Raw genomic sequence first — 144,179 nt, forward strand, 5'->3', positions numbered from 1 at the left:
GGAGAAATTTTTAAAAATATTTTCCAAGACGCTCATGGAATTTGACGTAACCATGAAGCCAATTACAGCTGCCAAGAATTTCCTGATTTTTTTTTTGGAATAAGCCTTCGCAAGATGTCGCGCCACTAAATGCATGAAATGAGCGCAACAGATGAACACGGGAACTTCAATTTTGGCATCCGTCTTACCAATCAACATAGCATAACAATCATACAAATACTGAGAGAGGGTGCAACGTGACCAAACCAAAATTACAGCATTAATAATGGCAAAACTGAAATCACACACGATGCCATTAAATAAAGGTGAATTTACTTTTGTGACGGAGCTAGCGAAATGACGGAACTGAAAAAGAAAGTTGGCTATCGCATTGACATTGTGCCTATCGCTAATTAGCTCCAAAATGGGAACAATTACATTTCCTATATTAACAACTCCTGCGTAGTAAAGAACGCGTTTTTGAAAACCGGGAAGGCGTTTCACGACAGACCCCGTTGCATCTAGGTGGAGATATGGTCGGCTTCCTTTCGACAAGGAAGCCACAAGGCGAACTTGCTTCGTTGAAAAACAGTATACTGTTAAAGGGAGTCCTATGAATTGAATGTATCTCTCCTCATCATTTTTCTGTGCCATAAACATTTGAATTAAATCATGTACGGGATTATTGCTGAAATCCTTTTCGGCTTTGCTCTCCATCCGCGCGCGTTGTAGAACATTTAGAGAATACAAGCCTTGCAAATTCCCACTTTCCAAAGAACCCTCTTCTGAAGATAAAACCGCTCTACTTCGGAAAACAGATGGCTTCTCTTTCTTTAGAATTACTTTTGCAGCATCTCTATCTGATCCACGAAGAGGACGACAAAATTTTTCGGTGCCATGTTTCTCTTGGCCCTTGCTGAAAACTCTTAAGAATACCTCACCACTATCATTTATACTTGGATCGTCTACCATTATATTAAAGACCTTGCACTCATTATGCTTACAATACGCCCGAATCACAATACTACCGTTGCCTCCTCGGACGCGATAGTCTCGGACAAGAAGAACACAGCGCGAATTAATCGTAAAGAACTTTCTACTTAGCACATTAGTCCATTTCCCTTTAACAAATTTTCCTTGCACAAATATTTCCTCCCACTCCTGACGGGAAAAATGAAACTGCCCTTCAAATACCCCTCCCGGTATCCAATTTCTCCCTATTCTCATGCTTTTCTGGGCTGTAACTGAACTTTCGTCTTCCATTTGCATGCGTGAATCTTGGGGAATCGCAAGCACTTCCTTATTATTATCCATAGTGGAACCTCGTTTGATAAACTTTTCCATATCCCACCCACTTCTTATGGCAAGCCCTTTCAATCTTTTATATCGCTTGATTTTCTGTCTACGGCAAACTAATTCAGAGGATGGACGTCTTACTACCTGGCTACTGCGCAATGGACACCCTTGTTTGAATAAAGTCCTCACTTGTTTATTCCTTCGCCAAAAGTAGTACACCGTACGCCTTCTCGTCTTGTCGTTACCCCCAAGGAATTCGGAGGCGGCATCCCCAAAAATTGTACTTTCCATGTAACCAGCAGTCTCCAAAGTAATGAAATCCAACCCCCGCGAAATAAAAAAATCACTCACAGCACTTGGACTAAGGGCACACTTGTTCGGAGACGTCATTTCCACCATTAAAAGTGAACTAATTAGGAGAAAGTGACAAGATTAATACGAAAAAACATGCACAGGAAAGGGAAAAGAAAAAATTGACAAGAAAAAGTGATTATGAGGATAAAAATCGGTGACTGCTGATGCATATAAGCAGAACTATTCGATTTCACAAATAATCAATTTCTCTAAGGAACACAAATGAAGGGATATAATCAACTTATCAACGAGATATACAGCAGATGATGGCGCACTCTCTCTGTTAGACGAAGCAGCAGTTGGTAGAAACAGCTATGTTCCTCGTCCGTATGCGAAAGAGCAATGAAGCATGTCCGCACAGGGCCATGTGATTCGAGTCACCCTGAAAAATCTGTGAATCCCGTTTTCCAGGAATACCCAAACCACCTACTGCCAGAAGCAATTTGTTTTACTCCTCTAAGGCCCGTTATTCTGCGGCTAACCCTTCCCTCCTCCCTCGACCCTTTTCTCTCCTGCAAGGGTGAAAGCGATGCATTTTCTCAAGCATAGTTAACGCTCAGCGAAAGCTTTTGCGGTATATTCGAATCGATTTCTCAAGACGTTAGCAAGGGTGCCAGAATTCCAAAAGGAACGCATAATATTAAGTTAAGTTCCGTTCATAACATATGTTCATTTTTAGTTTTCTGTACCAATGTATTTCCACGTAATGGGGATAATATGCTTTTCCAATGTCACCGTTAGTGAAGATAAATAAAAATAAGTAACCTGAGGATAGCCATTTTCCATTGCAAGTTACTACGAATTTCATGTTAACGCGCAAACAGGTTATTGACATGATATTCAGTAGCTCTATTTCCCAATATTGATGACAGAGTTTTCGTTATGGTTATCACATTTTGCAGGCTCCTCTCTCAAGTATTTCCTCATAACCCTTTCTTGGTTAAGTTAGATATGTCTTCGTCATTTGCCAGGGTTTTTGTGCTAGCGCATAGTTGTTTACCTTTTGAGGATAAAGCCACCCATTAATAGGGTAACAATTCCTTTCGGAAACTAGTGGCAAAGTGAGATATATTGTCATTTTAGAAAGAAGAGCAGACGTTGGCAAACCTAATTGGGTCTTTAGATTGACAATGCTTTTACTCATTTATAATAATGATAGGTTACATTATACCCTGCAAGGCACCGCTAGGGTGTGGGACAGGGGGTGACTACTCACGTTATTCTGATCGTTTATCGTCCGTGAGAAAAATGACATTGAAAAATACGATAAGCATTATAACCATGTAATGGTTATTTTTGTTAGATGTTTGTAAGCTGCTAGCTTACTATAAATGGATTTTATACGAATGCAAACGCTTCCCTAGGCGTTAAGCTGCTATATCCTCAGGGTTACGGATATCTCTGTGAACCAAAACATCATCGGCCGATTAACTACGGAATTAATGTCCTTCGTTTCCTCGGTGAAACATGAACGAGGGATATGTGGGAAGCTAACAAAAAAATTGGAATTTAATAGGAGAGTCCTCGGTTAATGCGATGAAAAGGTGAAAGAGAAATGTGATCTTTCGCTGGTTAGGTCTCATTCAAAAAATGCTGCAAGAGTATGGAATCCTCACGAGGTTGGATTTATTGTCGACTTGGATCGCGTGCAGCGTGGGTAGGGATTAGATTTGTAAGACATTGTAATGACAAACCGAGTAGAGCATGAAAATTATTACAGCTGCTAAGCTCGGAATCACTCACGGAATGGAGTTAAATTACAGATTAAATCGCTCGCAGGAATTGAAATGACGTCTCTTCAAGGAATATGTTGAAAATGTTTTATTACTGTCATCGTACTACGGCAGAAAAGATCAAGTGAATTGCATCAGAGAGGTTAAACGTAGAACAGATAGAACTAAGGTGCAAATTTCCCACGAAGAAAAGGGATCCCAATGATGTTGTCCGGCGGCGGTAGGGGTAAAAATATTCGGGTCAAAAATAAATATACTAAATATTGCCAAGAAAAACCGAGGTCATCAGTCAAACATGCACAATCCCAATACACAGCTCGACACAAATGTCAGTTTGATTGTGCAGATTACCCAGAAAAAGAAGGCTCAGGGAACCGTTATAAATAGAAGGCCTTATTTTAAGCAGTGGAATCTGTCCACTGTAGGGCCATTCCGAGTCTTCATCAAACAATACTGTCGTTCTGCCCCCTAATAGTCGTGGTGATTATGTGTTCTATATCCTTGCCTGAAATTGATGTCACGTAGATTGTCCTGTAATTGCTGCGTACTTTCCTCTATCGACTAAATCCGGCGTTGTGTTACCTACTTCACAATCTTTGTGTAACTTGGCTCCAAATATTTGATAAAAATTAATGTTGACTAAGTTTTCCTAGAAATAGCCTTAACATTTTCTGCTGAAATCAGCGAGCACTTTACGAAAAGCTGCTTTTGCCATGGAATAACTTTCTACATTTACATAATACCCCGCAAGCCGCCGCATCATGCACAATCGCACAATCATGCAAAAATCCCTTCATCCAACACTCATGCAAACACATATACCACAAACCAAAAAAAAACTGCGCCCCAGGATGCAGCACGAAAGCCACCCAGCAACACGCAAGCTTTGATTGTATTTTGGTAAGAACTTACCGTGGTGACTAATGAGGACACTTTACCGGTAATGAATAGTTTTGCGTTGGACACCATTTGTTGCCATTGTCATAACAGTATAAGTGGAATGCCCTGTGAACTAGAAGCCCCAGCCACACGCACTTGAAGGGTTATTGTGACCACGTATACGACGAACGACTGCTTGAGTCTTGAGTGCGACGGTGCATATACCTCTGTTATTTTATTGCAGTGGTTGAATCTAACAATACCATTTGATGCCGTCATCATTCACTTTGCTGCAAGGAAACTCATATGCCCCGTGAGCTTGAAGTACTTATGATGGAATCCGGATAAGATCCGTTTCTTTCTTATTTAAAGGAAGACAATTTCCGTGTCTTGGCGGCGTCTGACTGATTATCAAGAAAAACACGTCAAGTAATTGTTACATATGAATAAAAAAGTTACAATATTTTCTCAGTTTTTCTCAGTAATCAAGTGTATGCGTCACATAAAGGTATTCATAAGGCAACATAGTATCAATTTTTTCCCACTAAAGCTTAATGACTTCTCCAGTTAAAAATATAAGTGCGACAGCGTTGTTTTTCAGTTCCAGTTTAAAGGTTTTTATTTCCGTAAAGCACAGTTTTACAAGAATTGATAAAATATACATTGAAATATAATAAAAACAATACGGAAACCCCGTTTAAGGGGGTGCTTTCTTGCTCCTATCTACGGTGTTGAAGTACAAGTGGGGTTGGCAGTCGGCACCATGAAAGGAAATGCGCAAACAGACGACACCGGTTTTTCCCGGGAAAGCATATTTCGTCGGCCTTAAACGACGAGATTAGGAATCTTTCCCTTCGTTCTCGCCTTAGGAGTTTTATGGAGGGGGTGTGTGCCAAGGAGGACCTTTGGAGGCATTGGGAACCTTTGGGGATTCCTTTGTTTCCCTCTCCCGGCCCTACGTGCTTAAAAAGGATACAGAACATCATTTCATTTCAAGGAAAGCTTATGTTTACAATGAACACCATTAAATGTCCACAAAGGTGGGAAAAAGGGAGGGCCACCGTCATGCAGGGACAAGGGAAATGGGGAAAGCGAGGGGAAAGTGGAAATCCCAAGCTGGTCGGAAAAAACCCAAGTAAGAACGCAACGTAAAGAGCAAATACAGAATGAAAAGACTTCGATAAACCATAGGTTTTCACATATCAACTAACCTCATGTCCGATTACTCGTTGCCTGCTACCGTGCCGTCTCAATTGCTATACTTTCACCTAAAAGAGTATCTGCCCCCCCCCCCGGCACGCGGCCTAGCGATGACGAGTATGGTACTAAAATATGTAAAAAAATATCTATCCAAAATTTTCACTAGCTCTTTCAAAGTGATGTAAAAATCTTATTTGGAACACTATATTCTCTCGATGGAACGATAAATATTGTGAACAAAGATTGCAACTTTGTGACGCCAGATTGACCCAGGAGGAGACCGAGCGGATTCTTCATGAATAACTCCTTACTATCGGGATGAGTTATTTCATACTAAGACATTTCCCATACCTTGACCTTGCATGACGGCGACATACGGAACATAAGTCTGCTGTTCTCTGTTTGATTGGAAGTGCGTTGGCATGACTAAATCCAGTTTGAGCATGTGGAAAGTGGAGGATGGTTACATATAAAGTTAAAAAACAATATTAGTGCCCTGCAAGCCACCGCTAGGGTGTGCGGCTGGAGGTTAATACACAGCAGATCTATTTTGACCAGATTTTTTCTCCTACTCCCGCGGTCGGGCAAGGCAATTGTGATCCCTTATGGCACCTGGAAAAACTGACACACGAAATTTTTTCTTCCCAATACATAATCCGTCTTTTTTGGTGGACATGATTTCGCCTACCGTTGGAAGATGGGGTTATTATACATTTTGTAATAATATTATTTTAATAGCACATAATTAATGTCATTATTAATCATACATCATTGTTCTAATAATACATGATTGAAAATATTTCATCGGGTCCAGGGAATATATTGCGCTTAATGTGTTTCCAGATAAATTTGTATTCTCCTTATTTAGTTAGATTTGTAAAACGTTGTTTTGATACTGTATCCAAAATATTAGAGCAGCTAGGCTCGGAATCACTCGCGGAGCGAAGGTGAAATAAAAGATTAAACCTTTCGCAGGATTGAAACGACGTCTCTTCAAGGAATGATGTTGAAAATGTTTTATTCGCCAAATCGCACTACGGTAGGAGATATCATGCAAATAAAATTACAGAGATTAAGTGTAGAACAGATAGATTTAAGTTGACATTTTTTCCACGAACGATAGGGGATCATAATGACATTGTTCGACCGCGGTAAGGGTAAAAATATCCGGGTCAACATTATCCTGGTGTGTTTTCACCCCCTGCCAAGCACTCTGGCCGTGGCTTGCTGGGTATATATTAATAAATAAAAAATGTATTATCTGAAATGTACGCATTGAATGGAGGTTATCTTTTCTGATTCTCGGCGTATGAAGGGAGGTCACATATGCTGTTGCATCTGATGCAGTTGAATTCACTTCAGCTTATCCTCCGGGGAAATGTTACGGGACCTCTTTTATTCCTACTCAGTAAGATACGTTTATTTGCCGACGATGTAGTGGTTTACCGTGATATCCGCGATCCTGAGGACACAGCAGCATTTTCAGATAACCATAATGCTATACAATGCTGGTGCGACCCTTGGAAATTAAAATTAAACTTCAAAATATGCGTCATGATAAATTTTTAGAAAAATTCCAATTCCCACACGAACGACTACTGCATTGGAAACACCGACATGGGATGAGTAAATTGAATTAAATGCCTAGGCGTTACCCTGACTCACGACCTCTCGTGGCACATACGGGAAATTTGTGGATAAGCTAACAAAAAGTTAGGATTTATCCGAAGAGTACTGGGTATATGTGATGAAAAGGTGAAAGAGAAATGTTATCTTTCGCTGGTTAGGCCTCGTTTAGAATATGCTGCTAGTATATGGAATCTACATGTACTTAATACCCCGCAAGCCGCCGCAAGGGCGTGTGGCGGGGGTGTTAGGACACCACCCGTAATTTAGAAAAGAAAAAAAAACCGCATGCAAAAACCACAAAATCATACATCCACAAAAATGGCATACATTCATGCAAGAACACTTACACCCCACACACCTGCAAACACTCAAACTACAAACTAACATACGCATGCACCTGAAAGTATACCTAACATCTTTGCAATGTTTAATTTTGTTCCGACTTGTAAATTCAATGTTTTTAATATTTCTAAATTGTCTTCGGTTTCTTACTATTATGATTTCTGATTTTTCGGGGAAAGAATGAGTATTTGTACCTATCTGTCTTGGAATCTATCTCCCTTATTTTATCTTTGTGTTCTGATCTACCTAAGTAGTGTGGGGCCATTATGATTCCTTCAGTGTCATAGTTAAACTCGTTTGTTCTGAACCTTTATAAAAGTCTAAGCCTCGCTTGTTCTCTTCGTAACTCAAGTGGTTCCCAGCCTAATTCCCCTAAGAGACCTGTCACGCTTGTTCTTATCATAACAATTTTGAACGAATCTAGCGGATTTTCTCTGGACTTCATCTAATTCTTTTTGCCAAATTTTCTCCCAAGGATCCCAAACCCTTTCAGCATATTCCTAATGAGGGTCTAACCAGAGCCAAATAACACCTCCCTTTAACTTTTTTATTTTTTAATTACATTTCCCCACCACCCGTGTTATGAAGCCAATTTCTTTAAAGCCGATCCGCATATTGTCCCGATATGTGCTCCCCATGAAAGGCGTTAATGAATCATCAAAAAGGAATCCTGACGAAGTTGGATTGATTGCGAAAATAGATCGCGTTCATCGCTGAGGAGCTAGATTTGTACAATGATAAACTTCTACATCTACATCTACATAATACCCCGCAAGCCGCCGCAAGGGCGTGTGGCGGGGGGTGTTAGTTCACCAACCGTAAAAAGGAACAATACCACATGCAAAACAACAACGTGGAAAATTACACCCACAGCAGCGCACACAATCATGCAAAAATCCCTTCATCCAACACTCATGCAAACACATATACCGCAAAACAACAACTTAGTAGCGTATCCAAAATATTAGAGGAACCAGGCTGGGAATCACTCACATAGCGAAAATTAAATTACATATTCAATCTCTTGGATAAATTGGAAGGATGTCTCTGTATCAGTGAGGTTGAACATTTATTATCACCCCCATCATACTACGGTAGGAGGCATCTTGTCAATAAAGTTAGAATGAATAAGTGTAGAATAGATGGATTCAAGATGCTATTTTTTCACGACCGATAGGGGATCAGAATAACATTGCCGCGCCGCAGTAGGGGCCATATTCTTCTCAAAATTAGTCTGGTGTGTATTCACCCTCAGCCAAACACCCCAGCGGTGGCTTGTAGGGTCCTGAAATAACTGCGCGTCCTTTTCATCTCCCTTCATGCTTTCCAGCATGCTTAATGTCTTCCTTCCTCTACAACTCTCATCCAGGGGTTACATTTCTAAAACGTTTTTTTATTGATTACAATCCATCATGGATCACGAAGAGGTAGATCTTGTGAGACACAACTACCTCTTTTCGCCCAACTCGTTTTCATGTCTGGCAATAATAACACTCACGTTGCTGCGATGTTTACAAACGAAGTTTATTATAAACTTGAGATCCACATTTGCTGACGATGCAGTGATATACGAGTGCCAATAGCATAGGGAAATATCCAGTAATGAAGATAGGGAATAATTAAGAATCATTCAATCATTAGGAACTATGGGGAATCAAAGGGAACCTGGGAATCATTCCATTCAAAAGTGGTGCCAGGATAACAAATGAATAAATGTCTTTCGATAAATTCTTGGAGCGAAAGAATTTCTCCCGAAAACTCACTAAACAGGGAAACGACGTAGCAAGCTTAGAAACGGTAAAAACTTCGTTGTAACGATAACTAAGGATACGTCCTGGGTGAAAGACAATCGTTAAAGTTGCAAAATAAAAGTTAGGATTCATCTAAAGGATGCTTGGGCATTATAATGACAGGGTTAAAGAGCTTTCTCATTCCACATTATTTTGGCCCAACCTAAAAAATACCGCAGGTGTATGGCATCCTCACGACATTGCCTTAATTTTGGAACAAGCTCCAGTGCAACGTAGAGCAGCTAGGTTAGTGAAAACCCGCAACGAACAAGGTAGCAACGTCGACACACTATTAGAATAATTAGCATGAGAGCCACTACTTCACCGTTGGTTGAATTACAGGTGCAATGGTAGATCACGTAAAATCAGGGAAAAAGATTGTAGATGGAATGTAGATGGATGGATTTAAAGTGTCTTTTTTTCCTTGGACCAATGAAGATAAAAATAGATATGATCGCAAGCGCGTAGACAAATACCATTGGCTGTGCATATATTTCCCTGACTACCTGAATGTTTTTGTATTTAATAGACCCATCTTCATTAATATTCTCCCGCATGATTTTATTATACGTATCCTGTAATTGAATATTTATCCATGTAAGTCCCTTCTTTCGCGTGATGAACTTGTTCCAGTGCACGATAAAACAAATCTTTGTGTTCAGGTGTGACCATCGGGAATGTTCTTATGCGGCTGATGACGTCACACCCGCCACCGTACGTCCTCGCGGTGGCTAGCGGGGAATGCTTTGCATGCGTACACTTGTGTTTAGATGATAACGAAATTTTCAGGAAATCGGAAGATTGGTGTCATTAAAGGAACAACGTTGGCATGACGACTGCTGCAAAAGCTTTGTCTTTTCCAATTAATTGAAGAATGGCACTGGAATCACCTCCGGGAAAACCGATACGCGATGGAAGAATTCGTGCCCGAGTACGCACCAACCTTGAACCCAAAGGCATGCTCCCCGCTGAGACGGGGTTCGCCTCGAGAGCGATGGCTATTGTTGATGTCCTCGGCAGTATTTCCCCTTTCACTTGATTATTGACGCAGTGGGACCTCTCCTATTTGGGTTTAACCAGGATTTACCCTTAACCGATGGTCGACCAACACCCTTCGCCTCCCAATTCGTTTTCGTCCGTCGTTCAAGCCAATAGGGATTGTCCACCCATGAATCCTCTCCACGAATAAAGAAACACGTGACATTTTTTATCTAGGCGCGTCCGTCAACTTTCAAAGAGATGTGAACATTTTTCTTCAGTTACAACAATGATTCCCGTGGTTAGTGACCTGCACATTTCATCTTCTCACGTACTTTATGCAATCGTAAAAATGTGTCCCCGTTATACGAATTACATTTTTTTGTGTCATCAAATTTTCCACTTTCTACATTTAAGGTACTTTCTATGTTGTTTCCTTCGTTTCAGAATGAGAGACCAAAAGTGTTCGGGGCGGAGATGTTGGGTGACTCCTTCTTTGTTAGGGTCGCCTCAAACATTGGGTATAGGCTGCAAGATGGTCCGTTGGATTTTATGAGGATTACTCTTTCATACGGTAGTTTTGCTTATTTCTAATATCATTTACTTCGTGGTTTTATAGTTCATCCTGCCCGTATCGGAATGTGTGTCTCAGGACAGACAACCGAGGAGTTGAAGAGGAGGACCCAAATTGTTAACGCGATAAACGAAGAAGTCATTGTATTGATTGGTTGCAATGACTTCACTAAGGTATTATGTTCACCCATTTAAACTTGAGAGACGATAACATTAATTAATATGCCCACCATTGCTGACTGATTTAATTACAGGGGACTAAGTTTCACTCATTAAGGGGTAGCTACTGCTCCTTAGTGAGAACTTTATGGAACAGGGGATGCAGAATAACACTGTTAACCGTGATACCAGCACCAAGGTTTTGGCATTGTTCCAAATATAGGGCACTTCTGGAGGCATTAAACAAAGCAATTTTGAATTGGCGAAAAAGTAAGTTCACAAAATGTCCTTACATATTTCTTTTTCGACGGTCGCGGTAGTCCTAGGGGTTGAGCGTTTCACTACAGAGTAGAAGGCCCGGGTTCCATTCTCGGGCGAGTCTATGGACACCAGCAGCTCCACCCAAGCTAGAGTAATTTTTCGGGTAGCAGGTCTTCCTGGGAAAACATAACCGGCCAGCACAAGGAAAGGAACTGGCCCTCCTACCCCAATGTGGGGATTTCACACGCCGTCAAGCTTAGTAATGGGTGACTACCATCACCTACCAAACCGACCTTCGGGTTGATTACTGTGTTTATGTCTTTTTTATTCCTTTTTCACACAGATAAAAAATATATCTTCTGCTACTTTCATTATTAGGGGGGATAAGGGTGATTGACGCGGCAAGCTTATTCGTCAATGCCAACGGAACGATAAAAACACAATATTTTGAGAGGTAATCGATATTCTTAAATATTCTTCCGTAAAATTTGAATAAGAAGTTCAACACTCACAATATTTCTTTCAGGTGGATAGGGCACCCAAACAGGAAGCGGTTAGACGGAATTCATTTGAACATCAAAGGTATGAATATATTGTTGAAAAAAATTAAACAAAAGTTAATCCCTTAAATCAGAGCGGGAGATGCTCCCTTTTTATTAAGGGAAAGAGCGAGCGGTTTCTCATATGCCTCCCGGGGATCTCTTTTTCGCTCGTTTCTTCTCCAAGCACAAAGAGAAACGCATCTAGCGAGTAACCTCTTCGGGTGATGTGGAATAACTTGCAGATAAACTAAAACCGTGATGTATAAATGAACACTACCAATAATATAAAAAAAAGGTTATCCATACATACCTTCTAAGACCTTTTCATTCAATCCCATCTTCGCAGCTCAAGACATCAGAGAAAGAAAATGGAGAGGAGTGAAGAATCAGGAGGAAGTGTGAAAGTGAGGAATCTGTGACCGGAATATGGTGCTAAATTGAAAAAGAACCTGTAAGTAATGAATTAGAAAACAGATTGCTGACTTGTTGTGTTTCCATTACAACATTGGTCTACTATGTGACACTGAAAAGAAGAAAAAAACGGTCGTATTTCAGATAATATTGAGTGCATAAAAGAACAAACTATAAAAAAACCTATCTCCATGGGCCAAGTTCAGTGTCGTGTCGTTGTCACTTATGTTGGGCCCTGGTTACTAAACTAGGCAAGGAGCATGGGGTAAGCGAAATACTGCTGAAAGTACATGTGTAGCGTATGGTGTATTGTTGAAAATTAGAGAAAAAAATGTTCTAGTTTAGGAGATATTGTGAAGTACTTTGTGTTTTTTCGTGTGAGATGACGACTGAGGTGAGGTAATTGGGCCCTGGTTACTAAACTAGGCCAGGAGCATGGGGTAAGCGAAAGACTGCTGAAAGTACATGTATAGCCTAGGGTGTATGGTGAAAATTAGAGAAAAAAATGTTCTAGTTTAGGAGATATTGTGAAGTACTTTGTGTTTTTTCGTTTGAGATGACGACTGAAGTGAGGTAATTGGGCCCTGGTTACTAAACTAGGCCAGGAGCATGGGGTAAGCGAAAGACTGCTGAAAGTACATGTGTAGCCTAATGTGTAAGGTGAAAATTAGAGAAAAAAATGTTCTAGTTTAAGAGATATTGTGAAGTACTTTGTGTTTTCTCGTGTGAGGTGACGACTGAGGTGAGGTAATTGGGCCCTGGTTACTAAACTAGGCCAGGAGCATGGGGTAAGCGAAATACTGCTGAAAGTACATGTGTAGCGTATGGTGTATTGTGAAAATTAGAGAAAAAAATGTTCTAGTTTAGGAGATATTTTGAAATTCTTAGAAAATCAGCTGAGATAACCCTTTGCCGTGGGCCAAGTTCAGTGTCGTGTCGTAGTCACTTTTAATCGGCCCTGGCTACTAAACTAGGCCAGGAGCATGGGGTAAGCGAAAGACTGCTGAAAGTACATGTATAGCCTAGGGTGTATGGTGAAAATTAGAGAAAAAAATGTTCTAGTTTAGGAGATATTGTGAAGTACTTTGTGTTTTTTCGTGTGAGATGACGACTGAGGTGAGGTAATTGGGCCCTGGTTACTAAACTATGCCAGGAGCATGGGGTAAGCGAAATACTGCTGAAAGTACATGTGTAGCCTAATGTGTATTGTGAAAATTAGAGAAAAATATGTTCTAGTTTAGGAGATATTTTGAAATTCTTAGAAAATCAGCTGAGATAACCCTTTACCGTGGGCCAAGTTCAGTGTCGTGTCGTAGTCACTTTTAAACGGCCCTGGCTACTAAACAAGGCCAGGAGCATGGGGTAAGCGAAAGACTGCTGAAAGTACATGTGTAGCCTAATGTGTAAGGTGAAAATTAGAGAAAAAAATGTTCTAGTTTAGGAGATATTGTGAAGTACTTTGTGTTTTCTCGTGTGAGATGACGACTGAGGTGAGGTAATTGGGCCCTGGTTACTAAACTAGGCCAGGAGCATGGGGTAAGCGAAATACTGCTGAAAGTACATGTGTAGCGTATGGTGTATTGTGAAAATTAGAGAAAAAAATGTTCTAGTTTAGGAGATATTGTGAAGTACTTTGTGTTTTCTCGTGTGAGATGACGACTGAGGTGAGGTAATTGGGCCCTGGTTACTAAACTAGGCCAGGAGCATGGGGTAAGCGAAATACTGCTGAAAGTACATGTGTAGCGTATGGTGTATTGTGAAAATTAGAGAAAAAAATGTTCTAGTTTAGGAGATATTGTGAAGTACTTTGTGTTTTCTCGTGTGAGGTGACGACTGAGGTGAGGTAATTGGGCCCTGGTTACTAAACTAGGCCAGGAGCATGGGGTAAGCGAAAGACTGCTGAAAGTACATGTGTAGCCTAATGTGTAAGGTGAAAATTAGAGAAAAAAATGTTCTAGTTTAGGAGATATTGTGAAGTACTTTGTGTTTTCTCGTGTGAGATGACGACTGAGGTGAGGTAATTGGGCCCTGGTTACTAAACTAGGCCAGGAGCATGGGGTAAGCGAAATACTGCTGAAAGTACATGTGTAGCGTATGGTGTATTGTGAAAATTAGAGAAAAAAATGTTCTAGTTTAGGAGATATTGTGAAGTACTTTGTGTTTTCTCGTGTGAGGTGACGACTGAGGTGAGGTAATTGGGCCCTGGTTACTAAACTAGGCCAGGAGCATGGGGTAAGCGAAAGACTGCTGAAAGTACATGTATAGCCTAGGGTGTATTGTGAAAATTAGAGAAAGAAATGTTCTAGTTTAGGAGATATTCTGAAGTACTTTGTGTTTTCTCTTGTGAGATGACGACTGAGGTGAGGTAATTGGGCCCTGGTTACTAAACTAGGCCAGGAGCATGGGGTAAGCGAAAGACTGCTTGAAGAAGATGTGTAGGTCAGGGTGTATGGTGAAATTTAGAGAAAAAAATGTTCTAGTTTAGGAGATATTGTGAAGTACTTTGTGTTTTCTCGTGTGAGGTGACGACTGAGGTGAGGTAATTGGGCCCTGGTTACTAAACTAGGCCAGGAGCATGGGGTAAGCGAAATACTGCTGAAAGTACATGTGTAGCCTAATGTGTATTGTGAAAATTAGAGAAAAATATGTTCTAGTTTAGGAGATATTTTGAAATTCTTAGAAAATCAGCTGAGATAACCCTTTGCCGTGGGCCAAGTTCAGTGTCGTGTCGTAGTCACTTTTAATCGGCCCTGGCTACTAAACTAGGCCAGGAGCATGGGGTAAGTGAAAGACTGCTGAAAGTACATGTATAGCCTAGGGTGTATGGTGAAAATTAGAGAAAAAAATGTTCTAGTTTAGGAGATATTGTGAAGTACTTTGTGTTTTTTCGTTTGAGATGACGACTGAGGTGAGGTAATTGGGCCCTGGTTACTAAACTAGGCCAGGAGCATGGGGTAAGCGAAAGACTGCTGAAAGTACATGTGTAGCCTAATGTGTAAGGTGAAAATTAGAGAAAAAAATGTTCTAGTTTAGGAGATATTGTGAAGTACTTTGTGTTTTCTCGTGTGAGGTGACGACTGAGGTGAGGTAATTGGGCCCTGGTTACTAAACTAGGCCAGGAGCATGGGGTAAGCGAAATACTGCTGAAAGTACATGTGTAGCGTATGGTGTATTGTGAAAATTAGAGAAAAAAATGTTCTAGTTTAGGAGATATTTTGAAATTCTTAGAAAATCAGCTGAGATAACCCTTTGCCGTGGGCCAAGTTCAGTGTCGTGTCGTAGTCACTTTTAATCGGCCCTGGCTACTAAACTAGGCCAGGAGCATGGGGTAAGCGAAAGACTGCTGAAAGTACATGTATAGCCTAGGGTGTATTGTGAAAATTAGAAAAAAAATGTTCTAGTTTAGGAGATATTCTGAAGTACTTTGTGTTTTTTCGTGTGAGATGACGACTGAGGTGAGGTAATAGGGCCCTGGTTACTAAACTAGGCCAGGAGCATGGGGTAAGCGAAAGACTGCTTGAAGTACATGTGTAGCTCAGGGTGTATGGTGAAAATTAGAGAAAAAAATGTTCTAGTTTAGAAGATATTGTGAAGTACTTTGTGTTTTCTCTTGTGAGATGACGACTGAGGTGAGGTAATTGGGCCCTGGTTACTAAACTAGGCCAGGAGCATGGGGTAAGCGAAAGACTGCTTGAAGTAGATGTGTAGGTCAGGGTGTATGGTGAAATTTAGAGAAAAAAATGTTCTAGTTTAGGAGATATTGTGAAGTACTTTGTGTTTTTTCGTGTGAGATGACGACTGAGGTGAGGTAATAGGGCCCTGGTTACTAAACTAGGCCAGGAGCATGGGGTAAGCGAAAGACTGCTTGAAGTACATGTGTAGCTCAGGGTGTATGGTGAAAATTAGAGAAAAAAATGTTCTAGTTTAGAAGATATTGTGAAGTACTTTGTGTTTTCTCTTGTGAGATGACGACTGAGGTGAGGTAATTGGGCCCTGGTTACTAAACTAGGCCAGGAGCATGGGGTAAGCGAAAGACTGCTTGAAGTAGATGTGTAGGTCAGGGTGTATGGTGAAATTTAGAGAAAAAAATGTTCTAGTTTAGGAGATATTGTGAAGTACTTTGTGTTTTTTCGTGTGAGATGACGACTGAGGTGAGGTAATTGGGCCCTGGTTACTAAACTATGCCAGGAGCAAGGGGTAAGCGAAATACTGCTGAAAGTACATGTGTAGCCTAATGTGTATTGTGAAAATTAGAGAAAAATATGTTCTAGTTTAGGAGATATTTTGAAATTCTTAGAAAATCAGCTGAGATAACCCTTTACCGTGGGCCAAGTTCAGTGTCGTGTCGTAGTCACTTTTAAACGGCCCTGGCTACTAAACAAGGCCAGGAGCATGGGGTAAGCGAAAGACTGCTGAAAGTACATGTGTAGCCTAATGTGTAAGGTGAAAATTAGAGAAAAAAATGTTCTAGTTTAGGAGATATTGTGAAGTACTTTGTGTTTTCTCGTGTGAGATGACGACTGAGGTGAGGTAATTGGGCCCTGGTTACTAAACTAGGCCAGGAGCATGGGGTAAGCGAAATACTGCTGAAAGTACATGTGTAGCGTATGGTGTATTGTGAAAATTAGAGAAAAAAATGTTCTAGTTTAGGAGATATTGTGAAGTACTTTGTGTTTTCTCGTGTGAGGTGACGACTGAGGTGAGGTAATTGGGCCCTGGTTACTAAACTAGGCCAGGAGCATGGGGTAAGCGAAAGACTGCTGAAAGTACATGTGTAGCCTAATGTGTAAGGTGAAAATTAGAGAAAAAAATGTTCTAGTTTAGGAGATATTGTGAAGTACTTTGTGTTTTCTCGTGTGAGATGACGACTGAGGTGAGGTAATTGGGCCCTGGTTACTAAACTAGGCCAGGAGCATGGGGTAAGCGAAATACTGCTGAAAGTACATGTGTAGCGTATGGTGTATTGTGAAAATTAGAGAAAAAAATGTTCTAGTTTAGGAGATATTGTGAAGTACTTTGTGTTTTCTCGTGTGAGGTGACGACTGAGGTGAGGTAATTGGGCCCTGGTTACTAAACTAGGCCAGGAGCATGGGGTAAGCGAAAGACTGCTGAAAGTACATGTATAGCCTAGGGTGTATTGTGAAAATTAGAGAAAAAAATGTTCTAGTTTAGGAGATATTCTGAAGTACTTTGTGTTTTCTCTTGTGAGATGACGACTGAGGTGAGGTAATTGGGCCCTGGTTACTAAACTAGGCCAGGAGCATGGGGTAAGCGAAAGACTGCTTGAAGTAGATGTGTAGGTCAGGGTGTATGGTGAAATTTAGAGAAAAAAATGTTCTAGTTTAGGAGATATTGTGAAGTACTTTGTGTTTTCTCGTGTGAGGTGACGACTGAGGTGAGGTAATTGGGCCCTGGTTACTAAACTAGGCCAGGAGCATGGGGTAAGCGAAATACTGCTGAAAGTACATGTGTAGCCTAATGTGTATTGTGAAAATTAGAGAAAAATATGTTCTAGTTTAGGAGATATTTTGAAATTCTTAGAAAATCAGCTGAGATAACCCTTTGCCGTGGGCCAAGTTCAGTGTCGTGTCGTAGTCACTTTTAATCGGCCCTGGCTACTAAACTAGGCCAGGAGCATGGGGTAAGTGAAAGACTGCTGAAAGTACATGTATAGCCTAGGGTGTATGGTGAAAATTAGAGAAAAAAATGTTCTAGTTTAGGAGATATTGTGAAGTACTTTGTGTTTTTTCGTTTGAGATGACGACTGAGGTGAGGTAATTGGGCCCTGGTTACTAAACTAGGCCAGGAGCATGGGGTAAGCGAAAGACTGCTGAAAGTACATGTGTAGCCTAATGTGTAAGGTGAAAATTAGAGAAAAAAATGTTCTAGTTTAGGAGATATTGTGAAGTACTTTGTGTTTTCTCGTGTGAGGTGACGACTGAGGTGAGGTAATTGGGCCCTGGTTACTAAACTAGGCCAGGAGCATGGGGTAAGCGAAATACTGCTGAAAGTACATGTGTAGCGTATGGTGTATTGTGAAAATTAGAGAAAAAAATGTTCTAGTTTAGGAGATATTTTGAAATTCTTAGAAAATCAGCTGAGATAACCCTTTGCCGTGGGCCAAGTTCAGTGTCGTGTCGTAGTCACTTTTAATCGGCCCTGGCTACTAAACTAGGCCAGGAGCATGGGGTAAGCGAAAGACTGCTGAAAGTACATGTATAGCCTAGGGTGTATTGTGAAAATTAGAGAAAAAAATGTTCTAGTTTAGGAGATATTCTGAAGTACTTTGTGTTTTTTCGTGTGAGATGACGACTGAGGTGAGGTAATAGGGCCCTGGTTACTAAACTAGGCCAGGAGCATGGGGTAAGCGAAAGACTGCTTGAAGTACATGTGTAGCTCAGGGTGTATGGTGAAAGTTAGAGAAAAAAATGTTCTAGTTTAGGAGATATTGTGAAGTACTTTGTGTTTTCTCTTGTGAGATGACGACTGAGGTGAGGTAATTGGGCCCTGGTTACTAAACTAGGCCAGGAGCATGGGGTAAGCGAAATACTGCTGAAAGTACATGTGTAGCGTATGGTGTATTGTGAAAATTAGAGAAACAAATGTTCTAGTTTAGGAGATATTTTGAAATTCTTAGAAAATCAGCTGAGATAACCCTTTGCCGTGGGCCAAGTTCAGTGTCGTGTCGTAGTCACTTTTAATCGGCCCTGGCTACTAAACTAGGCCAGGAGCATGGGGTAAGCGAAAGACTGCTGAAAGTACATGTATAGCCTAGGGTGTATTGTGAAAATTAGAGAAAAAAATGTTCTAGTTTAGGAGATATTCTGAAGTACTTTGTGTTTTTTCGTGTGAGATGACGACCGAGGTGAGATAATTGGGCCCTGGTTACTAAACTAGGCCAGGAGCATGGGGTAAGCGAAATACTGCTGAAAGTACATGTGTAGCGTATGGTGTATTGTTGAAAATTAGAGAAAAAAATGTTCTAGTTTAGGAGATATTGTGAAGTACTTTGTGTTTTTTCGTGTGAGATGACGACTGAGGTGAGATAATTGGGCCCTGGTTACTAAACTAGGCCAGGAGCATGGGGTAAGCGAAAGACTGCTTGAAGTACATGTGTAGCTCAGGGTGTATGGTGAAAATTAGAGAAAAAAATGTTCTAGTTTAGGAGATATTGTGAAGTACTTTGTGTTTTCTCGTGTGAGATGACGACTGAGGTGAGGTAATTGGGCCCTGGTTACTAAACTAGGCCAGGAGCATGGGGTAAGCGAAAGACTGTTGAAAGTACATGTGTAGCCTATGGTGTATTGTGAAATTTAGAGAAAAAAATGTTCTAGTTTAGTAGAAATTGTTAAGTAATTTCTTATTTTTGGTATGAAAGGGCGACCCTTTGGACTGCACTGGGCCCTGGATGCTACATTAGCCTATGGATGTGGTTTTTATGCCTATGCCGTGATAGAGCAGGGATTGCCGAGTGTTTTTGGTGATTTTCAAGAAAGGTACTTCTGTAGTTCAGCAGATATTGTCGAAAACGTTTTCGTTAGGACCTCATAGTTTTTGATATGAAAGACGACTTCCCGCTTGGGCTACCTTCAGTGTAGAGTTCATTCTAGGGCCCTATATCGTTTACTACATAATTCATCCCGGTCTTACAATTGCAAGTGGTTACAGGGAGTCTCACTGGGTTTAGTGTGTCCGTTGTAGTCGGATTATTGCAATGGTTTAGGGGATTTACTTAGTTACGTCGTGCAAAAATATTTACGTTGGTATGACTGAAAAATCCAGAGCTCCAACGGCCGGTGGATAGCCGTGGGCTAGCTCGTCGTGGGCCAAGTTCAGTTAAGTTGCACTTTAACCACATTAGCTGACATTCGCGAAACGAAAAGCGTTCGAATGAAGTATCAACTGATCGTAGTGATGAATTATCAGGATGGAACCGTAGTTGGCGATTACAATGTAATCGTTACTGTTTTTCCGACACATTGATGAAGTTTCTTTCAATTAATTGCATTCTATGCTTAGATATGTGAATCGGTTCTGCTGCGTGTGTAGTGTTTTTAAACAAAGTGTTCGGTGATGTTTTCCTAAACTTGGTATTGTAGGCTCGAATGCTTTCGTTCCAGTTATTCATTAATGGGAACGTTAATGTGACAGGGTATGTTATTTGATTTTTTTGAATAACTCGCCTGTGTATTAATTTTGATTATTGAGTTTTCGACGTAAATAATTTTAACCATGCTTCTAATCCTTCCACTCCCACTTTCTGTTTAGGTCTTGGTGACACAAGAAGTCAAAATGTATTTTCCTATAGGATGGCCTAAAGTGCTAAGTGTACCCCAGTTGGGCCTTTGTTCAATTCGTCAAGTAGTTTGCAATAGGGATAAGCTGTTACTTGCAATATTGACGGACGATTCATTGTCAATATGGTATTGCAAAGTGAGTATTTTTTCGAGCTTATGATCTATGTAAACTTACAATGAGTTTAAATTCTATCGCTAAATTAAATTTAGACACCAAATCATGGAACATATAATACTGGCATGATATTCTAGCTACTAATGAAGAGAGTTGCTTTAGTTAGCAGTTGCATTAGTTAGAAATGTTTAAAGTAATAATACTTGAACAAAAGGAATACTGGGATTGCAATAACTCTGTGGTATTTCTTTTTTGTATTTATTTCTTATTGTTACTCACCACACTAAAATTTGAAACGACCCGAGTTACCTTGTATTAACATCTTGAAATGACAATAATGCTAATGCTTTTCAATATGGGTTGTGTTTAGTTTTAAAATGTAAATTATTACCTTAAAAATACATTTTTATTTTAAATTCTGTGCCTAAAATCAATATCAAAATATTTCTATACATATGTTATGTTGTCATTTTTACAGCCATGTGTACCAATAGTTTCTTATCGTCGATCTCAAGAATCCGTAGATGATGTTGGTATGAATGAACTAGTGGAATGGAGACCAGATTCATCTATGCTTGTTGTTGCAGTAAGTTATGCTAATACTTCATTGTGTATAGTACCTCCTACATATTTGATTGAGAACCGCGGAAGCCAATCTCTGCAAACTAATTGATCTGTTAACACTCGTCAACAACTTCATACATTTACTTCAGTGACCGTTAGATTATTATATTTTATTCATTATTCATATCATTTTATATAGCTTAATATTTTTATTTGATTTTTTTTAAGTGAGAAGAAACCATAACGGTGTATTAGGCACGAGTATTAATAGGTAAATTTGTTTGAGACCAAATAAATGTGACAGAAGTATCGCGACTTGGTTTTGTAAAATATTGGTAAGGTGTTACTGTTGAAAGTTTAATATTATTTGTTGAATTAAATAACGGGGTAGTGTTAGTAATATGAGTTAGGTACCAGTTTTTTTAAACCAGTTGATGTGTTAGTTTTTCACTAATTACTCAGAAACATTGGAAAATGGAATAGTTGATTTCTCTGTCAAAGGTGATAACATTATAAGGATGTCATATTATATACTAAAATTATTAAAATATCATTAAACTTTGCTGAATATCACATTTTTGTGGTCATTTTTCCTTGGCATAAGTCTCTATCTATTCTTAATTTTCAAAATATATTCGGTATAAGTTTATTTCCTGTTGCTTAGCTGTTTTTCATGCATATGTATTTTATACAGGCATAATTTAATGAAAGTATTTAACAATTTATTGATTACAAGTATTATTACCTCTCCAAAATTTTTCATCTTGTTGATGTCATCCCTTTTCCTTTTAACATGTGAATAATCCTTTTGCACCCCACATACCTCTGAAATATCTCCACATAACAACACAGTGCTTTTCATCAGTTTTCCCAACCGAGTTTATCATTTAATTATCGAGAAGTCACTTTCCTCTGATCTGTAATGCCATTTTGCCATCTTCTTATCTCTAATCTATGTAATAATATATCCCAAAGCCACTGCATTACTCTTCATCCTCAATTTAACCATTGTAATATTTCATCTGCTGTCAGAGCTATCTCTTTTTAAAATCTTTGGTTGTATACATTGTGCGAATTCTTTTTTAATCGTATAAAATTTTTTTCATGGGCTTTTTTTTGTGCTTTTTAAAATATCAAAATATTATATTCTCTTTACGTACCATCCTTTTTCTTAAACTTGAATTAAATGAACACAATTGGCAGATATGATCCTAATATAAAGTGGCTCCAGGCAAGCTTTGCTAATTAAACACCCGTCCTAATAATGTATTTAACCATGATGTGGTATAATAAATAGTCTTTGCATCACACTCTATTTTAAACTTATGCGTGCAATCATAATGGTAATAGACACACGAATTGTTTTTTATCAAACCAATGTTTCTGTTAAACTGTCAAAACTTTTTTAACTTAGCCATTTATTCTTAATGAGTCATACTTTGCTATCTCTTATCTGCTGTAATCTCTTTATTAGCCATTTGCTGAGTTAGTCCAACTTCACTTATAAGTGATCCTATCCTCATGGATTCCAAAGTATTTTTCTTGGCTTCATTGTGTACACTCTGCATTTCTTCTTCCCGATGAATACTTCTTTGTTGGTACTCTTCACTCCCAACTGGATTTATTGAGACTAATTTTATACCTAATAATAATATTTTTACTCTCCTGCTTCATAGTCACTGTCTTCTGTTGAATTTTCTTATCAATTCAACCAGTGTAATCTAACCCATTCGCTTGACTATATTTCTATTAGTTATTTCATGTATGTATAATGTTGTCAGCCCCAGTGACGGTGGGGTAATATCCTTGCCCTCACCCAGGTTCGATTCACACCTAGGTGGATTTTCCTCCATCTAGAGCATGGGTGTTTGTATAATTGTTTTCAATGTAGTGTGTAGGGGTTGGATGGGAGGAGGAGCTAAAAAGTCTCAATCTTGCCCCAATTAAAAGGCGATAAATAAAAAATAAATGAATGTTTATTAAAACACAAAAATTTAGCCAGTGTTTCAGTCAAGTGACTATGCTGACCAGAATGGCTGTAAAATTCTCGTTGTTTTTCATAAAAATTGTATGTTGGTGAAATTCTGATGAAAAATGTATTCATCGTCACCCTTCATGGAAGTCCCCTCCCAAATATTCACCCTCTCTCTTCAGTCAATTACTGTTTAACTATTATTCTGCTAATTTCATGCCATGTAAACAAAATATCCTTACTCCCTATTCTGAGCAGATATATATATATTTGATGATTTCTGGCTGAAATTTGTGGAAGTTCATTAAATGAAGAACACAATGTATTTTTCTACTAAGAACAGTGAAAATATACATTGTGTTCATCATTTAACAGCCAGATAAATGCCTGCTCTATTGCTTTGAGGTTGATTGGAGTGAGACAAGAATTCTTCCCTGATTGAAGTAATCCCAATCCCAAAACAAGGGGGATCAAGATGGTGCAGGGGCTAATGTACTGGCTTCCCACCCAGAGGGCCCGGGTTCAAATCCCTGTGGTGTTGAATATATTTCAGAGGTATCTCGATCATTACGTGAGGTGCTTTGTGGAGGGCACTTTGAGTGAGTACCCAATCCATCCAATGGGACGTTGTTTAGTTGTGGACCCCTTGGTGCCTTTCGTAAAGAGTAGGCCAATGTCGATGCTGGGTTTCTCTCCATCCTTCATCCTTTCTTGTCCATTTCCTATGGCGCAAATGACCTCAGCTGTTGGTCGCCTCCCCTAAATATAACAACCCCAAAACAAGCCTCGGAACACAACACTCCCTTTGATAAATGCTATATTGTGTCCATTTTGGTATCCCGCCCACCCTCTGGCCCTTCACTTAAAACCTTAAACAATAGAGCAGGCATTTATCTGGCTCCTGGATTCCTGGAATTACCCAGTTATAAATGTTAGACATTAATTACTCCAATCTTAACATGTTTTTATCCCCCCTCTGCTCCCAAAACCTTCCATATTATTCTCAGGCATCTAAAAATTACCCTCCCAACTCTTCTCCTCTCAAACCTTTCCCCACCTCTCCCTTCCATGCATCATCCCTGGCCCTTTCTAATATAACATTCTCCTCAATTTCTCCCTTCTCATCCTTGAGAAAGGTGGCTTGACCACAAAAAATTCAAAAAATGTGTGGCTCTCTGTGTTTTTGTTTGCTAGTGCGAACTTGATGTACATTCTTGATAACTACTGGTACATGCAGTACAGTATCTAATTGAGATATACTTCTCTACTCATACAAGAGGAGCTGTCGGAAACAATAAGGACAATAACTAAATCGGAATGAGATAGAGAGAACATACTAGGCTACTTCTAACAAAAAAGAAAAATGCTTTCCTCCTCCAGCAAGCTAACATGCAATTATATCTAATCATTCTTAGGCAAAATGACATCTAAAATTTATTTGTTGTACACTGCATTTCTCTAATTTTATTTGTCATTATCTGCCCTGCTTTTGTATAATGGGGCTGATGAGACATTTTCAATATCATCTCTGAAGAGACCTGCATTCAATTCATGCAAAAGATATAATCCACGAATAAACATCTATACCTTTTTTCCTAACCTAGTTCCTTCAATACACTTCTCAGTTTATAATGACAACGTTTAACAGATTTAACTCATCAATGCCGCACATGGTAAATTAGTCAATAAATCCAACTTCATGAGGATCCCATTCATTGACAGCAATTTCTAAATGAGGCCGACTAGAGAAAGATAACATTACTCTTTGAAACTTTTCATCACATTTCCCCGATTCTCATGTAATAAATTTTAATTTTTATCCTAACTTCTCTTCCCAGGAGAGGTCATGAAAGGGAGCAATACAATCATGAAAATATTTTCATTCTAGACTTGTAGATGAGGGTTAATAAATGAAATCAATTCTTTGTGGAATGATGATGCTCTCATGCCAGCCAATGATGTTTTGTAGAAGTCCTCTCTCTATGGGGTCTCTTGCAGGAAACAGATCGGCTCTGTATTGTTCTTTGTTTGAGAGATTGGGGCAATAGGAAGGTGGAATCAGAGGAACTTTGAAAATAACTTCTTAGTTACTTTGGTTGATTTCTGGGGATGTTGGTTTTTATGAGAAATCACTGTAAAAATCCCTCGATTTAATTGATTTTCCCAAGTTCATTGTCAGGATTAATAAAGGCTTGTTTTTTTGGGTAGGATTATTGATGCTCGGTCGAGATTCAGTTCAAAGTAAAAGTTACTTTTGAATGAGGTAAATAGCCTTTGGACTAAATGTGGCATTAAATGTTCAAATCTTTTTTTTCCCTTTGTGTAGAAAATTGAGATTTATGAAATAAAATACCTTTAATGCTTTGATTTTAATTCCATTCATTTAGTTTTAAATCTTTGAAATGACATAGGCCAAGTTACAGAATAAGACATGAACTATGCAATGTAACATTTCTGGAACCGTAAATGATTATTTGTGCAGTTATATGTGAATATGCCTAAATTAAGGTGCTTAATAGTTCAAGGGGTAATGTGAAAAGTTTTCAGACTTAAGCATTATTGTTATAAATGGTAGTTTTTATTATGGTAGTATGATGGTTAAAGATGTTTGGAGAACACATAACTAATTTTGGCTGCACTACTAAGTCTCTCATAAAATGGTAAGAATCACATAGAACCAAATGCAACAATAATCTATTTTTCAACTCATCATCCTGTCAGCCTTCATTCATTCCATCCGCCATGGTTGACTTTCTCGCTCACCTAACTTCCTCACCCAACATACACCCTTTTCCAACTGTCTTTGAAATAGCATTGCCGTTCGTAATGTCCTCCATCCGCAGTTCATGCTTCTTCGAATTTCTCTTCAGAATTTTCTCCCCTTCACTACCATGCTTAGGGCCTTGAACTTGGCAATATATTTTCCCTTATGCTATCCGCTATTCCTACCCAGGAATAATGTGACTAATGGCATGCAAGTAGATGCATGTCATTGCTAGTAAATGCATGCAAATAATAATAACTAGATGGCATGCAAGTAATTAGAAATAACTGCATAAATAAAAAAGAGCGCGGGAATTGCCTACTATTGTCGCCAATAATTAAAGGTGGCATTTCTTAAGTTAGCTCCACCGGCACCCGATTTAAAAATAAATTCCCTCATTCATCACCGCTATATATACGGCTAATTATTTTGATTTGTCTTAAAAATATGACGACTCTGTAAATCAGAGATGGATTCATAATTTGCTCATCGCCTCAATTAAACAAATATAAAATACTATGGAGGTCCATATGAACTTCACACATACTTTGGAATCTCCGGAGAGAATGAACAGAGCAGAAATCTAGACTTGTTGCATGGAAATGCAGAAGATCGAATAAGACTGATGAATAGTAAGGCGAGGTAAAATACTGAAGATGAGAAAAGGAAGAGGAAAAGGCAATATTCAGCAAACCAATGAGGAAAGGAAGAGCCAGACAGATTAAGCACATCTTGGGACAAGAGATTAGTCGGGGGGATCGAGATGGTGCGGGGGCTAACGTACTGGCTTCCCACCCTGAGGGCGCGGGTTCAAATCCCGGCGATGTTGAATATTTTTCAGAGGTATCTCGATGCCTACTTGAGGTGCTTTGTGGAGGGCACTTTGAGTAAGTACGCCGTCCGTCGGACAGGACGTTAAGCCGCGGACCCCTTGGCGCCTTTCGTAAAGGGCCAATGCCGATGCTGGGGTTCTCTCCACCCTTCATCCTTTCCTATCCATCCCCTATGGCGCAAATGACCTCAGCTGTCGGTCGCCTCCTCTCAAAACTACTACTACTCCGTATTCACTAGTGAGATACGCCAATTTGCCGACGATGCAGTGGTTTACCGTGATATCCGTAATCCAGAGGACACAGCAGCTTTATCAGATGATCTTAATGTTGTACAACGCTGGCGCCACACTTGGCAATTAGAATTAAACTTAAAAAAGTGCATATTGGTGAATTATAAGAAAAAGAGCAATTCCCTGCCGAACGCCAACTGCATCGGGAATACCGAAATGTAACGTGTAGAATAGATGCAGCACTGAGGCATTACCCTCACTCTCAACCTCTCCTGGGTGAAACACATACGGGGAATATTTGGCCAAGCTAACAAAAAATTAGGATTTATTAGAAGAGTACTGGGTAAATGTGATGAAAAGGTTAAAGAGAAGAAATGTTATTATTCGCTGGTTAGGCCTCATATAGAATACGCTTCTAGTATTAGTGGGATCCTTACGAAGTTGGACTGATTGCCGAATTGGATCGTGCGCAGCGTAGAGCAGCTAGATTTGTAAAACATTCCAAGAAACTGCGGGAGATGCCGCTACAATAAATTTTGATGGAGTCATCCGCTAATATGCATTACAATGCAACAATTTCAGAGTGTTAAACAAAGGAAATGATTTTCACTCCTTGAAATTGTTGCGTTTTATGGTAAAACGTTATGATAAACTTTTAGCGTTTCCAAAATATTAGAGCTAGGCTGGGAATCACCCACGGAGCGAAGGTTAATTTCGAGGTAGGGGTAAAAATATTCGGGTCAAAATTGGTCTGGTGTGTTTTCACCCCCTACCACACACCCAACCGGTGGCTTGCAGGGTACTAAAATATCTATTCAAAATTCAAAGGATATTTAGAACGCATTTGTTCATAGCGATCGTCAAAAGTCCAACTTTTATGACCAGTATGTGGATCCACTTCGAATGAATTATTCCTATTCGTGCATGTGGCATTCAAATCCAACGGGTCACCGCTTTTGCTAGTTCTGTGACAGTGAAATATGGCACCGTCGAGATTCGCATCGGCTTGTTCGAAACCCGAGGCTCTCCGACTCTCCGGTATAAGGTTTTTTTTCGCGCGAGATGTGAGTAAATGACCGAGACTGATTTTTTGTCCTGCGGCTCTCCCGGTTTCTACTTTTGTGCCATTCGTGCTTGAATCACTTGTTTGGTTGACGTATCGTTCGACAGGCCAGGTGCTGTGAGCCTGTCAGTTCACTTGATCTTCTCACTCCGGCACCCAAGTGTGTAAGAAATATTGTTTTTAATTATTCTTCCGCGGTGTAATATATGAACAAAACACGGTCAGTCTCAATTGATTCCTCATCGTCAACGCAGCCGACCGTGTTATATGAAACAATTAACATCGGAGAAAATACTGTTTAAAAAAAGCAATTTCTCCTTTTGTTTTTACCTCGAAGTTTATGGCCTCCCTCGTGAATTTCACCTACACCCCTTCGTTTTTGTTTCGTCGAGGTTGTAGGAGTTGGTCCCCTTGATAACCTTAACGGCTAGAGTGAGTGCACGAGAGCAATAGAATGAAAGAAAACATTGGGGCATTGATGGACGAGCGTTATACGTGACAATGTACATACTGTGCACCAGTGCTGCACAGTCTTTTTCCATCAAGAGGCCGCAAAACAAGCATTTTCCGAACTTGAAGGTCGAATTAGATAACTAGTAAATATTGAAGTCACTTCGTGCGAGTGAATTATTTTATGACACTAGTAGATATATTGATTTAGTAATAAACACGTATTTGATTGGATTTAATGACATAATTAAGTGTTTTTAATTATTTAAATGCCAAAGAAAGTAATTATAATTTGAAAATTTGATTGTCGGCCGATTAAAAAAATCCACTTAAGCGGACCACCGCACAAGAAGTGAGCTGATACAATTACGCATGCGGTGTGCGAAGCCAACTGGGATATTATGACGCTTTAACGAAAAATGGGAAAATGCGTGTGTGGTAATGTTCTGAAATACGATGTTAACGTAGCTCGAATATATTGATTTTGCAAACTTCTTTATACTCGTACAGTTGTTTTTTAAATATTGTTTGACGGTATGGCTCGATTAAATTTTCTATAAACAAGAGCCTCGTAGAATGAATACGAAAGTAGACCTACGGAAGACTGAGAAAATCACAATAGAAAGATAATGCGATAAAATTCGCATTCAAATTCAGAATCAAATAAAATGGTGGCCGTTTAGCATTGTCATGTGCCTTAGAAATTTTTCCTCCCCCAATAAAAAAATATTTTATTTTATCGCATGCCTCAGACCCGATTTGAATCCAGCGAATTGTATAAATATATCTGGGTTTTCATTTCTACAATTTTTTGGTACATCCATCATATTTGTTTAGAAATGTACAACTTTTAGGTCTTAAAATTTTCTTTTAATGTATCGAGTTTCAAAATTTTCAGGAAATAAATGCATTACTATTTAATTAGCTGTGTATAAGGTGTTGTTGAATTCGTTTCAACTTAATCCAATGCAATCTGAAAGTGAGGATATTCATTGGTGTATCGTACATTAGGGTAATTTTCGGGTTTGAAGACAAATTTTGGCAGTTGAAAACGCTGCATTTCGAAACGGGTGGTCTGGCCGTTAATACCAGATGGTTCTTAACTTTGCGTCGATGTGCTATGTCGAAGCGGATTGACTGACAGTTTCGAAAGATAACATCATGTTTCAGGTGAATGTTAGTTTTAATTCAGCGAAAGAAGGATTTTCTCCTTGTAAATAATCACGCTCCGTGACCACTCGATCAACAATAAATCGGTTGGTTGGTTCATAAAAAAACTTTTGGCCGTTATTCGACTGTTAGGGAGCTAAGTAAGGATATTAGGAAAAGATCAGTGAAAACTTAAACATGGTGTATACTATTGTATGGCTCGGAAACTAAGTCGTTAAGGTAAGAGGATAAGGATAGATTTGAGTCATTGCGGGTGGGAAGGAGGATGGAAAAAGTGAAGGGGACGTAAATGCAAACGATCGAAGAATCTTCCCCTCAATCACAGACGTCGTCATCCCATCGCCCGTCAAATTGCTCTGCATCCATCTTTCCTGCCCCCTTTCGATTTCTCCCAACAATCCCCTCTTCTCCCACCAAAACTAACACTTCCTTATTTGTTTTCCTTTCTGCCCATTTCCCATTCTTCTCCACACCTAAATTTCAAAAGCTTACAATCTACGCTTATCAACTTTAGCAACCCTGTTTTCGCGCTGTACAAAACCACGTTCCATATCCAAGTGTTAACGAGCCTTTCCTTTGCAAACTTATCCAACGACTCTGTCAAACTATTCCATCCTCCTCGTGAAAGCTTTTTGCTAAACGAATTTTTTTTCTCATGCCCCGACTACTTTGGTCCAAAACACCTCCAAAGTAGGTAAACATACCCACCTGCTCTAGTTTTTGCCCTCCTATTTTAACGTTTAACTTAGCCTTTCTCTCTTTCTGAAATCGTATAACCTGTGATTTATGTATATTAATTGTCATTCCATATCTGTCGCACTGAATTTCCAACGCGCCCAACAGTGATTGCCACCCATTGGCTGACCGGAAAATTAAAGCTTGATCATCCTAAAACCTGATTTTATGAATTCCCAACCGACCTCCATTCCTATCTCCAGCTCTTCCCATGCCTCTTAAATCATTTCCTCCACAAATACGTTGACAGCGAAGGTGACAATGGGCACCCCTCTCTCACCCCTCTTCCTAACACTGTCCATCCGGACTCACCATTCGCCACTTACACCCGAGTACTTTTGAGATGTGTACTGGTTGCGGGCAAGTCTCCTATCCCGTCAGTCTACGCCCATTCAATTTAATTTATTCTGTCTAACGCCTTCTTAAAATTCACGAAACAAATCCTGATCATACTCAATCTTTCTCTCCATTAGTGACTTCATTCCCATTGTGAGATAGCGCGTTCCTCTCTCCTTGTTGAACCCAAATTAATCACCCCGAAGTATTCATTTGCTCTTATCTGCACTCTGTTATTGATAGTTCACTTTAGCTGCGTGTGATTGCAAACATTGTTCTAATCCTATAATTTTCACATGTGCATACCTTTCCTTTTTCTGGGATAAGAACACTCAACTGACGATCGACTCACCAAATACCTCCATCATGGTTAGTAGTAGTTTTTAGAGGAGGCCATGGATAGCTAAGGTTATTTGCGCCATTAGGGATGGATGGGAAAGGAGGAAGGGTAGAGAGGAACCCGGCGTCAGCATTAGCCTACTCTCGTCGAAAGGCGCCAAGGGGTCCGCAGCTGAACGTCCCATTCGACGGACGGCGTACTCTCTCAAAGTGCTCTCCACATAGTACCTCAAGTAGGGATCGGGATTCCACTGAAATATCTGCAGTCTACAGGATTCGAACCCGGGCCCTCTCGTTGGAAAGCCAGTACGTTAGCCACTGCACCATCCCGATCCCCACCTGCCTCATAAGTACTACGAATTAGTTCATACATGTAGATGGTCTTCCCTCCAGCGTTTGCTCAAACGTTTTAGTAGTTCCGCGCGAATGTTGTCTACCCCACGGCCTTATTTGATTTCAATTCCCTTAATGCCCTTTATGTCTCGCCATCGAGTAAGCCTAGATCTAAAGTGCCCTCATCCATGGATATCCACTTTCCATATATAATCTCGCTGGCCTAATTTCATTACCATGCAGTTTATATTCCTTCAATCTCTCTTTAATCGTTTTTGTTTCATCTTTCATGGTATGTACGGATTTCATTTCTTAAAACCTGAAAGTAATTTCGCCTCTATATATAGCGCACCAATCTTCATGCTGGAAGGAATATTCAAGTATTTTTTGAAAGCTCACAAATAACTCAGCATCGCAAAACTACGCGCCCCTCGTATGGTTTTTGCCTTCGCGTCTACCGCATCGAACTTTGAACGCTGAATCCCGTCGCATACTGCGTTTTATTTTGTTTTTTTTACATATAAAATTATCCGAAGGCGAGGTTGTCCATTGAAATTGAGGTTTTTGTGATTCCGGCCGCGTTTCAGTCTCTCAAGACGACCTTTTGAAATTTGTTACGCCTAAGAGACATACGTATTTACAAGAATATATTAAGATATTACCACTCGCGAGAAATCTCAACGAACCGTTTCCAGTAATGAGGAGTTTCATTTGACCACATGAGGAAAGAGTGAATATCAGTTTAAAAGGAGGGAAGATCTTAAATAGAAAAGATTCATATACACCATCCTGTATGTAAGTGGCATAGCTGAAGACATACTCTACTCTTAGCAGTTACGAACGCGAAGAAGAGAGACGAACTGCGCGGACCATTGAACAAAAATTTGAGAGGACGATTCGCGAAGGGCTATATGCATATGGAGTACGGCCGTGGAAGGCGCCGAAACGTGTACATTCAGGAAGGAGGATGATAGGAGATGATAAGCCTTGGAGACCTGGGCGTGGAGGACAATAGGAAAAAAATATCATATGAAATACAGCGGGCTGACTTTGAGGTTGGATGGGAGAGAATGAATGCTTATGACGGTAATAGATGGATTGTTGAATGGGATGGGGGTAATTGGAAGAGAAGAACATACCAGGTGATGGATGCAGGACAAGGTAGGGTACAATACCACCATGTGACCGGCACAAAATTGGGAAAGATAGGGCCTCGGACGGGCCTTCCCAAAGGCAGAACTACAATTAGTGGTTGATTTGGTCATGTTCTGGTTATAGGCTGGTATGAAATAAGCGTGGCCACGCGGCTGGTCGTGTAGCAGGGGTGGAATCTTTGATAGAGAGGGTGAATGGTTCGAGAAAGAGGAGGAGAGGGTATGAGGACCAAGGAAGTCGCGGGAAAATGGGGCCGAGGAGAAGAATGCGATCAAGGTGAGGTATAATGGAATTCTGAGAACTTAACAGAAGAATGAGTGTGATACGGACGCGGCGATAAGAAGTGCTTATGCCAAGGTGGAGACAGGACGAGAGAAGTATGAAGGCCATCGGGAAAAGATAATAAGCCCAATGGAATACCTTTAAAATCAGGCTTTGTGACTCGTTTCCAAAGTTGAAAATAAATTTGGTTGATGATCCACCGGTTATTTGTTGAAAGTTGTTGAATACGATCTGATACACTCGATAAGGCATGAGCGACCCATCATCAGGTACTCAGGAAATAAATTCCGAGCAGATATGAAATGAACGCGAAGTGGTTGGAGGGAACCCGGGAGATTTTGACGGGGAGGGGGGTTGGAAGGAGGGACAATTAGGAAGAGAGCGTGGGAAAGGGAACGCAGCACGCCATCAGTCTAATTTCCGTGTTCCATGACGATCTCTAGTCGCCCCCGACATGTTTTAACTCAGCGTGGACGGGAGACCTCGTGGTCTGTTAAGAGCTCGTTGAGATGGGATTTTCAGGCTGGTTGTGCGAGAAGTCACAGGGCGGGACATTTCTGTTTACTCTGCCTTTGAAATCCCTTCCCAGTCGCCAAACGTGATTGGTGTCACGGTAATTGCGCGTGAGTTAATAACATCCTGATTTTTCTAAAGGATCGCGCTTGACCTTGCAGAAAAATTATCTGCGCTACTCTTTTCATAAAAGCCGAATAAAAAAATTTTAAAATTGAGGCTTCCGCAGCTGGTTTTTTCCATCGTAATAGACATATTTGGGAATTTCTGCGTCCGTAAATAAAAAAAATCGATGTTTCATTCCGCTTACTGAGAGCGTCATCTTCAGCATCCGAACTTTTCCCTCATGACGATCCCAGTAAGCGGAGTGGAAAGTCGATTTTTTTGATTTAAGAACTCAGCAACACCCGTGAATATATAATACGGTACTAATGGATAGATTTAAGGTATATTTGATAGTTCTTTGTAGGTAATTGTCGGCAATTTTCGTAAATACTTCGTTATTTTCCTCTCAGGTTTCATTACTGCCGATCAATGTCGACGTCACGGCGTCGGTGTCAAAGTAAAATTAAGTAATTTCACCTTAACGATGACGCCGTGACGTCGAACTCGATCGGCAATAATTGAATCCGAGCGGAAAATTACCTGAGTGTTTGATGATGAGCAGTGCATATCACACTATTCCACGAAGTAGGCTTGATAGCATCATTAATACAATATATATGACAATGGCTCACTCCCATCCACTCCCGCCCCTGTGCGTCGGTAACCTATTACAATATTGTGTCCTTGTGCAGCGTTCCTACCCGATGATAATGTCTTTACGGGAAAAACTAGTTATTTTCATCATGATGCTCAACCAAATTTGTTTTCAATATTGTGACGAAATCCCGTATCCACGCTGCAACGCCTGAGTTTTACTTTTTGACTTCGCCGACGACCGCGCGCATGTACGTATCTTCCTGCCCGGCTGGTTCTCAACCACGACCAAAAAGACAAATTTGAAAATAAATACTAAAATAAGATGTGTGGTGTATTCAGTTCTCTGTAACGGTAAATCGAAAAGAGAGGATCGCAGCCGCCTCTTCCTTTGCTGAGCTGGGACCTGATCGTCGTGGCGACTGGCTTTTGGGGGCTTGACGGGTCATGGGTCAGTGGCCATGATGTTTCCCGCGATATCCTCCTCGTGAAATTCGTTCTTTTCCCTTTTATGACTTATGAATTAAAACGCCTGAGTGCGCATACGAAATTCTAAATCAACCGTAATCGGTATAGATAATGGGATGTCTATCCATATTTTCCAAGCAATGGAATTTAGCCGGAGAAATTCGTAATCATAGCGAGCCCGATTTGAACATCGTACCCGCATAGATATACATGGAAAATGCCCGGAGGCTCGAAGAGATACCAGTGAGGCTATATCCTGGTAAGGTACAAATTTTGGGACAACGCAATGAAATTCGCAAGGTTACGCGAGAACGGGAGTGTGGATTCAGATCGTAGTTTAGTGCTATTAAAGTCAGATTAAGGAAGATAAAACGGGGAAGACGGATGAGGGAATGGAATGTTGAAGCATTAACGGGCACAAAAAGGAATGAACACCAGGAGGCAGTGGAAATATTTATGGGTGAGGTCAGGAAAACCCGTGTATTAGATGAAAAACGAGAATATAACAAAAAGGGAATATGCAAAGCGGAAAGTGAAACTATTGGATCAGTAAATAGGAAGATGACAAGAAAACCAGGAGTAAAAAGGAAGGACATTGGTGAGAAGATTAAGGAGATACATCAGAGAAGGGAGAGGAACAATTTAAAGACAGAATTTGGCAAAAGGAGGTACAAAGTGATTAGTAATTAACTGAGGTGGGGAACTGATTGGGTGAAAGAAGCATGGTGGAAGACAGTGCAAGGATATGGGGACTTAACAGAGGAGTTTAAACAAAGGAAGGGTTACGTGTTTGCGTTGTACAGGGAGGTGAAATCATTGTCAGAAAGTGAGAAGGGAGGATTTGTGCGTGCTTTCAAAGATAAAGCTGGAAAGCTTTTAACTAATCGAGGACGGGTTCAAGAGAGATAGATGTATGGAATTTATAGAGAGCATATGATGTATATTGGCATTCAACCGTTCTTGGTAGGTTTTGGATGAGCGAAAACTGAAGAACGAAACATTTCCTATAACAAAAATGATTTGGCGTCCGAAAGTAAAACAAACCCCTCTTTAATTCCGCAGACTTCATTCCTCCCTTCATTCAGGCCGGTCGGTTCAATTTTCATTTCTTCCTCATTTGTCGATTATTCTCCCCTCTATCACAACTTCAGCATTCCATTGCGAATCTGCCTCTTGCTGAATTCTCCCAACAATCCTCTCTCCTCCCCCACACTACCTAGCACTTCCTCATTTGTTTTCCTTTCTGTCCACTTCACCATCTCCACCCTTGACCACACCCACACATTTCAAAAGCATCTACCTACGCCTATCGTCCTGCTTCAGTGAACATGTTTCCGCGCCGCACGAAAACATGCTCCAGATCAAAGTTTTGACGAAACTTTTCTTAGCTTATTCAACGTCCCCACCATCAATTCCCCCGCCTAGTAAGAACTTTGCTTTGCGAGATTCTTCTTCTTATATCTATAATATTAATATTATATGTGTAGCTTTGTTTTCCTCCTTTTCTAAAACCTCGTAGCCTTTGTTTTGTTAACGTTGATTCTATTCCATTACCTATCACACTGACTTACCAATGCACTCAGCAGAGTTGGCTATCTCTTGTCTTATTGACATACGAATGCAAAATCATCCGCAAACCTAACTGATTTTATGAATTCCCCTCCGCATTTCATTCCTATGTCGAGTTTTCCCATGCCTCTTTTACCATTTAAGCATGGTCTTTCTCCTCTTCCTTCCGCTTTCCATCCGGACTCTCTACCCGCCACTTGCACCTGAGCAGTCTGTGACGTGTACAGATGGCAGATATGTCTCCTATCCCTCCGATCGACTCCTATTTTCTGCAATACATTCATCGATTCCACCCAATTTATTCTGAGTGTACTCGCTGTTCCTCTCTATGAAGTGTCCTTATTACTGCTATGGTATCACGCCTGCCTCTTCCCTTCCTAAACCCAAACTGATTATCCCCTAAGTAATCATCTGCCCTTCTTGCCATCCTCTTATTCTTGACGTGGGAATCACTTTAGCTGCATGCGAAATCAAACTTATTGTTCCGTAGTCCTCACATGATGTATCCTTTACCTTTTTGGAATAGGAACTAATACTAACTAATCTGACAAAATATACCGGACAAATTTCTACTTCGTACATACTATAAATTAGTCCATAAAAAGTCTTCCTCCAACTTTTCCCTAAACTCAAAAGTAGTTCCGCGGGGATTTTTTGTATCCCCATGGCCCTATTTGATTTTATAGTTTCGTGGGGAAGTTATCCTTCATCAAAGCATTATTTGGTTTGAAATCCTCAAATTCCCTTTCAGTCTCACAAGTATGTCAGGTTCTAATGCATCCCTATATATATCCATATTCTCAATGTCCTAACTTGCTGGGCTATTATCTTAACCGTATACTATGTAGATCCTTTATGTTTTCTTTCCATCGCCCTTGAATATTTCCTGGGTCTATTAATGTTTGGAATGAAAAACATATTATTTTCAGACTCGTATTTAATGCACGTAGTGTGCACGAAATTTCCTCCCTTATTCCTAGAGAGTGCTTTCATCCTCCTGTGTGGTGGCGAACCCATTTCACCCTTCCTGTATGAAATGTCTATGTCCTCGCATCGTGTCGTCCTCCACCACCCTTCTTTCGCCCTGTTAGTTTCCAGCCTCAGTTGATGTATCTATTTGTACTTTAGTCTACGTAATTTTTTGTGTCGATTTTTCAATTTCCTTCTCCCGTCTCTTTTCCTAATCATCTTGCTCTAGCCCATGGTTTCCTTGTCCTTTCCCTATTTACTGTTACAATATTTGAATTCATGGCTTTCCTTATCTCTTTTATCAGAGATTACCATGCAACAATTTCAGAGCGTAAAAATCATTCGCCTTGACTGGGACTCGAACCCAGATCCCTCAATATCCGGTCGAGTGCTTTAGCCACTTAAGCTACCGAGGCGTCCTCTTAAACTCTGAAATTTTGGGGCTTTGAAAGGAACTAGATGTTATGACGAAATACCGTACATACAATGTCACATGCATTTTGCAATGTTACATGCAATTGTTGCATTAAAATGCACATTAGCGGATGACTCCGTTAAAAGTTACTGTTGCGGCATCTCCCGCAGTTTCTTTGGAATTTGTCAGAGATTACCATATTTGTTCTACTGTCTTCGGGTTCTAAAAAATAAATTTTCCACTCCTTTCTGGCACTCCTTTCTTGTTGCCCATGTTAATGCTTCCACATTCCATTTCCTCACCTCCCTTCCCTGTGCTTTCCCTTTGAATCTGACCTCACTCCTCATTAGGACTGTACAAGTATTATGACCTAAACCCTCATCAGTTCACGGTGAACTGTACGAATTAATTACGCTATTACTAAACCTGTGCCTAAGCCGTAATATATTCTAACTGATCTCTGATTCCCCAATCATTTTCAACGTATAACTTTGTCCGTTGTGGTATTTTAATCAATTTTTCTTCATGATAAAAGCATTCCTCCGGCAATACTGTGTTATTTTTTTACCCGTGGTCATTCCTGGTTCCTAAGCAGTAGTCCCTGCGTCGCTAACATTTCTTCCTTAGCCCACCTCCGTGTTTCAATCCCCAATGACTATAAAATGTTTCCTTCCAGGGACAATCGAATTATTTCCTCGAGACTCTTAAGGTACTTAAAATATTGAAGAAATAATATGATCCTGTCCTAATTTTTTTTTCAAACAAGCGTGCAATTTGAGGCGAAGGTGTGATAATACGGTTGTGCATTAAGTAGGCAAGCAGACGTACCCCGCTGACAGCGTTGAAATTCGCTTTCTGTTTATTAATAAAATAAGTGAACGTACCGTATGCGTTCTATATCATTGAACATTGTGCTTTTCCACTTCATATCCAATGCGGTTTAATAAATCTAAGGTCCTTCAATTACAGCCGAAATTTTGAAACGTTCAACACCCCTACTACAGGAAAAAATCATACATCCAAATTGAAAGTACTACTGAAATGAAATATTAGCATATGCTTACCTCATAAGTAGATATACTATAACAATAACGGATTTGAGATTTGTCGAAGCTAATTAATATTAATATGCCTATGTTTAAATTACTTTTTAGTATAAATTAACCATAGGTTCGTGCGGAAAAACTGAAGGTTTGACTTAATTTAGAAGGAGTTAGAGAGTTTTACCATTGGCAGCTGTCTCTTAAGTCTCTGATTCGAAACAATGTGATTGTTTCCCCTTCAGCGGAAAAGAATGTTAAAGATAAAATTTTTTCACTGTTTTCTGTTATTCCTTAAAATTTGAACCTCGTCGATCTGCTGAAGACTTCGTATGCAAAACGGTAGAAAGCCCTCGTAGTCGCAAGAATTCTCTTAAAAACGGCGACAACTTTCTATTCATTTTCAAGGAAAGTCATGAGAAAATTTCCGAGAGAAAAAGAAACCCGAAGTCTTTCTTAAAGTGAAAGGTAGGGAAAGGATTGAATTTTCTCATTTTTCAGGGGCAGTAAAGAAAAATGGGTAAAATGTTATTCATAGTACGGATTATTTTATGGTCATGAGGATTCAATAGCCAACAAACCACAGTAATCTATCTGAAGGTTGGTTTGTTAAGTAATGGTAGATCTCACCGTGCACTTCGAGAAAGGAACTTAAGTAACCTGGGTTGGTAGTTTTTAAATAAGTGGAGCCCGTTCCTCATTCCATGTGCTGCATTTTGGTTACGCGGGGAGAATTGTTCCCCTAAAAATTACGCGCAGCTGAGGGTGTCCAGAGACGTTCCTCAGGCTCGAACCCGGGCTTTCCACTCAGGAGATGGGTAACGCTTCAATGTTCTCTCAATTCGCAATCGATCCCTCAAATGGAAGAGCCATTTGCCGCTCTTTTATTTGAAGACGTGAGCCATTTGGACGACGTTTAGGGAGGTAGAAAGTAAGAAGAACTGAAAAAGAATATGTAGGGGTTCTGACAAGGGCATAGATAAGGGTACATGCGATATGTCCTTAATTAGTACGAGTATGCGACATAAGGACCGTGCAAAACCTAACTAACCTTTAAAGTACCAGTGGTGATGCTGTGTCACTTTTACATTAAACATTTGTCCTTCCAACGTTATATCGTGATATTATTTTGATATTTTCCGAAAGAAGTGCTTCTTTATGATTCCTATCTCACTTGCCATGACTCGGAACTTATTTCCTCAGCGAATACCTTTACAGGTGTCGTCTGTGGCAGAGAATGAATTATGCCATTTTAAAGGAATTGCAAATGGGTTATTGAGGGTTGCCTGAACCTCACGAATTAGGGGATTTATTTCTCCTCGTGTTTCGAAATTTAGCAGCTATCATAATGGTCAGTTCAGTCTTTCACCCGTCACGCTGAACTACCAACTTAACAATGGAGGTTTTTGTTTACTGGAGGGATTTTATTCTCTCACCACTGCTTCGTGCGCCATCATTTTGCAGCATCTTAGGGCGCACGAATCCGATACAACGATGAATTTGGGATTTGAAGAAGGCATTCGTATATCTTTCATCGGCCATAGTTTTTCGGCCGAGGTTTATATCAGCTGATTAAATGTGGGACGACTTTGAAGTTCGTAATACAGTACCTGTAATTGCTGTGGGCCGTCCAATATATATTTCTCTGAACTGAATACCTTTGATAGATTGAAACATATTTTTTTCACTCCGCAATGTTAATTTGAAAATATTGCTTGAAACTAACAGCACACACTGATGAGAACGAGTATTCCTAAAATCCCACGGAAACGATGGAAATGTATAATCTTTCTTCCAGTTTAATCAGACCCCAAAACAGACATTTTTTACCTGCGGCGTAAATTTAATCAACTAATGAAGAAGTACTAGGCATGGTGGGGACGTAGCTAGCGTTGTCCAAACGTCCTAGGGGGAAACATTTTGTGTCCGAAGTAGCCTGGTGTATTATCAGCCCCTGCCACACACCATTGCGGTGACTTGCAGGGTACCATGTACGTGAGTCCTTCAATAAGTCCCTAAGAAAAAATATAAACCAAATTAATGTGGGTAGATTTTTTTTTATTTTTCAACTTAATCTTTTTTTTAGTTGGATACACTTTTCCCAGCGTTCCTTCAACATTTTTAAACCGTAGGATTTCAGGTTTTCAAAATAGGTATCTGCGCTGGCCATGTCGGTCGACGTGAATCGTTTTCCGCCGAACCATTTTTTTCAAGTTTGGCAATTTTAAAGAAGTCATGGGGGGGAGTTAAATATGGTGAATCCCGTGAATGTTTCAATAATCAAATTTTAATTTCATAATTTTCACCGTCGAACCTGCGCAGGCGTGCACCCAAGCATTGTCTTGATGGAAGATAATTATTTCTCTGTCAAACGAGGACGTTTTTTCTTGACTTATTCGCTCAACCGGTGCAGTAACGACGCATACTCTTCTCCATTTATCGTTTGTCCTCTCAGCAAGTAATCGCTAGAGATGATTCCGTGTGCATCTCAAAAGAACTCTGGCCTTCACCTTGTCGGCCGATTTTACCGTCTTCACCTTGTTCGGAGCCGGATCATCGTTAGAAAGCATCTGTTTCGACAGTTTTTCGTCTCTTCTGGAGTGAGGTAATGTATCCATGTTTCGTCCACCCTTTCGCATGTATCAACCTATAAACTCGTCAGAATTGTTATTGAAAAGTGCGCAACCAGCCTCCTAGTCAATCATGCAATGCCGTTTAGTTTCCAATGAGAGAGCAAACGGGGCGCCCATCTTTCCGAGATTTTATTCAAACCCAATTTTTCGTACCAGATTGAAAACACTACCTTGTGATACGCCTGTGACCTCAACTATTTCGCAAACTTTTAATCGTCGTTCACTTAAATCCATATCGTGGATTTTGTCAATAATATCGGAGGAAGTCACTTCCAGTCGACTCCTGAACAGTCTTCATCGTTCGTGGATGTACGGCCACGTTTAAACTCATTTACCCAATTGTAAACAGTCGCTTCATTATTGAGAGAAGCCGGAAGACCGAGCTTGCTTTTCTTGGTAATAGGGGGCCGAGAGTCAAATTTACTCTCCATAAGGCCACATCAAAACAATGATTGGTTTTATTCTCTTGACGTGAGAGCGAGAACATTTCAAACGAAGTTCTTTTATTTGATGAAGTTTTCTCGGGTCTTCCACTTGGTCAGGGGTTCCATATTGGCCGACGTTTTCGATGGTCGACTCATGCATCGTCCTCAGGGTAGATACTTCAGTTTAAAAGGTTTTTATTTCCGTAAGGTGGACACATTACAAGAGATATTAAATACAATGGAAAACTTAATAAAACAATACGGAAACCCCGTTTTAGGATATACTCCTCTTCGGGGTGGAAAAATTAAATAAAGGAAAGGCAACAAAGATGGTAGCGGTTGCGGAAAATCGAGGTGGAGTTTCAGTTTTAAAGATTTATATTTCCGTAAAGCCCAGTTTTACAAGAATTGATAACATAAACATTGAAACATAATATAAACAATACGAAACCCCGTTTTAGGATGTACTCCTCTTCGGGGTGGAGTTTTCAGTTCAGTTTTATAGGTTTTTATTTCCGTAAGAACAGCGTACATAAAATATATGGTGGAAACATAACAAAACAGTACGGCAACCCCGTTTTAGGATAACTCCTCTTCGGGGTGGAAAAATTAAATATGGAAAGGCTACAAAGATGGTAGCGGCTGCGGGAAACGGGGTGGAGCATTTAGCCGTCTTATATACCCGAGCCCAAGAGTCAGGTGACTCGTGATTGGTTCGTGGTGGAGGAGCTTCCCGGTTGGTCGCCATCAGCACGATGGTATACCTCTTTTCTTTTTATCCAACAATGGCAGAAAGAAAGTCTTTAAACTGAATTCTTGGCGCCACCGCTCAATATATTTTCCGAAAGCGGAGATAAATCGCTGTCTCGCACCCGAAAACGGGAGATTCGCTAGATAAAATTTTAATCCTCTACTGTAGTTGGCCCAGGACGTTAGCGTAGTATTTGTTTGATCAGAGGGAAGATAATCTATCAGCAGAATACCTTTCGCATCACAGAAAACTGAAGCCATCGCCTTTCCGGCTGGCCGTATTGCCTTTGCTTTCTTTGGTGGTGGCAAATCAACATGTTTCCACTACCTTGACCGCTGTATCGTCTCCTGGGTATAGTAGTGAATCCACGTTTTATCTGTGGTGACAAATAGGCACAAATGAATCTTGTTGGTTGCTCATAAAACGGGTCGAACATTACTAGAATATTTCCATTCAAAAGCGTTTGTGATCCTGCATCAAGAGTCGCGGAACCCATCTTGCAGATGATTTTCTCATCCAATACTACTACTAAAATATGATATGACCGTTCAGATGACATCCCCATGGCTTCAGCGATTTTTTGCACTTTTGGTCAGCCATCCTCCGTGACCATTTTATGCACTTTTGCAATAATTTCTGGGGTAGTGGCATATTTTGGTCGACCACTATGCATCTTCTTCTAAGCTGTCCCAACCAATCTTAAACTCGTTTGTCGTTTGGCAACAATTGAATATGAAGGAGAAGAGTCCCTAAGGAGTGTTCTGAAAGTCGGCATGAGTTTCCTTTGCTTTCATACTTTTCTTTACGAAGTATTTAATTAATGCTCGAATCTCAGTTAGATCTATCTTCACAGAACAACAACAGTGAGGCATCCCAGAGCACTGCCGCGTTACGCGCTTACTCACTATTACTACGCGGGAAACTTGTTGCGCTTGCGCTGCTATCTGGTGGTGATTCCGAGAACCCTTCAAACTGCGTTCGTTCTTTCACCATTTTCGTCCAAAACCCTTACGAGATAGGTAAGGTGTTCCACTTGCTCAAATTTATGAGCTCCTGTTTTAATATTTCACGAGGTTTTCTCATTCTCGAAAATCACATAACCTTTATTTTGCTTATAGTTATTCTCATCCCATGTCCGTCACACTGATTTTCTGATTCACTTAGTAATTATTGTAACCCCTTGGCTGACTGGCTGAATAGAGCCCGTCATCGTCCGCAAATGTAGCTAATTTTATGATTTCCCCACCTATTTCCGCTCCTGCCTCCATCTCTCATGTGTCACTTCCCGCTACCTCATCATATGTGATCAGGTGAAAGATTTCATGGAGCCATAAAATGTTACAAAATGTTCGGCTAAATCGGACTCCTAACGCCCAAGCCGTACGAAGGACGTTTCAACGAAGAAAATGCAGGAAAAATGTTCGTGCCCATCTCTGCGTTCAGCATAAATCATGTCCTTATCGTGTGTGGCAGTATTTTAGGAATTATGTGCAACACAGAAGTGTTTTCGCTCTCCCCGGTAAGTCCCCAGGCTCCTATTGTTGGACCACCCCTGCTCCGGCGAGGGGAGGGGCACCCGACGGCTGAGTTCGCATTGAAAGCCGGGAGCCGAGCGCTCGATCGTGATTTTATGCCTCGTTCGTATTCACTCCCGACTTGCAAAACGGCCACCGTTCATGTGCTTCACGGTTTGTACCCCTCAACTGCGAACTATTTTTCCAGGTTATAACCGATTTAAGAAATTCTCTCTAACGAATTCTTTTTCACCGGTTCCCTTTCCTGGTGTCATAGGTAGGCAAGTAAAAATACCCCAATCTTTTAAAGTATCAGTGAATCGAGTACGCCCCGAACCCGTTCCGGTTACGGTGTTTGTTATGCATGGAACTTCCTTCCCCCCACCCCCCACACACGAAGGCTGGATATCAGGAAAGAAAGATATTTTTGTAGAGCCTACGTGTGCCATTCAAAATTCTTCGTCTCAGTTGTGAATCGCAACATGGCCGTTGACTGCTCGTGATAAGGGGACCTCCATTAATCACGTGAAGTGACAAAGGGGGAGGGGGTATGTGGTTATTTGTGAATCATCAGGATTGGTGGGCGGAGTGGTCTAATGGATCACGCCCATTTTTATCATCTACGTAGTTTTCTTAGCGTGGGAGTTACTCTCCGCGTGGTGCATCTTGACACACTGATGTTGACGAATCAGGCTAATTGGAGCTGTTTTTTATTGTCTTCCTCGCAGTCATCAACTTGTCACTTTCTTTGATTGGCCACAAACTCGATTCGCGCTGACATATAATCGGGATAAAAGTCATAGCTTCTGGACAAAGAACAGACCAGTAGAATTGGCCTCTGTTTAGGTTTATAATGTGGCTGGGAAGTGTCCGATCCCGTTTGGTTTTACCCATCCATGTTCCAGGAGGAGTATAGCAATTAGTTGTATTATTAGTATATTGTGGGTTTGATGGCTATTTACGAATATGATACAGGATCTGTTGCTAATATCGTGCGTTTTAACTTTTACGTATACTTTAACGGGTTAACTTTAAAGTCCGTTAATTTCCTCCGTCTTCGGGAAATTGAACCAATCATCTTTATTTCCTAATATGAGCTCTTGGTAGTAAACATATTTGGGAAAACTTGTCGTGTTTTAGAGGTCAGTTTTTTGCTCACCTTTTTTCGTCTTAAATGTTTTCTCGTGTGCTCCTCAATTATACAGTTAAACCACTTGATAAAACAAACTGTTTTGTATCGCGGACGTACCTAATATTTGTCATATTTCACAAGTGGAACTTACTCACTCTACCGTAAATTCCTACCGTCTGTCCTGGGTGCCCCCGCCCACTGACTTGGAAAACCTGAAAAACTTGAATTCTCAGAGAATTGGCTGGATGTCTTGGAAAATTCGGTATTTGAAGAATTCTGTACAGAGAAGTATTCGGCCTATCATTGTGAGATGAGTTCGTGAGACCCCACTAATTCTCGCATAGGTATCTGTTCTCCTTCGCAGCCACTGTCGTGATAATCCCATGCACGTGATAATTAGGTTCTAAACATTTTGTTATCTATAAAATTGTCTCTATAATGTTTATGTTCGTTTTTACCGTGGTGCAGATGCATTTGTGATTATTTTAATCAAGCGGCCGTGTGTCACTTCGTTCCTCAATCAGTGACCCCACCCAAACAATTTCGTTAACGCTTGACCTTCGTCAAACAACTAAATCCTCTACCCATCCATAAACTACGTTGCTACTCTGAAGTCATGAGTTAAGGCAATTATTCCTCATCCAGAATCTACGTGGTGCTTCCCTCAGGTCTACTTCCGACAATTTCATCTTCAGTAAGAACTTCTTCTTAAATAAGTGGAGGCCTTTTTCCGGTGTCTCCTCTCATCTCTTCTGAATTCCTTTCCTCCTTCATCACCTTCTCTTCCCCCCTCTATCTTTCTTCTCATCCGAAATGGCCATTCCGTGTAGTGAGTCGCAATGCTTTTTCGTGCCGAAAGTCAGACACCGGCCTCTAATCCAGATAAGCCGGCCGACGATTGGCGAATCTCACGGGGGTCATCCTTCGGCTCCTCCCGAAAGTGTCGTCACTTCGTTATTCTCGTCTTGTTGATGCCGAGTGGGTTATCTGCTCGATATACTCCGCGGAGATAGCGCATTCCAACGTGTACACGGTGCACATGCCACGAGAGAGGCGTGGGAAGACCGGGGGGCGAGCGAAAGTGGGCCGGGAGGTGATTAGGTCCATCAGATGGATGGTCATTATTTCTAGTCTTCCGGTCATCCATAGGAAATCATTGCCCTCTTTGCTTAGCGCTATGCAGAATTGATTCGATAAATGCGGAATGAAAATCAGTAATAAGAAAAGGAAGGCAATGAGATTCTTAGGTAGAAAATCATGAAACTGACATGGGCTCTAAGTAAAACGGAGGAAGCTGTACTAGACGTGGAAAGGGAAGGGAAAAAGATGTGGAGGAACTCGAGTTAATTAAGGGAACATTGATATAGTAGATATTAATCGGTAATGCCATCTCTTTTGAGGGCTGCTGAGCAAGGGAAGTGTGTCAGGTGTGCGGGGAAGAGGTAGAACTAGATTGTTGGACGGTGCAGAGAGAAGTGGAGGCTGTACGGAGATGAAAAATGGGGTGCTGCATTGCGGGGTGATGCAACGCTGCGCTGCCCTGCTAATGAACTTCTTCATCAATCTTTTCTTTTGATCCTTGCTGCCAACTCTCTCCCCGTAAAAGTATTCTTCCTTGTTCTCCTTCCTTTGCTCTCTCAATTCTTCCTAGAATGGTCTATTATTGTGGTAATGTTCATCCTAATTACTGGGGAGATTGTTGAAAAAGTAATGACTATGTATGATATTCCAATCAGGAGCATTGTATGACAATATGGCATTCCCGATACAGACGACCTTCTTCATCTATGTGTGAGATCAGTTCGTGTGACCATCGCGGGAGCAGTTCATTTCAAATATTGAGACTATTTTCAGAATGACTTCTGTGAAACTAGTGATACGACTCTTACGAACCGTGCGACTCGTACTGCTGAGCCGTAAGGGATGATCAATGAAAATAAACTAACTTGAATCGCACTCGGGAGAAAAACCCTGGGAAGGGATCACATATCCGCCAGAGAAATCAAGTCAAGTCGGGAATGAGTGTAATAGTAGTGGCCACTCTGAAACCTTGACACCTGCTCTAACTTGCGTGGTCTGTGCAATAAATGCGCGAACTGGTGCGATTTGGCGGATCGTCGGGCCGTGCGTATGGTGCCAGTTCTGTTAGTTTCTGTTGTCCTTGTTTTTACTGTTTGTCGAAAATGAAATGACGAAATCACGGAGCAACGAATCAAAATCGAGTTTTTGGTGGAGTGCGGTAAAAGTTATCAAGAAATAACTGAAATGTTGACTGCTCATTACGGTGATAATGCCCTGAAGAAAAAATCCGTTTTCAAGTGGCTGAAGCGTTTTAAAGATGGCCGACAAGACGCCGCAGATGATGGAAGGCCGGGACGTCCTTCAACCGCCTGTGTTGACGACAACATTGATCGTGTGCGGTCCCTTGTCCTTACCGATTGTCGAAAAACTGTCCGAATGATAGCTGATGAATTAATTTTGGTAAATCAACAGTGCATACTATTTTAATCGAACATGACGATGGATCCATCACCATGACAATGCACCTACTTATTCAGCATTGGTTGTTCTCCAGTTCGTGGCAAAAAATTCAATCGCCATCCTTCATCACCCTCCTTATTCGCCAGATCTCGTCCCCTGCGACTTTTTCATAATCCCAAAATGCAAAAATGTGATTGAGGGACCTCACTGGGAAGATGTGGACGCAATAATGCAAGAAACGAGGAGGCAACTAGAAATTAACTACCGAGGACTTCCAAGGCTGCTTTAAACAGCGGAATCTAAAAAGATGGAATAAGTGCATAGCAACGAATGGAGAGTATTTTGAAGGGGACAAAATCGGTGTTTACTAAATTTTGCAAAATAAAGTTTTTATGGCCTCAGTTTGCGTATTTATTGGACAGAATAGAATGCGTAGTTAAAAAGTGGATGAAAAAATGCAAAGCCCATCCTATTATTTTTTCAATCAACTAGATGACCATCGACGGGGGCATATTCTTCCTAATTACTCGAGGCTCCCGACTGTTTCGAAAACATCAACCCCTTTCCCGATTTTTTAAAGAATTTGAGTGATACCCAATCGTTTCCTGCTTTTCCCAGTGATTAGGTTAATTCCAAATCCTCAAATTCCCTGTCATCAATTCCCTCCTCCTTGTAAAAGCTTCTTTGCGTGGCGCAATTGTCTATCTTATCCCCCCTACTACTTTGATCATATTGGTCCAAAATACTTCCGAGGTAGGTAAACTTGCTGGTAGTTTTTGCCCTCCTATTTAAATATTTAACTTACTCGTCTCTTTCTCAGAAACCACTTAACTTTTGTTTTATTTGCATTTACAAAGTCCATTCCAAAAGTAGTAGGACTGCGTTGATTAAAAAAATGTGTTGCGAGAATCGATACATTCACTCAAAAGTCTTCGAAGTAGCACCCCTGTGCGTCCACACACCGCTGCCAGCGAGTTTTCCACGCCTTGTACGCCTTCTAGAAGGTGGCATTCGGAATGTTGCTAAGCTTCGTCGTAACGGTCTGTTGTAACGCTGACACCGAGTGTGGTGGAGTCCTTTCAGCACAGATTTGAGGCAGGGAAAGAGGAAAAAGTCTGTTGGGGGCATTTCCTAAAAAATTTGGATCATCACTCACAAGGTCGAGGAGCTCTTGGCAGATCCGCGTGTGAGTTGCTTTTGGTCCGTCTGAGAGCACTCACGGCACCAACTTCGCACACACCTTTCTCATGCCCACGTTTTCGGTCTCTAATCAATGCAGATCACCTTTTTGGATGCCAGGTTCATCAGAAACCATCCAAACATTTAATTTGAGATCCCTGTCCAACAAAGCCTTCACTCGTGCAAGGTTTTCATCACTTTTTGAGGTTGAAGGGTATCCTGAACGTTCGGCTTCTTCAACATTTTCTCTATCCTCCTGACACAACTTTTGCCACTCAAAAACACCTGATGTCCCCATGGTGTTATCATCATAAGCTTCCTTGAGCATGTCATAAGTCTTTGTTCCGATTTTGCCCAGTTCCACACAAAATTTTATGGGATAGAGCTGTTCCAATAACCAACTCATGACGGAGCGGAACGAGGTCATGTTATAAAGGTTTTGCAAACAAACTATCTGCACTCCACAAGGGCTGGGAGCCAACTGCCACAGCCCTTCAGACTTTCCTGAGACTCCCCTCCCTCGAACCCAGCTGGGGAAATTGCTGCCCTTTCGTCCATCTCTCCGGCAAAAATTAAGTCACACAATTTTTGCACAGACCTTGTGTTCTCATCCCATACATATTGCGCTGACCTTCCAATTCACTCCGCTGAGTTTGCAACCCCTTGGCCGGCTGAAAAACTAAAGCTTTGTCATCAGAAAACCTGATTTCAAACTTGAACTTTTATGACTGATTTTAAACTTAGTTAGATTTTAGTGAGCTGGTTTTTTTGACCTTGCAAATTTTAGTTAAATGACAGATATGAGCGAATATAACTTTAGATCAGTAAGCATTCTTCTTCTGTACTTGCAATCCCTGATGTCCTGGAAACTGATAACAGATACTAAAATTGTTGCTGGTGAAGATGTTCTTGTATAAAATGCAGTATAGCATTTATTCTTTTAACTGAATTTTATAATAAATCTCTTATTAATAAATGACAAATGGTAAAGCAAGTGGCAATGTGTCAGTATGTATTTATTCGCACATGTTTGCTCAGCAGTTGATGGTGTTTCTAGTATTGATTTATAATCCAATGACATTAAATTTGCCAATTGAAATACACTTCAAAAATAACTTTTTCCCAACTTCAGTTCAACATCATTTAGAAGTTTCAATCAAAAATGTTATAAGGTTTCAGCATATTAAGATTGGAGGTTAAAATATCAAATAGAATGATTGGAGTAACTTTTCCTGTGGAATTTTGATGGAGTAGTGGCTAGAGATCTTCTCAGCCAGAGGAGGGCATGGGTTTGAATCTTGGTGGTGGCAGAACTTTTCATTGGTATCCTGATATTTGCTTGGTTGGCATTGGAGGTCAGCTTTAATTGGATTATGCAGTCTGTTTGATGGTATATTAAATTGTCAGTCAAGGAGATGCTTTCCTTGTGTTTTATTAATTGCTGAGATGGGAGGGATCAAGATGGTGCGGTGGCTATTGTACTGGCTTCCCACCCAGAGGGCCCGGGTTCCAATCCCGGCGTTGTTGAATATTTTTCAGTGGTATCTCGATCTCTACTTGAGGTGCTTTGTGGAGGGCACTTTGAATGAGTCGGATGGGATGTTATGCTGCAGACCCCTTGGCGCCTTTCGTTAAGAGTAGGTTAATGCTGATGCCGGGTATCTCTCCACCCTTCATCCTTTTCTGTCCTTGGTGCAAATGACCTCAGTTGTCAGTCGCCTCCCCTATATACTACTACTACTGAGATGGGAAATATCTCTTTAAATGCTCTGGAACTCTACCTTCAAGTAACTCAAGCTGAGCATAAAGCCTCTTAAGGCATGTGAACTGTGTGAAAGGTCCATTAAGTCCAAGAATGACTACATGCAGCTGTATGTGCTAAAGCACCACACCAGTAAAAATGTACCAAGGATAGTAACACTCGGTGATTTTGTTAATACCTACTCAATTGGTAATAAATGAGAAATCCTAGCTTCATCAGATTTTAAGTGTATTGATGTAGCCAGCTAAACTTCTTAACAGGTTACAATGGAGAAATAGGAAATTCACTACTATAGCCTTTGAATGGAGCTTTAAACGATTGCGTAAGAGCTGAATGAGTGGATATATAATTAAAGTTACACTATTACTTCTGTGGACTATTTAAGTTTAATATTTTTCCTTTCATAATGATTAGATTGGAATTATGTGCAAAAACTTAAGTAATTATCAATTAACCTCTGACATTTCTTTCTTTCAAACAGACCTCGGTTGGCCACCTGTTGTTCTATCACCTTTCTCGGGATAAAGGAATTGCGAAGAAAAATGGTCTCTATGAGCAGAGAGACTCTCCAAGGCAAAGCCTTCGACGGGACAGCGCAGAGCTTTTCATTCAGGAAACAATACCTGCTCTCATTCTTTCATCTGTAAGTAAAATATTTTTTTCTGTTCTCTTTCAGTTTCTGTGTAAGTGTTGATAATTTATATCAATAGTGCCCCCACATTCATCTGATTTTATAGACATCCAGATACTGTGAATCTATCAGATGTGTTGTTGGTCAAAACAAGCCTCTCCACCCTTCTTGTCTGTAAATATCTTCCCCTCTTCAATTTTGGACTAAGTCAGTGGAAACAATCCAGATAGTGGTTAAAATACATATGGAAAGAATGAACTTAAAATTTTTTTTCTTCTTTTCATGATCCTTTTCACTGGAATTCAAAAAAACGAAGTTCAGTGTTCCCCTGCACAGAACACCTGATATCTCATATGTGGTCAACAAAACATTTTACGGGGAATGACAGAAATTCCAGCTGAATGCGAGTGTATTTTTTTTGCAGCCTGGTTGAAATCACTGGCACCTGCTCACATATTACACAACATCACTTCTCAACCCTTCCCAGGAAAAGTTTCTTGGTTCCATATAAACAGTTTTTGTTGACTTAACTTTTGGTGATCTCCTTTTGCCCTGTTATGGGAGAGTTAATTAAAACCAGATGGAGATTGATGGGGTCACTCATTTTTCTTGGTCATTGAAATTATGGAGCACCACCAAACCCCTTCTAACTGCTCCATTTTCCATCCTGTTGCAAGATTATCCTGTAGATCTTTCAGTAGTTGGGATGATTCCTTTGGTGGATGGTTTGGATTCCTTTGAAGGATGCTGGCTGATGCAACAGGCCATCGGCAAACCACCTCTGTGCCTCTCCCCCTTATAGTATTCTATCTGAAATTCAAAAGGGGATAGTCTAACAGGACCCAGTGCTCCCACCCAGTGTCGTGGCTGGCATCTCATCTAAGATTAGGCCTTGTTATCCATCTTTAGCAGGAATGCGGAGTGTTTTAAATACATACGGAATGTTTTACAGCCAAAGGCACACCCCCAGGCATGGAGGCTCTTTGTAGTTGTTGCAGTTCCTCATCTGGTGCATTAAAACTTGAAAATTATATTGATTCTTCTTTTAATGTCAAATATATTTTAATTTACGCATGGACCAGTTAAGTGTCACAGCATAGAAAAGAAAAGGCTGGGGGTCTTTCTATTCGCCGCCTTGTATGTGCTCTGTGCCGCCACATTCTTCACTTTTGTGGCATCAAAAGTGGCTTAAAAAAGCTGTCAAACATGGTTCCCCCTCTACTTAAAGGTATGACATAAATACACAGAAATGATGGGAGATGTGTATAAAATTTCCTCTCATTTCGCTCCTGCTTTTATCATCGATCGAAACACTTCATACATCTTTCAGTGCAATGGATAAGATTGAAGCTGATTAAAATTGCAGTTTTTTCACGAGGATCACTCTTGCTTTTATTTTCAGGGCCGAGTTTCAGTTGGCGTTGGTGGTGGTGCTGTCACTTCCCTCGTGTGTATACGGGATGAGCTGATGGTGGCCACCACGAGGGGAACGGTGCTTCGCTATGGTTGGGATGGCCACCTCCACCGGGACCACTGCTTGGACTTGCGTCGGATACCCTTCTGCAATGACCAGCAAGTTTCCAAAGGTGTGAATTTTTTACTTCACTTCTTGCATTGCTCATGGAAAATTTCATCAGTTGGTCATGCAAAGTTTGTATAAAAAGTATTGAAAACAATTTCTTCCTGACGTGACTGTATGTCACAGGTTGCTTGCACTGCGCCGGCTCTGTGGTGAGACATCTGACCTTCAACATTCGTTAATCCCCTGCAAGCGTTCATTCAGACTAGATTGTATTTTTAGTGGACCCCTGTAGAGGGACTTAGTACCAGCGAAAAATGCAGTGAACTATTGAACAGTGGTACGCCATCAAATTTTGTGTTGGGAAATTGAGCAAGGATACTTTGAGCACGATTCCAAGTGTTCAAGGATGAAAGCATGTTGCAAACTAAAGTTTATAAGTGGCACAAGTTCTTCAAAGATGGCCAAGGTAGTGTAGAGTGCAAGCCCTGCTCTGGATGGCCATCAACGTCAACAACTTACAACAATGTACATCTTGTGCGAAAAGTGCTGAATTCATACTGTCAGTTAAGTGTGTGCATGATCAAAGCTCATATCGACAGTGTAAGTTGACAGTGCACACCATTATCACTGAAAATTTGGCGATGAGAAAGATCTACTCTAAAGTCGTCCTGAAGGTCTTGAGCACTTCAGGCTCAAAGGTAACCAACAACCTGACAAAAAACGACCTCGTGATGATTCTCCAACCCCTTACAGTCCCGACTTGGCACCCACAGACTATTTCGTATTCCCAAAGTGAAAACCTCCCTCGAAGGACAACACAACAGGACCCTAAGTGCCACCTAAGAAGCTTGCACCCATACTCCTTAAGGAACTTCTGGAATCTGCCTCCCAGGTAGCCTTCAAGTCATGGAAAAACAGCTGGCAAAAGTATCGACGCCCAAGGGATATGGAAGGGTAGTTTGAAAGGTTCTTGGAATCACCGCCAGATGTCAGAATTAGCATGAGTTTCCCATGTATTAGTAATGAGTGAACACGTAACAGGTCAGTGCTCTGGGATGCCTCCCTGTTGTTGTTTCCATGTAGTAATTGGTGAAGATGGAAAAAACTGAGGTTCAAGCAGTGATCTAATACTTCGGAAAGAAAAGTATTAAAGGAAAGGAAACTCGTGCTGAATTTCAGAGCACTCTGGGGGACTGCTCCTTCATATTCAACTATTGCCAAGAGGAATAATGAATTTAAGTTAGTTCAGGGCAGCTTAAAGGAAGAATTGCATAGTGGTCGGCCAAAATGTGCCACTACCCCAGAAATAATTGCAAAAGGGGATCGAGATGGTGCGGGGGCTAACGTACTGGCTTCCCACCCTGAGGGCCCAGGTTCAAATCCCGGTGGTGTTGAATATTTTTCAGAGGTATCTCGATCCCTACTTGGGCTGCTTTGTGGAGGGCCCTTTGAGTGAGTACGCCATCCGTCGGATGGGACGTTAAGCTGCGGACCCCTTGGCGCCTTTCGTAAAGAGTAGGCTAATGCCGATGCCGGGTTTCTCTCCACCCTTCATCCTTTCCTGTCCATCCCCTATGGCGCAAATGACCTTAGCTGTCGGTCACCTCCCCTAAAAACTACTACTATAATTGCAAAAGGTGATAAAATGGTCAAAAAGGATCGCTGACCAAAAGTGCAAAAAATCGCTGAAGCCATGGGGATGTCATCTGAATGGGCATATCATATTTTAACTGTAGTATTGGATATGGGAAAATTATCTGCTTAATGGGTGCCGCGACTCCTGATACAGGATTATAAGTGCCACAAAATGGAAATTACCAAACAATGTTTGACCTACTTTAAGAGAGCCCACAAGATCATTTTGCACCTATTTGTTGTCACCGATAAAACTTGGGTCCACTGCTATAACCCAGAGACAAAACAGCCATCAAAGCAGTGGAAACATATTGATTCACCACCGCCACCAAAGAAAGCAAAGGCAATACGGTCAGCTGGGAAGTTGATGGCTTCAGTTTTCTGGAATGCAAAAGGGATTCTGTTGATAGATTATCTTCCCACTGGTCAAACAATTACTAGAAAATACTATGCTAACCTCCTGGACCAACTACAGCAAATGATACATGAAAAAAGGCCGGGTTTGGCAAGGAATAAATTCATCTTTCATCAAGACAATGCATGCTCACACACAAGTGTCGCTGCCATGGCAAATTTACGTGAATTAAGACACAAATTGTAGTCACACCCACCTTATTTGCCTGATTTGCCTTCAACAGATTTGCATCTCTTCCCTAAGCTCTCCTAAAATTTTCCTCGCTGGACTAAGATTCTCTTCAAACAAAGAACTAACAGCCGAAGTAGATGGTTATTTTGCAGGCCCTAAGGAATCTAATTTTTGAGATGAGATCAAGACATGGGAACATCACTAGAACGAGTGCATTAGTGTACAGAGAGAATAAATTGAAAAATAAAAAAGTTTCAATGAAGTATGTCATTTATTTTATTCCATTCCGATAGCTTTTCAAATTACCCTCGTACTTTGAAGAATTTTGAGGCACTGTAGAAATATTTTAAATAAATCCATTTTTTCCTAAACTTTTCCTATTAATTTTTATATGAACCTTGCACATGACATAATATTAGTTTCCATTTTTCTAGTCAATCATTTCTCGTTAGAGAAAATATAAAACAAGGACATGAGATTCATATTTTACATTTCCAGTCTCTTCAAATATTTTACCAGTATCTCCTGTTTGCTGTCTTTGCTGTAACTATCAGCTGCCAACTTTGCAATCCTTTAGTTAAACATTGGTAAGATTCCACATTGATCAATGGAAGAATCCTCATAAAGGAATAAATGTAGATCATAATATTAGAGCTTAGAATCTCCATCATTTAAAAATTTCAAAAGGAGTGTATGCTTGTTGTTTTTTGCAAAAAGACTAAAACATCCAAATTTAATATAAAAAGTAAATATGTACACTTTTGTGGTTAGTATCGTGACAAAATTGCTAAGTAATTGGGTGGTATTAAAATGAATGAGAGTAGAGAATAACTAACAGGAAGTAACCTACAAACAAAGTATCATGTTTTAACTTTAATCTCTACTTTGGAATCCACACAACTGATCTTCTCCCCAGTCAATCCTTTTTAGTTCTGTTATCTTACAATTTCATTGAGATGTATTCATAATGAGGTAGCTTTTTACATGTAACACAATTTTTTTTGCATTTAAATCTGTATCATGTATTTCTTAAAGATTTTTCTTAAAATTATCCATTTAATTGTTATTAATCTGTAATTCCAAGATAATATAGCAGTACATTTTGGAACTGGAAAATGCCAGTCTCAGAATGAAAATTTCACTTTATATTTTTATCTAGGCATTACACATTTTTTTCATAAACATCTCTTTTGTTATTCTTGTCTCCTTTGTTAGATATTTTCTGCTAATTCTTCACATGCCGGCGGTATAATTACTTCAAGGTGGATCGAGATGGTGCGGTGGCTATCGTACTGGCTTCCCACCCAGAGGGCCCGGGTTCAAATCCCGGCGGTGTTGAATATTTTTCGGTGGTATCTCGATCCCTACTCAAGGTTTTTTGTGGAGGGCTCTCTTTTCTAATCTTGATTTAACCATCTCAGACCTATTCATTCATTTTGCCTATGATTAATTACCATGTACATATATGGTTATTGGCACAGGGAAAGGAACTGGCCCCCGTACCCTGATGTGTGAATTTTCACACGCCGCATAGGGCTTAGTACTGGGTGATCTCTACCATCACCTACTAAACTGACCTTCGGGTTGATTACTGTGTTTTATATGGTTATTATGGAGGAATTGGGATATCTTGTGATTCAACTCCTTACTAGCTAGAAATCCAGGAATTAAGGCTAGCTTCATGTGCTTGTTATTTATTTAATTGCTGTTTGATTCACTCATTTGTGCTGTTTTATAAGATATAGTAAATGAATTTTGAACTTAGAGAAGTGTAACCCCTCATGAAAAATTAGCTATGAGAATTTTAACAGTTATTACTGGTTTTATAGATGTAATTAATTTTTGTCAAATTCATATCTCATGTGTGCATAAAATTACCTGCAGATAATGGAAAAATATTTACAAGTAATTTGAATTGCCTTTCCCTCTCTTTTTTTTGAGGTAAGATAAGTGTAATTCCTATCCATATTCCTTCAGTTGAAAAATGAAATGCAGTTCAGAAAGCTTACAGTAGCATTATATGTATAATTGCTACTGTTATCTCTTGCAATTAATGTCATTCTTTATCATAAATAATTTTGGAAAATGTAAGAAGTCATAATAATAAGTGGCATCGTTAATATTTGTCTTTTTCCATTAGCTATTCCCATTCTGGAACCTAATACATATGTTGTGGACATTGAGTACTCACCACTGGTTGGGGGCTTTGCCGTAGTTCTCAGCGACGGCCGGGCTGCCTTTCTCACTGCTTCTTCACTCAAGTTTGATCCAAATGTAAGTTCTGCATGTCTGATGGGGAGGTATTTATTTAATTCCCGAGTAAAATACTTTCTGTTTTCCCTCTTGTAGTGGAAACAAAAGTTTTGGGATACAAGTTAGTGTTTCTGACATTCTGAATGACAGGGGGAGCAAGTCTCTATCATAAGGTGCTTATTTCGGAGGAAGAGTTTTCTTCTGCATTTTTCTCCCCGCCCAAGTCTTCAAATATTTTTACGATGATCGTTTTTGCAAACTCTTGAAGTGGGAAGAGGGTGAGCCAGGCAGGAGTATGGAAGATGAAAAGTTTGTTGTTGTAAAAGTGCTCTGTCTATCAAATGAAATACTTCATATCTTTCTCATTACATCCTTCCAGTGTGCAATTTCTTGCTGTTAGGCCACTCCGTCAGGTAAATTGGGAAAAAAGTTGGGAATTTTTCTGTTTCAAATAAAGTGAAAGGTGTGCGGAAGGAGCGGATTTTTTTTTTTAAAAGTCTGGAATTTGGTGTTACTCAGGAGTGTGATATGGGATTCAGGAAGAACAGGATGGTCCTTTAAGTTGTGTGATCATTTCGCGTATGCCATAGATCATCACTCATGCACACCATGGCGGAAACTAAAAATGTAACGAGTTCTGGCAGAGGTGATATCAGTGGCATGTACAGCGATGAGTGATGGTTGACATAAAAAAAATACCTCATCATATTCTAAACTCTCACAAAAAATCTGGTTTAAGGCTTGTCGGGGGAAGGCCTGAAATGTGAATCTAGAAAATGGATGGGTCACACTGCCTGTTTTATGCCAGTGCACAGAATGAAAGATTTACACATTCAATATTAAGGAGTAACTATGGAATGCATTGGGAATGATAAGCAGACTAAAGGATTGAAACCTATTCCAAGAGAGGGACTATGTAATCAAAAAATAAATATTTTAAAACTATAAATGAATTCTACTAATGTGTGAGTTACAGTTTGCCATCAAAATCGAGATTTTTACTTTTTATTTTAATGGGCAAAGTGGGTGAATTATTTGGGATGAGAGTTTCAGTTCTTTTGGGAGATTTGCAGATCTCTCTCCTCCAGGAAACAAGTTACAGAGACTTTGGCCCTAGATGCCGATGCAATCAATCACTCCAGTCATGGCCCATCTGGTAAATCTTTGCTATATAGCAGTGGAATGCTTCTATTTTTAATAAACCTATTAATATCTATTATTCGCTGATAATATTGTTGATTCATAGTCTTTCTCAGTTGAAAATGTCAAGAGGTAAACCCTAGGCAGGTTAGGAAGAGCACTAAGTGTGCAAATGTAAACTACCAGTACATAGCATTATTTTAAGAACTTCTACTATTTTATAAAAATTAGGATAAATCTTGTTAAAAAAAGAAGGTACTTTGACTTTGTAGTTGTGTTAACAGTCAAGTAAAAATTTGCAAAATTCTTCTAATGATCCACAGCTTGCTGCATGCCACCTCTCTCTTATGTGGATTTGAATGCAGGTAGTTTTTTTATAAGTGCAATATTTTATTGAAACATGCTTTAAGTGTTGCTTAAGCATAGAAGCATGAATATTAAACATGAAATAACAGTTTGAATGTGCTGTGCATGTAATTGTCATTGTTTTATCAATCTCAATTTTGCTTATGTCTCATGAAAAAATGACATAATTTAAGTTATTCCTTGTCTGAGTCTTATGCTTTTTACTTTTTCTTCCATTGAATCCATAACTTGAAGTTCTTAACCTTTTTGAGTTTTAGTTATTTCAAGTAACGATCATCATTGAGGTATTATTATGATGTTGCCGGCTGTTATATAGAAATCACTTATCAATAGCTTGTGTCACTATATCTACTAAATGTGTTTGCATGCATACGCAATTCACCTGATAATTTTTCTTTATTTTTTTCTTCATCTGTACTTTCGTGCTTGTTCAGAACATGTTCATGGATGTAGAGGAATCAATGGTAAGAGATTGACACTCCACATGTTACCGATAAACAGTAAATGGTATACTGGCTTGGCGTAACATGTGATCCTTTTGCTACATAATATTTGGAAGTTGAAACGTTACTAGTCAAACCTTAACTCAGTCCTCTATTATTCAGAACACCTTTCTCTCCCTTCTAATTTCCAGAAGTAATTAGAATGAATGTGAGTTTTATCTCTTGCTGCCTATAAATCTCTCCTTCCCCATTATGGAATCTAATGTGATCACTTCCCAGTAATATTGGTTTAAGTGGTGTATGGTCTGAACCAATAAATTGATTCTGAGCTGATGTATGAGGGTTCTTATGTATATATGACCTCTATGCACATGGTCACACTACAGAGTCAAAATACTAATAAACACGTACATTTGAACATGTAATGATACTTGATTTCTGGTAGCTGTGAAATAGATTTAATTCCTTTTAACCAAATAAAAATTAGAATGCTAATGACTTCCCATTGGCCTGTTTGGTGATTCTTTCATCCCCCACCTTCCCTCATACCCCCACTTCCACTGATGCAGGTCAATCTTGCACTTTTCCAAATCGGGTGCACTAATGCTCTCCCCACTCCTCCCCCTCCGGAGAAAACCTCTCCTTCCAGCCTCCCTCTCTCCCCTCCAGTCAGATTGCCCATGAGTAGTGAACCACTCCCTCCTCCCAAACCCCCCCACTATCCTATCGCCATCAATGTTGATGCTTGGTATAAATTTCAGTTCACCCTGCATGAATGGTACCTTGATAAGGACAGTGCCGCGCTTGGTGTTTAAAATTAAGTGTGAAAATTGACTTTTGTGTCTATATTCATGCATTACAATAGAAACATATACATATAGTATTTTCATAAAGTGATGCCGTAGATGCTATACGAGACTGCTAAGTGAATAGCAGGAATAGGAACAACATAGGGAAATAGAAGTTCAGACATAAGGAAGGCCTTTAGGAGTCCACAGAGGAGTGCATTTAATTTTATAGGAACCATCCCATACATGTATCAACATGGCAGGCATGCAGGTTAAAATTATTGTCATAGATCCCCTTGGGCCAACTGTAAATAGTGGCAAAGAATGACATCATCAGCGACAATAGGAAATGCTCAACTTTGTCCTCATTCATTAATGTTCACATTCCTCCATTTTCTCATCTTCTTGTATTCTTTTCATTTTCAAGTAATTTATTAATGTAGAACCGGCAATTATTTTAACATTTTTGCAGTAGGGGTCTGTTTTAAAACTTGGACTTACGAGGGTTATCCCGTGCTTGGTTCTTTTTAATATTTTCTCCTAAGCACTGTGTTGACTTCTCGTCGTTTGACATGAAAACCTGCAACCAATCCATTACTGGGCGGTCATCTCTAAATGGTTTTTCTTTTTATCCCATCCTCGGCCGGCCCCGGTGGCAGTGAGATAACATCCTCGCCTACCAACTCAGCAGTCATGCTTTCGATTCTCACCTAGGTGGAGTTTCCTCCATCTAGGGTATGGCTGTATGTAATTGTCTTCAATGTAATGTAAGGGTTAGGTGGAAGAAGGGACTATAAGTAGCAACCTCCACCAATGAAGTTGATAAATAAATAAATAAAATCCTATACAAGAACCTCCTGGACCACTTACTAGAGGTCAACTGATAATTAAGGAATCTCCTCTTGTAAATATTTGAGAATGCCTTTTCGTTTGCTCATCTTCATCTTGTAATTGATAGAATAGTTTGTCCTTCGGATTTATTTGGGTGCTTTTTCTTCAGTTTTTTTGTGGTATGTTGATTTTGGTACTCACAGCTCCTTGCACACAGCCCAAAGAGTCATTCTTCCACATTTTACAACTTTGGCAGCCTTTTTAGTTTGTCTCTCATCATGCCTGCATGCCATGCCATTAATGCATGTGAGCACTGGCCTCCAATGACCCTCACAGGACTCCTTCCTCGTCATTCCGCCCACAGAGCTGCATAAAATTGAATAATGTGTTCTAGTGAAAAGAATTTTCATTAGATTTAATCGGAAATTTTCATATATAAGTAGAAATAATGCAGCTTAGGAAGGAAAGTAATCTCATGAAATTCAGAAGCACTTACCAAAGAGAGCAGCCATTTCCTTTCCGCGATGTGAAATTTCATTAGCTGTTTTGCCACAAACTAATTGGATTGACTGCAGTGAGAAGTAACAAATCTACTGATTTTATACAGAATAAACTATATTATATATGTATTTGTGTCGGAGATATTATTAAATTGTATAGCAAAGTGAACTTCAGGAGAAAACCCAATGTAAGTAATACTTAGCACGGTTGTCCAAATATGCCCCTCGTGTCTAAAATTTACCCAACTTACAGCACCTATTACAAGGCAACCAGATCCATCCATGTATCTAGCAAATCTGAAATAATACAGGAGTATTAAAAACAAATTAATTCAACATTTTAAGAAACCTTAACCAATTAAAATGTTGGCATGTTGGTTACATTCATCGTGCATGTTTTAACAGAATATCCAGTAGTCATGTATAGTGGTAATTGAGGGCTCCAGTTGTAACCCCCTGGGTAACCTCATTAAATACTGCTCTAACCTCTATTTACTAATTTTTTTTAGCTCTAACTGTTCTCATTGAGAGTGTTTGTATTCCCAGTAGTTGATTTGAAAATTACCACTACCCATTCAGTTTCTTATATTGTTAACTCTGCTGTAACTATTGCTCTTTGCTTGCCTAGTAGTTGATCTTAGAATTCCATGCATAAAATTTCTGTGAAACTAAATTACAGATTAACTATTTTGCTTTTATCCATCGCAATCTGTGTGTACAGAATACATTTTGGAAGATTTTCTTTTCCATTTTTTAACCATATGTTTAGATGGTTTGTACATATTTGCAAATTACTATTTTATATTTAAAGTGTATTTTGTGTCTTAATTTTTATTAAATTTATTTAGTGTAACAGGTGGGTTGATTCATTTTCAATTACCAGTTTGAAAATTTTCTTCCCATCTGCCCTTATCTTACTTAAAAGGTTCTTATTGTTGTTGCCTGCGTACAGTTCTTGTCCCTAAAAATACAGAATGTTGCACACAAGAGTGAACCATTTCTGTAATCCATTTGTTCTTGCCCTGAGAATGTTTCAAAGTAAGTGACTGTCGCAGGGAGTTGTTTTTTTTGTGCTTGTGTTTGCAAGTCTTTGAGAGAGAGAACTTTTCTTTGCAAGTCTTTGAGAAGAGACACAGTAAACTGCTTGGTTTAGAGAAAGTAGCTTTAGCTTGCCATTATTAAATATTTCAGACTTCAGAAAGGGTCATGCTATCAATGCTGGATAACTGATTTAAAAAGGATGTTTATAACCTTTGTAACTTTTTAATATGTAATTTTTCATGAAGGTGATGTGGTTACACTGCCACGAAAGAATGTAATTTTAATGTGCACTTTATTTGAGAGAACTAAGTGTGTCTTGTTTGTATTTTCAGCAAGTACAAGGGATTTGGGCCCAAAATATAGATGATGCCACTTGTGCTGCTGTGAACCATAAGTATCGCCTTATAGCATTTGGAAGAAAGAAGTAAGAATTTTTTATTTTATTCAAAGCCAAAAGAACAATGGCCAGGAACTTAATGCCTATTTCTAGCTGATTATCTATGTGCTCAATAGAGATGTTCGTACTTGTTACTTGATGTGGCAGCTCTGACATTTTGTTCAATACAGTAGATGTTTTTGATCAGTTAAACAATGTTTAAATGGTTGCTACCAACGAGTATCTAATTCAGGGCATTATTTAAATTTTTTAAAATTATTTCATTAACATTGGTACTGAATTTCTCTCGTGTGTTATTCTCAATATCCACGAATAGCTCCTGATATGGTTTCAAAATGAAAGCATGCATTGCTACCAGAATGTTTATGATAATTACCAGCCACACTTGATGCCAATATTATTTACTTGTTTTTGCATTATCAAAGATCAATTGATGGGCGTTGGGTTAAAATATGTCTATATGGTTAATTCATTTTGGTGCATATATTCTCTTAATTTTTGATCTGGACTAAATATGTCCATTTAGTGCAGGTGGTTAATTATGGGGTCATAGTATGGCTGCAGGGTAGTACTTTGCCAAGAAATATGTTTTGCTTTCAAGTTTCTTTGGAAACATGAATGGAAACCATATTTAAATAATTCATCATTTTTCCTCCCGGTCAAGGCGAACGATTTTTACACTCTGAAATAATTGCATTGAAATGCATATTAGAGGTGGCCTCTGTTAAAAGTTACTGTTGCAGCATCTTCCACAGTTTCTTTGGAATTTTTCTGTGGTATTGTAAATTATGAATTACTAGTGCTACATGAACCAAATAATCTCTGGCTCATCAAAATGCCCAACACTTCATAGTCTCAAATCATATGTTTATGACAGATGACCAGTTGTCTCCGTGTCTGCTTTTGTAACTTCCGAATTACATACCTACCATATTTCCTGGCTTATGAGATGCACTTTTTTTACTCCAAAATGTGCTCTAAAATCAGCCTGTATCTTATAGCCCGAGGGAATACAGGTACAACTTTAATCTATAAGTACAAGCCAATTTTCGGGAAAAATATCACTGCTAAGAATTTTTCCCTGCATCAGGCATACAAAATGGTTGCCTATGTTACAAATTAGGAAAATATCCCTGTTTTGAGTAGGTAGCATGTAACAGTCTTAATATTTGGTTGAAAATACTTCCTAAAAAATTCCCAAATAAATCATAAATGTATGCAATGTAGCAAGTTTAGTTACATCTCCCTTGTGTTGGTGCTGCAAAACTTAATGTCTTGGGCTAGCAGGGGTTATTGTCTCTCTGCTAATTCATTCACTTATTGTATATCACCTGATTAACTTAGAGTCTACAGGCATTCAATGGTAATTAGTAAAGTTATGCCTGAAACTATCAATTTTTCTCAAGTTTGAAATACCTCATCTATCTTGTAAGGTTTTAAATTTTAAAAGTCTAAATTTTTCAGTGGTGTTTGATGTTTTAATTTAATTATTTTACAACTATTCATACTTTCCCGTTATTGTTTCCTTGGCATTTATTACTTCTGAGAATTCTATACTCTCCTTCCAGGCAAGCAAATACATATTTTCATTCTATGCAGCTGATAAGTCAATAACTATCTACAGTGTATTATTTTAATCAATTACATACCACAGATATGAAGTCACATTAGCAATCCTTCTTGAAAATCGGCTGTTACCATTTGTTTGTTTTTTCCTGGCTACGTGATTAGTTTTGCCATTTGAGGAAAATATGTTCTGTTATATTCTCTTTGTGATGCAAGTAGCATCACAAAGATACATGTAGTTCTGTGTTCTTGTAAATCTATAATTCCACCCTTATTGCAATGACTGAAAAATGAAAAAAATGTACTTTCCATTGCTAAAAAGACTAACTACTCACAAGGAATGAAAAAGGAGAGTCTCCATGTATATCCATTTATATTATGACCATATTTGCCGTGTATTTCGATTATCCATGATTTTTGATTGTCCTTAAATATAGTTCCATTAGTGCACAGGTATTACAAGCAAGGGACAGTGCACTGTAATGTGGTGCTAATAGAATGCTCACAAATGAAATTTGTTGTCTCCAGCTTAACTTTATGGAATGTATACAACGCATTGATAGAAAGAAGTAACTTTTTAATTCCGCACACTGTGTAAGTGTAAGTGGAAGAGTGTGTCGAATTACAAAGTTACTTCGTTCTTTCAATTTATAGAATGTAGGCAATTTTGAACATTAAAGGTGAGATGGAGGTGGTTTAAAGGTTTGAAGCTCTCAAGGGTGTGTCACTATTTTGTTCCATTAGTTTGGAGTAAATAAACGTGTCTGGTGTGAAAACAAAGAAGGATAAAATCAAGGTATTCGCTCTATTATGTTAACACCCAGATTATCACCTGGAAGCTTTAGTAAGCACTAAGCTTACCAGAAGATAATAAGCTGCAATAAATCATCTTTTGGTGGTGCTTGTGGAAGTGATCAAGTGGCTTAGAAATTCGTGGGTGCACTGAAATTCAAGGTGCATCTCAAAAACTTGTCTGAGCACTTACACCTAGAGAACTTGGCTGCAAGTTCTGGTTGGTTGTGGCAGTTTATAGGGAGACATCATTTTTGGGGATAGGAAGTTGCTTGTGAATTCTTGTGTGCTGATAGTGAGACATTTGAGCATTTAGGATTAAAGTGCATTCAACTGAATTAAGACTAACTGGCTGAATAAGAGTTACAATGGGGGATCAGGATGGTGTGGTGGCTAACGTACAGGATTCCCACCAAGAGGGCTGGGGTTCAAATCCTGAAGACAACAAATATTTTTCAGTGGTATCCCGATCCCTACTTGAGGTACTCTTGGGGAGAGCACTTTGAGTGAGTACAATGTCCTTCAAATGGAATGTTAAACTGTGGACCCCTTGGCTCCTTTTGACAAGAGTAGGCTAATGCTGACAAGAGGTTTCTCTCCACCCTTCCTTTCCCATCCATCCCTAATGGTGCAAATGACACCTTAGCTGTTGGTCACCTCTGATATAAACTACTTCTAAGAGTTGCAATGATGTCAAATGAATAAAGCAGATGAAATGTGTCTGGACTGGAAGAGTCCCACCAGAAAACATGGAAGGTTTACAAAGTGACTTAAAGTTTCATAGTGGGGACCTCAGTGAGTAAAGGGTTTTCATTAGTGTGTTAATTCAGATGGTAAACACAAGTTGAAGAGTTCTGCAGGAAAATTTTGGCAACTCTGAGCTCTGGGGAAAATGATGTATGAACTCCCTGTACTTTATAGGCAATCAGTCAAGGCATGGTTTACTGGGGTTATCATAACAGGAGGGATGAGGGATTTCTCGATCACTTGTTTTGCAAAATTGTGTAATACCCAAGTTGATGTCTTTGGGAATCATGAAATCAACCTCCATTGAATGGTTTCTCTGCAATGTTTTAATGTTGCCATTCCTGAGAATGGAGGTAACTGAGCATTGAATCAACACTAGTAAAAATTTACACAAGAAAACTAGCACAATTTTCTGAAGTTAAACTCAAATTTAGTAAATAAAAACCATGACCAATTCGCTTAGTGACGTAATTAAAGCAAAAATTAGGATAATATCATTGATAATGTGGCTAATAACACGTTATCATTGTTGATTGAAGTTGCTTAAGAATAACTGAGCTAATATCTGAGTACATTATTCTTTGTATTTTATTCAAATAAGATTTTGTCAACTTAATGTAAGATGTTAAAAAGATGAAGTTACTTGAATTTGACGGCAATCAAATGGGTGCATACTTAGTGCTGAAAAACTGTGTGGGGTTGATTCTGTCAAATCACGGTTTGATCATTATTTTGCTTAATCTTGAGTTAACCTTTGGTCCCGTACAGTATGGATTAGCAAGGATTTGCTGTATTTTTCATTACCCCTTTGATGGCTAAACTAGAAAAATAAAGCCAGAAACTTTTTCCTCCAATAGTTAAGTGATAATTTTATCTTTTAATTAATATCTTTAACAGTTCATATTTATTTTTACTGTTATTGTTGTATTATACTGACCATTGTTCATGGAATAATAAAAATATTCCTATGTGAATTTGTTAATTAATGCTTGTACTAAAAGTATGGCAAAGCCAAATATACTTTTTGTCCAACATGTTGTACAGTCCTCATTCAGCATACAGCTTTATGAATGAAATGATTTAGAATAAGAAAAGAAAAATATATAATAATGTGCTCCAATGAAAGATGAGGTGTAAACTCTTATGATGCCATTTAGATGCAAAATTGGTTTTAGCAATAGTAAAATATCATTCATTCACTTTGTACGATCCCAAAATCCCTTTGTTGCACTCATCCTGTAATGCCTTCCCTTTTCATTTTCAAATCAGTTCTCAGGGTGTTGTTTTTGGTGTTGATGAGCGTACCGGGGGCCTGGAGGAGACGCACCGACTGGTGCTTTCTGGGCGTGACTCTCCTGGCCATGGTGTGGGCCCTGTGCGGTGCATGCGCTGGACACCAGATGGGCGCGCCCTGGCCCTTGCTTGGGGAAGTGCCCCCAGCGACACAGCCACACCACTTGTGTCTCCGGCTGTGCCAGGGAACAAGGGCATCAACAACCGGGTGCCTACTGGTGCTGGCCTTTCAGTGTGGAGCACCTTTGGTGCCCTCCTGATGTGTACACTGGGATGGGGGAACCAGACATCTCGCTTGAGCAAGCTCTCTCCTGACGGCACGAGTTATGCCGACAGGGGTGGCACCAACAGTAAAGAAGCTGACGATTATGTGCTGAACATCCACAGTCTGGTAAGTTCACGGTGTTTGTGGCACAACCTCTCTCTTTCTCTGAGATCAAAATACGAGACTGTGCCATGAATATGTCAAATGCTTATTTCTATTTAAGTTTTCAAATTTTAAAACTTGTTGTATGCATATTTATAATTGGCATTGGAGGTTAAAGACATTAAATACAGAAATTATTAGTTTGAGAATGAAAGAAGCCTCTTGTATAATGTAGTTGAAGTGATTTTCAAGACAGGGTATGTATAAAGTTATAGGAAAAGGATAATTTATTGGTCATTGCTATTGATTCTTCTTTTTAACTATTTAGATTCATATGGATTGAATCAGTTTATGATTTTGACCATTTTCTGCTTATTTTAGGTATTTGTGTTTTTCACTTGTCCTTGCCTCATCATTTTGCATCCATTAGCATGGGTGATATTGAGGGTTGTATCTGTACCATATTAAAATATCTTTACTGTATTACCATTCCATTCCTTGGTTCTAGAAAATTAATTATCTCACCAACATTTCTACCAGAAAATGGGGCATAACCAGACTGAGGGTGATATCATGAGTGGAACAGCATTTTTATTCATATTTGTGATCAAAGCATAAGTTCAAGAAGTAAATAGAGGATGATTTAGGGGAGGAATAGGATTTCAAGTAATTGAAAAAAAAGAGCATGGACTAGGAAATGAATAAAATAGTATTTGAATTAAAAGTTCTTCTTATGCATTTATAGTTCTCTATAGTTTGTTCGTAAATTTACTCCCGTTGTTTTTGTAATTGTATTGGTCCATAGAAAGCTGTGCGAGGTGGTATATTACTGTCATTATATTATATTGTAATATCACTGTATTATATGTAAACCATCTTGGCAAAAATATAGTTTGATGTTTTTGCTCCAATGTGTATCTTTGAAAGGCGCCTTTACACCATGTTCGAGAACTTTTGAACACACATGAACCTAATTGCCATTCCCAGAGGAAAGACATCACAAATGCAAGTGCTAGATGTTATGGTTCTCACGACTTTCCAAAATTTTGAAGAAAGGAATATAACGAATGGCTATTGGCTGGAAACCATAATCTACTCTACTGAGAAAGATTAGGGAAATGTCTGTCACTGTATTGGTGAAGTGAATCAAAGCAGCTTGGGAAAAATTCACTGTAGAGTCTATTGTGCTTGGATTTAATGGATTCTGTACATATATCCAACAGTTAATTTTACTGTAGGGTCTTAGATTCTGTCCTGTTAGGTGAGACTTAGTAATTTCGGCATATTCAATCTTTGTCCATCCGAAACCTACCTTAAATGATAGAATTCAGTCAATAATTCACTAATTTGGTTTTCCTTTTTTCGCCCTAAGTATTTGATCTAACGTTTCAGATCTGCTTAATGTTACCACTATTTTTGCTTTCAGGATTGGTCTGCTGAGGGTTACCAGCTCTGGATGGTTCAGCAACCATGCTTAGACCATACTGGATTAGACAACAATATCAGGGGACTCGGCTCCTTGAAGTCTGACGGAGATTCTGTTATTGTCCTTGACTTTGTCAAAAGTGCTCTCTCTGTTAATCCCTGCATGGTATGTACCTTTGTAATTTTATTTTGCTCCTTCATTTGATGTAGAATTTCATGTAAGATTGCTGAGCATCTTTTTTGTTGTCCGTTGAAAGTTTTTATGTGTTCTTCTTGAGTTGCATGACATAAATTGAAATTTTGGCTGTCATTTTGAAACTAGAAAATAAATGAGTAAATTTCAATGAATTTGCCAAATTTATTAATAATGTAGTGGCCTTGTGGGTGGAGCTATGACTACTGAGGAAATAGCTAAATTTTAACAATTCATAAAATTAAATTTGAATATATTTACCCTAATAAATGAATATCGTTATCCCAGTGTGTAGAGTATTAGGCTATGCATATGAAATCCTGGGATCAAATCTGAGGGATGACTCAGGATGAACTCTTATAAACCATAGATGTGAGTTTTAAGAAATTTCCTAGGTACATGCTATGAAGGAATTGTCTCTCTTGGTGGTGTGTCGGTTAATTCTGAATGCAGACTGTTGATTTTGAATGTCTAATGTTGAAGTATTTTAGAGACTCACGATATTTTGAAGAACATCACCTAGAGAAGGATGGAATTCAATAGTGAAATAATGTACTATGAGGTATTGCTTGTTTTGAAATGATGGTTAAACTGATGGGAACCAAAGATAATTGCAAATGGAGGGAATATTTGAAATCCTAGAATGAAAACAAATGAAGGCATTTGATTGTATTTTGAATTATGTATATTGGAGTAACAAAATTAGGCTGTCAATTATTATTGTTATTATAATCTTGTGGTCATGGACTGTGGGAGTATTAATCATATACCCGTATCGTTTACCTCTATGGCATAAAAAAATGGTTTGCAACCCAAAGGTTGGTTGTCATAGATGAGGTTAGAGCACACCCAATTCTAATACCTGTTACAACATGCAAAATTTGCTCACCAACAGGGTAAATATTAGTCAGTTGGGCCAGTACTTCTCCTGCAGTTTCTCAGGAAGATCTGCTACCCAAAATGGCACACTTGAGGTGAAGGTGATGGTGTTCAGGGGAATTACCTGGAATCAAACCCAAGCCCTCTGGTCTGTCTCAGGGCCCACTGCCCACTGGAACGTCACTGAAGTTGGTGTGTCAATGTGATGCAATTTATTCCTTGCAGAGTCACCAGGGACACATCTGCCTGCAGGGGGATGACCGCCTGTACATCAACCTGGGTGGGAGGGTGGGCGGGGCAAGGAGAGGTAGCCGGAGGGGGGGTGGGAGAGGAGGGGCCCCACCCTCATCCCCCCACCACTCTTCCTCGTCGCGATCATCGTCAACCACCTCATCCTCCTTCTCCTCCCCCCTCCCCATCCTCCCCAACCATTTTGGCACAGGCGCGGCAGTGCGTCCAATGCCTGCAGGGGGGCACGGGGTGGGTGTGGGTGGCGGGAGGGCCAGTGTACAGGGTGCCAGCAGCGGAGGTGTGGACGAGGGGGAGGAGGGGTGCGTAGAGGAGGAGGATGAGGAGGAAGGTGGTGGGGTGGGGTGTGCCGCAAGGGGGGAGGGCAAGGTGGATGGTGCGGCAGAGGCATTCATGGGGAGCAAACAGTGGATCATAGTGCCCATACCGTCCTCTTACCTTGGCACCAACTGGCCAATCAGGGTAAGTAGGAGGGAGTTGCACTTTGGAACCATCCATGCACCAACCATTCCTCAGTTCACTTTTGGAGAGGATATTGTGGATTCAGCAATTCGCACACTCCATGCTAACTGGGGAAAGAGAGAGTTTTGGCTGTGTCATTCTTTTTATAAAATCTTATATAAGTTTCTGTGAAGAACCATATTATTTTTCTTTAAAAAATGAAAGTATTGAATTCTAATTATGGGATTTAAACCAGTGTATGGATATGGGGGTTTTATTTGTCTTATTCTGCTCGCCACTTACAAAATCCTCTACAAGCATTTATAAGTTGTTACTTGTGTTCAGATATTGAAGCTCATTCACCTTCTCAGGGAAATTGCTTAATCTGTGCCTCTCACCCTGGAAGGAAAGGGATTTTTTAAAACCACGTATTCAAGAATAAACTCTGAGAGGAGATGATTTTGAGAGTACTTCTTTATTAAGAATTTCAGAGGCACATAGATAATATGTTCAAAATAACTTATCAATGCAATATGTAAACATCAGATAATAAATATATCCTTATCTTTGGTCACAAAATGGAAAATAAATGGAGATAGTAATGTGTTGGTTACATCAGATTTTTGAAAATCTTAGAATGAAGATTTTGAAAGTAACTGCTCCAGTTGGAACTTTAAAAGAAATAATCATTAGATCACCTTACCCTCAAGGTGAGGGGATTCTGTATTAGTAGAGGGAAACTGGGGTATATTTCCCTATGCAAAAGCTTTCATGATTTGAAAAAAAAAGGTGTTCGAGGCAGTCATTTGGCTTTGTAAAATCCTAAATTTGATGGAAATTCTTCCCATGCAGTATGCAGCAGTGGGCGCTGATGGGCAGGGTGTGGTGGTGGCGGGTCGTACTGGTCTGGCTCATGTCACACTCCCCACATGCCGCTGGCGCCTCTTTGGCAATGAAACCCAGGAGCGAGACTTTGCTGTCACTGGAGGTCTTCTGTGGTGGAAGCCATATGGCAACAGCAGAGGCTCTGCTTCCTTGTCTGGTGAAGTGGGAGGCGATGGGTTAGTAGTAGCCTTGAAGGCATTTTGTCCATCCGTATATGTGTCGAACCTGATGAGAAAATTTAATAATTCATGGTAGCATTCACTGTCACCCACTCCAGGAAAGCATGATTGCATGTAGTTCTGGTTCTTGAAAATTTCTGATCAATAATTTACCCATGTACCCTCACTATGCAGTCACTCTTACCATTCTCTTTGATCAAACATATTTATACTGCTCCTCCAATTATAATGCCATTATTTATACCATGGGTTGGAATATACCACAGATCTTACATCCTTATACTGTCATTATAAGAATTTTCAGGTTTGGAATTGCGTGGTCATAAGTTGTAAATTCTTCCCCAGAGTATATTTTCATTCTGTAATTGGGTTTAAAAAAGAAATAATGTGCAGATTCACTGAAAAGTTCAGGGCAAACTGCAATATGTGCCTAGATTGCTCTTTGGTTTCTGTTTGGATTCTGTTTGATGAGAAAAATTCACTTGGTTTGTGCCATCCATGCATGCATATAACACCTGTGATTGTTTTGACTGTTGTCTCAGTAATGTGAATTTTTTTGTGGTTATGTTTGTACTGCATACAAAGCTGTGACTCTTTTGTTCTGTAGTTGCTCTCTCAAATGTTCTTCAGGATTCTAAAAAATCCATATTTCACAAAAGGGCGAGGGCCTAACCACATTGACACACTGGTTCCCCATTAAATTATCCAAGTTTAGCCATGTTAGACCCAGATGGAGTTTTGATGAGTGACTTCCATAACTTAACCATGGTGCCCTGGTTCCTGGCTGTATGTGGCAGGCACATTAAACCTAGGATGGCACAGGATGGTCGAGAGGAGTTAAGCACCTGGGGCTCCTGTCGAAGGCTGCATCCCCCCTTCAGCAGTCAGTCAAATGTTTTCCATAAAAGTTGATGGAATCAGTTGAAGTGTGGGTATCTTATAACGCAGGTCTCAATTTAATCCCCCAAAATCTCCTGGTATAATCAGGGAGTGATGTACTGCCATTTTGGATGCATTCCTCCTCAATTTCATTCTATATGTTACTTTTCACCAAGTCTCCAGGGCACAATGTAGATGCTGTGGCCCCCTTCCAACAATTATGCATCTTTGACATTCCTAAAAATGGATGCCTTTATACTCCCAATCATTACATTTGCCTTATCCATGCATTCATCTTTCATATGACATTTTTTAGCTGTCCTTCCACTGTATACTCTCTGCACGCTTTAGTTTTAATTCATGTCGTATGCTTTATTTTAGAGTAAGGGCACACACAAATTGAGTATGATGTTTCCATGTCATCCCTTGTCGTTGTGTCACATTCAGTCATATGCTTGTTTTTCTCCTATCATGCAGTACTCATATAGCATTCAATGGTTGATATTTCTCTCAATAGTATCTCCAAACTAACCAGAATTTACATTGATATACCACTTCTTTGCAGTTAATTTACGTTTACATATCCATGTATTTCTAAGTTGTCAACTGAAGTGAAAACAGACAATCCATAATTACCTTTTCAAGCATAATATGAAATTAAGCTCTTCATATTTTGTCTAATGTTACTATCTGACTTCTTTCTATCAGCCAGAATAAACAAAAACTCAATGCTGTCACCAATAAAATGCTTATCAGAGTACTTAACAATGATATGAAAATGGAATGATAAAAATGTGAGATGATTTTTTGCAGTAAATTTGGTTTATAGTTAGTAGTACTAAAATTTTAGTCTTATGTGTGAAAATTGGGAGATGATGCATAATTTTCAAATATAATACAAAAGTATTACGCTTACTCTCAATTATGTGATTTTTTTAGTTCCTCTCTTTTTCTTTCACTCTTGATTAATAAAACTAAGCTTTGAAAAAGTTTTTCCTGAGACTCAATCACTTTGTTCAAGTGTGTTGATTCCCCTCCCACTTTCTCACGCTCCAGCCCTTCGATGATGGAGGCACCGTCCCTCAAGGATGGGGGCCCTGTGGTCATTGTTGCTGGTGTCTACAACGTAGCCCGTGACCGGGACGAGGTGCGTGCATACCCACGGGAGGGTCGCCTTGAAGATTCAACGGCCGGCGTGGCAAGGGTGGGTGCACAAGTTCTCTTGCTGGATGCTCTTGGCCCAACACTCCTGGCATTTACAGCTGATGCCCGACTCTGCCTTATCCGTGCCACGCAAGCCTCCACTTCCCTGAGCAATGGCTTTATCCCATCGGCATCATCCACCTCAATACCAAACTCCGGTGGCAAGACGCTGACCTCATCAGGTGCCCCTGGTAAGTACTGGCACAGAGGTTACTGTCTCCTCATTGCTAAGTGGGATGTAGCCAGCCAGCCTTGGAAACTGGGGAAAAACCAGTCATAGGAATATTCTTGGAAAAGTCCCGGAGAAACCTGGATTTGAGCAATAAAACCTGGAATTTTGAAGAATTAATGTTTTTTAATAGGAAAATCAGTAATATGATAAGAAATGAGTGATTTGATTTTAATATAAATGGCTAACCTAGCATTTTTTTAATTAGCATCTTTCAATATTTTAAATATCCCACAAGAAGATTTGATTTCAGTATAAATGACTAATCTAGCATTTTATTGAATTAGCAGCTTTCAATATTTCAAATATTCTTCAGGAAGATCTGTTGCATCTGTGTACATAGGACTAATGATTTTGATTTTACTTTTCATTGTTACTATTATTTTTATTCACTTATGACTGTCTTCTTGCAGGGTTTTCATCAGGAACATTTTTAAAACTCTGCACAAAATATTTTCAAACTTAATACAAAAAAATTTATGGTTGTAATCTAGTAATCTCGCCTGGTGTTTCATATTACCTCATAATCTCTTACTCCTCCATTAGACTCGTTATTATTAATTGTATCTCTGTATTTAATCTTCAGCATCCACCTCCACTGCTAGGGGTTCATTTCTCAAAATACTCGTTTATAAGTCATAAAAAAAATCGCAAGCTTCATGTAAAATTGATGCTATATATAAAAATATACCTGATGATGCCGCAAGTCAGTGAAACGTGTTATACCTTATAATAAAAATCTGTGGAAAAGTACAAAGTCTTTTTAGTATCAATATGAAATACTTCCAGCAAATGAAGCCTGAAACTATAAAATTGCCCAAATCAGACTGTGTAAAGTTTTGGTAAGTAATTGATGTTGTAAGACTTTTACTTTCATACTATGGCAAGTTTAGGGAGATTACTGGTACTTGTAAATTAATTTCATCATCATTGGTAATATACCTTATATAGCTAGGTTTTGGTCAGTTCCCAACTCCTATTGTGTGTTGTGTATCATGTGGATATCCTTTGGTTTGCCCTGCAATATCTTCTTTTATTCATCATATTTCTAACTTGTCTTTATGCTGTTTTTGAAGCCTTTCTCTTCGTAACTCTCCCTGCTTACCTCACTATTTACCTTCTATCTTAGCCTCATATTCCATCCCACTTTGCATCTCAAAATCACCCCTGGTGTCATTTTGTGTTTTGTTTGAATATCTTTTAGCATCTACCTCTCTCCTACCTCATGTTTAAATTGACTTGTGCATTTGTGAAACGTGACCCGGGTTTCTAGTTCCCACCCTGATGCACAAGGTGCTTTGTCTCCTCACATAGGCTCTCAAGGTGCCTGCCTGGAGTTGGTGCGCCTCCAGGAGATTGACATCTCTGCTCTCTGCATCCACGCCGCTTGTGTGGTGTCTGTCTCGCTTACATCACTGAGGGCAGAGACAAGTCGCCCGCCACCCTCAAATGCCCGCCTGACGTGCTGGAAGCGTCACCGCAAAAAGTCTCGCCTTGAGGAGGACATGGAGGAGGATGTGATGCTGGGTGAAGAGGAGGAGCTGGAATCGGAAGAGGATGAGGGTGGTGCAGAGGGGGGTTGGGGAGAGGGCGAACTGGAGAGCATCGTGCTGAATGTGAGTGGGCGCCTCATGATGGTCCAGCGGGACCGTGGCGTGGAGGTGGATGAGGAGGGAGGGGAGAGGGATGTCACCAATGGGGAGGGAGAGTGGAATGGATCTGGTGCTGTGGTACCTCCATTCCGGTGGGTGGGGGCCCAGCAGGGTGCCACGGCACATGGAGGGAGTGTGGATGGGGAGCTGGTTGGTGCAACAGTGCTTGCCTCTGGTGTGGAGGGTGTTTGGGCTCCTAGGGGGAGCGGCAGGAGGAAGCCTCAGCTGCGGCAGGCATTATGGCTGTATTGTGGTGCTGCAGGGGCAAGGGTGTGGCTACCCCTCCTCCCAAGGCCAGGGCGCAGGGCTGGCCATGAGGGGGCGCACTCATTCATGGCCAAGAGGATCATGTTACCATTCCAACTGCGAATCTACCCACTGGGTGAGTCTCAGAGTCACACTTCTCTTCTTCTCTGCCAGTCAGTGATCAGATGTAACACTGACTGGAATGTGCACATTTATGTAACTCAATCCCCTTGGCACAAGCAGTGTGTCTGCTAAAAAACGTTACAGCTTAAAAATTTTCAATAATATATACCCCATCCTTCCAACTTTTGTGATTCTTCTCCATTGATTCAATATAAAGATAAGTGTATGCATGAAGGTACAATGTGACAATAGTGAGATTCAACTCACATGGTAATTATCAATGAAAATTATCATAAAATAAAAGGTCTATCCATGAAGGATCCAGCTCTGCAATATTTTGAGAAAAATAACCCAGTTAGAAGAATGAGGCGGCCTTAGTTGTCCCCTTTGAAGCATTCTCATTGGAACCTCACACTTATCCCAGCATCTCTTCCACTTTCCAAAACAATCTGCAAAGTCCTTTGCCGGAATAGTCATCAGCTGCCCCGTCGCATTCTCTTTTATCTCATTAAGTGTCAAGAATTTCATTTGCAGTTGCAGGGGACTTGCTCCAAGCCACAAACAATGACCCTGAAACAAAAGCCCAATCTCCTCAACAGGTAGTTGAGGAGATAAAGGAGAATGCGTCAATGCAGCTTTTGACCATTCTGAAGAAGGAATTTGTCAATTGTTTTAAAAAGTGGAAGAGGCACTGGAATAAGTTTGTGAGGTCCCAAGGGGAGTACTTCAAAGGGGACTAAGGCCTCCTAATTGTTTTAAGTAGGCTTTTTTCTCAAAATATTGCATGGCTGGGTAGTTTCCAGATAGGCCTCATACATCCTGATTAGCAAATGATCAGGGGCCTTCTCCAGAGACTTGTTACGGTAGACGAACTCTTATGACTCTGCTTCAGTTACTAAAGCAGTTTGTTTGAACAGATGAACGTAAAAACTTAATCTGAATTGAAGCTTCTACATTTCACTTTCTGATTTTTACCTATTCTCAATGTTATGCTCTCAGCTTCTGTTGTCCATGTCACAAGAGGGATTGTAATGAAACAAATCATAATTTTATCTGTTTGTAAGATCATTAATCCACATAGTTTGCTTGCACTAATCAATTGACAAAATTTATCATATCATAGCTGCACATGACAGGTGTTTAAAATTAATGGATGCACAAATGAATAGAGTGTTTCATATTGATGATTAAAAGTAATCTTAACCACTGGATCCACTAGAAAAATCAGGATTATCATCTTTACTTTCATAGTGAATCAAGTGAAAAATCTAATTGAGACTTGAATAGTTATGATGATTTGGCAGAAATATGGCAATTTCTCAGTATTCAAATTGAAATCAAACAGAAGGTAAATTATAATTGACTTATTAATTTTAAGGTGATCCTATCCTTAGTTGTGTTTATACCACTGTTTAAATATGACTGATTTTTTTAAATCTTTTCTTTTCAAATACCCATCCTTAAATCACACCATGGACTTCAGCCATCCTCTTTGAAGACGCAATACTGTTGGGAGCTGAAAGTGATACGACTGTTTATTCAGCTGACCCATCTCTACCTTTCTCGCTTCCATTTTGTTTAGTCGAGAGAACGGTACGTAATGAGTTACAGTTTCTGACAGTAATGCTTTTTACCTTCATTATTGAGCAATAACAAAGTTCATGCTTTCACAAAATCCTCCTTGAATGCCATTATTGAGTGCATGAATGTATAAATTTTGATGGTGTTCCATAATTTTGCATAAATATTTCATTGAAACATTTCTCTGATGGTGGATCCTTTTGCGTTCCACTTTTAATTCATCAGTAGCAATATCTGGAAGAGTTAAAATGAGTATGTATCTGGGGACTTTTGGTCAGATGGGATTGAGTGAAAAGGTATAGCCCATCTTCAGTGGGGATTATATTTACATTCATCCAGATGACTTACATTAACATAATACATACTTATTCCTTAAGATGTGTCATCAAACTTTTGAACTTTTTTAGCCAGAGTCAACTTTGGTGACTATTATCTGTTATAATGTGTAATTTATATTTGAAAGTGATATATTTGCTGGCTCCACAAACTGTTCCAATCTCCTTTGTTGATGCAACCGAATGTAATGAATGTTGTATTCAATTTTTTTGCAGAGCCAGGTGTACTTGCACCAGATTCTCCGCCAGCTGCTTCGTCGCAATCTGGGCTTCCACGCTTGGGAGATAGCGCGTTCGTGCACTGCACTCCCCTACTTCCCGCATTCGCTTGAACTCCTGCTCCACGAGGTGATGAGCCATTCCATACTCACAGCCCATTTATTTCTGTTGCGTTCTCCTCTCCTCCCCATTCCCCCCTCCACATCTCTGCCTCAGTATGAGTTTCTGTCTCCAGATATCAGGATCTAGTTTAGTTGGCTTATTTTTTTTATCCCTTTGGGGTCAAACCTCCCTTAGCAACTTTTGTTAAGCTGTGAGGTGTGGCCACAGTGGGTTAAATAAATTTTGAAGGAGGAGGTACCCAAGTTATTTTAAGTTGCAGTTAATTAACAAACAGGGCCATAGAGTTATTAAAATACCTAGAATATGGGGAGGCAACTGAGATGTGAATGTTATATTCAAGATTTTAATATGTGGTTAAAATACTAATTCTATGATTTGAATGCTAATGCCAAGGGAATAAATCCAACCTCTCATCACTAGAACAGGGGAAAGACATTAGAAATTGAGAGAAATTGACAGCTTCCCTGCTGATTAATGTTACTCATCATTATATGCAATGCTAATTCATTTGGGGAACAATAGTTGTGTTGCCTCAAGCCCATTTTTGTTCATGTTTATTTGTTCCTTGGACTGCAGTTTTTCTTCTGTAATGCTCCTTTAATATAAACTTTGTCCTTTTGCATGAATTAGGAGAATGCATTAAATAATAGGCGCCACTATTTTAAGAACACAAAAATGTAATAGCAAAGAGAGAACTACTAGTTACTGAATCGTGCATTGCCATAACCTTTGTGATTGACAATTTTTCATTTGACAGAGATTTGAATTGCTGAAATGACAAAACTAGAACATAAAAGAAATCAACTTATTAAACATTTTATTGATACGTTTTCACTGTCAATGGACACTGTAATCATATAAAAATGTGAAATTCAAATAAATAAATTAATAATATGTTGTTATAAGATAAAAAGTATTTATAAACAAAATGATAGGTTCAAAATGTCATATACAAGGGGATGATCTGAAAAGTTCTTGGCCTCGCCCATGGATGGCATCACTAAAACATGATTTTTTTATCTCATGTTATGCAACTTTGAGCAGACACGGTGTGAAATTGCCAACTATTTCATTCAGCAGTTTGCTGTAAAGAGTCATTTGAATCAGTTGCAGTGAATGTGTTGTTAGAAATGGAAAATTCGAGTATCATACGGTGATAAAATTCATTGTAAAAGGTTTAAATTCACCAGGGATTGTGAATGTGTACAGGGGCTCTTCTCTTTCAATTTCCACCATTAAGAAATCAGCAGCCGAGTTTAAATGTGGCCGTGAAAGCCTCCAAGATGATCCATGTGAAGGATATCTGAAAAGTGGAGCCACCCCAGAAATCATTGAAAAAGAACACAATATAATTTTGGAGCATCAGTTTACAAAGGTGCATGAAATTGCTAATAATGTAGAGATATCAAAAGACCACATGACAAAGCTATGCAGGATGGATGCTGTGTGTGCTCACTGCTTCTCCAAAGAAGACAAAGATGGTGCTGTCAGTAGGAATGGTCATGTGTCGATATTTTGGGTTGCAAAAGGTATTCTGTGGATTTTCTATCTTAAAAAAGGTAAAGCAATATGTGGAAATTGCTAATAATGTAGAGGTATGACCACATGACAAAGCTTTATGCAAGATGGGTGCCGTGTGTGCTCACTGCTTCTCCAAAGAAGGCAAAGATGGTGCCGTCTGTAGGAGTGGTCATGGTGTCGATTTTTTGGGTCGCAAAAGTAATTCTGTGGAATGCCTATCCTAAAAAAGGTAAAACAGTAAGTGGGGATTAATATTTTGGCTGTCTAATGAAACTGGATGCAAAAATTCCTGAAAGTAGACCCCCTTGCTGAGGAAAGGAACCATCTGGAAAATGCACCTACGAACAAAAATGTCTTGGCGATGGGAAAATTGAGTGACTTGCACTACTATGAAGTGCTGGAACATCCACCTTATTTAAGGATTCGGTTACCTCAGACTTCCACCTCTTACAAAAACTCAAACACCTCTCTGGTGAACATTTTTTGTCAAATCAAGAAGCAATTATGACGGTAGACAGGTACTCAGACAGTTTTTGGAAGAACACTGCAAAGATGAAATAATGACACTCAAGCACCCCTGGATGAAGTATATTAATAATAAAGGTGATTATGTTGAAAAGTAAAACTTTTTTGGAAACATAAATTTATCATTTTCATCGTCAAGCCGAGGACTTTTCAGACCACCCTCATAATCCCCATTCTTACAATTTTTGTCTTATGTACTAAATTATTTTAAAATTTATATTCAGTCTTCCTCAAATATTTATTCTTTTATTAAAATTTTATTTGAACATTGCTTTAGCTTGTGTAAGAAACCATTGTGTTATTTTTTGATGACTCAAAACTAACTGAAATCATTGGTTTATTCTGGGCGCAAGGTGTTGGAGGAGGAGGCAACAAGTAAGGACCCTCTTCCGGATGCCCTGCTGCCGGGTGTGGTGGAGTTCATTGGTGAGTTCCCACGGGAGAGGCCACGGTGCATAGTGCAGTGTGCAAGGAAGACAGAGGTGGCGCTGTGGCCTTGCCTCTTTGCCGTCGTTGGGAGACCACGCATCTTGTTTGAACGTTGCCTGGCAGCCGGCCAGCTCCGAACGGCTGCCTCCTACCTCATAATTCTACAGGTGGGTGCAGGTATCTTCCCAGAGATTTCTCAGAACCTTGAACAATGTCAATGATTATGACAGTTACAAAAAAACCCTCCCAAGTAGTCGTTTGTGATTTCTTGTAGTTGTTCTAAATGATAGGATGACACCAAATAAGTTGCATGTAAGTCAGATTAGATATGTATGTTCTCAGGCAAAATGTTGTTTGGAATGTTTGGTCACTAGTCTTCCAGTCGATCGAAATCCACAAAATGCACTTGAAAATTTCTTTTTTTTGAAAAATTTGCACCATATTGATTTATTTTTTGAGTGAGTGGTATTTCAAAGAATGTGGATTGGGTGGTAGGCAACCATGAAATATTATTGTCACTGTAAGAGAATGAATGAGAGGTAGGTGATTTTGAGGGAATGAGTGGAAGCTGATTCACTGCCTGAGAAAAAATAGTTTTAGAGAAAGGGGTAAGGCAGGTAAAGCATGGGTGAAGGTGTAGGAAGTATGTCTCATGACGAGAAACAGTCTCCAAAATAGAAGAGCATTAGGAAAGCAACTAGGTTGGCAAAAGTATTCCCATGATAAAAGAAAGAACTTGTTAAATATTCTTATGAATACTAAGAAAGTCTTTTTTACTGTGCATATCCTGAAAGGTAATAACAAAAAGGGTATAGGGAATATCATATCTTGGTGCGTATATTGGTGTCATTGTTGTGCTTGCATTTTTAAGAACTCTTTCATATCTTTTTTAGAACTTGGAGAGTTCCTCGGTTAGCCGTCAGCATGCCACTCAGCTGTTGGATGCCGCCCTTGAGCAGGGGCGGTGGGAACTCTCACGGGACTTGGTCCGTTTCCTGCGTGCAATTGGTTGGTTGATGACACCTGTTACTCATGTTTTTCTAGTTCTCTCATTAACATAATTTTTGGATTATTGGAGTGTTCACATTTACTTGTTTTTTTTTAAAGTCATTAGTCATTTTTCTTAAATTTGGTCTATAATTCCTTCTTTTTTTTCACCTTTTCTTAGGAAATTGCTTGAATTCTGCATATTTTCATTTTAATATTAATTTTTTACTCATGTATTTTGATAATGACTGACATGTTGTGATTGATTTGAACTGAATTTAATTGTTGTGCTCAGTGCAATATCATCCAAGATATTTTTATAATTTTTAGGTAAAGTTCGACCTGGGGCGAGCAGTTTTTTTTTTTTGTAAATTTTCTCAAGAAATCTTGAGTTGTTTGCATCAGGGACACTTTGTTTGCTCAAGGTCACTTACCTAACCCTCACACATGCTTTCTAGTCATCTTTCACTCATGTATAATGCTTATGGAAAAGGAGCTTAGTACTAGGCTCTCTTTTACCATCTATCTCCTTAGTTATTGAATGCCATCTGAGTGTAAAGTTATCATTCCCTTTTCAAAGTTAAAGTACTTGAAAGAAATGTGTTAACCAACCTAGAATAAGATTGTAATCTCTTTTTTAATTTGAAATTATCCTGGACAACATTATTTTTGAATAAGTAGCATAATAAAAGACAATTGATTGCAAGGTAGTAGGCAAGGATGAGAATATTGTGTTGAAACCCCAATGAATTTCCATGGGTTACACTTCAGATCTTTTTGTTTATTTACCATTCCACTTTGATGCATGATTGAGTTTTGAAGAAGCCATTTCTCAAGGCTGCAATTTTCATTTCTTGTAATGTTAATGAGTTAGGTTTCTTTCACAATTATTTCCCATGAAATTTAGTATCATTTTATGCTTTTAGAGATGATATTGCCGTGAGGTTGCATAATAATATTTGGTGTAAGTGAGCTGAGAGTTGCCTTTGCTTGTTTCTATGCAGATCCCACGGACGTGGAGTCACCTCGAGCATCATTCTCTCTCTTGCCGTCCAAATTTGGGGTTGGGTCACCCCACCCACCCACGCCCGCCGTCTTATGCCCCAATGAGGAGGACCTCTCCCTACTGCTGGGCACCATGCAGGTTGGTGCATTCTTACTCCACTCTTAGCCTCCATGCATGCTCAGGAGATAGATGCTTGGTGATTTTTAAAAAAGAATACAAAGTTATAAAACAAAGGCATTTAAAAAATTATATCATGTAATGTGAATAATTATGGGCAAAACTACATGCCACACTCTAGAGACAAAAGAACAGTCGAACAGTGGATTTCCAAAGGTCACCTTTTGAAATCCACTGCTCCGAGGAAGACGAAGACTGTGAAATCGGCTGACTAGGTGATAGCCATGATTTTTTGGGATGCACACAGAATCATACACATCAATTACTTAGTAAAGGACATGGAGAGCATTATTATTGAATGGAGAGCATTATGCATTGGTATTGAACTATTTTATTGAAGAAATCAAGAAAAAATGTTCCTATTAGGTAAAGAAAAAAATCTCTTCCATCAAGATAATGCATGGGTACCCACCTATGCATATTTGAAGGCAAAAATTATTGAATTAAAGTTTTAAGTTGTTACAACATCCACCATACTTACCAGATTTGGCCCCCAGTGACTTTTTTCAAAACATCAAACAAGAATGTCATCACCAATACAGTTGCCTATTTTGAAAACCTTCTGGAATCCTACTTTTTGGATGGCTTAAAAATGTCGGAGGAATGCTGGGAAAAGTGTATCAAGCTAAAGAAGATTGTTGAAAAATAAAAAATCTTCACAAAATAATGTTTACCTTTGTTTTTCTGAGGACATGTTGAATAACCCAAGTGCCTGAATTGGTTGATGAAACTCTGGGTTTTGTCATATTTTATTACCAGTGGGCTATGAAAGTTATCTAAGATGTTATGTCATGAATTACCTGCCCTAAAATGATTCTACCCACATTATGATTGCAACTTACCAACTCTGGTTTGTATATTTATAAATCTGGATTCTATTTCCTATTTCATGATTCTATTTTCCATATCATATTAACAGTGTTGTTCATTTCAACTTCAAGCATATTGCCCAGTGTAACAGAAAGATCCATTTGGTCAACTTATGATATTTAACTACTCTTGATATTAATGCTGGTAGTTGTCATTTAAAGTTATTTTAGGATCGATATGCAGGATAACCACCATGACTTTTCTAAGATTCACTTAAAAAGACAACCTGAGCCCAGACTGACCCTGCAATACAATAAACCCTTCAATATATATAGATTTCTTAAAATTATCCATATTTGTCGTGGTTAATGTGAAAAAGTAATCAGTTGGTAGCAACCTATCATCATTTCGATCAGTACTTATGAAATTAATGATCAATTATTAAAAGCCGCCAATGCATGCCACTCTTCAGGAAAAACTCGTATGTAAATTCCAGCATAGGGTCTAAATGTAGTAGGTCTGAAGTGGTTTTTTTCTCTTCCACTTTGTTTGATGGGGAAAGGTGTCGAGGGGCCGAAGTTTCAGCACCACATCCACTCCCAAGACCCAAGGCTGGGGTGCTGCGTCTTCAGACCCCAAGGCAACTGGGTCATCGTCAGGTCCTGAGCCTTCGCCTCAGTCTCCCATGCTGCCACTCTCCTCTGCTGGAATCAAGGCCGGCCACCGCGAAGTGATGCGCTCCAACAGCGAGAGCCGTTCGGTTGGGGGCAGCTCAGGGGGTGGGGGTCTTACCGAGCGAATCCGGAAGAAATCAGAGCCAGGCAGTACTGCTAGTTCTCAGCAGCGGAGGGAGGAGGAGGAACCGTACCTGGACCTGGTCTTGCAGCGGCATGCCAGGAAGCTGCTCAAGGCAGGTCGCCTGGGAGACCTGGGTCGTCTCTCAGCCTGGCATGCACCCTACTTTGGCCTGGTCAGCTGGCTGCGCAGTGAGAAGGAAGGTGCAGCCCGCCTGCCGCACCCTCCGGAGGTGGCACTTAGGTCGCTGCATGCCAACCTGAGGTGGCCATTCCCTGATCCTCCACGCTCTCCATCCAACGCACCTTGCCCGAATCTACCCTCGATGGCCACCAAGCTGGCGGGAGATTCCCGTAAGTGACTGGATTTTGGTGGATTCTGCACTTGGTGGGAATAGGAGCTTCTTTGCCTGTCACCTTATTCTCTTGGAAAGCTAATCTCTGAGACATAATAAGAAGTGCCCTATCTTACTCTGTAAAAAGCATTAGTGATCATGTAAATACTTACCTTGGTGAATATCGAAATGAATTTGCAGAAAAATCTACTATTCATCAGCAATCATAATTCCATATCCTGTTGCTCAGTTTCAACTTTATATAACTAGTAGTTTAGAAACTTAGTGTGCTATGCAATGAAGAGAGTCTCTGTTTTTAATACTTATGCAGAGTACTTTAATGATGAAATATTATTAGTATTTAGAATTTGATCTGAACTAAATAAAAATTAATTAAATTTTTAAAAATTTGTAAAATTTACATTTCATCGCCTATATTTATTAACAATTTGTGTTTTAAAAATTCATTTTTATTGCCACGTTTAATCCTGTGTTAGATCTATTGTATCAACTGCAAAATAAATTATTCTAAAATATCCCCACCATAGTCTTAACTGCTATTTAAGAGAATAAACCAGACCCTTTTTGCTCCCAGGGTCATCATCATCTGGTATCCATTCGCTGCCAACTCCAATAGATGAAGGCGTTGGCAATTTCGATGTCAAGAGGGGTTCATTGCCAGGCGTTAAAACATCACAAACTCTCCCAGCGGCCATCACTGCAGAAGTGTACCCCATGAGGCATGCTCAAGTTCTGGAAGCCCAACTTATGCCGCACCACGTTTCATCCCCAGGTAAAATCCCCCCACCCATCCCATGAGCCTGTCGTCTCCCAATATCTCTCTCCAATGCACAGGAAAGAAGATGATGGAATCAACCCCAAGTACTATGATACCTGGAAACATGGGCTATGGCATTATTAAGAATATCAAGGGTTTGATAATTTTTGTTATCATTTTCTGTTATTCTCCCATTGAAATTAATCATATTTTTTTGAGAAACTTTTATCTCATACCAGTTGCTATGTGCCTTCCAGAAATATGGCTGCGATCAAACTCATTTATAACAACTTCACAGCTAGTGAAAGCAAGCAAAAGAATTGATTAGAAATTATGCATTAATATTGAGGAGAGTATCACAGTTAAAGTGATTACTGAATTCAAAGAGCCTTACAAGATATAGTGAGCCAATTTTTATTTCAAATGAATGAGCAGCACTAAACCCATACCAAGGACTAAGACTGTCGCACATATAATTCCTGTAATTGCCTCCTCCTACCTCCTTCCATTTATCCTTCCACATTCCTAGCAGTATCAGTTAATGACCATTTTGAAAATTATTTGTTGCCATATGTAGTGATTTTTGGTACATCCAATTCATTGAACATTTATTCATTATGTTTTCTTTATTGTTTTAATCATCTATTTATAAGTGTAAGGATGTGTTGTCCAGGGGAAGAGCATTGTACTACTGACCAGAGGGCCCAGGTTCTATTCCTGGGGTTCCCTCTGGGCACCCTCAGCATCACATGAGCTGTATGATTTTTTAAGGCTATCAGATCTTCCGGGGAAATAATAGGTGAGATGGGGAAGGGAACTGGCCATCCTACTTATCAAATTGAATATAAAATACACCTAGAACAAATATACCTTGAAAATATAGAATAGTATGAATTTCATGTGCTGTATAGAGGTTTAGTACTAGGTGATCCCTTAATTATCAACCAACCTTCTGGTTTATAACTGTGGTTTGGTATCTATTTTATACATTATAGATACATTTGACAGTATTTTAGGATGTGAAGTTCTTAAACATATCCATTTCATGCTGCAGGTGCCACCAGCCTGTAAAACCTTGAAAATATAGAATAGTCTAGAGGTCTTTCCCTATTCTGATAAACTGGTCTTTAGGGCAGGTTCATTTACATTGGTTTTTGGTGAGCCTGGAAAAATTGTTTGGCACATCTGTTGTAGGAAATGCATTGGTCTAAAATTGCTGAAAATTATTGGTCACTGCATAAGTACACTCTGTATTTTTCATTGAAGTATCAGTACTGATATAAATTTATTGTGAAATATGTGTAGTGTACAGTAAATATATGCATAGTTTACTTCAATATTGATAAGATAGAAATATTTAAAGAAAAACCCCCATTCTGTAATTTGAGATTCATTTGAAAGATGCTACTTATTCTTGACTAGGTATCTGCATCATAGATGTACTCCCTGCTTCCCCCTCCATTGAAAGAAACTGCAATGAAATTTTGTGAATTGAAATGGATCACCGCTTCATTTGAACATAAAAACTTCAATATTTTGTTTTCTGAATATGGGCTTTCATTATATTCGGAGTTTCATTATGTGCAACAAAATCTTTCACCTGGTGCCTATATGCTTGTGGCTGTTACAAAATGTGTATCGTTTTATTCCTTAGCTGACAAGTTCTCAAGAAGTGATATTTTTCATGAAATCGAACTGCTGCTGCCCTGAACACTGTTGGCCCTATGTTTGGACATATCATTTTAGTGAAATAGCACATCACTATTTGTTCAGGATATTATAGGTTTTATTTTTTATTCAGGTTTCATTTTCTGCAATATCTGTGCTCCTTAGAGGAGCAGGGCTGGGCCCACTTTATATTTTGAGATAACCAAAGAATTCCTGATCAGGATGATGTATAACATTTGATATTCTCCACTTCTTTGCTTATACTTCGGGCACACATGGTTAATTATATTGCATGCCCAGCATCACAATGACACTACCAACTATTCCATGTTCTTTCTGACACTGAAGTCACTAATTATTGCTTATGAACAAGTATTTAACAAAATATAAGCTTGAATGGTGATGTGGTACACACTGGGAAACTTAAAATATATCCAGGAAAACCTGGAAAACTCTGGGAATTCCTGTGTAGTTGAATAGTGGATATTCTATGAGTAATACAATAACAAATGAAATTCATTAAGTTCAATAATATGATATGGGAAATTTCCCTGACTTTATTTTTTAGTTGAAGAAACTCCAGTATTTCAAAAATGGTGGTAAGAACCATTCATATTATATGGCATTGGAAAATGATTGGTAGTGTGATGTATTTTCCATCAGTAAGTCCTGTGTGCAACTGTAAAAGGGTTTTTGTGGACATTCTGACATCATTTAAGGGCTAAACAGGACCCATATTGTTGGAAAATGATTGGCTTCCATGGTACAGTGATTTCTATCTTTGTTTTTCCTCAGAGGAGAGGAGCTACCGCAGTGAGGAGAGCTCATGGTGGGGGGATGATGGGGGTGAGGAAGCCATTTGGGGCAGGGATGTCATGGGCATGATGATAGAGCCGTGTGCCGAAGTGGGCATGAGCAACGGAGGGGAGGAGGTTGAGGGAATTGAAGAGTCAAAAGTGACGGCCCTTATAGGCAGGGCAGCACTGGAGGGTGCAGAGACCCAGCCAACGTCAAGGGCAGAGGTGCAGCTGCGTTACCTTCATCAGCTGTTTGTGGAGGCAAGATGCTTGGAGTGGGCGCTGGTGGTGGCCGTGGCACTGAGGGATGCTGGTGCTTTGGCACACACGATCAGGGCAGCCCTGAGGCCGCCATCCCCCTCCTGCCCCTCTCCGGAGATTGAGGCTGCCCGCCTGCGAGACATCCTAACTGCTCTCTATCAGTGGAGTGCCTCTCAGTGGTATGTTTCTCCCTTCTCCAAAAATACTGCCCATACCGAGAGTCGCATATCCAGGGCTGACTTTGTCTTCCCTTGCCATGAATTACAGCCAACAAAGAACCTTAGATCATCAACTCTCAATATGGGCTGGAAACAGAGCTCATTTGTTCATTGAATTCTTTTGGAGTGAAATGGGGGGCGAGATGCTGACTGTGAATGCACAATGCATTAACTCCCATGTATCAAGAATTGAATCCTTGATTGGCACTGCCCTGAATATCATACTTTGCCAGTAAAAAGCAGTACATATGACCCAAAAGACCCCTGAGGTACAAAAATAACAACTGAGCTTTAAATTATTTTTTAGTTGACTGTTAATTAATAAGTAGGCATGATATTCCTACTTATATAAACCCTCATCAAAATTGCCTTCCAGGCTTTTTCCTTTTTTAATATCTGTTTAGCCATTGAATCATCCCATCAAGTAATGCCAGGAATTATCTCTTAATAGTATTAGCAGTTGTTATCAGATGAGGTGGCTGACAGCTGAAGAGGTGGTTGCAATATGTGGTTGGGGTAGAATTTTCAGGGATTTGGGGGTGGAAGAGAACCTGGTATTAGCATTAACCCACTCTCAGTAACAAGAGGTGACGAAGGGTCACATATTATTTAAACTGATATTAATTATCTGATAGCTGTACAAATGTCAACTCTTATGTGTAACTCTCTCCATTGTTTCTCCCTTTGCAGCTTGGTGTACAAACCGTTCTTGTCTTTAGTCTATGGTCACGTGGCTGTACTGTCGAAACATGCTGTGGGGGCAACGATGGTGCCCTCAATGGACGAACCAAGAGCCACAATGCAGACCGGTACATCATGTGTGGTGTCCGGTGCCCACCAGGGCAGTGGCCTCTTGGCCCGGCCATCCATGCCACGGTCCCTCGAGTGCCCCATCCTGAAGCCACTGGTCGGTGACGAGATGGCCAAGCGGGCCGTTGTCCTTGAGAGGGATGTGTCGGAGAGGTCTGTGACAACGGCATCTGTGACCCATCCCAAGAAGGGCAGTGGAGGGGGGGAGTGGGAGGCAGGGGGTGCAGGGGTGCTGGTGGGTGCCCCTGGCATGGCAGAGGAGAGGGGTGGCAGGGGAGAGGTTGGTGGGAAGAAACCACTGGAGCTGTGTGAGGAGGAAGAGGAGGGATACAGTGAAGAGGAGGATGAAGACATGGCCAGCAGTGGCTCCAGTCGATTGGCATGTGTCGTGTCCTAGCGTGACTACACCTGCTCCATTGTTTCGGGTGATATGATGTACGTCCACCATCAAGTCCGGTCCTTACCTTTCCCTCCCTTTGATTTTACTTGGTACATGCAAAGAGACAATATGCAGTGTGTGTGTAATTATTGAGTAAATTCGACACGAGCAATATGTCAGTGCGTGATTGCTAATTTTTTTTTGGTCTCCCAGCATCATGTTTGTTGATGTCGACTCCATGTAAATATACATTAGCATATACACACATATTATATATACATATATATTTTTTAAGAGGATTATGTGGGCCTATTCCCTATGGAGAGAGGCTTTGAAATACCTAATTCATGAGTACATAAAAAGAAAAAAAGCAGCAATAATATGAAATAATATAGCATGAAACCAATATACATGAGCATATGCTTAAAACAAATCAAACACGTATATGAATAATTTTGAAGTGTCTTCCTACTATCCTGTCATTTCCTCTTGCTCTCCTCTTTACTCTCGGGCATCTAGCATTGTAAATATTTAAATACTTTATTCCTTTATGCTCATGTTACAATGAAATCTCGTTATCCGACTACTTATTCAATCAGCTGGTACCTTGTGTGTACATTTTGGGTATTGATGCAGTCTCAGTGGATTTACATATATTGCAATTAAGCCATTAACTGTTGGATTTCACTGCAAGGACTTCATTAAGGGTGATATTAATTTGTAACTTTGTGAAAAGATGGCTTCCCCTGAGACCACCTTTGTTGAAATGAGACTTCATTCCTTACAACCATTTGAAATCAGTCTGGACTGCCGCTGTTCACATCAAATGTAATGGAAAAAAACTGCTTTTGAAACTTGAGATTATACGTCCAACAAAAGAAATTCATACATGGTTTCCAGTCGAATTTTTCCTTAGGTTGTAATGGCATAACTATCACTAAAGCTTAGCACTAAAGAGCACTTAGTTACTTTATTTTTTTTGCAAATTTATTCTCGTTGATTTTGTTTTGGAATAAATACTGATGCAACTAAATACAGTTCAGAAAAGTCTCTAAATTCAGTAAATTAGCTCATAATAACTTATTATAGTGAGTAACATGATATTACCTAGAAAAAAATATTAAAAATCAATGGCCATTACATAATAAGAGTTTTAGAATTGTAGTGTTTTGAAATTAACTCAGAATAAAAAAAAATGGTGATGCTGTTTGAAACTCATTGTCAATGAAAGTTATTATTAATGTGTGTATAAGATTTCTAATTTGATTAGGATTTGAGGTCCATTTTTAAAGCGTCCATGTGCTGTTGGCCCAGTTGTTCATTATAGCATTTGTTATCCTTGACTACTCTGTAAGTCTGTTGCATTTTTGTCATGCTCAAATGTATATAAAATAAGCAGAAGGAAATAACTAAGAAATAGGGTTGTGTCGTGAGATATGTATTTATTGGTCTTTGAATTTAAGAAGCCTTATAATGAGAGAGACCTTTTTGGTGTGTTGTTGTTTTGTTGTAGAATTTTATCCAATCTTTAAAAATAATTCATTTGATAACTTTCTAGTGTGAATGACTATTTAAAACGAGATTTCATTGTACATAATTACTCTTGGTTTTGAACATATTTGTGTCTTTAGATGCAAGTAGCCATAAGTATGATGGGTATACATATTTTTAATAATGAAATGGTTATCATATCACATGAAATGCTGTTTAAATGATACCTGTGAATTTGAAATGACCTTGGATATAGCAGAAGTAATTTTTCTCAAGCACTGCCATGAAGAGATGTTGGTCCATTTGTATTTCTGTCTGAAAGAAGTTCCTGTGGGATTTTTTTTGGAAAGAGTTAATTAGATATGATGCGAATAAATGATAGGTAGGTGCCAACTAATGAATACTTTCTTCAAAGGGGGACTCAGGAAATATTTAGGACAGGAAGGGGTAGAGTTTATAGGCTGCGTTCATCTACATATATTATAGGAAAGAAAATGATTCAGGAAGATGTGAATCCCTCATTTCATAATCTCACTTCATTGTCAAATCATACCAAGCATATATGGATAGGAATTGGAATTATCTCTGAGTAATAAGACTACATTTAAATTAATAAATCATTAAATTTAATTTACCTTTTATTTAAGTCTTTATTATTGTATTTATTTTGTATTAATTGTGAAATGCATGATGCCCTCTTAGGCCACAGAAGAAGCATTTCATTGAGATGAATGCCATGTAACCTCATTAAATTTTATTTGGTTAATGTTTTTGTTCATTCAGAATTGTGGATGTACATTTTTAACAAAGAATTTTGTCGTTTCTATTTTGTGAATCAGCTATGTCATCTGTCATACATTTGTGGATAAGTTTCTCATTCTCCTATGACTGCTCGGGATCAAATTAATGTTGGCTTTCTTTGTTTAATGATTGTTAAATTATTCCTTTTTTTATGAGGTTTTGTGTGATGAATTGATGCTTCTTGAGGGAAATATTTTTCAGTGACTTTATAGTGTGTGTGTATGTCCTTTGGTCATGTGTGTTATACTCGAATGGCCCAAAAATGTTCATCAATAGCATTGGCCAAATAAAAGGTGACTTGATCCGGTTAAAGTATAGATTTTGAATTTTTCGATATGCAGAAAACATATTTTTGCATTTTAATTAGCAGATTGAAATAATATCTTTTGTGCCAATGTTTCCCTTATCGAAATTATTACATTTCAAATCAATCAAGCACAATATGAACAAAGCAAGGAAATGTCAACATCATTTGTTTGCAATTTGCCTATCAAAGCTCATGGTCTTAATTAAATAAGGACATAAGAGATGCAAGGTCTTCATTGAATGAAACATTTTCTAGTTCAGTGTAACACAACTAAAATTTTCAAGTCAATTTGATGATGGTAGTGCCAATTTAGCATGCCACAAATCTAAAAATGTGTCCATTATTTATATGGTATGGCCAATGTTATAGAGAGGGAGATGTATAGTTCTACAGCAATTTTAATTAGTAAGCCAAGTGTTTAAATCAAATTCTTATGGTTGGAGGCTAGCCGAGTTTTGGTTCCATTGGATGGTTAATTATGACAGACTTAAAATAAAACCTTTGGTATAATGAGATTAAGATGCAGGTGATTGACTAGTAGCAATTCACTTTTCATCTTTTTTTACAATATTAGGAGAATTAACAAAAAGTAGTTCATAAAACATCCACTCCTTCCAAATTGTAACTTTGGAAGACTAATGATGACATTTTTGATCACCAAGGCTTTACCATCTGAGATGACATCAATATCCAGCATTTAATCAAAGTTTGCTTTATTTCATCTTGTACATTTTTCATTGGAGATACTAATTTATATTTGAGTAAATTTTATGTGTGCATATAGTGCAATACTCAATTGTAATCAATTTTAGTGAGATTGTTGTAATGACTTTATGCAGTAGCAATGTCATCAACTTATACCGAATGCTCTCATCTTTCTTCAGTGAGTTCATTTATTTTTAATACATTTTTAAATTGTATTTATTCCCAATTTTAATGAATATGCAAAACATTTAATATTGTCTGAATCATGTTTTAAAGGAAGAACTGATATCAAAAATTTTGTTGTGTAAACTGCTTATTATGTGTGGTTGTGAAATTGCATGATACTAAGCATCTGTCATATGATTCATGGAAGCAATGAAAAGTTTTTAGCCCTCTTATTTAAATTTTACTTATGTTAATGCTGATTGCATAATTTTCATGAATTGTAATTTTTTTCTGCTTGGAATTCTTGTGTAATTTTGCTAAGTAATTTTTTGGCATGATTTTATACTCAGCATTGAAGCTTAAACAGCTTAACACAGTCCGCTGTGCTATGTTGAAAGGAGTGGCAAATTTCCATTGTGTTGGGCTTTGGCCAGAAAATACTCTGGTGATACATGGCTCACTTAAAGATATACAGAAAGATGTGGGAGATATGTATTGAAGTTAACATGCAATAATGCATCGTTTATTCATCCAGATATTTATTTATCTTTCAATTTAATGGAATGTATTATTTTATACATGGTCCTCTAAATATTTATAAGCATTGAGAAATGGTGTTATGAATTTTATTCCCATGTTGAATTTGGAGATGGAAATAGATTAATGTTATAGCTAGGTTTTGCATTTGTTGTGGTTGTTATTGCTATGATATCTTTGAGAAGAAGGGGCGGCAGTTGTATTACATTCCGCTGCACTGTTATTGCAGTGACACTTGTTGAAATGACATGCTTCTCTCACTGGGCTCATCTGTAATGTTTTTAACAGCTGTTGTAAAAATTAACATATCACCCATGCCATCATGTGTTTATTGAGATGAAGTACAGAGTTATTTTCCAGACTGGCAAAATTGTTGCTGCGTTAAGTTAGCACTTCATCTAACCTTCCCTTCCAATGATACTCATCCATTCAAGAATGCTCAGTAAACTAATATATTTTTATGTAGAAAGAAGAAAATAAAGGTATTTTTACAGCATTTTTACCAAAGTTATCATTTTTTCCCATTTGGTAATTACCCTGTGATTGATTTTATTAATTGCTTATATCTTTTCCGTCACAGCTTTACTGTTTGAATATTTGACTTAAAAGGAATTGAAGATGACATATGATGTGATCTGCATCTTTGTGATCCACAATGCGTTGGAGAAGTGGGTCATGTAGTGCTCATTATTTCGAGTATTAATAGCACTGTGTTTTACTGCTCAGTTTGGATATGAAATGCCTGGGCAAGATGTGTAAGTATGTGATAAGCTGCCAACTGTAGGGTGAAAATATCAGTAAAGAGGAGTTATCAGCTTGGAGTTTCAGTGAGACAGTTTTGTAAGGTTGAATTTGGTGGTTAATATCAGACCAAAAATGTACCAGCAACGTGTTTGCATATTGTTTATTTCCTGAAAGTAGCTGTAAAAAATTTTGATTCTTAAATTAAGTATGAATTGGTTACGTTGACTCTTTATTTTGAGTTTGAAATGAAAGACAAAATTTTTTTTAGTGTCGGTTTAATGATAAATAAAATGTTTTTGTGCTGTTGATGATGCAATAATTATATTTTTTCTTTGTAGCTGTGATTTCTGTTGAATAATCATAATTGTCCCAAACTTGCACCTGGGACACGGGCAAAGAATGAGCCCAGAAATCCGGCTCCAGGAAGGATGGCCTCGCGCCCAGTGTAGAAGGCCACCTTCTCCTCAGCACTGCACGGGCCTTCTAAGGACCATGAGGAGCAGCCAACCTTACAGCTAACGGACTTCTCTCCAGTCGCCATGGAGGTGTCGGAGATCCCTTCGAGAATTCCAACAAAGCCAGTACCCACCTTGTCAGCCCCAAAGGTAGCCGATCAACAACCTTACATCACGTCAACAGACTCTTCTCCTGGGGACTTGTCACTTCCAGTAGAAGCCCTCCCGACGCCGACAGTACAGAGTACAAGGTGGGGAAAAAGAAGGAGCAGAAGAAAGGCCCAGCAGCCACTGCATCCACAGCCGCGTAAGTTGTCCAAGGGAATATGATCAAGGACTAACGACTCCGTAGTCGCCGAGTGACTGGCTGCCGCAGAAATGTCTTCTCCCAGGACCCAAGATCTTCCATCTGGAGCCAAGACGTCTCCGGAATATGTGTGTTCCCTCTGTGTTAAAGATGACGGAGATCGCACGGTCTGGGATACGGTTGCGTCCATCGCGAGGGCTCTCCACCGCTAAGTCATGTCAAGGTCAGTTACTCCTCCGACTCCTGGAGGAACTAGCGAGCAGCAGGATGGTTTAATCAACCACTTATGGCGAGACGAGTCATCATTACTCAGGGGAACACCAATGGGGTTCTTCGTCGGCGTGATGAGCTTCGAGCGTTCCTCCAGGAGAAAAATGCTGCCGTCACCGCCTCAACGAGACGCCCTGCCGCCCCTCTAATGATTGGAGAATGCCGGATTGGACCATCTTCCGCTCGGACCTGGATCTCCAGATTCAGCGAGGGAAACATTAGGAGGTAAGTCCATCCTCGTCCACAAGTCCATCGAGCCCCGAGCATTCGGGTGATTCAAAATCCACACGAAGAGACCTTCTCGGTGGACATCCGGATGCGGGGGATGGCTCAGAGTATCATCCCTATACTTTCCGCCGGGGAAGCCAGGGGATACGGATCTCTTCATGGGGCTAATTGAAGACGGCGTCGGAGGAAGCAGAGGATGATGCATCTTAAGACGCCGCGGTTCTTCCCGAGTTCCAGTAGATGGGCGTCATTGGGACATACGTCTCATCCGTCCAAGGAAAGCCCCCGGCTATTGATTACATTCCTGATGTCATCTGGGAGCTTCCGAACGCTGCGAGGGCGTATCTAACTAGCATCATTAACAGTTGCGTCCGAATATCCTATATCCTGACCACCTCGAATAGAGCGAAAGTCGTATGTCTGTAGAAGACGGAGAGATCGGAGGTGGGTCCCGCAGACTTCTGGTCCATCGTCCTCATCGGATTCGGCAAGATATTTGAGTGACTGCTGCAGCGCCCGATAGCCGTATACATCCGGGAGACTTAATCCTCCCGGAGGCACAGTTATGCTGCCGCGAGCAGCATGCGACGGTCCATAAACTGGCGAGAGCAGCCGATTTCATCACGGACGCCTTCAACAGGAAGATGGCGGTTGCCGGAATATATTTCGACGTCAGCAAGGCGTTCGATCGCGTCTGTCACTCCTGTTGAAGATGAGACGACTCCATTTCCCGACTTGGGTAACCATGTTGGTCCACTCCTACTTATGGGACAGAATTTCCACTGTGCGATGGCTTGAGGCAGGTCTAGGGGGCGACGGATCTCCACCGGTGTGCCTCAAGGGTCCGTATTAGGGCCATTGCTTTTTAACATCTATACCCATGGCAGTCTTAAGCGGCGTGGGAGTCATGGCATTCTGTCCCTATATTCAGACGACGCGGCGCTCCTTGGTAGATCCTGGAGTAAGGAGACCGCGGTGCCTAGACTGCAGGGCGCCGCCAACGGAATACTGCAGTGGTATATCGTCGATGGCGATTTGCAGTCAACGCACAGAACACGAAAGCCATTGTTCTTCCACGCGGGTCAATGAGGGCCGCCAGGAGAGGACCTGTCGTTGAATTGTTTCGTTTAACCGTGGGAATGCAAGGATCTTTATCTCGGATTGCTGACGGACCGGAAACTCATTTGGAATACCCAAGCGCTTCGTATCCGTGCGGAGGCATTTTCGGTGCTTACTCGGCTTCGGCCAATTATTCGCCCGCTTTTCCTGAGCACGGACACGAAGCGTCGGCTGTACCGTGCGTGCGTGTTGCCCGTCATCACGTACGCAGCGCCGGTATGATCAGGAGTGTCTCATTCGTGTTTCGCTCGAATTCAAGTGGTGCAGAACTCTGCTCTTCGCTGAATCTTGGGACGCGGCCGTTACGACCGAAATGTACCGAGACGGGAAGCTAGAACCCCTGGACATCCTACCGAAGATCTCGAGTAAATTTTTCGAAAATTCAGCGGAATCGGAGGCGCCCCTCATGCGGAAGGTCGCCGACATCCTAGTCTTGTCGTAGGATAGTCATAAGTACCCCATAGAATAGCATAGCTTAAACATTGCGGAAGCCCTACCGGCGGAGAAGAGATCAAGGCTGCTCTGAGCGGGGAGGAATTAGATCAATTAGACAATGCAGCAGAATTATCCCCACCTTAGTAGCCATGGCGGCTGGAAAGGTGAAAGGCCGTGGTCACGCGGTTGATCAAGGCGGGACACTACTTGTACTCGTAGGGGTAATACCAACCTGACAGAGTAGGATTGGTACGCACTCGGTAGAGTTGTCACCCTTCTAGTGTTGGCCCAATTGGCTCACTTGCGTCCCTAGGTCTGTGCACCACACGTCTAATCTTGGATATTTTAGTAGAAGTGGAGGGCACTTTTCATCTTTGTGTATTTGGAAATGTCTTAAAAATGAAATCGCAGCTCTCCTCCACTCTTCATTAAGAGACAGTCTTCGGCATCAGTGCATGTATTCGGAAGAGAATGGTCTACGGGAAATTTGATTAGCATGCCCGTGTTGTTTTTTAACTTTAAAATTTGGCTGGCTTGGAACTGAAATTTTTTTATACGTTTGTCCATATTACATAATTAAAATATTATTTCAAAACTGCCTATGGATTTCTGGTTTAAAACTGGAACTTTGAAAAAAGATGGCCAAGTAATTCTACAGATACATCCAATACGTACACCAATGAAGAAGAAAATGTTCGAAAACCAGTGGTTTCTACAGTAGAAGATATATTAAATTGTATCAATGGTTACATTACAAATCTAGAGATTGGTTAGGAGAAATGTATTGATTTATTCGATATTTTCAGGCTTAACTTTGTGGAAATCCAATAACACTGAAGTAAAAATAAAAATGTATCTTTCCACCCAATTTTATTCGGTACAGCTAGTTTCACGCATCGGCGACATCCTCGGGGCGCCGATGTCATCCTCGGGGGTGACGCCGATGTGTCGAAACTAGCTGTACCGAATAAAATTGAGTGGAAAGATACATCGTTATTTTTACTTCAGTGAAGTGTATTGATATTTGTACAGATGGTGCTCGAGCTATGGTAGGAAAGATAAAAGGTTTTTTATCACGTATCCAGAAAGTAGCTACAAGAACAACCACACACAGGCATTGTATTTTGCATAGGCTAGTTGCACTACGGAATAAAAATGTTTCTGCAAATTTGCAACATGTTATAGATGAAGCCGCGCAAGTGAAAAACTACATAAAATGAGTACTACTTAAATCCATATCATTTTAAACTTCGTGAGATGAAATGGGTAGTGTAGGAAGCAATTTTATCATACTTTGGTAAGGTGAAAGGTTCTCGGCATTGGAATGAAAGACTGCGCTTTCCAATTTAAAAAATTATTTTATTTTTCTACATAATCGCCTGCGACTTCAACACACTTGGTCCAGCGTCTCTCCAACGATTCTTTCACGGAAGTGAGAGTCTTAAACCAGGAAAGCTGAGAAAATACCCATCTACGGCCCTCTCAACTTCTCCATTGGACGCGAAGCGCTTCCCAGAAACAAATTTCTTCTTGTCAGGGAACAGATGGAAATCTAAGGGTGTTAAATCAGGAGGATAGGGGGATGGCCGAGCCAATCGTACCCGAAATTCCGTAGTTTTTCCGTCGCCCACGCTCCTTAGTGGGCAGGTGCGTTTTTTCCCTGGTGAAAGGTGATTTTTTTTTCTTCGCGGCAGGCCTCTTGCCGCAAATTTTTAGTATCCAGCTGCTCAAGACAGATGGAGTAATATTCGCCTGAAGTTGTTCTCCTTTTGTCAAGATAATCAATTAACAGGATCCCTTTCGCATCCTTAAACCCACTAGTCCTGACCATTCCAGGAGATGCGATCGACTTCGCTTTCCTTGCCGCTGAACCCCTGGGTCCCCACCACTGTTTCGACTGATGTTTCGTTTCTAGCGTGTAGTGATGGACCATATGCCTCATCCATGGTGACATCGCCGCACTAATTTGGTCGGCTCCCTTTTGAATCGATCCAAACTTTGCTCCGGAAATCGTTTTCGCATTTGCTTTTGATCGGCATTCAGCAAATGCGGCACCCATCTGGCGTATAGCTTTTGCATCCCAAATTCTTTGTACAAGATGTTCCGCACCCTTTATTCCGATTTCCCCTCGGCCTTAGCTATCTCAGTCGCCTATCGTCCAACACGACATCGTGAACCTTTCCGATGGTTTCCGGTGTGGTTGCGGTTTCTGACCGTACTTCACGTGGGACAACTTGGAGGCGTGTGCCACCACGTTTAAATTCAGCTGTCCATTTTTTAACGGTTGATATCGGAGGACCAGAGTCCCCGTAAACTTTTTACAGCTTTGGATTAAGTACGTTTCGGGTTAATCGATCCAAAACGAGGAACTTCATGACCGCACGAAATTCAAGTTTTTCCTTTCAAGGAAAAACACGAAATACCTCTACTGAAACAACTCGTGTAGACAAACTACTTGAGAAAACAAGTTGAAACTTGTCTTACAAAATAATGGCAGTTGCACCCAGGCAGGATACAATTTCGCTGATGGGTACGCAATCTCTGTGTCAGGTGGAGAACTTTTCGCCTTACTCTCGTATACTTGAGTGATATGGTTATCCAGAGAGAAGCCACTAATACAACTTTATGAACTCTGAAGTGAGGTATTGGAATTCCTGAAGACAAAATATTTCAGTACAAGTGCAAAAATTTGCTTTCAGTTACAATTTTTATTTTTTTTTTTAAATTGAATCTTTTGATGAAAAAATTATTTCAAATTTCATCAAATGAATCTAATTTTTTGTATTGTTTTCCTGCCTTACATGAATGTTTGAGTGAATTAAATTCAAAGAAGATTGCGACATTTCGAAAGAATTTTTAGAGCACTTATAAAACTTGAAATCCAATCTTTTACAATATTTTCCAGAAGAGTACTCCAATTTATCAAAATAAGCTATTATTGCTTCCCTTCCATTTTCTACAACCTATTCATGCGAAGCTGGAATGTCTTATTATGCTACAACGAAGTAGAAGTGCAGCAACAGAGGTCCGAAACCAGACCAGATATTGAAGTACAAGTTACCTATATTGCGTCTGATATTAAAAATATATGTTTCAAAACTTCAAAATCACAAAATTCATAAAATACTTTATTTATTCATGTTTTTGTGTTTATATTATATTTAATAATATTCACCAAAAAAGTAATTTGTTTTAATATAACGTTTTAAAATTTAAAAAAAGTTGAATTACCCAACCTAAAAAAAAGCTAAGCGTTTGGTAAAACTACCCAGGCTTGCGAAGTTCGCCATTGCAGAAAACAATTGGGAAACCCTGATTTAGTACAGTCGGTTATTTGGTAATCACTGTAAATATTTAAGAGACTTTGCTTGGAATTTTTCTCTGTAATTTCGTAAAGGGGATCGTTTTATGATACAGTGTCGTTGCATTAAAATAAGAGCAGAAGTCGAAAATTTATTCCAAATTTTAGATGCTGACATACATTTGGGATTGCAGACGTCGGAATCCGAGGGTGCTGTGGACATTGGTGTTTTCCTTTTATAGCATTTACATACGAGACAGGTTAGTAAAACGGAGGAGTATTCATGGTCACATAAAAAAACAGTTTAAAAGTATACACATGGTCATATAACGTAGTTTAAAAGCCTTATAATTTGACGAACAGATTGGGTTTGTTCAGTGCACAACAGAAAAACCGGAAAAAAACATACACGAATACTCAATTAACAGGCCTCGCGGATTCTCTTCAGTCGCGATATTCGCCTCCGATAACTTAATATTGCACATTGGTCACAAGAAAAATGGTTCCAAGAACCTGATTTCTCTACACTGGGATAACTTATGCATTGATAACGCATGCGAAGCAACACTTAATATCCTCACCGCCCACTTAAATTTTCATTCGCATTCGTTTACCCCATGCTCATTGCCTAGTTTACGATCCAGAGCCCACTATCGTCACCAGAGTCGTCCTTTCACACCAAAAACCAGAAAGTACTTAACAATATCTCCTAAGCTAGAGCGTTTTTTTTTCTTGAAAATCACCTAAAACACTCGTAAATCCTTCCTCAAGGATTAGCATTGGTAAGTGTTGAATTTTGTAGAGCGTAATTATGTAAGAATTCATTTATTAAATAATTAAATGTTAATAAACATTTAGATTTCTCTAAGTAACAATTTATTAATAAAACAGTAAGTCTACTACTTGTATTGCTCAACATTAAAGGCTGAACACATTTATTCATACCATACCTTATTATTGTAATGTAGAACTGATTAAACAAAAATTGAAGCGGGAGGCTTTTGTTGAGCAACTTAGGACGTTGTATGGGTTTGGTGGTTTTTCTTCTGATTGGGTCCATTCTGTTCTGCATTTAATCCCTCTCATTTTACTGACACGTTGCTGTGATAAACTTAGTAGCGTATCCAAAATAATAGAGCAACCAGGCAGGGTATCACAGAGCGGAGGTTAAATTACATATTAAATCTATTGCAAACCTGAGAAGGACGTATCTTTAGCAGTGATGTTGAAAATGTATTATTACCACATCGTAGTGCAATTTTCTGCACGAACGAAAAGAGAACAGAATAACATTTTCCGACCGCGGTAGGGTCATATTCTGGTTACAATTAGTCCGCTGTGTATTCACCCGCTGACACACCCTAACGGTGGCTTGCAGGGTACTAAAATAAAGGAATAGACACTGAGAGCAAACGCGGGACCCATCTTACCTAGATTTGTTCACACCTTAAGTTTCGTTCAAAATTTAAAACACTCCTTTGATATGTCTGTGGCCTCAACAGGTTCGCGAATTTTGATCCATCGATTACTCAAAAACGTATCGTGGATTGAGTCAATCATTTCTGAGGATATCACTTTCGTCCCAAACGATGTTCATTATTTGTGGATATACGGCCACGTGTTAACACATTTACCCTCTCGTAAACAGTTGCAAGCACAGAAGCAGATGAACCATGAACTTCATCCAACTCGGCTTTGGTATTTTTCGGTTTTAAGCCCTCGGTGTTAATCCGCACGTTGGCTGTTTTTTTTCATTTTTCTGAATAAACAAAAATGTTTGCGTCATCAGAATATGAAAATGAGATCGTTCGATGAAAATAACTAAAAATTTAACAGCAGCCTAGTGAGATATGAGTCTTGCTAAAAGCATTCCTTTTCCCATTCATAGATTTGGCACCATGTCTTGGGCGTTCTAAGGAGTTATTGAATGACTTACTTAGTACGTATTTGATGTCACGTTATGCATTGTCGCTTTAGATTTTTTTAGCTTATGCCTGTTCGTAACCGCCTTAACTAGTAGATTATGGATAATATTCAAGGTGATAATAATGTTTTTGACTAATCAATATGGGGATAATGCCCTGCAGTTATTCTGTGAACGTTATTAATCCGCGCCTGCTGTTTTCCACTCGCTTGGAACTAATTTCAACTAGTCACAAAAATATGACTTTGAATTTATTTCGGAAGAATTGGGAGTGAGTTTACATATGAATTGATAGGATGGAAGAATTGTCTTCTTCGGTTTCCCTTAACCAGTGTTCACCTAATCTTAATAACCACAGTTTTTAATCATAAGCAACAAATACGTTAAACACGACAGGAGACATCGCTTTGCATGTTTAATGCCCACGGATCGGGATAAATAAGAATTAGATTATAATAAGTATAGGCATAAATTTAGGGATAGAATAAGTTATATGCCATTTATTGCGCCATATAATTGATATTACGGTTTTTTTAAATTTTAACGAGGGTCGTCTTCTTATTAATATTGAATACCTTGCAAATTTTTCCGTCCGATGCTACCTGATTCGGGTTAAATAACTATTGCTAGCGCTGAAACTCCCTACGTATAAAGCTACATATGTGGCAAATAAGACTTTATTATTTAACACTATTTGACATACACGTTGACCTAAACTTTTATATTAAAAAGCTATGCAGTGCTCGAAAATCCTACCCGCTACACACCTGGCGGCCTCAGACATGTAGTGAACACCAGAGCGGTTCAGGGGGTTCCTACACGATTGAATCGCCGGCTGAAGGTCGATGACAGACTCCCCGATATGCCTGCAGAAAGCACTCTACTCTGATTGTTGCCTTCCACTCGGCCCCGTACCAGAGGTCCACGATCAATCCTCGGGACAAGGCTGTAGATCGAGAGCGTCACATCAACCCCCTCGACACCACCCCACCCGCTTCACTTCCGAGTTCCATTCCCTGAAGGAATTCGGAATCTCTTCATATCCACGGTGGACGGCATCTTTGACGCACACATGAGCCACGACCCGCAGCTTGGAACACTTTATGTCCGTAACCGCCGCTCTAACTGCCGTCGTCACCTGGAGAACGCCGCCACCATGCCGTCAGGCGCTGGCTCACACCCTCCCGGCCTCCTCTCCCTCAACGAGACTATTAAACGTCCGACGTTACTGCTGCCTATCACTAGAATACCCCCTTCCCACTTTGACGGTTCCTTCTGGGTGATGCTCTTACAGGGGCGGAGGTAGGGGCTGCAGATACCGCTGGGCTATCCTCCGATTGCGCCTGATACCTTGTTGGAGACGGGGATGAGGTTTGCCTTCGCATCTCCCCTCCCTCGCAGTAGTGTTAAGTTTCCCCTGCTGCTACGCGAGACAACCCTTCAATCCTCTGGTTTCCGAAATGGCACCTATGGTCAAAGGATCGGACTCCGGGCGGCCTCTTGATCACTCCGCCAAATGTTCCTTTCGGACGAATCCGTGCGGCACCTTTGGTGTGGCGAGTTTTCGCAACCTTACCCAGAATCGTGTAGAGTCAAATAATTTTGTGTATAGGTAATACTAGCAGGAATATTTTCGGGTTTCATTTGTGTTTTCTAACCTCATTTACACCTTCCTTCGGAATAGAAGTGTCCCTATTTCCGCTGAGGTAAACTGGGATATAACAACCGATATTGGTGTACAAATTGCACACTCTCTTAGGTAATGGGAAGAAGATGAGTTTTGCAAGACTTAAGAATTGAAAACAAAATTTAAAATCGACAAAAATGCAACCGATTAACAAAACGAAAATCGTTATAAAATAATTGGAAAAAAATGTCGAAGCAAGAATTAGAAAAATATCGTACCCCCTTTTATATTTTCCGTCGGGAGAGGTTTTGTGTGCGGTGTCCATGGCATCACTCTTGAAAAGAAGACATTTTGGTTATGTTCGGAATGTATGTCGACATAGGCTTATACTATAGACGACGCTGAGTGACACCCTTAACCGAGTTCTATCGCCAGGGAGCCGCTATTCCGGAGGATTTTTTCTCAATTATCCAAATTCATCCTTTCAGCGACCATCATGAGAAAAAAGGGTAATGCAACAGACGAAAGTCTGTAAGACACTTTATTTTTAAATAACGATGTTTCGGGGGATCAAGATGGTGCGGTGGCTATTGGAGAGCTGACCCGCGGATGAAATTAACAAACATAGTGAGATTTTTCCAAACGGTTTCACGTTCTTCGGGAAGGACAGGCCAAATGGACACGGTGGAACAATATCAATGTCAGTAAATTCACATCTTGGTGAATGCGATACCAATGGCATAGAAAGAGTTTGGTGCAACGTAAAGGACTTGAACGACAGATGCCTGTTCGTGTGCTCATATTACCGACCTGCAGATTCCAAATGGGATGTTTTACATAAGCTCGACTAACAAATACCCACATATCCACACCCGGCAACAAACATAACAGCGGTAAATTTATAATCGCTCGTGATATTACCCTACCGTTAATTAATTGGGACTCGTACTGCCTGGGAACATTCCAAAGGAAACGAGGTTCAAGAATTTCCTATGTTTTCGCAAAGCACCCTTTAGAATAAGTACTTATAATCAGCAACAAGGGATCTGAGCATATTTGATATCTTTGCGTCATCTTTACCCGAGATAATCACAAAATTTGAAATAATGGACGGCGTCAGCGACCATTAAGCTATTCTTGTAGAGATAATAATTTTATTCGCGAAAGTAGAGAAGGAAATGCGTAAAGAATACTTTTTCAACAAGGCAACATTCAAAGGACGAATTCAACATAGCAACCCAGACCGCCGATATGGTGACTCCCGCATTTTCTTTGCATTATATATTACAGTTCGCCTTTTTAGTTAATACGCCCTATTACAGAGCTTACCATGGACTTCAACCTTCACGTGGTGGAAGGGCTTTGTGCGTTCCGATGACCCCTAGAGCTGTGCTGGCTGGAGCAATCATCGTTGCTTCTGCCAGCACTGTTGCTAAGACGTCTGATCCCAGTTGTGCAGCCAATTTTGCAGGTTGAGTGATGTGGTCACATTAAGAATACTACCAAAGAAGTAGCGGGAAACCACCTCAATTATTAATCGCATTATTTCATGACGGGCAGTATAGAGAAAATGAGTCCTGGTAACTACGGGACGTCCCAATCGGCCGTGTGTCGTGCCTGGCGGCGGGAGAGGCAAGGTTTCGGCAGTCGTCAACTCACGAAACTCTTGGAAAGGAAAACTGACAGCCGCAGCACACTGACACAGAAGAACGAATCAGTTAAAATGGGAACTTGGAACGTTAGGACAATATTGAGGCCTGGAAAATTAGATAATAGAAAGGGAGATATGGAAAAGGGAAATATGTGTAGATGTTTAAGGTCTATGCAAAGTGAGATTGAAGGATAGCGTGGATTACTGGTTTGATAGTTATCGAGTAATTTACAGCGGAGGGGATGAGATAATTCACGCCTTCCACCAATAAGTGAGGCGCTTCTTACTTGTTGTATTCCAGGCAAAATATTCCCGCTGTTTAAAACGCTTAAAAGTCCTAAGAGAAAGCGAAAAGGGAAGTTCAGGAAACTCCTCAACAAAAAGTAAGATTGCAGCGAGAGGTCGCCGACGAACAAAACGAAGAGTTGTTTGCTCGCGATAACCTGGTCAACAGTCGCTTGTCTTCCTACGCCTTAAGGTCGTTCAGTCCAATTGGAATAGCGCGAAAGGTAATGTTTACTACGGGAGGGCTATGCTGAAATGTGACGGCGAGGGAAAGGGAGAGTGGTGGAGATGAAAGGCCGGTTTTCACTCTTACACCCGAGTAGGCGAGCTTGTTCCCATTTGTTTTATTGCACCCGAAATGATAAAAATGAAAAAGCACATATAAGTTTGATAGAAGCGCTTTTCACTGCCATCATCTGATGCTGATTTCAATTATTTTTTTTTCTGAAGTTACATTTTACTTTTATTTACACCTAGCCCCTCTAAATCGGCCCGGCAAACATTTTATTCTGATCCTTCATCGTAGGGGGGAAAAATTACATCTTACATCAATTTCTTCTGCACTGCACTCTCCAAGTTCTTGGACGATTATGAGCGATATTTTTGTACGTAAACATTGGGCCGCCGTTCTTTTTGAATAAAAGCTCATAAAGATTTTCTTCATTAAAATTATTAAAACTATGCATTAATAAATCTATGGTAAGATTTTAGGCCTGTACCGCGAGCCGCCCTAAGTCTTCGCATTCATTTGCTGTGATGGCTTGTACTTTCGACTGAGAGTGAAAAAAAACCTCATTCGAATTCGAAACTTCCTTTGTTTGAGCGACCAAAACAAAGGGAACTTTTGCCTTCTTCGCGTAGACAACCTTCGAAAAGGAGACGGAAATCCTTCCTACATTCTCACATGTGTATGTAAAGGCGCGCTTCGTAGGAAATACTCTCGGCACGGGCCACCCCACCCTTGTCCACAGTAAGGAGATTAAATGAAATGAAATGAAACACCACCGTCCCTCAAAACCTTGTTGTCAAATTTAAGTACAGCAGCCCAAACTCATTCCGTTGGGAAGGGTAGCCTACTAACTTGGGACTCGGCTTGAACCACACTCAGTCGCTGCATTTGCCATGGTCGAATGCACCCGCGCTCATTGAAATCAATCCCACCCATCCACTTATTTCCCCTCCCACGGGCGAAGCCATCGGATAGGTCAACGTGAAAGGACCTCCACCCAAACAAACTTATCCCCCCTTTCCTCCTTCCCTCATTCCAACACTCGCATCGGCCAGGTCTTCGAGAGTGGACGAGTTTCTCCCCTTTTTCATTCTCCTCCCCCACTCTCGCCCCAACCCTCCTCCCTCACATCCCCTCCCTGTCGCAGGTGGGCGTCAGAGTCTCCCATTACACTTGCTCTTCCAGCTGTTCATTCGCAGGATGCATTTATCTCACCTTTTTGCCAACATTGCTTTCTTATGTGCCTGGCAGCCTTCCTTCGCTCGAGCGGTGCATGAGTGGAGCTCTCTGGAATCTTTCTGTTCGTGGCTGCGGAGGGAGGACGAGGAGTAAATTTCGGATTGAGGGGAGACCGAGCCGCATCGGTATGTCAATGGTATCACTAGACGCTCCTCCGCGTATTCCAGGTGGGCTTGAATGAGTTTCACCAACTCTCGCCGTCCATTTATATCCTGGTAATCGATCCGAAAGGATTTTTTGAAAGTTGACGAAGATTGTACAGCTCGCGATGAACTCTCTTAGCCCGCGTTAAACTGTGGAATCCAGTGAGTGGGAAAATTCAAATCATATCTCTGTCCTATAATATTGCTTTTCTCAATTTATGAACACCACATAATATTCCTATTTTTATTTCAGATTTCTCCAAATATATCGACCAGGATTTCATTCCGGGGACAACTGAACATTATGTAACATTTCGGTTTTCTAGACTACCACGTTTCATCATCCTATTAGAAATATGAATGTAATTAGTATATCAAATGTTTGGAGCACTTGCGTGGCAACGAAAGATCCAGGCAGATAAGTTGTTTATTCTTATCTCTTTTCATGTACTTAAGATATAATTCGTTCTAAGTGAAGATACAGTAATTACGTATAGTGGAGTTATGTCATTTAAAACTGATTCCACGTAATAATGACCTGGTAAAAAGATTGTAGTTTATGACAATCGTTACATAAAATCAATTTTTTAAAAATGTTTTTGCATTCTTTGTTGCCAACCAAATATGATGACTTCAACAAAGGAGATCAGGTTGGTGCGGCAGCTAGAGTATTGGCTTCCCATGCTGAAGGCCTGGTTTGGAATCATAGTGATGGCATAACTTTTGTGAGATATCCTGGTCCTTACTTGGGTACCGCATGCTATAATGGAGTAGTCCATACATGAAAAGGAGCATTTAATTGAGTGACCCCTAGGTGTCTTTCCCTTAGAGTAGACTAATGCTGACAATGGCATCCTCTCCCCACCTCCATTCCCAGATTGATATCCTTGGGCATTTATTCAAGTACATATTGAGAAGATTCATGAACTTCTACCTCCAATATTGGTCATGGTGATGAACCCATTCTGTGATTTTCATGTTTGCTTTTCTTCAAATGAGGCTTAAAATGAAATATTTCTGATATTTCTCTCAGGTCAGACATGTATCATATCCTGTGTGCCTATCTGTGCAATTTATTCAGTTACTTTTTCACCAGAACTCTGTCGCCCAAATGTGTGCACTGATTGTTAGTTTGCACCATGGTTTGTACCATTCCACTATCCTTTTATTACAATGTACAAAATAGTTTCACATTATTATGCCATCTTCCGGCACATGTGAGCCCATGTGAACAAATGTGCCTCATAGTAGAGGAATAGAAATATAGATTCACACACAGAATATAACTGTGAGAAGTGCAGTACTTCATTGTACTTGTTTCAAGTATTTGGTAGTTATCTTGAGGAAGATTTTGTGGAAATAATTTTAATCAGCAAACCATTTACTGTGAGTAAATGAAAATGTAATGATATTTCATAATGTTGCATTTCATAGTTATTGAATATAGTGTTATTGACAATGTAATCAGTTTGTAGTTTCTAAAATTATAAAGTTTTAATGGTAAATTACTTTAATATAGGTATTGAACAATTTAGAGAAATTCAAAACTCTTGAATCATACCCATCATGTCAATCGGCATTAGAAAATCTTACTTTTCTTACTTAATTTAGTCTTATTTTAATCTGGACCAAATACATTTATCCATCTGCCATCCAGTTATGATGTCATGTACAGTAAGAGTAATATTAGTTCAACCATACAGATGCACAAACTTCCCCATGCTCTCACCCCTCCCATTGTTCTAACCTTCTAAATTTGTACTTTATATCCAGAAATAAGATTGATGGACCTCTTTGAAACAAGCCTGGAATGGACTCCACTTAGGAATAAACTTGTTTTCTGATTCCTGCTACATCTCTTATTCATCATCAGTATAACTTTGGTGTCACCGTTTGTGTGCTGATAACTGAAAGGAGCTGCACTTGGATGTGTGCTCGGCCACATGAGGTCTGCTGAGGCAGAAGAGGGGACAGTAAGATAGCAAGATTCACTCTGCAAGTAGTCACGTAAGCCATTTAAAATTTTTATATATTTTATCCCTTCTGTGAAAATTTGGAGATAATTTGTAGTGAGCTTAATATGTAGTTCGTGGTATGTCTCAAGCCAAAGATGACTATATGTTCTTCAATATATTGAAAGCATTTCATTTTATTATTCAAATTTTAATTGAGTTTTCTTTTATTCTTTCTCAAATGAATCTTTTAATTGAAGAAAAACATTTCCAAATCAATCTAATATTTCCCTTGAACTGGTTGGATGCAAGCACATCTAATGTGCTCTGCGAAATGAAGTTTTCTTTGAACATTGGCATAAATTTAAGTTAAAACACATGTATGGTACTTTCTTTGTCTTTAAATTTATTTTGAAAAGCACAATGAACCTTATGTTGATTGAGTGACTGTGGTTAAGATGTTTTCTCTCCCATGAGTTAAAGGATGGTTGGGGCACTTGTTCCTAAGAATAAAAGACCTAGTTGGGGGGGAGTTATTTAAAAAAAATGTATATATATATATATATATATATATATATATATATATATATGTATATATATATATATATATGTATATATATATGTATATATGTATATGTATATGTATATGTATATGTATATGTATATATGTATATGTATATGTATATATGTATATGTATATATGTATATGTATATATATATATGTATATGTATATATATGTATATGTATATATATGTATATATATGTATATGTATATGTTTTCCTTAGTTTTGGCCGTTTGAATTTTCACTTCCATGAGTTGGTTGGCATCCTCTGTTGAAACTCGTAGCTCAATTGTGTGATTTCTGTGGCTTCTATGATAACATCAATTTAGAATCAGCTCTCTATGGCCATTAATTTTGCCTCTCAAAAATACATGTTGAGCAAAGGCCATTGCATGCATAGTATGCAATAACCAACAAATAGAAATGCTTGTTTTTTCACCATCTTTATTGTGTTATTGCAAGTGACAGTTGATTTCTGTATGAATGGAAAATATAAGACTTGTCGTTAACCTTGCACCTTGCATATGCCTCCTCAGATATTTTTAATTAAAAGTCTTAGGATTAATTGCAAAACTGCTTTCAGACCAGATAGACCAAAGCAGTGGATAACCTATGACAACTAATTCATCATTTCCCAGTCATTGTCTGACCTTCTGTTACTGCAATTAACACGCTATACCCTCCTGTTACCTATTTTCTCACCTCCGTCTCAGCCCCAGCAACCCTGTCCGCACCTTTCTTTCAAATCTTATCTTTTTCCTCTGTACTTGCCTATTTTCCATTACCTTGTTTTGCTTGTTCGTATTGTCCAGAAAAGTAAACCAGCTCCAGAATGTCAATGAAAGGTAATGTATTTTGAAAAAGATATTTTGTCCTTCAAGTGGCATTTCGTTGATTTTAATGTCTGCATTGAAAGTAATGTTTAATTATAGCTTTCTTGCTTTTGAAATTTCACTGTTATTAATAAACCCCCCTCTTACTGATATTTATGCGGACTTAACTGGATTGAAACTTATTTTACATTATCTGAGTTGAGAGAATTATTTAAAACTTACTTACCCGAAGGGATCATTGAGTTACAACTCAGTAATATCTATTGACTCAGGTTCTCATGGACCCATGGATTGTGACCCTAAATGGGGCTTTGAAGGGTGTTTAATTTGGGATTGCCACCTGAAATACACTAAATATGATAATGGTTTTTAAGCAATTTGGATTTCAATCAGCGTCATGGTTTGAATGATATCATAATTTTAAATATTCAATAAAACCTGTTAAGTCAATCCCAATTACAAATTTTCTGTCACTTCTAAGAGGGAAAAGAATTCCCAACAACACTCGGCTTGGTTATATCCTCCAAAAGTGTTCTTAAATGTTTTAGCACTGAAGTGTTGCTTTATTTGAATAGCTTAAGGACTGAGGGATATGACCCAAGTTATTTTAGTATAAGTCTGAATGGAGAAGGCATAAGGGAAGGTGGAAGACATGTCACGGGACTCTGGAGGGATCAAATGGAATGCAGTTGGCAGGGCACATTCTCCATCAGCAGTTTTTTTTCCCCATTCCTTCCATTTCTCCCTTGTAATGCATTTCCTGTCATCTCCAATGCATCGAGAGAACATTGGTGATAGAGTGGATTGGTACTGTTTGGTGCCATATTAATTGGATTACTAAAAGGAATATGATCATGATATATTTTCATAATGACTCTGACTGAGAAAAGTCTTGACTTCGGTCTTGACTTGACAGTGGTAAAAAAGCAAGCAATTGTAGTGGTCACATGTGGGCAGAGTTGGTGGCAATGGTGGTGAATTTTTGAAGGAAGTGGGTCTCACTATTGATTGAATAATTCCAATTATATAATGATCTTTTATAGTTTGATACCTACTGTTGACAGTGCTCAATTAAATTTCTTTCAATCCTTGTTGAGAACATGCATTTCATGAAAGCTCATAAGTTACAATTAAAATCACTTCACTGGAATGATCTCGTAAACATTAAATAAATACAAAACGCTACTCTCTCTAGAGTTACATAAAAAGTAGAACTGTTGTGTCAAGAGCTTCAGTCAAGGAATATCACAGATTCATTCATGTGAACCTTAGTTAATTTCCACTTGTGATACCCCCAGAAGGATATAAATAACATTGAAATGGTAGATATGTGCTACCTGTTGACTGGCAAATATGGTATTGCTAAGTTTCATCTGTTCACCTCAGTGCCATGTCCTACCCAATTGGTCCCAATTAAGAAAAAGGAGAGATTCTGAAATGTATAATTGAAAATGATAATAAGACAACAATGATTTGAAATCAAGATGGAGGGACCTAGATAGGGTTGGAAACTTTCCTTTCTGTCAGACTATAATTTCTAATTTGGGTGCAAAACTGCCTCAATGATCTGAAATCAAACCAATGCAATTCCACTTGAAGGCTGGTTTGATAAGAGAGATCTATATAATTAATAAATTTTATTTGTACTATGTGTGAAATTCACTCAACAGGATAATAAGATGGGGCTAGTTCCATTCCCTGAGCGAGCTCTGGTTTCCCAGGGAGATCTGGTTGACTGACCAATCGCACATGTAATCAATCGGTCCGTAACATTCTATGAAGAATTATGAATGAAATGGTGTTTTAAAATATTTGTTATTCTAAATTTTGTCCTTAAACATAATAAAAGGTATTATTTGTAGAAACTGAGTTAGTGTCAGCGTATAAACTAATTGCTTCCAACATTTGTTATAAGTTTAAAAAATCGCCCTGCTATGATGGTAAAGGAAGAAATCAAATGAACATATCATTGGGAGAAGTGGTAGTCCAGGAGTAATGCTGGACAGCTGACTGGAGGGCCTGGGTTTGATTCGAAGTTGTGCCTCAAAGGCACCCTTGCCTCCACCCAAGCTGTTTTTTTGGTACAAGATCTTCCTGGGAAACCATAACTGGCACAAGGAAAGGCACTGACAACCCTATCCTGATGTGTGAATTTAATACCCCATGGGGCTCAGTATTGAGGGAATTGACCTTCACTAACCAAACAGACCTTTGTTTTGGTTACTGTGATTTTTTGCGATTTCCGACAGTGGTGCCAAGCATCAAAGTATTTACTGATTTTTTGCGATGTGGCCTGATTATTATTTTGTTTTTATAATTGATAGATTTATCCCTATTTGATGTAATCCAATCTTTAGCATGAAACATGTAAATAAAGAATTTTCCTATCTATTTGTGGAGTAATTAAATGTTTAAAAAAATATATAACAGGCAGCCATTAATTTTTTAACTTCTAGAAACCAGCTGCAACTAATAGACCAAATGAACAGAAAGGTAGGCAAGTGCGTGGTTGGAAATATGAATTTCAGCCAATTAAATTGAATAAAGATGCTGATTCATTACAATAAAGTAACCATAGTGAAGAATCTGTTATTGACTAGCCCTTCAAAATGGTTTTTTATAACCCATTAAACCCTAGGAGCCTTCATCACTCACTCATATGTAGATGGCTCTATTTCAAATGTTTATTTAAATTAACAGTTGCCAGGTTCTCAAATCCTTCAAAGGCTTTTTCTCTTTTTTTCCACTTTAGTTTTTCAAGGTCCAAATTCTTAATCTTCAAACTGAATAATTGAATCTAAATGGAGAGGTTCCATGAAATATGGAGGGCATTGATTGCATTTGGAAGTAATCTCGCATTATCCACTCCTGCCTCTAGTCACATTATAGCGACGACTTCCTAGCCTCACCTAACTAAATGACCCAACATATAACCCTACAATAGGCCCCTCTTCAATTTATGCATACTTCCCTATTCTATTCTGTCTAATGTGCCTCTACTGTTGATACCCCTTCCTCTCCTAACATTATTCCCTCTCTTACAATTTTCAGCACTCTATTGCTAACCTAGAAGTCTGCATCCCGTTCCCTACCCCCATTATTTCCAACAATCCACTCTCCTCTCCTGTGATTCAAAATACCCCCTTGTTAGTGGGCTAATAAAATGCAGTTAGGAAAATCATTACCATCTAAATTCCTTATGGCTGTACATGAAAGCAAATGAATTTTTGTTAGGTCTAGTATAGGAATGCCATTTATTAGTAAACTTAAATAATTTAAGAATATGACATTCCAAGTGGCAAATGGATGGTAGTTTACAGAAGTCATTATATAAGTATACGCAGTAGTCTATTAACATCTTGGTTTAAGGGAGTAAATAAACTTTTTATGTAGACAAAATATCCTATGCACATTTTCAAGTGTACTTAATTTGGGTGAAAGACAAAGAAGCTTAATTGGAGATGCAGTAACATAATCCCTGAAATATCAGGGACATGGTTTTTGTCAAACCCAAGGCATCTTTGAAAACAGTTGTTTGCTGCATTGTTTAAGAAGAAACTAGAACTATTTAGTTGACAAATTTGTAATACATAATTTTGAAATTAATAAAGGTTTTGAATATATTCCTGCGTTAATAATTCTTACATGTAATTGAAATATTAACTACTATGACTGCAGCAATAAAGTGTGTGACAGATATAACCAGAGAAGTGCTTGGATCAACTGCACCATTGAAACTGTTGAGAACAAGTTCTTGAGGAATTTTTGGAAAATGGTATTATTAGCTAAAATTCAAATGTTCTGGATCAAACAGAACTCTTCCATACTTTACAACGGGCCGATTTCACCGAAATACAAATTCACTAAAATTACTGAATATGAACTAGGAAATATTGCAACCAAAAGGGTTGCCGCCCCATATTAAATTTGGGCATTGCCTAATATTTAACTCGCTAATGTGTGAATATTACCTCTCCAATATTTCAATAGTCTATGAGTTTCCAGCACATTTTTTACGCCTGTTCAAAAAGTAATCGTTAGGGAACGTCATATTTCATATTAACCACGCCCAAAGTTCGAACGAAAACAAAATGCATTTTGTATGGCCACGTAAAAATTGAGTTACGATATTACACTGTGGTGTTTCTAGTGGGAAAAGGATGTACTAGGATGATCTGGTATTTGAGAACGTTTCAATTAGTGAAGGCATGCGCCATCTGTTGCCTAGAATCTCAACCAATCCGTTAATTAATTTTTTGTTCATTAATTTTCAGCAAATGATCACCAGAGATTTTCACAGTAGGTTCAGGATGCCGCGGGAGATCAGGAAAACGATTAAATATTGCATATTTTTGTGAGGAGGGCTGCCATTTTTTCCAGCGCCCCGCCGCCCGGCCGGAAAAAATGGCAGCCCTCCTCACAAAAATATGCAATATTTAATCGTTTTCCTGATCTTCCGCGGCATCCTGGACCTACTGTGAAAATCTCTGGTGATCATTTTGTGTATATTAGCGAATCAAAAATATTTTGAGAAAAAAAAATTTCGGCGGCAAAAGCAAATCGAGGTAACATTCTCTATAGTCTCGCCCCCACAATCCGCCTCATATCCCCCAGGCTACCGGGTTTCTTAGGAAAATTACGTTCGGAACTAAATTTGATCCGCAAAACTACGGACTTTGCCGATTTTCTCTCGAAATCAACTCGAACTCAGCAAGGCTCTCTCACCTAGCGAATCCAAGGCATCTGCCTGCCTCGACGCCTCTCTCGCCTGGGGAGAGGCTCGGGACTTAGAATATTTTTGCTTGGTGGACTCGGGACTTAAAATATTTTTTCGGAGGGGCTTAGCACCTCACCTTGAGCCTCACGGTACTCCGAGACCGCTCGTGAGCGGTTGACCATCGATGGAGCTACTCTTTTTTGAGGCTTGAGCCGGTTCTTGGTAAACATTCGATGCCATGCTTTTTCGCATGCGATAGACCAATTAACTTTCATCGTGTGGCTTCGTTCGATTCAGTGCATGATGTAATTTTTGACCCGGTGCGAGCAAATGTAGCCCACATGTTTATCGTAATCACGAATTACACCGTAACAACCAAAAAACAATTGCTCAGAGTGCACACAATTTTGCTTTACAGGATGGGGTTAAAATTAATTTTGAATAATTTGGCAACATTTTAGGCTACCAATGTACGGATTTAGGCATCTTTTCATATTTTGCATATTCTACATTTGCATTTTTTACATACAGTAAAGCTACTACTTAACCATTTCATGCTGATAATTAAAATAATACCTCTTTCACGGTTTTTTGGCTTTTAAACAATCAATTCGATAACGATTTGTTTCGAATAGATATTTGCAGAAAATACCAACATGCCATTCAAGTTAAACCATATGCTTATAAATCTATTTCGATTCAAAACTAATTGAATCAACTGCATTGCCAAATTTGGGTATGGCAGAAGGTGTCAATATTCAGACTTTTCTTTTGAGATTATTAAAATATATTTATTCAGTTTTCTGTACCATAGGTAACAATTCAAATAGACGTTTTTATGAAGTTTCATCCTTAGAAACAAAATTTTTATTTTTTATATGAATTCCAGTATTTCTCTCTGTAATCCTTAAGCAGGCAAAATTAGCCACTCTAAAGTAACACAAAGGGAAAGATTTGAAAATTAGAGAACATTCATTAGTGTTTTGTTTATCTTTATTACTCATAAATACATTTCTTTTGATACATAGGATTAGAAACTGCATCAGTATTCCAAATATCCTTTTTTAATCAAAACATTTTACTGAAATACCCGCAGAACCACTATCCACCAAGTTAGAGGTGGAGGAGTGGCAGACTACTCAAGGGCCTCATTCAAAGCTGACACCCACATGAAATGCACTTCTTTAGATGCCGACTTCTGTCCAGTTTCACACCATCAAGGAAATTTACACCTTCAGGCCTCAATTTCCTTCCTCGAGAGAGCTTGCTGATCAACCTTGATTCCCCAGAATGCTGCTCTTCTCACTCAGCATATGAAGCAAATGGAATACCTGAGGGAAAAAAATTGATACATAGGTTTTTTTAAATACTTATGGGATGTTTGGAGCAAAAATATAAATACTGGTGTGCTCAAAAGGGCTAAAGAAATATTCATTGGCTTAGGATTGAAAGATTAAAACATTAAAACATGGAAACTTTCACCATAAATCCATGCATAAAACCACATTGAAATATTGGAAATATTAAGCAAAAATGAAAATGAATGGAATTTTAGTTAAAACATGCAAATTAATAACGGAAAATTTATCAAAAATTATTTGATTAACAGCTGCTGCTACTTCACTTGATATCAACATGTTATTAGTTTGTCTTTAACTAATGGGTTAGAACACCTTTAAATGAATACGTAAACAAGGGCTAAGAATGACTAGCAGAAATGAATAAATTTAGATTATCACTCATAAATGCAATGTAAGAAATTTGAATCTTAAATGTATTAATATGTTTGTGCACGTTGATCAAATGAATTTTTAAAAAGCATTTGAAAATCAAAGATTTCATATTCTATATGAAATCTATTCTATTGTCATATGAATGTGGAAATTATAAGATTAAGGTAAAATAACAAATCTTTTCTTTCATTTAGGAAATGGGAGTTCAGGTACAATGGAACATGAAACATTTTACCGCATCAAATATGCTTATTTAATGGAAAATCACCTGGGATATTGGTAAGTGTTAACTTACATGGTGGAAATCCTGACACCCAGTAGACATCACAGTTGACAGAAGTAACCTCAAGACCAGCCTGTCTCCTTTACCGGAGAACATCATTCATGGGAGATATTTTTTGACCATCTGGTGTATTCACAAATTACCTCAATAAACAGAAAGGAATGAAGCAAAGAAATTGCACATACAGCAACTAAAGGCATGAGTGCCCAAATATTCTTACTGTCCACAAACCATACATATCATGTACGTTCGTATAGGAGTCTTCAAACAAAGAAATTTACAAAACACTATGGACATGTTTAAAAAGAGTGTACTTATTAAAGTAGTACTTATTAAAGTATGTAATAAAATATATGCATTACAATTGCTTCGTGCCAAAGTTTCCATGGCATTGCATTGCTTGTCTTTGCATTCCTGGGTTCTCCATTTGCGTTGGTTCTATTTTGATGATGACAGTTGCCAGCCGCCATCCATCCTGCCTGCATCTTCAGGTCAAAGGTAACTTTGAAAGCTTTCTTGTTTGCTTCATATAGTGCTGGTATTCAAGTACTACGCTCTGATTGGATAGTCCTTTTCCATAAACAGTATAATGGATAAGCATTGTCCATGTTGATATCTGTTGGTCTTGAACAAAAAAGCTTGAAATACCTTCGACCTGAAGACGCAGGCAAGTTGGCCAGTAATACTGTTGTCACCAAAAGATAAACAATATATATGGTCCCGAGAGCATTAGTCCACTAGATTCCCCTGGAGAAAAAAGTAGAATGAAACCCGAGTTTTAATACCTCTAGAGACTTATGCAGAAACCAATTAGTGTAAACCAAAGTCAGCAGTTTAGAACACATTATTAACATCAATATTCCATGCACAAGTTCATTAAGCAAGTGGACCTAAAACCTTTGTATTGATTGTATAAATAATTATCTCTTGTTGAGATTGAAAGCAATATACTCTAGAAATATTGCACTATTAAATGAAAGAATCTGCAACACTTTGCAAAACTAGTACATCAGAATGCTGAGACTTTGATGGTATCAACTTACATGAAAGTGTTAAAAATTTACTTAGCTGAGTATTCTTTAGTGATTTAAATTATTTTTCTATCAACATTTTGTCAAAATGTATTTCATAAGAAGGAACTAGGTAAAAATTGGCATGTTAATAATTAATCCATCTCGCAAAAGGTGATTCTTATTGAAATAATTTTTTAATATGATGATAAACAAACCATAAACACAGTAATCAACCCGAAGGTCGGTTTAGTGGGTGATGGTAGAGATCGCCCAGTACTAAGCCCTATGCGGCGTGTGAAAATTCACATCAGGGTAGTGGGGCCAGTTCCTTTCCCTGTGCCGGTTTTGGTCTCCCAGGAAGATCTGGTACCCGAAAAATCACTTTAGCTTGGGTGGAGCTGCTGGTGCCCATAGTGCCTTGCCCAGGAATCGAACCTGGGACCCTCCAGTCAGCAGTCCAACATTCTGCCCACTGGACTACCGTGACCCACTATAAAGATAAGATGGATAAATATTAAGAGCAACTTTAATATAACACCACCTCATTTCTTAAACAGTAATTTAAATTTTCATTAGCTTTCATAATGATTTATTTATATCTTAGAGAAATTGATCAAGATCTTGACATAATATTTATTGTGGCTTAAAATACCTTTGTCAAATTAAGGAGAGGCATTTAAGCTAATCTTAATTTTACTAAAATTATTTTCATTTGGTTTAATTTAACCCATTTAAAAATATATTACATACAAACCAAGCAGGGGTGTGATAGCCCAATGGGTAGTGTTGTTTACTATTCTGGGGGCCCGAATTGGAACAACAGTGAAGCCTCTTGAGACCCTCTGCCCTTCATCCATGGTGTGGGATTTCCTGGGTACCAGATCTTCCTGGGCAACCACAAAGGGGCACAAGTAAAGGAACTGGTCCCCATTATTATGGCTTACTATATGGCTTCACCCAAATCGATGATACTTAAAGACAAATTGGAAAACAATTTGAAAATCAAATTAACCAAATGATTAAACAAGAGCAACCACAGTGATCAGCACAAAGATTGATTTATGTATAAATGAGAGAGCAGCTCACCTCACAAAGGCCCAAGGCATGTGGAATGAAAAAGTTTGACCGAATACCTCGCGCCCAGTTGCAAAGGTGTTTGGCAAATAAGGGTATCATACAAAAATTAAGGAGCGGAGATGAGGCAGTGCATTTCCTAGGGCTGCCTGTGGTTTGCATGTTGAGCAACCTAAAATTAATAGAATCTCAGTGAAGCTGGGAATATTTCAAAGTCACCAGGAATCAGGCCTGGCCCTTCAAAGTTAAACTGAATTATCTAACCCCTTGGCTACTACACCTACGATAAGAAATAATTGCATACTAAATTTCCACCATGAGATTATGTTAATTTAATGATGAGATTAAAAAATGACTTTCAATTCATAAGATTTTAACAATCCTGCATCATTGGGATTATTACAAATTGGGCACCTCTACTCTCAAACAAAAAGGAAATTTTTATCTATTATTGCACCTTAGGTATCAAAACAGATATTTCCTGGTCATATTAATAAAAAAATCTTCACTGACTCGATTTGGCAGATACTGTATATTTAAGAAGTGGTGTCTCAAAATATTTTACCACCACCTGAAATTGGTGCCACATTTTACAAGCAAGTTTTCATTGCAGAAAGATTTTTTAAGTAGGTAAAATATTTCACAATAAAAGGTAAAACATACTTTTAACTAATATTACTAAATAATAAAACTAACTTTTAAATAATATATTAGTCCATCGGCTATTGAAAGTTTAAAGTTAGCAAGACACTGAAATACTGCCACTTCACTTCTCAACCATGCAAAAAACTAATATCCGACACCACACATTACAATAAATCCTTCCTTTCCACAATCATCCCACTTAACATCCCTATTACATTCCTACAGTCACCTGTCTTGACTTACGTTCTCCCCTTTGATACACTCAATATCAGGATTGATTGCGGGGAAATTTACTTTTGAATGAAAGGATAGCGCGATGTATTTCCCACAAAACTTTTATTTACTACATCTAATTTCAACACAGTCGTCATCTTAAGGTACTCAAGAATTATGAAGTTGTTTTGAAACTAGTTTTATACATAATTATATCTAAAATGTTAAGTTTTGTGGAAAATACATAATCTTTTACTCTCGGCTCTATTACAGTGCCAACGTCTACACTATATTTCTTTGCTAAGACAAAACGTAAATAATTCGTCATCGTACTTACAATACTTGGGAGGTGAGTGAAAATATTTGCCAATATTTTCTCCTCTCGGCAGCAGTTGGATATTTTTTCCGGTGATTTTGCTGCAATGCGCCCAAGATGAAACGATGAGGGAAGCTTGATATGTTTCTATATAGAAGTGAGCTCATCTGAAGCGTATCTGCAGGGAAAGCAATTTCAGAATAGTATTTTTTAAGGATGACAAAATTAAGGAATTGACGACAACCTTCACCGAGCTCCAACGCGGCGGAACGGTTGCTTTGTTTTCTTTATAAGGTTCCTGGGAAATACATCCAAGTCGCTCGCAAACACGACGCTAGATTACAGCACAGCCTCTGCGCTTGGATGGCGAGCGCGATCCTAATTAGGGTGCAATCGTCGCGCACGAAGAAATGCACCATAAAATTCAGGTTGACTTTTTATCCACTTAACACGCGAACTAATAAACAGACCGTCCCCAATTCGAATCACATGCCAAGCGAGGGGTAGACCAGAGGGTAATCAGATTGTAAATTGAAGAGAGTCTACGATGATGAATTGGACGTCGCAAATCGAATTTTCAATTGTGAGCACGCAAGAATTGGAAGCTACCGCGGCCGTGATTGCAACCTCAGTATTGTCGAGGATTGGCAATATTTGTAATTTTAGGGGAGGTGGCCGAAAGTAATTTGTGCCATTAAGGGGTGGATGAGAAAGGAAGGGTGGAGAGGTGTTGGGTACCTGGCGTCGGCAGTAGTCCACTCTTACCGAAAAGCGACAAGGGGTCCGCAGTTTAACATCCCAAACGACGGACCGTGTACTCACTCACAGTGCTCTCCACAAAGCACCTTTATCGTAAGGATGGAGACTTAACTGAAAAATACCTGCCGCCTATATGGTGAAAACTGTTCCCTCTGGGTGGGAAGCCAGTACGTTACCCGCCGCACCATCCCGATTCCCTGTTATGCCACTTACGGAACCGTCATTAATACATCCTCAGGACCATAACCAACGACAATGGAGACTAGCTGAAGATCGGATTTACCGCATTATTTCATCCCTTCGCTCAGTGTATGTATACAATAAACGGATGCCAGGAAGACAAAGCACATTTAAAAATAGTGGCCCTTACTTCTACATAATTGAAACCTTACAATTAGAAACTTGATACACTGAACACGGTTATCAAGAAGTCTAATCCACCTCTGTATGTTAACACGTGGGCTTGTACTATATCGCCACTCACCAATGTCATGGAGCTGTCGTATTTAAGACCGCACTATCTTCTCCCGGGCAACTCGACGAAATGTGCTTGCGGGTCCCATGAAATCTGGATAGCGGTGAGCCCATCCGCTTCGAACGACTGGCCCATCCCGGCTCCCAAAGCGAACTGATGAGTCCCAAAGTCCCCCCCCCTTTTTGGAGGGAATGGAGGGGGGCTAGGGGGGTTTAGTATTGGGAGACTTCGTACCAGAAGGAGTGAAATGGCATTGGGACGATGGAAAAGGAGGCGGAGGGAATTGCTAGCCCATTTCAATGACGAAAGTGCGCATTTCGCGTATCTTCGCGGGGCTTTGCACTGGAGCGAACTGGACTCCTGCAGTTAACCGCTCCCTTCCTCGCCGAAAACTTGAGTGCCGAATGTACAGCTGCCTCCAAGGCCACCAGCCAACAGTGCAATTGCGTGCCACTCCAGAAATGCGCGGGCGTCATTAAACGAGACATCGTGTGACCATTCAGTGAATCCAGACTTCGTTCTCATTGTTAGTCAATGAGTAAACAAATGTAAATGAATCCAATGATGATGCTAATGCCTTGCGACCCGGTAAATAATTTGCAATTTCTAATTAAATAGGCGATAATTTGCCGAAAGGAAAATTTTATTAGTAACTCAGAAAAATAAATGTGTTGATAATTACTATTCCTCAGAGAATGAACATGAATATTTCCTTAGTTTCTTTGAGTTTACCACAAAGAGCATGGCACCCTACATTACGGGGAAGGTGGGTTGGCTGGAGGGTCTGAGGAGAGGGGGAGGGAGGGAGAGGCAAAGGTGAAGCAGCATTGCCAATTTCGCCTCGGATGTGAGACGAGTCAACTGCGTCCCATCCGATGGAATGTGTACTACACTGGGATATCCTTGGGTTTCCCTATTCCTCCTTCGCGGTGACTCAATCATCTCTTTGGTTGGTCTCAATCCCCCTACCCTCAAGCGGGTAGGGGTGATTGAGAATTCCCCGGCAGTATCCCTGCCTGTCTTTAAAGGGCGTCTAAGAAGGCGGGGAGACACCCGAAAACTAACCCCTATTATGAAAGGGATACTTCCAAAGAGTCTAATGGATTTTACTGTCAGCGTACGGCCATAGTATCCGACCTGCGATCCATACGAGTATTTGCCGCGCCTGGAGACCCGCTAGTGAGAGAAGGGGATCCCGGAGGGTGAGCGCTCTGGTTCCCGACCCGGTTTTGGAAATCCGGTATGGACCAGGGTCGCGACTATTCCTCTTCGGCCGTGGGTTTCGTGAAAACGGGTGTCCGGGGTCTATCCACTCCCAACCAATTGGCATTCGTCACGTTAATACATTTTCAAAGAAGATTGGAGGTGGGACTTCTTTTTTCCGAAATTATTTCCTCCGAGGTCCTCCAAAGTCATCACTTGAAAAACCGAGCATATCCTTCGTAAGAGGCGACTAAAAAGGCGGGGAGACATACCTGGAAACTAACTTGACATGCGTAATTAAGACACAAGGGAAAAATTACCAGAAACCAATTATTCAGAGTAATGAGCTGACAGATAGGAAAGTTTCTACACAGTAAGACAGAAACCTGAAGAAACTAGCGGTGAAAAAAGAAAGACAGGTAGGTGGAGCCTCAGCTCTCGGGGATGCAAAAAATGCACTTTAAAGTGTGACAAATGCGGAAGTTTTGAATTCAAGAACCACACAATGAAAGAGAATTGAGTTATGTGAATCAAACTAACTGATATTTTTTTTCTAAAATATTTTTCGTTTTTTTCCCCATTTATTTTCCTTAAAAAATTCCATTTTTAATTCCATGCAAAATTATTTCATTTTTGGAACATAAAACTGTTTTTAAACATTTTGGTAGTGTGGGTCCTCCAGATCCGTCCTTGGCGTGAAGTCAGGGAGGTCCGTAGTTGTGATGCTTCTAAGTGTACAGGATGTATGCACAATGATTATCTTTTCAAGAGTGAAGCTGACTTGAGTTACCTCATCTGCTTTGGTGTGAGTTTCCAAGAAGTTAACAATGGATGAGTAGAGTCGTGGCTCTTTGTTGCCCTCTGCTGCTATTCCTGGCTTGCCGCCTACACCCTGGGCCAAATTTTTAATACAATAGATAAAATTGCGTCTTTTGATGACAAAATTATTTTGGATTTCATCAAATGTATCTAATTATTTGGATTGTTTTCCTGCCGTACATAAATGTTTGAATGAATAAAATTTAAAGAAGATTACGACGTTTCCAAAGAATTTTTGGAGCACATACAAAACTTGAAATCCAATATTTTACAATATTTTCCAGAAAGTACCCCAATTTATCAAAATAAGCTATTATTGCTTTTCATCCATTTTAACAACCTACTAAAGCGAAGCGGGAATTTCTCATCATGCTACAACGAAGTAAAAGTGCAGGAACAGAGGCACGAAAACAGACCAGATACGAGGGTGGTACAATAAGTTCTTAGAAAAGAGTAGAAAAAAACCATTTTTTTGGGCAGTTTTCTTTTTATGTTTCAACATTATCTCCTTTCAACTCTATACAGTTGTATAAGCGTTTTTCCAATCATTTAAGCCGTCTAAAAAGTAGGATTTTGAAAGCTCTTTAAATTGGCTCAATAGATTTAATCGATTATTTCCTCGTTAGACCTACACCTTCGTCCGCCAAGCCATTCCTTCAAGTCTAGAAATAAGAAATAGTCACTGGGGGCCAAATCTGGTGAATACGGTGGAAATTGTAATAATCGGAACTTTAATTCCATAATTTTGGCCATCGTAACTGCGCAGGTGTGCACCTGTGCATTGCCTTGATGAAAGAGAATCTTTTTCAGATGAGGACGCTTTTCCTTGATTTCTTTGCTCAGCCGTTCCAATAATGACGCATGATACTCTCCTGTTATCGCTGTCCCCTGATTCAAGTAATCATAGCAGATGATTCCACGAGCATCCCAAAAGACCGTGGCCATAACCTTACCGGCCGACTTGACCGTCTTCGCCTTCTTCGAAGCCCGTTCGCCTTAACAACTCCACTGTTTTGCCTGTTGCTTTGCCTATGGAGTATAGTTGTGTATCCATGTTTCATCAACAGTTATATATAGACACATAAACTCATCGGGATTGCGACGGTAAAGCACCAAAACAACCTCAGAGTCGACCACGCGATTGCGTTTATTTTCCGCTGTGAGTAAATGCGGCACTCATCCTGCCGAGCTTTTTTTCACGCCCAATTTTTCGTACAAAATTGAAGCTACTGTACCTTGTGATAGGCCCGTGGCTTCTACCATTGCGCGCACTTTGAGTCGTCGATCAATTAAAATCATATGGTGGATTTTGTCAATCATTTCGCGGGTAGACACTTGCACAGGGTGTCCGGATATGCATTAATCTTTTGTGGATGTGCGACCACGTTTCAACTCATTCACCCAGTTGTAAACACAAGAGCAGCTGTGCCATGAACTTTGTTCAACTCAGCTATGATTTCTTTAGGCGTTAATCCTTTCAAATACAAGTGTTTAAATCCTGCTCGAAATTCATTTTTATGGACAAATTAAAGTTGTTTACTTCAATCGATGACAACAACGAAACAATATGACGGATACAGCAGAAACTTTAATAGCTGAATAGTTGGATGGTTTTTAATGGAAAAAATTATTTTCGATACTACTAGCGCCATTTCATGTATTTTAAGGCTTTATTCCTCGTATTAAACTACCATAAAAAAACCATTAACACAGAAATCAACACGAAGGTCGGTTCTTGCATACCTGAGAAGGACGTCTCTTTAGCAGTGATGCTGAACATGTATTATTACCACATCGTAGTACGGTAGGAGAGTTCATGTCAATAAAATCAAAGAGACCAAGTGTAGAATTTACGGGGAATTGAAAAAGTGGGGATCGAGATGAGGGAGGATGGCTATCGTACTAACTTCCCAACCAGAGGGCCCGGGTTCAAACCCCGGCGGTGTTGAATATTTTTCAAAGGTGTCTCGATCCCTACTTGAGGTACTTTGTGGACAGCACTTTGCGTGAGTGCGCCGTCCGTCGGATGGGACGTTAAACTGCGGACCCCTTGGCGCCATCTGTAAAGAGTAGGCTAATGCCGACGCCGGGTTTCTCTCCACACTTCATCCTTTCCTGTCTGTCCCCTATGGCGCAAATGACCTCAGCAGTCGGTCGCCTCCCCTAAATACTACTACTACTCGAAGGTCGGTTTGATAGGTGATGGCAGAGTTCACCCAGTAATAAGCCCTACACGGCGTGTGAAATTCAGACATCAAGGTAGGCGGGCCAGTTTCTTTCCCTGTACCGGTTATGTTTTCCCAGGAAGATCTGGCACCCGAAAAATCACAAAGCTTGGGCGGAGCTGCAGGTGCCCAGAGTGCCTTGCCCGGGAATCGAACCCAGGACCCTCCGGTCAACAGTCCAACGATCTTCCCCCTGGACTACCGCGTTCCAATATTAAAGGACAACTTACCAATATTGTGCCTGATATTAAAAATGTGTGTTTCAAAAATTCAAAATCACAAAATTCATAAAATGCTCTATTGATTCATATTTTTGTGTATATATTATATTATTATAATATTATACTTAATAATAATCACCAAAAAGTAAATTGTTTTAATATAAAGTTTTAAAGTTTAAAAAAGTAGAATTACCCAACCTAAAAAAAAAAGATAAGCGTTTGGTAAAACTTCCCAGGCTTGCGAAGTTTGCCATTGTAGAAAACATTTGGGAAACCCTGATTTAGGACAGTCGGTTATTGGGTAATCTCTGTAAATATTTAAGAGACTTTCCTTGGAATTTTTCTCTGTAATTTCGTAAACGGGATCGTTTTATGATACTGTGTCGTTGCATTAAAATAAGAGCAGAAGTCGAAAATTTAATCCCAATTTTAGATGCTGATATACATTTGGGATTGCAGACGTCGGAACCTGAGGGTGCTGTGGACATTGGTGTTTTCCTTTTATAGCATTTACAAACGAGACAGTTTGGTAAAACGGAGGAGTATTCATGGTCACATAAAAAAACAGTTGAAAAGCTATACACATGGTCATATAACGTAGTTTAAAAGCCTTATAATTTGACGAACAGATTCGGTTTGTTCAGTGCACAACAGAAAAACCGGAAAACATACACGAATACTCAATTAACAGGCCACGCGGATTCTCTTCAGTCGCGATATTCGCCTCCGATAACTAAATATTGCACATTGGTCGCAAGAAAACGAAATGCAATGGTTATAAGAACCTGGTTTTAATACACTGGGATAACTTATGCATTGATAACGCATGCGAAGAAACACTTAATATCTTCACCGCCCACTTAAATTTTCATCCGCATTTGCTTACCCCATGCTCATTGTCTAGTTTACGATCCAGAGCCCACTATCGTCACCACAGTCCTCCTTTCACACCAAAAATCAGAAAGTACTTGACAATATCTCCCAAATTAGAGCGTTTTTTTTCTTGAAAATCCCCTAAAACACTCGTGACTCTTTCCTTAAGGATTAACATTAATAAGTGTTGAATTTTGTAGAGCGTAATTATGGAAGCATTCATTTATTAAATAATTAAATGGTAATAAATGTTTAGATTTCTCTAAGTAACAATTTATTGATAAAGCAGTAAGTCTACTACTTATATTGCGCTATATGACTTGAACGACAGATGTCTACTCGTGTGCTCATTTTACAGACCCCCAGATTCCGATGCGAATGTTTTCAATAAGCTCCACTAACAAAAGTCCACATATCCACACCCGGCTACAAACATAGCAGCGGTATATTTATAATCGCTGGTGATATTACCCTACCGTTAATTAATTGGAACTTGTACTGCCTCGGGCCATTTCAAAAGAAACGAGATTCAAGAATTACCTATGTAATCGCAAAGCACCCTTTAGAATAAGTACTTAAATCAGCAACAAGGGATCTGAGCATATTTGATATCTTTGCGTCATCTTTACCCGAGATAATCACGAAATTTGAAATAACGGACAGCGTCAGCGACCATTAAGCTATTCTTGTAGAGATAATAATTTTATTCGCGAAAGTAGAGAAGGAAATGCGTAAAGAATACTTTTTCAACAAGGCAACATTCAAAGGACGAATTCAACATAGCAACCCAGACCGCCGATATGGTGACTCCCGCATTTTCTTTGCATTATATATTACAGTTCGCCTTTTTAGTTAATACGCCCTATTACAGAGCTTACCATGGACTTCAACCTTCACGTGGTGGAAGGGCTTTGTGCGTTCCGATGACCCCTAGAGCTGTGCTGGCTGGAGCAATCATCGTTGCTTCTGCCAGCACTGTTGCTAAGACGTCTGATCCCAGTTGTGCAGCCAATTTTGCAGGTTGAGTGATGTGGTCACATTAAGAATACTACCAAAGAAGTAGCGGGAAACCACCTCAATTATTAATCGCATTATTTCATGACGGGCAGTATAGAGAAAATGAGTCCTGGCAACTACGGTACGGCGCAATCGGCCGTGTGTCGTGCCTGGCGGCGGGATTTCGGCAGTCGTCAACTCACGAAATCCTTGGAAGGCAAAACTGACAGCAGCAGCACAGAAGGCAGAGAAGAACGAATCAGTTAGAATTGGCGCTTGGAAATTAAGGTCAATATTGAGGACTGGAAAATTTGAGAATAGAAAGGGAGTGATGGAAAAAAGGATATATACGAGTATATGTAGATGTTTAAGGTCTATGCAAGGTGAGATTGAATGATAGCTATAGTTATAGAGTAATTTACAGCGGGGGGGAGGAGAAAATTCACGCCTTCCACTTATAACAAAGGGGCTTCTTACTTGTTGTATCCCAGAAAAAATATTCCCCCTGTTTAAAACGCTAAAAAATCCTGCGAGAAAAGCGAAAAGGGAGGTTCAGGAAACTTCTCAACCAAAGGTAAAATTACAGCGAGAGGTCACCGACGAACAACGCCAATAGTTGTCTGCTCGCGATAACTTGGCCAACAGTCGCTTGTCTTCTTGCGCCTTAAGGTCGTCCAGTCCAATTGGAATAGCGCGAAAGGTAATGTTTACTCCGGGAGGGCAATGCGGAAATGGGACGGAGAGGGAAAGGGAGAGTGGTGGAGATGAAAGGCCGGGTTTCACGGGTGTAAACCCAAGTAGGCGATTGTTCCCATATGTTTGATTGCACCCGAAATAAGAAAAATGAAAAAGCACATATAAGTTTGATAGAAGCGCTTTTTACTGCCATCATCTACTGCTGATTTCAATTAATTTTTTCCTGAAGTTAAATTTTACTTTTCTGCGGGTCATTACTAGGGTGTGTGGTGATGGGTGATTACAGACCAGACTACCTTTGACCCAAAATACCTTTCCTTCCTAAAGCGGTTCGGCAAACATTTTATTCAGATCCTTCATCGTTGGTGGGAAAAATGACATCTTACATCTATTTACTCTGCACTGCACTCTGCAAGTTCTTGGACGATTCTGAGCGATATTTTTGTACGTAAATATTGAGCCGTCATTCTTTGGTGATAACAGCTCATACAGATTTTATTTATTAAAACAATGCATTAATAAATATATGGTAAGATTTTAGGCCTGTACCGTTGTACTGTTTGCGTTCTTCGCGTAGACAACCTTCGAAAAGGTGATGGAAATCCTTCCTACACTCTCACATGTGTATGTAAAGGCGGGCTTCGTAGGAAATGCTCTCGGCACGGGCCACCCCACCCTTGTCCACAATAAGGAGATTTTATGAAATGGCCCACACCACCGTCCCTCAAAACCTTCTTGTCAAATTGAAGTACAGCAGCCCAAACTCATTCCGTTGGAAGGGCAGCCTACTAAGTTGGGACTCGGCTTGAACCACACTCAGTCGCTTCGTTAGCCATGGTCGAATGCACTCGCGCTCATTGAAATCACTCCCACCCCTCTAATTATTCCCCCCCCCCACTTGCGAAGCCATCGGATAGGTCAACGTGAAAGGACCTCCACCCCAAAAAACTTTAACCCTCCCCGCCTCCTTCTCTTTTTCATTCTCCTCCCCCCACTCTCGCCCTAACCATCCTCCCTCAAATCCCCTCCCTCTCGCAGGCGGGCGTCATAGTCTCCCATTACACTTGATCGTACTCCGCCACTTCCCGCGTCCGCATCTTCCAGCTCTTCATTCACTGCATTCCTCCGTCTCGCCTTTTTGCCAACATTGCTTTCTTATGTGCCTGGCAGCCTTCCTTCGCTCGACCGGAGCGTGAGTGGAGCTCTCTGGAAGTTTTCTGTTCGTGGCTGCGGAGGGAGGAGGAGTTAATTTCGGATTGAGGGAAGATTGAGCCGCATCGGTATGTCAATGGTATTACTGGACCCTCCTCCGCGTATTCCAGGTGGGCTTGAATGAGTTTCACCAAATCTCGCCGTCCATTTATGTCTTAGTAATCGATCCGAAAGGATTTTTTGAAAGATGACGAACTCTCTTAGCCCGCGTGAAACTGTAGAATCCAGGGAGTGGGAACATTAAAATCATATCGCTGTTCTATAATATCGCTTTCCTCAATTTTTGAATGCTGAATAATATTCCTATTTTAATTTCAGATTTCTCCTAATGTATCGCCCAGGATTTCGTTCCGGGGACAACAACAGTATGTAACATTTCGGTTTGCTCGACTATCGTGTCGCATCATTCTGTTAGAAATATCAATGTAATTAGTATACCAAATGTTTGGAGCAGTTACGTGGTAAGGAAAGATCCAGGCAGATAAGTTGCTCATTCTTATCTTTTTTCATGTACTTAAGATATAATTCGTTCTAAGTGAAGATACAGTAATTACGTATAGTGGAGTTATGTCATTTAAAACTGATTCCACGTAATAATGACCTGGTAAAAAGGTTGTAACTTATAATAATCGTCACACAAAATAAAATTTTTTGAATGTTTTTTCTGTTCTTAGTTACTAGCCAAATAAGATGACTTCAACGAAGGAGATAAGTTTGGTACGGTAGCTAGTGTATTGGCTTCCCATACTAAAAGCCTGGGTTTGAATCACAGTGATGGCATAACTTTTGTGAGATATCCTGGTTCTTACTTGGGTGTCATATAATATAATTAAGTAGTCCATCCATCAAATGGAGCATTTAATTGAGTGACCCCTAGGTGTCTTTACCTTATAGTAGACAAATGCTGACAGTGGCGTCCTCTCCCCACCCCCATTCCCAGATTGATATCCTAGGGTATTTATTCAAGTACAATTGAGAAGATTCATGAACTTCTAACTCCAATATTGGTCATGGAGATGAACCCATTCTGTGATTTTCATGTTTGCTTTTCTTCAAATGAGGCTTAAAATGAAATATTTCTGATATTTCTCTCAGGTCAGACATGTATCATATCCTGTGTGCCTATCTGTGCAATTTATTCAGTTACTTTTTCACCAGAACTCTGTCAGCCCAAATGTGTGCACTGATTGTTAGTTTGCACCATGGTTTGTACCATTCCACTATCCTTTTATTACAATGTACAAAGTATGTTCACATTATTATGCCATCTTCAGGTACATGTGAGCCCATGTGAACAACTGTGCCTACTGCTACAGGAATAGAAATATAGATTCACACACAAAATATAACTAGGAGGAGTGCAGTAGTTCATTGTAATTGTTTCAAGTATTCGGTAGTAATCTTGAGAAAATTTTGTGGAAATTATTTCAATCAGCAAATTATACTGTGAGTAAATCAAAATGTAATGAATTTTCATAATGCTATATTTCATAGTAATTGAAAATTGCTGCTGACCAAAATTGTAATCCTGATGTAGTTGTTCCTAATAATAGTTTTAATCATAAATTACTTTCAAATAGGTATTGAATAATTTAGAGAAAAAATTCAAAACTCTCTAATCATACCCATCATGTCAATGTGCATTAGAAAATCTTACTTCTCTTACATAATATAGTCTTTATTTTTATCTTGACCAAATTCATTCAACCATCTACCATCCAGTTATGATGCCATGCACAGGAAGACTAAAAGTAATAATAGTTCAACCATTCAGATCCATAAACTTCCCCATGCTCTCACCCCTTCGATTGTTGTACTCTCCTAATTTTGTACTTTCTATCTAGAAATATGATTTATGGACCTCTTAAACCAAGCCTAGGATGGACTCCACTTTGGAATAAACTTGTTTTTTGATTCCTGCTACATCTCTTATTAATCATCAGCATAACTTTGGTGTTGCCATTTGTGTGCTCTCAACTGAAAGAAGTTGTGCTCTGATGTGTGCTCAGCGATACGAGGTCTGCTGAGGCAGAACAGGGGAGAGTGAAGAAAACAAGATTCACACTGCAAGTAGTGACGTAAACTATTTAAAATTTTTATATATTTAATCCCTTCTGTGAAAATTTAGAGATAATATGTTGTGAGCTTTATATGTAGTTAGTGGTATGTCTCGAGCCAAAGATGACTATATGTTCTTCAATAAATTGAAAGCATTTCATTTTATTATTCAAATTTTAAGTTTTCTTTTAATCTTTCTCAAATGAATCTTTTCATCGAAGAAAAACTTTTCCAAATCAATCTCATATTTCCCTTGAACTGGTTGAATGCAAACACATCTAATGTGCTCTGTGAAAGGAAGTTTTCTTTGAACCTTAGCATAAATTTAAGGTAGGACACAGGTGTGGTAATAATCTTTGTCTAAAAGTTTATTTTGAAAGCACAATGAACCTTATGTTGATCAAGGGATTGTGGTTAGGATGTTTTGTCTCCAATGAGTTCAAGGATGGTTGGGGATTGTTCTGAGGAATAAGGAATAAAGTTAGGGTGAATATTTTAAAAAATGTTGAATCATATATATAATTATTATTATTAGGTAATCTACCGGTTAAGGTAGGATTTTAGATGGACACAGCTACTAAATAAATATTTTGTGATTCCTAACAAAACAAATCCAGCAACCTAGTCTACATCAGGTCCCTCTTCATCTCTTGAGTACTTCCTTCCTCCCTTTATCCCGTCCAACATCACAATCCTGTTCTGGTCATTTCCTCATTTGCCTAACATTCTCCCCTCTATTACAGTCTTCAACATCCCACTACCAATCAACACGCCTCTTATCCATTTTTCCTGCCTCCATACAATTTCCCCGAACAAACCATTTCTTTGCCCACCATACCAAGTACTTCCTCATTTGTTTTCTCCTCGGTCCATTTCACCTTCTCTATTCTTCTCCTCATCCACATTTCAAAAGCCTCCAGTCTACTTCTATCCTCCTGTTTAAATGACCACGTTTCCGCACCGTACGTAGTAGCTACGCTCCAAATCAAAGTTTTTATGAGTCTTTTCTTAATATCCTTACTCAACACCCTGTCATCAACTCCCTCTTTGTGAAAGCCTCTTTGCCTAGCGCAATTCTTCTCCTTACGTCCCTAATACTTTGACTGTGTTGGTCCAAAATACTACCGAGATACGTAAACTGTTCTACCTGCTCTAGGTTTAGCCCTCCTATTTAATGTTAAGCTTAGCCTTTTTCTTTCTAGAAAATCGCATAACCTTTGTTTTATTAATATTAATTCTCATCCCATAACTGTCAGATTGAATTATCAATTCAGTTAGCAATGCTTGCAACCCCTTGGTTGACTGACAAATTAAAGCTTGGTGATAAGCGAACCTAACTGATTTTACGAATTCCCCGCCTTTAGGAACTAAAACTGATCTCACAAAGTCTTCCGGCCAGATTCCCTCCTCATAAATACTACGGATCAGCCCATATAGCCTCTTCTTCCCACATTTCCCTATATATTTCAGTAGTTCTGCAGGAATGTTATCCACCCCCATGGCCTTATTAAATTTCATCTGACTTAATGCCCTTCTATCTCATCGTCAAGTATGCCTGGACCTAAGCTATCTTCCTCGACGTCATGTTCTTTTTCAATGTCTAACTTTGTTGGTCTAAGTTCTTTACTATACATTTCTTCTATATATTCCTTCCATCTCTCTTGGATCTTTCCTCTGTCAACTATTATGTTACCCGCCTTATCTCTGTAAGCATAGATCCCCCTTTCTTACTTCCCAATAAAGATTTAACTTTGCTATGCAGCACACCCATTCTCCCTTCCTCTGCAGACTTTCCATATCCTCGCACTAAATCTTTCACCATGCTTCTTTTGCTTTATTTGTTGCCCGCCTCATTTTATTGTTTAATTCTTTCTACTTCATTTTGCCTAATTCTGTATTTACATTCTTCCATTTTCGCCGCTCATCCATCTTTGTAATCATCTCATCCGTGATCCATGGTTTCCTAGTCCTTTTAGCGTTAACGGTTCCAATAGTGTCTTTTGAGGCTTTCGATAACCCTTTCTTGATCCTTTCCCATTTTTCTTTGATAGTACTTAGCTCTTTACCATCCTCCATGATTTCCTCTACCATCTGTTGGTACTCCTTCTTTTTCAAACCATTTAATGCTTCTACATTACATTTTCTAACCCGCCGCCCCTCCCTTATCTAATTGAAACGGACGCTACATTTCATAACAACTAAATTGTGGTCAGAGTCCGCATCCATTCCCAGGAAGCTGTGTGAATTTATCACTCTGATCCTAAACCTGTGTCTAACCAGAATATAATCTAGCTGATACCTTTCTGAGTCACCTGGCATTTTCCATGTATACCTGCATCTTTTGTGGTGTCTAGACCAAGTGTTGGTGATGACTAACCCCTGTCTCCTGCAGAACTCAACTGCTTTCTACGTATATATATATATACAATGTACAATATAAAACTTGCCTTGCAATATGAGCCTTTCACCTTGCAAATACCTCCTGAGATGCTTTTAATTATAAAATTCTTTGGATTAATTGCAAAACTGTTTTCAGACCAGATAGACCAAAGTAATGGTCGACCCAGGACGACCAATTCATCATTTCCCAGTCCTTTGCTATCCCTCTGTTACTGCAATTAACACCTTACACCCTTCTGTTACCTATTTTCTCACCTCTGTATCAGCCCCATCCCCCCTCTGCACAGCCTTCTTTCAAATCTTTGGTTTTTCCTCTGTACTTGCCTATTTTTCATTATCTTGTTTTGCTTGGTCAGATTGTCCAAGAAAGTCCACTGCTGTAGAATGTCACTGAAAGGTAATGTATAATGAACAAAATATTTTTTGTATTAACTGGTGTTTCCTAGAACTTAAATGTCTGCATTGAAAGTAGTGCTTAATTATAGCTTTCTTGCTTTGAATTTCACTGTTATTGAAAAACTCCTCTCTTACTGACATTTATGCAGACCTAACTGGACTGATAATATTCTGCGCCGCGACTTCACGTGGAGGTTTGTTGTGGCAGACGTTGCACAGCCTATTATCGGAGTGGACTTTTTGACGCATTTCAGTCTTTTGGTGGACGTTAAGAATTCTCGTCTTACAGACAGTTCGACGACAATTTCCGTCGCCGGAAATATTGTACGCCTCCCGGCAACGCAGATAAAGGCGGTAGTCGGAGAAACCCGTTTTCACGTTCTTCTCTCGCGCTTTCCCGAAATTACGCGTCCAGCAGGGACACCCGGTCATGCGTCCCACTCCACAGTGCATTTCATTCGCACGACCGCAGGTCAGCCGGTGTCATTTAAACCACGTAGGCTTGCTCCCGACAAACTTGCCGCAGCCAAACGGGAATTTGAATTAATGGTGCGATTAGGGACAGCCCGCCGCTCGGATAGCTGTTGGTCCTCCGCCCTCCACCTTGTGCCCAAGAAGGGAGACGAGTGGCGCCCATGCGGGGATTATCGCGCGTTAAACGCTAGGACCATCCCCGATCGCTATCCTGTCCCCCATATCGAGGATTTCGCTGCATCCCTCAATGGTGCTCGTGTTTTCTCCACCATTGACCTCGTGAGGGCATATAACCAAATACCTGTGAACCCGGAAGACATACCGAAGACTGCAATCACGACCCCCTTTGGGTTGTTTGAATTTCCCTTTATGTCATATGGACTGCGAAACGCCGCACAGACTTTCCAACGTTTCCTCGACGAGGCACTCAGAGGTCTCTCCTTCTGCTACGTCTATTTAGACGATATTTTGGTCGCCTCCCAAAATGAGGACGAACATGAGCATCACCTGCGTGAGCTTTTTGGCAGATTAAAATCATACGGTGTGCTCATTAATCCTGCAAAGTGTGTTTTTGGTGTTCCCAATGTCAAGTTTTTAGGATATAGTGTAAGTGCCGAGGGTACAACGCCTTTAAGTGACAAAGTGAGTGCTATCGCCGACTTCCCACTCCCTGTGACGGTGAAACAGCTCCGCCAATTCTTGGGGATGCTGAATTTTTATAGAAGATTCCTTCCCCATGCCGCCGACTTACAGGCCCCCCTCAGTGAAGTGCTACGCGGTGGTGTACACGGCCGCGACAAAGTGGATTGGACGCCCGAACTGCGCCTTTCTTTTCAGCGGTGTAAAGACGCTCTTTCGAACTTTGTGCTTCTCGCCCATCCGGCCCCCTCCCTTCCCCTCGGCCTGTTTACCGACGCCTCAGACTTCACCCTGGGAGCTGTGCTCCAGCAGCGCACTGAGGCGGGTTGGCAACCGCTTGGTTTCTTCTCCAAAAAACTAAGCTCGGCCGAGAGAAACTACAGCCCTTACGACAGGGAGCTCCTGGCGATTTATCGGGCGGTCCGGTATTTTCGCCACATGGTGGAGGGTCGGAATTTTACAATTTTTACAGATCACAAGCCGATAGTGTACGCGTTCCAGCAAAAACCTGACAGATGTTCGCCCCGTCAATTCCGCTACCTCGACCTGATCGGCCAATACTCGACAGACATTCGTCACGTAGCCGGCGCGGATAATGTCATGGCGGACGCTTTATCGCGCATCGATTCCTTGTCCTCCGCGGTAAATTTTGAGGAGTTAGGCCGTGCACAGGAGGCAGACGCTGAACTTGCTGCGCTCCTTAAGAACGAAGAGTCTTCCCTCAAGCTCAGAAGACTTCCTGTTCCCGGTTGTGCTGTGCACTTGTTTTGTGACACTTCCACCCCTTGTGCTCGCCCATACGTCACTCCCACATTCCGGCGTCAGGCGTTTGATTCGCTTCATAACCTGGCGCATCCCGGAGCGAAAGCGACGATAAAACTCGTGACATCGCGTTTCGTGTGGCCCTCTATTAGGAAAGACTGCCGCGAATGGGCACGCGCGTGCATCCCGTGCCAACAGGCAAAAGTGACTCGTCATGTTGCCTCCCCTGTGCGCAATTTCCCGTCTCCCGGACGGAGATTCGAGCACGTCCACATTGATTTGGTCGGACCTCTCCCAAGTTCACGTGGATTTCGATATTGCCTTACGTGCGTGGACCGTTTCACCCGATGGCCCGAGGCAATACCAATTGGTGACATTTCGGCCGAGACAGTGGCATTCGCTTTCTTTAGCGGATGGATGTCGCGTTTCGGCTCACCCCAACGCATCACTACCGACCAAGGACGGCAGTTTGAAAGCAACCTCTTCCGCCAGCTCTCCCTCATGGCCGGCGCGGAGCATTTCAGGACGACAGCATACCATCCTGAGGCGAACGGGATGGTAGAACGGTTCCATCGACAGCTGAAGGCCGCCATTCGTTGCCACGGGACCTCTCAGTGGGTGGACGTACTTCCTGCCATCCTCCTGGGATTCCGCGCCTCCTGGAAGGAAGACCTAGATGCCTCCACTGCAGAGCTAGTGTATGGGGAGCCTCTCCGCCTTCCCGGAGAATTCCTCTCACCAACCTCTCCATCGCAGCCAGCTGACACCGCCTTCATGTCCCAGTTGCGCGAGCATTTCCGGGAGTTGAGCCCTCGCCCCGCTGCCCACCACGGTTCCCGTCAGGTCTTCATCTTCAAAGACTTGCCAACGGCGTCCCACGTCTTCGTCCGGCACGGCCCCCCGCGGGGTTCTCTTCAGCTGCCGTATGACGGGCCGTTTAAAGTTTTAGAACGGAATGATAAGGCGTACAAAGTCTGCTTACCAAACCGTGATGTGTTCATTTCTCTCGACAGACTCAAACCTGCCTTTACGGTATCCAACCTACCAATTTATAACCACCAGGCAGCTCTACCGCTTCACCACACCGCGCCACAGCTGGAGGCAGCAGAATCGGACGAAAGATGGCCTGCCGCCTTTACATCGCGCCCAGCTACGCTGCCTGCACCGCCAGACCCTCAGCCCCCAGGTGCTGCACTGCGCACACAGCGCAGCAAACGGACAACCCGATCTGGGAGACGCGTGCACTTTCCGTCGCATCTTGAAGAATTTCAACTATAATTTTCTCTTTTTTTCTCTTTTTCTTTCGTTGTCTTGACTTCATTACCTAACCTGTCATGCTTCCACCACCCCTACACCCTCCTTCCTTGCCCGCGCACCCGTTATCACCTCCTGTTTCCACAATTTTTCCAATGTCTACTAACCACCAGGGACTATAAAACAACCAAGGGGGTGGTGTGGCGGCTCAACCCTTGAATCATCATTGAGCGCCATTGCGAACGCGCCTTCGCCGGCAAGTGTTTTGGCTTCCGGCGTTCGCCACCAGGGTCCGCCGCCAGGGCGCAACCACGCCGCCAGAGCCACTCTCACTCTGTCTCACTCTCTCTCTGACTGGCTCTGGACCGTCACGCGCGCCGCCATCGTGGTCAACCCAAGGACGTTGCTTCCTGGTGAAGGATTCTCTCCTGGCTTCGCCACCGCACGGCCGAATATTTACTGAATAATTACTGTTCAATCGCCTCATCAAGGTTTTAATTTTCTGAGCACAATAAACTTTGTTAATTGTTAGGAGGTGTCATTATTTCCACCACGATACCTCCTTCATAAGACAATAATGAATTGAAATGAAGATGGATGGATCTAAATGGGATTGGAAACTTTCCTTTCTGTCAGACTCCATAATTTTTACCATGTGTGAGAATATGCCTCATTGGTCTGAAATCAAAGCAATGCAATTCTACTTGAAGGCTGGTTTGATAAGAGAGATCTACTTAAATTAATAAATTTTATTTGTACCATGTGTAAAATTCACTCAACAGGATAATAAGATGGGGCTACTTGCATTCCCTGAGCCAGCTATGGTTTCCCTGGGAGATCTGGGTAATTGATAAATTGCACATCTGTCCGTAACATTCTATGAGGAATTTTGAATGAAATGATGTTTTCAAATATTTGTTATTCTAAATTTTATCCTTAATCATAACAAAAGGTATTTTTTATAAAAACTGAGTTTGTCAGCTTATAAACTAATTGCCTCCAACATTTGTAATAAGTGTCAAAATTCGCCCTGCTATGATGGTCTAGTAAGAAATCGTGAATATACCATTGGGAGACATGGTAGTCCAGTGGTAGTGCTGGACAGCTGACTGGAGGGTCTGGGTTTGATTCGAAGTCGTACCTCTATGGCACCATCAGCTCTACCCAAACGGTTTGTTTTGGTACAAGATCTTCCTGGGAAACAATAACTGATACAAGGAAAGGCACTGACCCCGCTATCCTGATGTGAATTTAACACCAGATTGGACTCTGTATTGAGTTAACTCTGCCATCACTAACAAAAAGGACCTTTGTGTTGATTACTGTGATTTTTTTTGGTTTATATCACAGTGTGCCTAGCATCAAAGTATTTGGTGATTTTTCATGAAGTGGCTTGATTATTATTTTGTTTTTATAATTGATAGGTTTATCCTTATTTGATGTAATTTTTAGCATGCAACATGTAAATAAAGACTTTCTCTATCCATTTGTGGAGTAATGAAATATTTTAAAAATGTTTTGTAACAGGCAGCCATTAATTTAACTGCCAGAAACCAGCTGCAACCATTAGACCTAGACCATATGAACAGAAAGGTAGGTAAGAAGCCGGTGCTTGAAAATAAGAATTTCAGCTGATTAAATTGAAGTGTGATTTAATTGTGATAAATTATTCAACTGGAAAAACAGTAAACTAACACCAATAAGTTGATTGCAACAAAGTAACCATAGTGAAGAATCCGTTATTGAGTGGCCCTTCGAAATGGTCCTTCATGACCCACTAAACCCAAAGAGCCTTCATTACTCACTCATATGTAGATAGCTTATTTTAGTTTAATCTCTATTTCACATGTAGTTACCATAAAAATTCCTTTAAATTAAAATTAAAATCCTTCCATTGGTTTAAGATATTATTTAATTCTGTAATTGGTAGGTAAATCTGGTCCAATAAATTACTGTTCACAAACAGCTAATATCACGAGTTACCAGTTTCATAATTCTTGTTTTGATTTCATATTCCATTCAAATCAAACCTACTACCCCATAGCAATATTTTTATTTAAAATTCCTGGGCATCTTATTTTCATTTCATTGCTATATTTTCCTGTTCTTTAACATAGGTATTATAATAATTACTATTGTTTCACAATAAAGGTAGCTACCAAACAGTACAGAGACAGCATCCTTGCCTCACCTGACTCAACGACCCAACATCTTACCCTGCAATAGACCCCTCTTCTATTTATGCCCACCTCCTCATTCCATTCTGTCTAATGTACCTCTACTATTGTTACCCTTTCCTCGCCTAACATTCTTCCCTCTGTTTAAAATTTCAGCACCCCATTGCTAATCAAATGCCTGCAACCCCCTTCCAATTATTTACCAATTATTTCCAGGGAACCCCTCTCCTCTCCCGTGATTCATAGTACCTCCTAGTTAGTTGGTTAATGATATGCATTGGGAAAATCATTACAATCTCAATTCCTTATGACTGCGCAACAAAGCAAATGAATATTTAATAGTTTTTAATATGAATCCCACCCATAGGTAAACATAAATAATTTATGAATATGACATACTAAGTGACAAATGGATGGTTGTTAGCAGAGGTAATTTTCTGGCACAATTGAAAGTATATGCAATAGTTTTTTCACATTGTGGTGTAAGGGAGTAACTTTAATTGTAGACAAAATATCCTGTGAACATTTTTAAATATAATTTGAATTTGGGTAAAAGCTAAAGAAACTTAACCTGAGATCCGGTAAAATTATCTCTGAAATATCAGGGATATGATTTTTGTGAAACGCGAGGATCTTTGAAAACAGTTTTGTTTGCTGCATTAAGGGGAAATTGGAACTATTTAGTTGATATGTATTTTATAATTTTGAAATTAATCAAGGTTTTGAATATATTCTGGCATTAATAATTCTTACCTACAAAACAATATTAACTACTATGACTGCAATAATGATGAGTATGTGAAAGTTGTAACCAGTGAAGTGGATTGAATTTCGTGGACCAACTAAACCATTGAAACCGTATCGAGATCAAGTTCTCGAGGAATTTTTGGAAAATTCTATTATAACCTAATATTTGTGTGTTTCGGATCAAACATAACTCTTCCATACTTCACAAATGGCCGATTTAGTTGAATTAAAAAAAATTACAAATTACCGAATATGTACTAGGAAATAATGCAACCAATAAGGGTTGACGCCCCATATTACATTTGAGCAGTCTAATATTTAAATACAATATGAACTTCCAGCATATTTTATAATTATGTTCTGCAAGTAATCGTAAGGGAACGTCATATTTTACATTAACCATCCCCAAAGTTCGAACGAATGCCATTATGCCAAATACAAAATGCATTTTGTATGGCCACGTAAAAATTGAGTTACGATATTACACTGTGGTGTTTCTAGTGGGAAAAGGATGTACTAGGATGATCTGGTATTTGAGAACGTTTCAATTAGTGAAGGCATGCGCCATCTGTTGCCTAGAATCTCAACCAATCCGTTAATTAATTTTTTGTTCATTAATTTTCAGCAAATGATCACCAGAGATTTTCACAGTAGGTTCAGGATGCCGCGGGAGATCAGGAAAACGATTAAATATTGCATATTTTTGTGAGGAGGGCTGCCATTTTTTCCAGCGCCCCGCCGCCCGGCCGGAAAAAATGGCAGCCCTCCTCACAAAAATATGCAATATTTAATCGTTTTCCTGATCTTCCGCGGCATCCTGGACCTACTGTGAAAATCTCTGGTGATCATTTTGTGTATATTAGCGAATCAAAAATATTTTGAGAAAAAAAAATTTCGGCGGCAAAAGCAAATCGAGGTAACATTCTCTATAGTCTCGCCCCCACAATCCGCCTCATATCCCCCAGGCTACCGGGTTTCTTAGGAAAATTACGTTCGGAACTAAATTTGATCCGCAAAACTACGGACTTTGCCGATTTTCTCTCGAAATCAACTCGAACTCAGCAAGGCTCTCTCACCTAGCGAATCCAAGGCATCTGCCTGCCTCGACGCCTCTCTCGCCTGGGGAGAGGCTCGGGACTTAGAATATTTTTGCTTGGTGGACTCGGGACTTAAAATATTTTTTCGGAGGGGCTTAGCACCTCACCTTGAGCCTCACGGTACTCCGAGACCGCTCGTGAGCGGTTGACCATCGATGGAGCTACTCTTTTTTGAGGCTTGAGCCGGTTCTTGGTAAACATTCGATGCCATGCTTTTTCGCATGCGATAGACCAATTAACTTTCATCGTGTGGCTTCGTTCGATTCAGTGCATGATGTAATTTTTGACCCGGTGCGAGCAAATGTAGCCCACATGTTTATCGTAATCACGAATTACACCGTAACAACCAAAAAACAATTGCTCAGAGTGCACACAATTTTGCTTTACAGGATGGGGTTAAAATTAATTTTGAATAATTTGGCAACATTTTAGGCTACCAATGTACGGATTTAGGCATCTTTTCATATTTTGCATATTCTACATTTGCATTTTTTACATACAGTAAAGCTACTACTTAACCATTTCATGCTGATAATTAAAATAATACCTCTTTCACGGTTTTTTGGCTTTTAAACAATCAATTCGATAACGATTTGTTTCGAATAGATATTTGCAGAAAATACCAACATGCCATTCAAGTTAAACCATATGCTTATAAATCTATTTCGATTCAAAACTAATTGAATCAACTGCATTGCCAAATTTGGGTATGGCAGAAGGTGTCAATATTCAGACTTTTCTTTTGAGATTATTAAAATATATTTATTCAGTTTTCTGTACCATAGGTAACAATTCAAATAGACGTTTTTATGAAGTTTCATCCTTAGAAACAAAATTTTTATTTTTTATATGAATTCCAGTATTTCTCTCTGTAATCCTTAAGCAGGCAAAATTAGCCACTCTAAAGTAACACAAAGGGAAAGATTTGAAAATTAGAGAACATTCATTAGTGTTTTGTTTATCTTTATTACTCATAAATACATTTCTTTTGATACATAGGATTAGAAACTGCATCAGTATTCCAAATATCCTTTTTTAATCAAAACATTTTACTGAAATACCCGCAGAACCACTATCCACCAAGTTAGAGGTGGAGGAGTGGCAGACTACTCAAGGGCCTCATTCACAGCTGACACCAACATGAAATACACTTCTTTAGATGCTGACTTCACTGCCCAGCTTCACACCAGCAAGGAAATTTACACCTTCAGGCCTCAATTTCCTTCCTCGAGAGAGCTTGCTGAACAACCTTGATTCCCATGAATGCTACTCTTCTCACTCAGCATATGAAGCCAATGGAAGACCTGAGGGAAAACAATTGATATATAATTATGAATTTTAAGTTGATGTGGTTTTTTTTAAATACTTCTAGGATGTTTGGAGCAAAAATAAAAATACTTGCATCTTCAAAGGGCTAAGGAAATATTTATTGGTTTAAGATTGAAAGATTAGTCTCCTTTAAAAATTAAAAAAAATGGAAACTTTCACTTTTAATCCATACATAAAACCTAATTGAAATAGTAAAGATGTTAAGCTTTAGTTAAAATGAAAATTAATTTTGTACAAAAGATACTTGAGTGAAACAGATGCAATCAATCCATGACATAATATTGAAAATATTTGTTTAACAACTGCTGCTGCTTCACTTGATTTGAACATCCCATTAATCCGTCTTTAACTAATGGGTTAGAACACCTTTAAATGAATACATAAGTGATAAAAAATGCCTAAGAATGCATTCCAGAAATTAATAACTTCAGATTATCAGTCATTAATACCATGTAAGAAATTTGAATCATAAATGTATTATTATGTTTGGACACATTGATAAAATGAATTTTT

The 144,179-nt window shown here is 39.7% G+C and overlaps 1 protein-coding gene across 1 annotated transcript; it reads left to right on the forward strand.

Annotated features, from left to right (window-relative positions):
* The first annotated feature begins 20,028 nt into the window (after positions 1-20,028).
* Positions 20,029-94,038, forward strand: Rich (Guanine nucleotide exchange factor subunit Rich). The gene is made up of 25 exons (XM_071598775.1): positions 20,029-20,278; positions 20,395-20,559; positions 21,017-21,124; positions 50,796-50,957; positions 52,348-52,531; positions 56,829-56,962; positions 62,383-62,474; positions 66,822-67,236; positions 68,639-68,803; positions 69,935-70,260; positions 70,315-70,420; positions 71,252-71,460; positions 73,399-73,736; positions 75,089-75,223; positions 75,371-75,424; positions 75,557-75,808; positions 77,279-77,388; positions 77,928-78,059; positions 80,453-80,695; positions 81,422-81,536; positions 82,520-82,659; positions 84,071-84,656; positions 85,233-85,430; positions 87,879-88,320; positions 89,050-94,038. Exons 2-25 carry the CDS (start codon positions 20,419-20,421, stop codon positions 89,564-89,566), a joined length of 5,304 nt encoding a protein of 1,767 aa, XP_071454876.1. The 5' UTR covers positions 20,029-20,278; positions 20,395-20,418; the 3' UTR covers positions 89,567-94,038.
* The last annotated feature ends 50,141 nt before the right edge of the window (positions 94,039-144,179 follow it).

This window comes from Hetaerina americana, unplaced genomic scaffold (assembly GCF_022747635.1).
Source record: "Hetaerina americana unplaced genomic scaffold, ioHetAmer1.1.p SCAF_10, whole genome shotgun sequence".
NCBI lineage: Eukaryota > Metazoa > Arthropoda > Insecta > Odonata > Calopterygidae > Hetaerina > Hetaerina americana.

Excerpts from the sequence above, each read along its gene's own strand:
- Rich (XM_071598775.1), top strand. The coding sequence starts at position 20,419 with ATGTATTTTCCTATAGGATGGCCTAAAGTGCTAAGTGTACCCCAGTTG. Across the intron at positions 77,389-77,927 it reads TTTGTTTAGTCGAGAGAACG|AGCCAGGTGTACTTGCACCA; the intron begins GTACGTAATGAG and ends ATTTTTTTGCAG. Across the intron at positions 81,537-82,519 it reads CCGTTTCCTGCGTGCAATTG|ATCCCACGGACGTGGAGTCA; the intron begins GTTGGTTGATGA and ends GTTTCTATGCAG.